Source organism: Coturnix japonica, chromosome 10 (genome assembly GCF_001577835.2).
Source record: "Coturnix japonica isolate 7356 chromosome 10, Coturnix japonica 2.1, whole genome shotgun sequence".
NCBI lineage: Eukaryota > Metazoa > Chordata > Aves > Galliformes > Phasianidae > Coturnix > Coturnix japonica.
Genome location: NC_029525.1, coordinates 1,474,266 through 1,585,397, shown reverse-complemented (window position 1 = coordinate 1,585,397; position 111,132 = coordinate 1,474,266). Strand labels below are relative to the sequence as shown.

Below are 111,132 nucleotides of genomic sequence, written 5' to 3'. Positions count from 1 at the left end.
GCTTCCAAGCACCAGCAATTTTTAGTGTTAAACATGAAAAAAAAAGCCAAAGAAAGTAAGATGTCCTTTGAAACAAAAGTAGATTTTTGAACATCAAAACCAGCTTAAAAATGAAAATTGAAGCTTCTTGCAAACCTGGTCATAATTAACAATGAAAGGGCTTCCAGGGAGGAATTTGAATAGTGGATGCTCTCTGTCCCAAATGATTCTTTCTGGCTAATTTTCCTTCCCTACGCCCTGCGATACCCAAGGTGTGTGCATGAGAAATGTGCATTATAATGAAGCTGACAAGAACAAAGACACGGCGAGGCAAAGAAAAAGCTGCAATTTGCAAGTTTAATTTCACGCTCAGCCAGGATTTGATGGAGGAGGGATGGGCTGAGGTTTGGGGGTACATACATATTCATGATATGTATTTGTAATATATTGAATATGAGGTGGGAGAACAGGGGATAATCCTATGTTGCCTATGTGCAGGATTCTATCCCCCAGATGCTGCCCAGATTGTCCATTTCGGAGTGATTTTAACCCAAACATCAGCCATACCCACACGGAGGTAACTTACATCCTGCAGATACCGCACTGCAGGGCCTTTGGACATATGGAAAATAGCTCTGGCTCCCCAGAGCTCCCATCTATGCAAGTAGCATCCCGACAGCAAAAATCAAATGATGGAGGGCAGGAAGGGGGGTTGGAGGCTTTGAACCTCAGCAGAGCAATGAGCTGCTCCGAGGAGACACGTGCCTCGGATACAAGCGATGTCTGACTTTTTGCTGCATCAGAGACAACCTCAGCCCTGCTCGCTTAGGAGGAACAGAGCAAACAGACTTTGGATGTGGCCATCCTGGGGTTGGGGACAGTGAGTCACTCACCGCCGACTGGGCACAGATGTCTGGGGTCTGAGCACGTGGTAGGTGGCTGCTTTAGACAGCTCAGCAGTTTTTCTTTCTCTTTTTGCAAAACACAGCAGTCATTCATAAGCACAAGGCCCAGTGATGGACTCCAGATGCAGGCACACACACCAGAAACGCCCAGCGGGATGCTAGCAGTGTGGAGATGGAATATGTTCTTACAGAGGAAAGTCACAAGGCTTTTCTATTCCTCAGCAACAAAGTCACTGTCAGCGTGGCTTTCGGTCAATTCATGATTTATAGGAATCATTTTTATCTCTAAAGCCATTCCTTATCGATTTTTTTTTTCTCTCGACTCTGGAAACCACAAAGTGAATTTGTGCATGAGAGAGCAAGCAGAATGAAGAGCTGGGTAGTGCCCAAGTGCAGTGCAGCACTTCAGGATGGGGTCACCGTGTCCTGGGTGGGGACACTTGGGTGCACCCCAAGTGCAGATCTTCAGAAGATATCATAGAATCCTTAGAGCTGTAAAGCAACTTTAAAGGGCATCATGCCCTAAGAACAAAAGAGGTTTGCCCTGGCCATTAGGTATTGGATCTGCACGCCCACTGTTAGAACGCGGACAGACAAACAGCAGTGGGATTGGGATGATCTGAAGGAAAATAAAGAGCTGGGAGGGAATAACCTCATCCTGTTGCTCACAGAGCAGCTGATTTGGGGAAGCAGAGCTGGTGCGCCACATTTCCAGCCTCACCCACACGTTTGGAACCCATCCTGCACTGCACAGAAGAGCTTTTCCAAGAAAAGCCCTTCCCAAAGCAGCTCCTCCATCTCAGCATTCTCCTCCTCCTCCTCCTCTTCCTCCAAGGCAGCTGCCAGCAAGGAAAGAAGCATGGCAACTGCAGAAATCACCATGAAGCTCGGCTGGGGCTGCTGCTTTTGGCTTATACATCCCAGCTGTCCCAAGTGCATCACGCACAAGATGCCGTATTCGCACCGCTACCACCTCGCAGTCCTCCCATCACCATCTGCTTGGAGCTGGGCCCCCTGGCAGCTGCCTGGTGGGAAGTCAAGAGGAGCCGTTGGCTTTTTAAGGGCTTTTGCAGAATGGGAGACACCTACTTGCTCCAGATATCCTCACCACCTGCTTAGGAACGGTCCTACAAGAAAGCAGGAGATCCCTGCTCTCAAAGCCATAAAACCTGATGATGAACCCCAAAATACAGCCATTCTCCCATGCTTTAACAGCAGCCTGATGGCCCATGGAGATTCAGGGGAGGTCTGCAGCACAGAGTCCCTCATCCTCACCTGAGGACATGGTGAGGATCTGCCCAAAGGAATCCAACCCAACCTAATTCAGCCCAACACAAGCTGCCCTGACAAAAAGTGACAGGTAGCCTCAGGGCAGTTATTTGAGCTCATGCAACCACACTCCTCTAGCAGCTTTCCTTATTATTTAACCTTTAGCCCATGGTCTAATTTGGCCCGTGCTCAAGTCGAGCCCAAAGCAGGGCAGATGTCATCACAAACCCTCTGCACTACCTGGCTTACTTACTTACTTACTTACTTACCTGGAGACTGTTCCTATAAGGTTCCTACAAGGCCCCTTCTAAAACATCCTGTACTGTTTATGGTTTGCCCTGCCCTATTAATCATCTCCTTTTTTCTTCTCCCCAAAAGGAGTTCTGCTTTCTCAAAGCAAATGGGAAGGAAGTTTCAGATTTTCCACTGAAACTGGCTTTTTCCTCCTCCCGTGCTTCCCTAAAACTGTAATTCAAACAACTTTAATTGTACATTATTTTCTTTCTGAATTGCCCCTATGGATAATTTATCCTCTTTTAGTGTAGCTGTGGGGAGTACAATCTTATCTTTTAGCTCCAGCAATGCTGACAATTTCCTATCTTCTGATGCCTTCTGCTCTTCACTATGTTGGGGCTTTGTTATATAGTTGATTAAAGCAAAATTGCTTTTCGCTGCAATTTTACTGCAATCTAACCCAGAAATGCCCAAAGAATCATAGTCATCTTTCACAATGCTCATCTGTTAGCTGCTATAAAAGTCCTCCCTGCACAGTCTGGAGTGCCTCTAATTCTGTACCAGCCATAATATTTGTCATCAATTAAATCTCCTCTATTGACACTCCTCTGAGCTTCTGGAGTCAAGATACTGAAGATATCCAGGCAAACCCATGGTCACTCAGTGCCATCCCCTATTGTTCATTTTCTCCTTTTAATACGAAAATCCTTCAGCAGAAATTGCTTTTCTTTTTGTATCTGTAACGAAAAGCTTTTGACAGCTCTCTGCCACAGCTTCCTTAGTGCACCTTTCTGGAAGGTTTTCAGGCTGCTTGGCTGTGAATCACGGCCCCGTGATCCTATACATCGCATGGAGATGTGCTGCCCCGTGCCTCATCCTTCCTTTTCCAGTTCTGAGGGAAAAACATCCAAGCATGGTGTGAAAATGCCCCTTTTCTCTGCCCCGAGGATGCTGTGGAATTTTACCAGATGAATCCAAGGATGGGGATATTGAGCTCCCAACTACGTGGGAAGGAGTCCATGGGAAGCGGCCCCTTGCAGCAGACAGTGAGTCCATTGAAAGGTGTATTTGGGGGACGTTTTAGCCATTAAGGCTAGAAAGCACCACATGTTTATCTGACCTCCTATATCACGTTGGACTAGGAAAACAGGTTGAGCTGAGCTAATTATATCATTTACCATAATGTAAGGACAGGCTAACACATTTAATCTTAATTTAACTGATAAAGGTTGACCAGCAGAGGATGGAATATAAGCATAATGTATGATAAATAAAATAAATCCCATGGACACGTGTAGTGTCCATCATGTGAGCAGTCTGTGCAGCCATGGGCTGTTGTTTGCAAGTGCTGTAATGAACTCCTGGCCAGCTCATTCCCTCCTCTGGCCCTCAAATGATCCAAGCTTTATTGTCTTCATTTCATTTTAATTATAGGCATTTAGTCAAATGGATCAGTGTTTCTGCCTGGTTGGCTGGCTGTGTGCCACTGGGACCCCAGGCAGACAGCACGAGGACTGCAGTCGATGCTGAGCATGATAGCACGGTGCTCATTGATGTCATTGGGGTCATTGGGCTGCCTTCTGCTCCACCCCCCCAAAACCTGGCCTAAGCACCCATGAGCACTGCTTTAGGAGGCACCATATGTTATGGGGAGCTGGTGAGAGCCCACAGCTAACTATAGCCCTGATATGAAGGTGCACTGCAGAGACCCTCAATGCTGTGTTTTGGGGATGTGTTAAGAGTTCCTACTTCTTGAGGAACACGAAGTGTCAGCATGTCAGAGTGCTGAACAGACTCCCCCAGGATCCACACCTGCCAATGGCCCAGAAGCCAATTTAAGGCCAGCCCAGTGCCCTTGTTCCTTGCTTGATCTATGCAAGTGCTGGTCTTCAGGTTCAGCCCCAGCTGTGCTCATAATGCATATGGGCTGCGTTGACCTGAATGCTGACCCAAACTGATTTTCTTGTCCAAGGTCTGCTGTGATTTTGTGTGCTGTGCTTTTACGGGCCTGAGCAGGGGTCACCAGGCTGCATCTAGGCTGCATCTAATCTGAGCATGTTACCCTCAGCATTCTTGCTCCTGACCTGTGGGCTGATGTCTCAGCTTGAGCACAAGCCAACCTTGTCACTGCAACCACAGATGGTGACTCAGACTCTTGTCTGCCTCCTGCTTTCCTTGTTTGGGTACCTTAGGGCTGGTCCCTTTCCTGCCAGCCACATTCCTGACCTCTCGCTTCCCATGCCCAAGGAAGCAGCGCACTTACTGCTCCATAGTACAACAGCCCTGCTTCCTGTGTGCATCCTGGGCATTTTGGCCTCGAGCCCTTGCTCCCTAGGCTAGCAAAATGTAAAAGGAATAGCCCCAAAGACTGCTTACCCCAGGTCAGCACTGTGTGCAGCAACCCCTGCATTGCAACCACTAGCGCACCCAGGGTGAGCCCTGCGCTAATCCATGGGTGCCACCTGCCGTCTACTTCTGATGACATCACCCACGAATTCACCTCTGCATCCTGCTGATAGCTCCAGATGTTCAGCTTTTTCCTTTGTGCCTTCTCAGAGGCTTCCTGCTGTAACCCACAGCTTGTGGGGGTGAGCTGGGGACAGCCACATGTATCCTGCCTGCGGCTGGATGGAGCTGCTCCAGATGAGAGCAGGAGGATAATGTTACCCCTTTCCTGAGGATAACAAGGGCAGGGAATAGCCCTTGTGTATCTGCATCTGGAAACCTAAATCTGTTGGACCCGGTCTCCTAAAAGATTGGGTGGAGAAAGCATTACTGCATGGCTGAGCTGGACTGCGATTGAAATGAATAACTTCAGGGTTGGGTCAGGGAGAGGGGAAAAATCAACTTCATTCCTCTTTGTTTTATGTCTTTCCTGCAGAAAATTAGAAGGCAGATTTCAGACTGATGAAATCAAGTATGCCAGGATTTCTCCTTGGATTTGTTTTTCTCACTCTCATTGTGAATTGTTCTCTCTGGAATTACCTTTTCTGTCACAACGCTTGTTTTGTTTGAAAGGACATTTCTCCTTAGGAAAAAAAAAAAATCAGTTCAAACACTTTGACCATTTCTGACGGGAACATTTGAGCATGTAGGAGGATGGGAGGGTGGCTAGAAATAACCAAACTGCCATTACCCAGTGGAGCTGAGATGTGGAAAGCCACCTTTCTGCAAAGTAAGAAAGTACATCTATATTCCTTTCTCACTGCTAGCCTGAAGTCTTCCTTTTTCCTCAGAAAATGATTTTACAAGCTTGTCTCTGGTTTTACAAGCTTTTCCTCTCTCTCTCTCATAGTTCAGAGCGCCATTTCTTTAGTTCAATCTTCTTTTTTTTTCCTCCCACCTCCTTTCCTGCTGCTTCTTGCTTCTCTGTCATTTTCTTAGATTTCTTTGCACAAAATCACCTGGGTTTCTTCTTTTTCTCTCTCTTTTTTCTTCTCCCTATCGGCATTTCCTCACCATAATCTTAGATTGCTGGCAGCAGGAGTTGCTGCATCCAGCAGCTCAGTCCTGCAGCTCCATGTCCTCATGCCCAGCCAGCAATGATGCTGAGCCTGTGTTCCCAATATAGACACTTGCTTCTACACCCACTCTGGAGTGTGTGTAGGATGAATCCTAGCCAGCAGTCCCAGACCCTTAGGCAGAAAGGGCATCTGTAAGGACTGCCAGAGAACCTTCCTGGTGACTCAAAGGGATGGGTGTCACCTCTGTCCTGATGGCTCTCCTGAACAGCCCAGGGAGGAGCCGGTGTTCTGTTATCTCATTAGATTAACAGTATTCCCCACCTGCCTTTAGGGAGATGAGCATGATGCATGCATGACCTAAGGGCCAGAGCTACTTAGGATTCTGTAAGGCAAGAAACAACTCCTGAGGGCCAGCAGCTGAGTCTGAGTCTGGCCAGCCTTATGTAACACATAAGCATACACACATGCTGCATTGTGTTTGCTCATTCATCTCTGCACATACAATGCAAACGCAGTGTGATCATGCACTTAATGCGGTCTTGCAAGGCGGAGGCATTGTGTGTGTGTCTACAAGCTGATTTGAGCCAGCTGAAGCATAGATCTGTGCTTTTGCTGGCATGTCAAAGTCTTAACCAGCGTTATTCAGTGTTTCTCAGCCCTGACAACAGCTGCAGTAGCTGAGTTTTGCTGCTAGACGTCATTGAGCATTTCATGCTCTACCCTACATTTTCAACTTTCCAATAATAGATTCCAAAGAAGGTGACTGTGAGTGAGCCTTCCAGAGGCAAAGCTTTCTTCAAGTGCCAAAGTGTATCAATAAATACATCAAAATAACAGGATGTCTTAAACACTCCCAGTTGCAAGACGACAGCTCCAAGATGACACACGTGCACACGCACAAAGACAACCCTTCCCTGCTGTTCTGTAAAGCACAGGAACTGCTGATTTTTCTTCCTCTTTGTTTGCTTTGAATCTGATTTTTTTTGCAGTCCTGCTTTTGCTGAAGTCTCAGAATAACCAAAATGCTGGGTGAAAAGATGGGTCTTGAGAGAAAGGGGAAATGCAAGGAGTTTGAGTTAATGTTTGGGAACTTCAATAAGCCTGAGCTCCCCTTGCTGTTCACAAGGTTAGGAATCACTATGCCCACACAAGCAAGAAAAAACATCAATAAAATCATCACCTATAAGCCATTGTATTACAGATTCACAGAACTATAGGGGTTGGAAAGGACTTCTAGAGATCACTGAGTCCAACCCCAAACTAAAGCAGCTTCCTTTCAGCAGGTTGCACAGGTAGGCGTCCAGACATGTCTTAAATATCACAAGGAGACTCCACCACCTCTCTGGGCAGCCTCTTCCAGTGCTCTGTCACTCTGACAGTAAAGAAGTTCTTCCTTGTGTTAGCATGGAACTTTCTGTGTTCCAGTTTCTGCCCCTTGTTCTATTGCTGCCTGCCACCAAGGGTCCATCCCCGTCAGTATGACTCCTGCACTTTAGATATTTATAAACAGTTATGAGATCCTGAGTTTTCTCCAGGTTGAATAGTCTCAGGTCTCTCAGCCTTTCCTCATACAGGAGATGCTCCAGGCCCTTACTCATCTTTGTGTCCCTCTGCTGGACTCTCAAACAGCTCCCTGTTTCTTTTGGAACTGGGGAGCTCAGAACTGGACACAGTACTCCAGATGAGGCCTCACCAGGGCAGAGTAGAGGAGAATATCACCTTTCTCAACCTGCTGGCTGATTTTTCTTGATGCACGCCAGGACACCATAGGCCTTTTTGGCCACAAGGGCACACTGTTGACTCATGATCAGCCTGTTGTCCACCAGGACACTCAGGTCCTCCTCAAAGCTCCCTTCCTGCAGGCCAGCCCCTAACCTGTACTGATGCCTGTGGTTATTCCTCCCTCGCTGCAAGACTCTACGTTTGCTTTTGTTGAACCTCATCAGGTTCCTCCCTGCCCAACTCTCTAGTCTGTCCAGGACTTGTTGAATGGCAGCACCTCCTCCTGGTATGTCAAACACTTCCCTCAGCTTCATATCAGCAGACATGGACTCTATCCTCTTACCCAGGTCACTGATGAAGATGTAGAACAAGAACAAATCTAGCCCCAACCCACACAGAACACCACTAGTTATAGGCCTGTTGTAACAACTCAGTCTGGTGGAATCCTTCCCTTTGCAGTAGAACACTTCCCTTACCATCAACCTAGTTAACCCAGTGCTGGCTAACTCTTTTTCTATACAACTCCACTGTAAGTTGTATGCGACCCGGTAAAAGAGGATATACTTGTGCACAGAGAAAAAACAGCTTTTCATTCCATGCTAGTCATGCTGCATACCTGAGATACTGAGTATATACATGTCCATGTACATTGAGGATTGCAGTAACTCTGGTTAACTTCCCTAAGAGATTCCTGAAGAGTTTGAATTGGTCAGCATTGTGATCTTGTCACCAGTCATGGATATCTTCTGCTTTGGTTTCTTGCGTTATATGCTCACAGCACTTCTGTCTCGAGCAAAAAAACAGATGAGTTACACAATTGTGGGGAGAAGATGGAAGGAAACAACAGCGTGCTGAAGCCTCCTGCTAACTTCTGCCCAGGCCTCTGGCAGCATGACTCACTGTGAGCTGCCATGGTTACGAAACAAGTATTACTGTGCAGATACAAACCATGCTCAGAGGCAAGTACATCGCTGACTGGTTCCAAACTTGGAAAACACTCGGGTGTAGGTAAGGCCTAATACCAAGTGGGTGTTTGCAAAAATGAGAGTTATAGCAAAATCCTCCGGAGCAGGAAAAACAGCATGCAGAAAGCAGAGGGAAGGGAAGCATCATGTGGAAATTTTGCTTTCTGGTTCTTTTTGCTTATTCCTTCTGGTTTTCCAGTGCTACTGTCAGAATTGTTGCACAGAAAAACAAACAAAGGGAGAAAAGAGGATGTTTCTGTACCATGGCAAGAAAACAAATAGTAGTGTCGTGGATGATTCAGCTGGCAAGGATAGTGAGTCATGGAAATGCAGCATGGAAGCACTCAAGTGCAGGATACGCAGCACAGTGGAACATCTGATGTAGAGTGAGTTTAGTATCATGGCACCTTTAGAGAGCCAGGACTGCCAACAGCCCCAACGTTTCTCTCCTGTGAGCTCAGCAGAATGGAAGCTTACCTGAAGTGTCGGAGCAGTGCTTTTGTCAGCTTTAAAGGAGTTGCAGGGTTTCCATGTAAAAGGTGTGCCTGATCCTCGAGTCACATCAACAAGGAAAGCACTCTCATTTTATTTCCTGAGAATTAACCAAGCAAAGTACTCAGGGATGCAAAATCAAGCGGCTGCACCCTCATGAAACAAGCTATATTAATAGGGTTTAACAGCAGGGATGTTTTCCCTGGAAAGAGAAAACAGCTTCTGATTGTATTAGTGTCCTCCCAGGGCCCTTCTCTGGCTGGGAGAGAAGGCTGGGCAATCTTTGGACAGCTATTCTAGGAGATCTGAGCCTGCAGAGCTCTCTGGAGTAGGAAAAGAGGACTCAGCACAAAGCAGAAGATACACTTTTGAGTGATTTCCTTCTTTCTTTGTCTTAATTCCCAATGTGTTCCTGTGCCATTGATTTTTTTTTTTCAGTTTCCTGCAAATCTCCCTACCTTGGATACATGTTAAACCACTCAGCAGTCAACCCCGACTGTCAATGCCACCCCAGGAGGGATAACAGTCCAAAATCCGCTTTTATGTCACCTAAATCAGGGTTACAGTCAGCTGGGGTTACCAACATGGTACATAACTAGTCTATCTGACCCCAAATCAGATTGGGAAATAGAGGAAACCAGGGTGACTACTCACAGCTCACCAAACAAGCCTCGAGGTGGGACCACGTTGACTATTTTTAGGGACAACTGGCAGGTCCAGTGAACCGGGAGGGAATTTTTGAGCTCTCTCCGCAGTCGATTTCACTGCTAACCTGAGGCAAATGCATTCACTTCTTGTGGCTTCAGCTTCCAGTCTGTGTAATCAGAGGGGCAGGGTCCTTTATTTGGGAAAAAAAAAACCCACAAACAAACCAGAATAAATCCCCACAATGTTATTTTACTTTCTAAAATATTTATCAACAAATGCTCTTCTGTGCTGGTAGGTCCTAATTACACATAGTCTCTTGCTCCAAACCTCTGCATTATGAGGCTATCCACGTGAGGGAATCTCTCAGCATTTTCACCTGTTTATTACCTACTGCACCATTTCACACTGATAATATAAGAAGTGCAATACTTTCACTGGGTAAATTCCACACAGAAATCCAAAATCCAATGTGGGATGTTGGGGGGAGGGGGGGGGGATGGGGAGGGAAGACCTGTTGGTAAGCTATGGTTGTGTTTCAACTTATTCCTTGTGGGTAAGTGATAGTTGTGTTTCAACTTATTCCTTGAGGGAAAAATTATTGGTTGATGCTGCTCCTGGCCTGCCTTCCTGTGTATCTGCTATTTGTAGAGAATGAAGAATAAAAGTGAGGTTTTAGTTGGGTCATGGAAAACTGATTTCAGGAGTATCACCTCAGCCTCAGCCCTGTGTTTGCTGGGACACAAGTAAAGAGACTGGAACTGTGCACGGATGCACGACCTGAGGATGGTATTTGCTCTCTGCACCCCCATGGCACCGCCAGGCCCACCTCGAAGCGGGCACAAGATGGCGCCTGAGGTGAAAACGCAAAGCCCGCGCCGCGCATGTCACGTGACCCCTCCATCTCCGCCCAGAGCAGCGGGGCCGCCCCGCCCAACTCTCGCGAGATCCACCGGTGGCGTCGCGGGAGCCGGCGCTGCGCTGCGGTAGGAGGTCGGCGGAGAAGGACGGAGCCGGAGCCGCTTCGCCGCCCTCCTTCCTCCCTTCCCTCCCTCCCTCCCGCCTCGCTCCCCTCCTCAGCCGGGAGGATGCCTCGCTCCGGCCCGCTCCCCGCCGCCTTCTCCCTGCTGCTGCTGACGGCCGCGCTGCTGCCGGCTCCCTCCGCCGCGCAGAACGGTGAGGGCGGCGTGAGGGGAGCGGAGCGGAGGGGGGAGGGGGCGCGTTGCCATGGGGCCGCCGTTACTGTGGGGGCGGCTACGGCGGGGGACGAGGGTCATGGCGGGGCGGGGGAGGCCGTACGAGGGTTTCGGGGGGAATGGGGGTCGCTGTGGGGTGGGGGTTGAAGCCGCCCCCCCCCTCGCCCCTTTCCGCCGTTCTGAGGTGCTTGGAGCCCGGCAGAGCGACCATCTCCCGCCCACTGAACCCGCATCTGCCGAGTTGCCTTCGGTGATTTATAATGCAATAAAGTCGTAGTTCCTTAGCAACTAAAGGAGGTGCTGTGATAGGAGCGGAAAAGAGAGGAGGCATAAAAAAAAAGAAGAAGAAAAAGAAACCACCCTTCTCTGTGCTTTATAGGAGAGTGTGAGCTAAATGTGGCGCCTGTGCCTCCTCCCCGATGAGTTTGCATGGCGGTCGGGGGCTGTCGGAGCTCTGTGCCAGCTCCTCGTTGCTCCCTGTGGCACTGTGAGCTTTGAGGTGGCCATGAAGGAGGGGTGGGGGCTCCTGAGCTGCCCCGGGTCCCCTGTGTGCCAGTAGAGCAAGGCAAGGGCAGAAGCTCAGCTGCAAGGTTTGTGTGCGTTGAGGAAACCTTACCTGCAAAGAAACCACACCTTGCATACATTCCTATTGCCGCTGGCTTGTGGTCACTTCATCCTCTCACCTCTCCCTTTCCTCTCTGCTGTATAGTTATTGCGCTGTCTTGGTCTTTCCTCCTCTTGAGGTGGGTTTTGCTTTGCAGCATGAGGTTGGCTTTGACCCTTTGCTGCAGGAAAGAAGCCCTGAGGCCTTCAGCCCTGTGATAGCAGACACAGATGTAAGAAATAACAACCCAAAGATCCCAGATTGGATTTATTTCCTCAGTACTTGTGCGTTTTGCAGTCTGAAACCAGTGACTGCTAACCAAGCACCCATGTTGTTGCATGGAAAAAACCTGTGGGCATTCTGTATTGTGAAGGCCTTTCCTAAGGAGCACCAGATGGTCAGTGGCCAGTTGGATTGCTGTGACTACAAAGTCTGCTTCTGCATTGATGCAGTGTGCGCTATTGCAGCATGGTGTCAGCAGGGTTAATCTGCCCACGTTGTGTTTCCCATGGTATTTGGGTGAAGTAAGGTGACAGGAGTTAAATAGGTTGTGTGCTTGAAGCTGCTCATGTGTTGAACTAGCAAGCAAGGTGTCAAATGCAGGCAGCTGATATGAAGATGCTAACTAGCTGCTTGATAGGCAGTGCAGACACTTGGGTTTTAACACTAGTTCTGTGTCTTAAGCTCAACAGTTGAATACGTTCTGGGGGTAGTTGGAAGGTCTTAACCTTCCTCTGCTTCATTCTTGGTTTCCACTGCTGCCGTGAGGGTAACAGTAGCAGGTTGTGGTATGAGATGAGATTACAGACCCCAGGAGTTTTCTGAGAGCTCATTAATTTTTATGTGGTTAACTGGGGTTGTCCCAGCAATAAATGCTGGTGGAGACTCTGAGCATCTGGAATATACACAACAAGTGAGAATCTAATCTGGAGCATTCCAAAGGCAGAGATCCTTCTGAAAAAGGTGCATTGCTGCAGCTGAATTTCTGCTCTCCATTAAGTGCTGTCATAGCAGAGAAGCAAGTTTAAAGGCTCAGCTACAGAGGAGCTGATTTTTCTGCAACTAGTGGCCAGTGAGATGCTTCCTGAATCAACTCTGCTTTTGCTTTGATGTGAAGAATAAGCACAGCTGTTTTCTGGGTTATAGGTACTCCTGGTAAGCTGTTCTGAAAGTAATTGAACTTGAAAAGGTATGTGCAAATCTGTCAGTGGGAACTATCTAAACATTGCCAGGGGTGTGCTTTGAAGGTGTGGGGAGCAGTAACCCCAAATGTACACCCAAGAATCCCATGATGTGTTATTGATACGTGGTCATCACCTTAGTGAAAGATAATATGGCAGGGGTTGTTCTACTTACAGCACCACTGGGTTACATACCTGTTGAAGCTGCAGGTTGTGGACTGCTCAGCCAGCAATATGCAGCAAAGGCCAAAGTGCCTTTTTTCTTCTGACAAGAGAAAAGGAGGCTTAGAAGAGAGGCGAGGAAGCACCAGGAGGAGCAGCTGGCAAGAATCAGTCTGTCAGGAGGGTCTGTATAAACCTTTAGTTTCCAACTGGTGTTAGTTGGAGAGTCACCACTTCAGAACAGTGTTCTCCTTATGGAAGGGTGCTTGGCTTGACTCTTTGGTGGTGTACACCATGCCTTCCCTGGTTGCTGGTTTTTGACCTTGGCAGCTGCTTCCTTCAGAACCAAGACTTCAGGATACTTGCACCTCGTAGGGTTTGGTTTTAAAGGAGCATGGCTGTATCTCTGCTGATAGCTCAACTATCTACTCCAGCTGCTCCTGTTAAATTTGCAGCCTTTATCACAGCAATACACAGTCTAAATCATTATCGCTTCTCCCAGTTCTTCCATTTCAGAGCTCTGGTCTGGCAGCGTGCACTTAAAAGCAGGTTTTCGTGTCTTGTCTGAAGGACAAAATTGTTCAAATCATGCTTTTTTTACATTGTGAATGCTGTTTCTGGCTGCAGCTTTGCAGCCATTTTGCACTGATTGCCTTCTGGTATTCTGATGTGATTTTAGCGGTCCCCAGATAAAACTAAGAGATGGTTTCATACAGCATTTATGGAGCGTGAGTGTGGGCTGAGCATCGAGGAAAATGTTCAAAGTTCTGTTCTTCTCCCCACCGTTTCTATTCTCCTTCCTCCTACAACTCCCGCATAGGAAACTTAAATACAAGCAAGATGACTAAGATGTATACGCTTGAAAATCGCATCGAACTCTTCCAGTTCTCTGCTAACAGGTAAACGAGGCGTCAACTGCTGGTACTGGCACTTCAAACAATAGCTTTAATTATGTCAAGGAGCAATCCAAGTGGAAGTGCAGCTAAGTGCTGGAGTACACTGCGAGCATTAACTGGCCTTGCAACAGAGTCCTTCAGGAAGACGACTTGTTATGCTCATGAATGAGGTGCATTCTCTCCTTCACAATGAGCTGTTTCTTTTGCTGTAAGCACTCGTTTAGATCGTAAAAAACCCTTGCATTGTAAAGGACAATGGTAGCCTGTGATTCATCCTTCGGTTGTAAAACCAGTGTGGAAACTGCTCAGCTCCAAGTGCTGGAGGCACTATTCCTATTGGGGAACCTCTTAAGATGAAGGCTGGATAAACAGATTGTGCTTATTTTTAACTGGAAAGGTCTTTTAGCTGTGAACCTAAACCTCTTCTGGCGTTTTATTCCTTACATCCATACAGTTCGGAGTGTTCCCTTTCCATCAGCGTTTATTTCCTGTGTTAGGTCGGTTGTCACGGTCATTCTGTGTAAGTTGGATTTTTCCTTAGTGTTTCTGATGCTTTTCAGTCACGTTTTCAGGAATGTGATGAGTCGAACTGGCCGCAGTTCCAGTTGGGGCCGGCCCAAAGCTCAGTGGAGTGGAAGGATTGCTCCGTGCATCTTACAGATGGCATTCCCATTTGCATCACAGGACACATGCGTTTATTGCGGTATGTTTTTGACTCGTGTCCAATGGGATCCTTTACAATGGCCACATCTTACGTGGCAGGACTTGCTTAGTGTTCCTTGGCTGCCTACACCAAGCAGTTCCTTGGTGCTCCTGCTGAATGGCATCTTCTGATGGCTGCTCCCACTTGTCGTCATCCTGTTGGATCTAATGGAGCACCCACCTCTACTTGCCTTCAGCTTGCCTTGGTTCTGTCAACTGAAACAACACTATGCAATCAGCTATTTTATTTTAATCTATGTTTCATCTACTTGCTTGCATACATGAAAAATAAACATCTGATACGCAAAGCTGTGTCAATGGAGTTTTTTTTTTTGGGGTAGGAGGCTTTTGTCTGGGAGCAGTAATAATTGCCCTGTAGAAAATAAGATAATTGCAGCTGTTTTCTCTTCTGTTTCCATCTGTGTCTTACTGACTTTGCAGTAGATCAGGTTGTCATGGATAAATGGCCTCAAACCATGGCAGGGCGGTGAGGCTTAGTTCATCAGATAGGTTTCTCCCATTGTCTTCTTGGGCACTGAACTGGGACGGACAGTCTGCAGTTCCAGTCTGGTGGAGGAGGATTGGCTGCTTAAAGTTGGGAGTTGTCAAAACTCAGCATCAAAAAATAACGTCTGGTTGTTCAAGTCGAGATCGTTGGCTGAACCATTTCTTATGTGCCTTCATCAAAATCTTACTTGGTATTGAATGCTTTCACTTCCTCAGCCCTCATGTTGTGTGCTGCATTGTTTCTTTTGTCGTTAGGGGAGATTCAGTCTAATTAAATCTAAAAATAATTTCAGCCTGGGAGTATTTATCCACTAGTAAGATAGACTGTTAAAGATTCATGTTCTCTTGATAAGCTTGAAGCTTTTTTGGGTCATCTGTGTGGTTGAAGTCACCGCTTCAGTGTTGACGCAAACTCATTGGAGCAGAAAGATGATAACTTTGGAAGCTGGGAAGGATTCATCAGGCGGTGTCAGAAGGTGTGGATAGCTGCTATCATTAAGAATTAGAAGATTTTGAGAGTGAAACTTTTTTTTTTCACTGTTCCTGTTCAGATTGCAGTGGAGAACAGCACTGAGATGTCAGTATCATGTTTCGGCTGCAGCAAGGTTTGTATGCGTGGGGAGGAACTGAGCAGTGGGCTCTGATCTGGGTTGAGTTATAGAATGGCCTGAGTTGATAAGGCCCACAGTGCTCATCCAGCTCCATCCCCCTGCTGTGTGCAGGGTCACCAACCAGCAGCCCAGGCTGCCCAGAGCCACATCCAGCCTGGCCTTGAATGCCTGCAGGGATGGGGCATCCACAGCCTCCTTGGGCAACCTGTTCCAGTGCATCACCACCTTCTCTGTGTTGCTGGGTAAATAGGACCCCCATTACACTGTTGGAGGCTGTAGGGTAGGACAGTGGTTTGGATGGAGAGAAGGAAAAAACCCACAGTCTCCTGGATACTGGGTTTCTGCCTTGCAGCTGTGTTCAAAGGGATGAAGAAGCATTTTATCTATCTGCTCTTGGGAGGAGGGTTGGGATTTCAATATACCAGATGCAGTCTCAGACCTGTCTGAGGAACATGTATTTGAATCAACTTGGTGTTCCGTGTCACATCAATGTGTTTTTATATTAAAAAAAGTTGGGGGGAGATGTGAAAGGACAAGAACAGATCTACAAACTGTGTGCATGAAGAGGAGCAGGGTCCAAGATACTGCCTGGCTAAATGAATTTGCATTGTGGAACCTTTTTATAGAGGATAATTAGGTTGTGATGTCCCTGTTCTGCTATGAATCAAGAAAAAAAAACCCAAGTCTTGTAATGCTGTAATTCCTATGGGCTTGTTTAACAGTACATGTTATAAAATAATACATTAATGAATCTATTAAGCCAAAGTGCTGCTTGGTGCAGCTAAGTACTGTCGTTATTTACTACTTCCCACATTATGTCAATTACGTTAGTTTGGAGTAGATGTGGGGATCATGGAGGCTCTCCGTGGAGCTCATTTGCTTGCTTGGAAACCTCAAATAGATGCATTTACTAAGATGCATGTTGAAGGATGTAAGAAGAGGATAGAGGGAGTTATGGATGAGAATAGGGAAGATGTGAAAAGATGCCATAAGTCCAGAGCTTGAAAGTGGTTGAAAAAGCAAACGCCATATTGATGGGCTGCTCCTGGGTTTTATTTTTGGTCTTTTTGGCCTGGTTTATGCCTGAAGAGCTTGATGGAGGTGAGCTAGAATGAGCTCATTTAGCAGGTTCAACTTGCAAATATTAAATTCCCTTCATATTCATGCAGAGCTCCTCCTAATGAACTGGTTTGCGTGCAGTTACCGATTGTGGTCGATTGCGGTCCAGCTGTATCGTTACTCCCGTTAAAGTTATGCATGTGTTTGCAATGTTAAGAAACTGCTGTGTTGCTATAAGTGGCGTTTAATGACTGGCATAAGTGGAGATGATAGAAATAGGGGCTGACATAGGGAAGGCCAGAAACCTTGTGAGGCCTTGTTTGCAGTGCTGCATCCAGGCCTGCGGCCCCCAGTACAGGAAGGATGTGGAGCTCTTGGAGCTGGTCCAGAGGAGGATCACTAAGAGGCTCAGAGGGCTGGAGCACCTCTCCTGTGAGGAAAGGTTGAGGGAACTGGGCTTGTTGAACTTAGAGAAGGCTCTGGGGAGAGCTCATTGTAGCCTTCCAGTACTTGAAGGGAGCGTGTAAACAGGACGGGGAATGGCTGTTCACAAGGGTGGGCAGTGATAGGACAAGGGGGAATGGTTTTAAACTGAGACAGTGGAGGTTTAGGTTAGAAATTAGGAGGAAGTTTTTTACACAGAGGGTGGTGGTGCACTGGAATGTGTTGCCAGAGGAGGTTGTGGATGCCTGGAGGCATTGAAGGCCAGGCTGGATGTGGCTCTGGGCAGCCTGGGCTGCTGGTTGGTGGCCCTGCACACAGCAGGGGGTTGAAACAAGATGAACATTGTGGGCCTTTTCAACCCAGGCCATTCTGTGATTCTATGAGATGTTCTGAGAATTTGGTATTTTCTGGTAATTCTAGGAACTGTGTTTAAGTTGAGAGAGGCAGATTAAACGCTGTGTGGGTTTAATTTGCTGTTTGAGCAGGCAGTGGTCAGGGTTAGTAAAGGGAACGCAGGCTGAGAACAAAGAGTAAGGAGCTCTGGAACACGCAGGGTTTGTCTGGGTGCTGTTGATCTTCAATATGGCTTCAAGCAAGGACAGCGTGCTTTCTCTCCTTGTACTTCTCATTGTTAATTTCTGCTTGAGGCATTCTAGCCTGGGTGTTCAAATAGTTTACCTAAAGCAGCCTTTCGCAGGCAACCTAATGTTGTTTCATCCTCTCTCCTTTGCTTTAAGCAGCCACAGTTGCAATTAGCTAACTTGCACTCTAACGTTTTATATCGTATTACTTTGTATTTCTATTCTTATGCAAATATGATGACATTAATTCATATTGCAGGATCTGTTTTAAGCCAGAAAGTCACCAAATAAGCAATTTATTTCACGCATGTTGAGTTATCCTGAGTTTCTTGAGTCTGTAGCTGGGGACTGTCAGTGTAAGCTCTGTTAAGCAGCTCTACACCTGTGAGAGGTGGCCTCAGAGACTCCAGAAATGAACTAGAAATCTCCTAACTTGGAGGTAACATCCTGTTCAGCCTTGGCCAATGGTAGAATAAGTTCTGCTTTCTTTGTGTCTTGGCTTCCAGGCTGCACAAGCTGTGGGCTCAGCTGGTGGCTCATGCTGGCGCTTTCCACCTGGCTGGATGAGAGGAGTCATAGGGCAGCGTTTCCTGAGGCCTGCAGCATCTGGACACTCAAATCTTGTGCTGCACCTTGACGTATTTGTCCCTTTTTATCTCCATTTTTGCTGTATTTAGGGTTCATTTGTTGACTGGTTCCCATCATATAAGGTTTTATAATGCTTTACATCACCTTCACCTTTGGATTCCCCCTCAATATAAGTGCTGCCACCTGTGGCTGTTGTACTTGAGCTTTACTCAGTTTGTGTCTGTTCCTTTATGCAAAAGGGTTGTGAATGATACTTGAGTACCTTGACTGTATCTGTTCTGTACCAAGAGCTTTGCTGCTTGTTGTCAAACATGACAGGAGTAGAAATGTTCTCATTTCCTTCAAGGAGCATTCTTCATTTCCTTCTGTTGTGTTGTGTTTAGATTGGTTACAATGCAGCTCAGTTTTTCTGTATCCTTGACAGTGATGACAGTGAGAAGCAATGCAGCATTTTCTTCTGGAAGCGAACAGGACAGTTCCCATCTCTTAAGGATGCTGAGCCTTGTATCAGACTGAGACACAATATTGATTTGCTTCCACACGGAATTCATTTAATTTTCAACTGGCAGTTTTTCAGCACTTCTCTCTAAGTTACGTAGTGCTCAAGAGCAGCTTCTGGTCTCACTTAGGAGCACAAGATAGGTTTGGGCAAAGCTGTATGCATTGGTCTTGGATTCGTGGAGCTCCTATTTTTAGCCATAGCAGGATCTATTTAGTGACCTTGATCTTGAGCCGTATGGAGTTAAGAAGGAAGGCAGTTTGGGATTCTAGAAAGGGAGCTTGTGAGAATAGAGCAGAGAAATAGCAGAGAAACAGCTTTTAAACTTCTAGAAATAGTGGTCAAGACAGGAACAGCAGAAAGGAGTGAATGAATGAATGAAGTGCTGCTTGGATCTTGTCTCTTGTTTAGTCTCAATAGGTACAGGAGACTGCAGAGCTTTTCAATATACAGTGAGTAAATATCTGTATTCTAACTGTTTGTTGGTGACCCACATTCAGATTTTTCAGCAAAGCATTATCTCCTTTTTTTCTTTATGCCTTTTCTAGGCAGCCAATAAACTGCAGGAATGATTTATCCCATTCATTCTCCAGCACCTTGCAAGTGCTAACCTGGAGCTGGCTGTGTGGGCACTGAAGGTGGAGCATGCGTTGCCTGCTGATGCTGTTCTCTCAGTGTCCTCAGTGTGACAAAAAAAGAGTGGATTTATTGTTCCCAGTGGGTTTCCTAAGTATTACACTGTTGTCCTCCTTTGTGAATTGAGAGCTCTTGCCTTTCAGAGATGGAAAATTACTAAATAAAGCTTTTTTTTTTTTTTTTTTTCCTTTGAGAAATGCAAACTTGCTCTAAAATGCCTATGAATGTATCACCTCTTGTTTAGGAAATCCCTGAGCAGTGTTAAGTCTGGCAGAAAACGATTGCTTGCCCTGTTCTGACATTCTTCCCATGTCCACTGCAGTGAAGGGCCTGATCCAGAGTAAATGCTTTGGTCTGTTCTCCAATAAGGTATTTTAAAAGACACCTTTGTAAAACAGCCGTGCATCCAAATGTGTCTTCTTTGGCTGAAGTACTTATGAAAGACTCCTTGATGCAGCCATCATGTTAGGTAGAACGGCTCTTGACGAGTGCCATGATACTGAACGGAGAGAACTACCTTCTTGCTGGAACTCAGGCAGATTATTGCAACTAGAACTGAACAAAATGCTTTAGGTCATCATCTTCTCAAACAAATTCTCAACAAAGCTCTAAAATTAAGTTAAATGTTCTTGGAAGAGAACCTCAGCTGTGAGTTTAGACTCCGTGGTGTATTCATTAGGCTGCATGCGAGTTCTTTGGACTGCTCAGGCGCACAAGATCTTGCCTTGACTTGTGTGCAGTTGTTCTGTTTTGCAGTGGAATCCTAAATCCTTGCTCTCCCTTCTAGTTTTCATTCCCGTCGTGTTATCTCTGTAAGGTATCCACAGTGTGCTGGTACTTCTGAGTCCAAACAGGAGTGTTTTTCTTCCTCATGCTAAACAAAGGATCACATTTACTTTATGTCAGCTCCCCTTTGTACCGACTTGAAGAGTCCAGATGTGCTTCTCTAATTGAGTTGCTGTTTGTGCTGCAGGAGATAGAGGAGTCTTTGGGAAAGAGGGCTCCAGGCTGCATTTAAAGCTGTAAGGCTGACTCCGCTAAACCCCAAAGCTCCAAAATAAGCTCTTTTATCCGTGCTGGATGTTTTTGGTGTTTAGTTGTCCTCGTGTGCATCACTTATGTGTCATGGAGACAGGCTCAGCTGCGCAGTGTGGGTACCGGTCAGTTAACCTTGCATCAGTCTTGGTTCATACTGAATTGAATTTGATTTTCTACATAGTGGTATTTGATGCTGTGGAGGAGCTGCCCTCGGAAGTGTATTTCTGTACAAATAATCTGAGCAGTGTCAGTAGGCCATGTGAGATCAAAGCCCTGGGCCAAAGAAGGATCTGATTTATGACGTGTCCTGATGCAGCTGCATGTGCTGGCACTGAGCAGTGGGAAGAGCAAAGCTGGTTTTACTGGCATGCCCTACATACAGGTGGCAAGTGTTGGTGGGGCTCTTGGGGTTAGCAAAGACTTGGTGGATAGAGGCACGTTGCAGTCACAGGCCTGTCAAGACAAGGGAGAAGATGAACTGTGCTGGAGAAATGCATTGGGGGGGAAAGAATAGCCAAAAATGCAACATAAAACAAACATCAACAAACATCATTTCCTTCTCTTCCCTATAACTGGGAGAGCACTGTGTTCTGGAAAACAGGTTTTCTGACTGCCAGGTTGATGGCGGCCTGACCTGCAGATGTGTGAGCTGAAGTTAGCAGCTTATAGACAGAAGTTCTGTGCTGCTATATGAGCATGAACTGCAGAAGTAAATGGAGCATCCCTCCTCTAGCTCCTGCTCCTGGAGCGTTTCACATATTGCTATGAGGCAGATCTTGCTCTGTGGAAAGTTAAACTGTGCTTTGCATTTTAAAATGTATTGTTCCATCTGCTAATGTGTGGTTTCTTGTATATGTGGATTTTTTGGTATCTCTGTTATTTTGCTGAATGACTTGGATGCAGCCCTGCCTCGCATCGTGTGACCTGTTACATAATCCAACAGTTCTGCAGAGGTCGGTGTATTAAAACATCCCACTTTCCTCCATCACAGATGAGACAGAGCAGCTCATTCTGCAGAAGAAGAGGCAAAATCAGGTTTGCTATTCAGTGTGTGCTTCCTTTGCACCAGGGACAGATGTAGCCAGTCTCCTTTCAAACACAGATGTTGGATCAAGAAAGGTCAAAGCAAAACTGGAAAGTGCTCCTAACCTTTAGCTTGCTACAGGAATAATTTGAGGAGTTAAAATAACTAAGCTGGAGATTTACTTGTTCGTTATCAGTACCCAAGATCTTACAGTGATTCCAGTATCTATGTGATGCAGATCTGATCCCCTCAGATTATTTTTGAGATGTACAGGCTTCAGTTGCTGTGTTAGGTGTGAATGCTGGACAGATTTAAATCGCTGCCTTCGAGGAGAGGCAGAGCTGCTGGTAACTGCTTCTCTACGTTGGGAAGCTGAGTTTCTTCCCGTTTACTTCTAGGGAATGGGATCCTGGTTGTTAACAGTTATTTCTTGGCAGCATGAAGGAATGATGTCTTTGTGTTTCAGAGAAGCTCTTGTACATTCCTTAGCTACAACAAAAGTATTTATGTAGTGACCTAAAAAGGAGTTAAAACTGTTCAATCTCAGCTTGTTTTTTTTTTTTTCCCCCTCTGCATGGATGATTATAAGTCTTTTGTCCCTAATGTGAGTCAGGAAGAAGCAGGAATGGAAAGAAGTGGAGAATAGTGCCTTCCTCTTCATGGGAAAACGTGAGCTTAATCTTTGGGAAAACCTTTGAGAGCTGGGTTGGAAATCCTCTGTGGAAGGAAATCTGTTGCAGTAAATACTTTTTGGTTTGTTCAAACCAGCTTCCTGACAACGTGCACCCCCTGAACAAACAGAACTCTCTGATTCTTGCAGCAGTTCTGTAGTGAGAGCCCTGGGGAGCACTTAGCAGCCTGTTGTACTCAGGAGCCTGATAACTACAAACCTCGTTGGGACTTCAAAGCACTGTCAGGTTAAAAGGGGTTTTCAGTCTGCTGGTGTTACCCTGAACTGGGGTGTGTGTCCTTCTGGAATCACTGGAATGGCTTTGTCATCCACTGGTGTTTAATTGCTGCTATATAAGGTGTTGGTCTGCGGGAGCTGCTCAATGAAGATAACCAGAGTTGCTTTTCTTATGCAGCATTTCAAACTCCTACTCAACTAAATAGAATTCTGTCTAGGATTTGTCCATTGTCTTTGTGCAACTTGTGGTGGATGTGAGCTACTCTAAAGACTTCTAAGAGCAGTATTAAACCATTTGCTTTGAAATACATAGAGGTGTGCTTTCTCAGGCACTGAACCAATGGAGGAATTTGCTGTTCTGGATCTGGTTCCACAGGCAAGTAAATGTTGATCAGAGTTGATGTCCTCAAGTTTGAGAGCATCGATCCTACTATTATAAGGAGCTGAGGACTTTTCTGAGGCTCTAATATCGTGTCTACAGTAGCATTTTACTCTGTTGGCAATAGTATACTCTGATGATGTCCAAAGCTGTAGAGACATGGCTGTGTGGAATTAGCATCTTCTTACTCGGTGTGTCATCGGAATAGGTGGTACATGTAATGCGCTGCATTAGTAGTCAGCATTTCTGAGCCCTTTGCAGAAACATCAGTATGTTTAACATGCTGTAACCAAGTTTGCAATTAAAATCTGTGATCAAGGTTTATTTTCTGTATAAAACAGAATGTGTTTCAGTCTGTGTTGCACTTGGTGCGTCCGATTGTGCTGTTATGCAGCACAGTTAAACTAGAAGAACTTTGTTCTTCCCATCTATAGGACTAGGAAGACACACAGGCAGACCACTACACTTGACAGCATGACTGCAACTAACGGGCTGACACCCATACAGAGCCAAAGTGAAGGAGCAGGTATTGTTTGTTATTCTGATTCTTCTCTTGCTGCATGTCTCAAACTTGGAACCATTTCCTTTTCTCCTGCCTTGTGTCATCAGATGTGCAGGCTGTTGCAAAGGTAGCACTGTAAACATGGACCACAACTCATACAATGATGTCTGAATGTGAGACATGTCTGGAGGGAGTTGAAGTTGAATGGGAATATACTTGAGGTGAAAGCAGCTTTCTGAAATCAGAATTGCACAGATATAGTTCCTGCTACATAACTGGTGTTGTTTCTACCTACAAATTGTGTTTTGTCATTAAATGATGAAAGCTGGTGACATCACCTTTTGGAAAATAAGCGACTGTAAGATAGAAGTTGAAGTTCAGAGTGTGAAGTTAAGCATTGCTTGTTAATCCTGATGGTGCCCTTAAATTAAAGCATGCAGTGTGTGAATGTGGAAAGGATGAATTGGCAGCTTGCAGTCCTCGCCCTGATCTGAGTGGCTTTTTCTTATGGAAGAGGCAGTTGGAGCAGAGGACCTTCAGAAATCCTTTCTAGTCGGAGCTCCCTGATTTATAACCCAGGAGCCGGTCGTTCCTTCATGTGTCTGTGCGGAGGAGTTTCTGTTGGCTGTGCAGGATGTATTCCCAGGACGGCCTCACAACAGAGAAGGTTCGGAACCATTTACTTAAAGGCTCCCTAAATTTTTACTTCAGAATTAGTCGAGCCATAAATCTTTTTTGCACGTCAGACTGAGCAAGGCTTCCTAATGCACTGGGGAATGTTGGTCTGAATCCAGACAACGTTAATCCTCCTGTCTGTGGACTTGGAGAAAGTAATCCTCAGGTTTCCTTCTCTGTGCAGTGAATCTAATGCTCCATCAAGGGCTCATGCATTTTGTATGATGCTCTCTGGGTAATGTTTTCCTCCATAGCAAGTTGTACCCTGCATTTGTCTGTATAAAGCTGCAAGATGAGATTGCAGGAATTAGGTTCTTGAGCAGCGAGAACCCTGTGAAAATTAAACCCTTTAGTTATTGGTGGTATGAAACCAAACCTGTTTCTTATGGTTGATATGATTAAAGACTGTGTTCTCTGGTGATAAATGAGTGGGAAGCTGTGAAACTTGCTCGATGATGAGTGAAATCAGGTGGTATGTTTCAGTGTTCTGTAGAATGGAAGTATTTTCACCCTTCTCTATCTGGAGTATAGGCTGTCACTCTTATGTACAAATATAAATTAATTTCAAAGACTTCCTTTTAATAAAGGTCAGTATTGGAAAGGCAGTAAATATTAATTAGGCTGGGTTTTTGTCTGCCCACATGAAGTATGAGTGCGATACACTGTCAGAGGGATTGTGGTCTTTCTTTTTCCACTTGGAAAAAATTATCTCATAATTAACACCTTTTCAGTGAAGGAGAAAAACGTGTTAATTAGGCAGAGTCCCTGTTAAATAGCAGACTGTTGTTTGGGCTTCTCCAGATGATGGATGCAGTGGGAAGATGGGAAGAGGAGCTGGATGCCTTCTGATGTAGCTTCTGATGTAGCTTGATACAAGTTACAGGTGAGATTTATCAAGTAATAAAGTTGGAAATAGGCTAAAGTGAAGGAAATCAAAGCCACCTTAGAACACATGTATATATATGTGATTCAGTACTATAATTGAGTCATTTCTTCTTCCCTTCCTGGAACTAGGAGGAGTGCCAGCTACCCTTGGAATCCTGCGATGATACAATTGCAGCATTTCAGAGGCGTGTTGGAGCGTTTACATTGTGTTGTGTTCTTCCATCATAAATCCTCATAAGTGCACTCTTACATCACTTCAGGACTAAAGGTCCAGTGGTTTATCTGCTGTGTGTGCTGGCGGTCATAAAGCTTGGCATGGCTTCACCTCTGCAGAGCCTGGGGAATGCTAGTAAAGGGTTTTTGTGGGGGAAAATATGTATTGGCACCTGTAGTTTCTAGTAGCATTTAGGGAGAGGGTATCACAACAGCTTAAAAACCAAAAGACCTTATTGAGAACTTCAACCCTAATGCCTACTTCTGGTGGTAAAACCTCAGTATAAAGAAGATGATGGTGTTTTCTGGTGACATCTGTGTCTCATCTGGGCTATTTTGGTTAACTCTAAACAAGACTACCTGTGTATTCAACACAAGAATACCTGCATTTCATGTAGTCCTGGCTGCTTCTGTCATTGTGCTGGGACAGGCCTAGTGTTACCTCAGCTGACATTCATCTGCATTTTCTCAAAGACAAAACCTGATTTTATTTTTAGCATCATTTTCTAGGACTGGATGTTAATTTGGGTTAATTCTCTCCCCTTTGCTTCTCCAGTGCCATTGGCATTGATTCTTTTAGTGCATCTTGTGTGGAGTTTCAGTAATGAAGGAGTATTTGCATCGATGTCACAGTCACTTTGCAGCTAAGGATGACTGTCAGATACCACCTTCATGCTGTTTTTTGACTGTGGGTGTATTTTGTACTAATTGTCAGTCTGTTCAAGATCCTTTTTTTTCTGTGCTCATTTAAGCAAGTGAGGAATTTAAGCGCTTTGGTCACTGTGATGCTGGTTTAGAGCTATTCAGGAATTGTCTTCTGTGCATGTTTGCATTGGTCTCCTGCCAGGGTAGGGTACAAGCTGCTGTACCAGGCTTCAGAAGCTGGTCAAAATAGCAGCTCAGTGTTTCTCCATGAAGAAGTGCTCACGTCGTGGCTGTGTGCAGAATTCAGCTCTGTGGTTACACGCCAACATCGGCAAGTAGATGAGCTTCATTGCATCTCCCACACGCATTCTTAGGTGGATGCTGCTGGCTCTTCTCTGGGTTCTGTCACTCAGGGCAGCGTGTTCAGGGCTGCAGCCATTTGGGTTGGAAAGGGTATTGCTGGTATGCAGAGCTGCAAATCATTTATGTTCCTAAGCTGGAATGCAGCTTGGCTTGGCCTCGCTCGCTTCTGTCCAACAGGTCGCTCAGATATTGGCCAGCCAAGAATTAAGAATTAATCTGAACAGGCTTCTTTCTTTGATAGAGCCTCATCAGTGGAAACAGGCGTGGTAAAGCTGAGCTTCTACACTTAAAATCTTCTACTCTCCCCTCCTGAACTCCAGGCAGTGCAGAACTCTTCTGTCCTTCTGGCTCTGAGAGTCTGCTTTGTGTTTCTCTTGCTGCACACGGAAACTTCTGCCTGCCCTTTGTTCTTTCTGTTAGGCAGATAACCATAAATTATTAACAGAAGTTTTGGGTTGGAAACATAATAGCGTGCTTTGTTTGGTCCATCTTCTGGACTGTCATACTTTCTTTTACTTGCACTTCAGAACATCTGGTAAATAGCCTTGTGAGGAATATTTAACGCTGGATTATTCCTTGTTCTTTTGTGCACGACTGAAGTTAACCTTTAGAAATACCACAAAGCACCTTTTTCTTTGAATGAAGAAACCTCACTGTGTAACAGAATAACTTGCAGATGGCTATGAGGGTAAATACAGCTGTCATTGATAGTACTGAAACTTCCTGACAGTATTTTCTTTTAAGCATTTGAAGGTGCTTATACCTGCTGTAGAAGAAGGTAATATCCATGTAAGACTTGGGCTGTTCTGCTCCTCCTTTGGGATCTTGAGGTACGATGGATCCATTGCCTCCTTCCCCAAAGCTCTGACCTTTGCAAGCAGTTGGACCGTAACCTCTCCTCTGCTCTGTTCTTCTGACATGGGCTGACGTTTGCATGCTGAAGGCTGAAATTCTTCTTGCCATGGGTGCTTCCCTACAATTTTTTAACAGGTGCCAATATAGGCGGTTTCTCAGTTGTCATTTTGTATTAGTATAATCTTGATATGCTTCTATTTTGCCATGCAGTCTTTATTCTGATGCTCCTATTTCTAGGGCTGTGCAGAACATGACAGTAACAAAGCAGCAAGTGCTGTGCAGAGGAGAAGACCAAGTAAGGAAACTGTTGGGCTCGGAAAGCCTCTTATGTAAGCAGTGAAATCTGCACAGTGTCATTTTTTGTTTGGTTTTGAACCATTACAGAAATTACTGACAATTGCCAAAAAGCAGGAAGGAGTGCTTCGGTTTCCAGGCTCCTGTTGTGTTGCAGCAAACATTCAGTGTAACGTTCAGCTTTATTTTTCCTTCAGCCCTTTCTCTTGATGTGTCTGCTGGGCTCTGGCAGGTCTCAGCATTTCTGTGGCTTCTGGCTGGGTGTTTTAATCAGAAATGTCCCTCTGGCAGATGTGCAGTAGCTGGGAGCATTGCCTTGCCTTGACTTATTGGTGCCATTTGATACACCGCCGTTGCTGTTTCACAACTGCTGAGCATACAAGTGTTAGCCCTGGGTTCTTACCTGGAGTTCTTCATGGCCCTGACAGTGCTTTGTAACACTCAGTTTTTCTTAATCTGCATGAGGCCTTTTCTGCTGCCTTTGTTCCCATTTTTCCTCCCCTTGGAATCTTGTGTCTAACCTGGAATATCTTTTGAGACAGCACTTTTTGTGATGGGATGGGGGAGATTATTGGAGCCACGCATACGGAAGGCATCGTTTCTGAGTTCTAGATAGTGTTGCATTGAAATTTATCATAATCCTGGACATTGGTTTTTGAGAGGATTTGGAACTGATGGAAACTCAGGGTTTAGAACTTAAACCCTGAGAATATTTACTGAGGGGTCCTTTGGATGCTGTCATCCTGTTTAATCTTTTCTTTTTAGGCTTTGTGCACAAGTTATAATATTTTAAGTGTAGCTAATATGGCATCACACTCTCAAGGGAAAGCTTTTACCAGTCTGCATCACTAAGCTGTGGAGAGAGGGTAGGCTGTAGTGTGCTGTTGCTTTCACCCTTTGTATCCAGTAAAGCGCTTTCAGACAGCTCTTGGTGCTTGATTTCTCCCTCTTTGGAAATGTCAGGGTTCCTTGAATTGGGGACAGTCCAGCAGAGCAGGATCACAACCGGGTCTGCTTTGTGAGCTGAAGCAGAGCTGTGAGAGCAGTGTGATCCTTCTTAGCCCCAAGGAACAGCACGGTGTTCTTAGCATTGTTTCTAACTGCCGGTAATTGCAGCACCTCTGTTGCAACACCTTTTCCTCCAGCAATGGATTATTTGCAGCCGTATTTCTGGGAGCACAGAGCTCACCTGGCTTTAGTGCTGGAATGTCAGGCTAAGAAAATCCTCATGGAATGGGTTTGTAATTGGAATGATTTCTGGTGCTAATTGACCTTTTTTGCAGCATTTGTGCTTGTAGCTGTGTGAAGTGCTTCCTAATGTATGCCCTTCAGATATTGTACTGTTGAATTAACAGCCCTCATCCCAAAAATAAGCCATGTTTGTTTTTCTTTGGGTGGGGGGATGTAGTTTGTGTGGCACTCTGCCTGCAGCTGGGAGCCCTGCAGCCCAGGGAGCGCGGCCATCTGACGGGTTGTGCTGCATAATCTGTCTGGCCAGCTGCATCGTAATCTTTTAGTTTTAGGGGGAGGCAGGCATGTGGGGGGAGAGACCGGCTTTAAGGCAGCACAGTTTTCAATAGATATCTTTGAAAATAGGATTGAAGGACAGTTTAGCGTGTCTGTGCTCTTAACGTTGCTTGGAAGCTGGTAAGTATTGAAGGATTTCATGCCATAATAAGAATATTTTGAGCTGATTGTGAACGTCAGAGCAGCATCTTGATTCAAGAGGCAAACATTGTATGAAATGAACAGCACCAAAGGTGCTCCCTAACTCATGGGGTGACCTTTCTGCCTGTGTGCATACAACTATATCCCTTTCACCCCCGTGAATGCTGTGCTCTCCAAGTCTCAACCTTCAGCTGTGAATGCTCAGTGTTGTGCTTTTTCTCTAAAAGTCATGTTAACAGCTGTTACTGTAGATTGCTAATGTCTGATCTGACTGTTTTCTGTACCTCATTGCTTTGTTCTTTATGAGATCTTTTGTTTTCTGCTGCTCTGTCACTGCGTTTCTGCTGCCCCTCCCTCTAGCTGGGTTTGTCAAGTCGCCCATGTCAGAAACTAAGCTCACGGGGGACGCCTTTGAACTGTACTGTGATGTGGTTGGGAATCCCACTCCAGAGATCCAGTGGTGGTATGCTGAAGTCAACCGGGCTGAGTCTTTCAAACAGCTGTGGGATGGCGCTCGGAAGCGCCGTGTCACCATTAACACGGCCTACGGGGCGAACGGGGTGAGTGTGCTGAGAATAACCCGCCTTACCCTGGAAGACTCTGGGACTTACGAGTGCAGGGCCAGCAACGATCCCAGGAGGAATGACTTGAGGCAAAATCCCGCCATAACGTGGATTCGAGCCCAAGCTACTATAAGCGTCCTTCAGAGTGAGTCCGGCACCCTACAGTAGTGGTACTGTAGTATCTAGAGGCAGTCTAGTGTCCTTACCTTCCCGATGTCCCCGACTGACCCCCTGCTGCCTCGTCCTGCTGTGGTGAACCCAAGACCGTTCCTCTGCCTGTAGTGCTGCCACCTGTCTGTCTTCTACTTAGGATCAAAGGACTTGGGACAGTGTGGGGATGTTTCTCATAGCTTGTGTGTGAAAGCAAGCCTGATACTGAGTATGTGCTCCTTCCCTGCCCCCATTAGACCTGCGGTAGGTTTCCAGCCTGATGCTAGCTTCCCCATGAGTGCCTTTATATTTGATTTCTGTGTTCCTCCCAGGTCTAACTACTGCATTATTTTTAATTTCTTCTGTTCTCTGAATTTCCCTTGAATTCCTTCCTCACGTGATTTTGGTTGCTTCTGTAGAGCTCCTTCCCTTTTCGTTGTGTGTGACTCTTAAATGTTTCGATTTTTCCATGAAGTCGTGGTGTTTCTTTTCCTTTCTGAACAGCAGCATGTTTCCTGATGAGTTCTCTGATGCAGCAGCACTGAATTTATGCAGCTATTCATAATCCAGCCTATGAAAGGGGGGGAAAAAAGCCTCCTCCAGTGTCGAAGTAATAACCTTTGCTAAACAACTGTCGTCTGAGAATGTGACCTTTAGCAGGGGAAAGCTTGCAAAAGCAGAGAATACGGTAGACAGAGAATTGCTTTTTGGTGCCTATATTTCCAAGTCCTTTCAGCCTTTGGCTGGCTTTTAAAGCCAGTGCTGGATGAGAGTGGAAATTTATATCATGAGAACTGGTATAGAAGAGCCCTCTTTCATTTTGTGTAGGGTGATAGTTGATGATCCTTATTTGCTAACAAGATAAAGCAAATGAATAATGACTTAAAGGCAGAGCAACTTAAATCTGCAGTGTGGGCCTGGATCAGAGACCCCTCTGGGAAGTGGAAATGAAGTCCATGCACGTGGAAAAATGGACTGTGCCAACCCAATGGGTGTGCTTGAGAAATGGAGGTGGCGTTGGGTTGTTGAGCTGAAACCCCTTCGGCTTTCAGTCCCAGTGCTTGCTCCCTCTGTCATCCTTTGGAGACCAGGTCCTGAAGGATCATTGCATTGCCTCCAGCAGCAAGAGCTGAGTACGTTTAGGAAATGATACTGCCCTAAGACAAAGCTCAAATACAGTTGTCTTGCAGGAAGTTACATCTCCTGGAATGCCCTGCACTAAAACCCTTCGTTCCCCTTGCACAAGGCCAGTCCCCGCTGTCTGTTCTCCTCTCAGTGTAGTCCAGTCAGTTGTAGCAACTTACAGAGGGAGAAAATCCTTTTCATATGACACGTCAGTGATGGTGGCCACGTCACTTGGAGTGAATTGCCGTGAAGATGTCTCCATATGGAAAGTGGGTTTTTCCTCTCTCAGGCCATTGAAACTAACCTCCTCTGGGGACTGAAGGCTAACCTCTCGTTTTCCTCCCCAGTTCATGTCATCTCCTTGCATCTGCTGCTACTAATTCTGGATTGTGTATCGTGACTTCATTGCTAAGTGCCTTGTGACTGGTATAGTTATTCCAATTCACGCTTGTGTGTGGGGGAAGAAGTATTGAGCTGAATATTTTAATGGTTTTGCTCTGTGACATTTTATGTTGAGAGATGTGACCTACTGTTGTTTGGGAGGCAGAGCGCTTCGACATCAAACTCCTGCTGGATACAGATAAGAGGAGAAGCTGACTTCCAAGAGGATGGGGAGCATCGTATCTGACACTGCCCCGAATGTCTCCCAGCTGTATTCTGTGTGTGAGCACAACCTGCCTCCAAAACAGGAATTTTGGCTAAGAGGGGCTGGAGTTTCCAGCTGTTGGTGCCTGGTTTGCTGTGGGCTCTGTTTGACGTCAGCACCATGGAAAGAGAACGGAACATCAGCTGGATCGAAAGAGCAGAGAAGTGCCACTTAGTTTTGAAAGTTAGCACCTAAGAGCTTGATCTGGCTTCAGTCTCATGACTGGTTCGGATAATGAATTTTGCTTATGGGTTATTTTACAACTGGATTGTACATAAAACAAGCAGTGCAAATGATAGATGTGTGAAAGAAACTCTTGCATCTTGTTCTTTCAGTTTGACATCTTTGGTTGTCACTGTCCCAGTGATATTCCATGTGCAGTTTGTCTTACAGAGCTAAATGAAGTTAGAACTGCCTGAATGCTTTCATTTATTACAAACTAAGATAATATAAACGCAGGTCAAAGATGTGGATGCATTTGACTTCAGTCCTCTATTGTACTTCAGAAAGTTGTGGGTTACCTGTGAGAAGTGTCAGGGGGGGAAAACAACACAGCTACAGTAGCAGCAGTTTTTCCATGGGTAAAATGGGAACTGTAATTTAAATAGCTCTGATTTGTGGCCTACACACTGAAACAAGGAGAAAAAGGATATTCAAGGCTTCCGCGTGGCTCTGTCAGGTTTTCAGGAGGTAGATAATTTTTTATGCCTGTTTTCTGGGCAATAATCAAAGCATTGTATTGGATAAATGGATGTTTTATGCAATGAAAATTAGTGTTTTTTTGACAGGACTGCTATTTCCCCCTCATCATTCCATTAAGTAACTTGTTTTCCAAGTACTTGTCAGATGAGTATCCAGAAGGCTGCTTGGGTATGACTACATTTGTATTCCAAGTATCTTATGGCAAGGCAAAGGGGGAAAAAAACCCTCCTAAAAACAATTAAAATCCTTTGCTGACATGCAAAAATCACTGAGATGTTCATTATTGACCAGCTTCACCTTGCACTGTGCTGACCCAGCTGCAGAGCAGGCGGCTCTTGCCTCGTTAACACATTCAGGTATTTCCATCAGAATAATGGAAAGAATCCCGCAGTCTCCCTAAAGCTTTGTCATACTCTGTTCTATTTTATTTTTAAGTGAATGCTTGTAACTGTGAGCCCTGCAACCTGCTGCAGCCAGCAGGGAACACCACGTGTGGTCTCATCATGAAATGAGACTCGCTTTTTTCATCATAAATGTTTATGGTTCAGGTTGCTTTAAAAACCTGACTCCAGTTTAAACATCGTGTATATTCCTGTATTTTATTCTTAAGCATTAAGGCCTGCTTTCAGCTGTTTTTCTTCAGACTCGTGTCCTATTCAGTGGGTGTTTGGTCTCTTTCCACATACAGGAGAAGCTGCTCTGCATCTCTCTTGTGTTGAAATGTAACTAAGCTCACATGCTCCGCATGGCTTTGTAATTGCAGAGCGATGCTCATGTCTGGCGTGGAAAGATGGGCAGGTGCAGACAGGATAGATTCCTTAGGTAGCCATTAGAGTTTTATTATAGTGAAATGTTACTCAGAAGATGTGCCTTGGGGGGCTGTTCTCTGTAGAAAATGGACTTGTTTTAAATCTCAGCGCGAGCAGAGGCGGAGTTAATAGCCAGATTGAAGATGCTTCCAAAGGAACAGCTGATTTCTTGTGTGTATGCCTTTGGGACGTATATTTACCTGTTCCTTGTTCAGCGGTGTTTAAAGATGATTGAGCTGCACTGAAATCTGTAGCAATGTTACCAACTAAAATGAATATTTTTTTTCTTTTCCCATATAGGGGAGCTGATCCGTAAGGTGTTGCCTTTGCTCTGGTGGTCAGCTGTTTTATTGTGACTTTCTTGATGTCTCCCAAATTAGTGCAGTGATGTTCCTCGTGTAGTCTCTTTTCCTTTCCCTTTCCTCCTTTGAATTTTAGATTAGCGTGGCACATCTACCAGTGAAGATTTCTTGCTACTTAATGCCTTGTTTTTTCCAGAGCCAAGGATCAATGCCAGCGAGGACGTAACCATCCAAGTTTATGGCCAGGCCGCCATCACATTACAGTGTAACCTCACCACCAGCCCCAGCCCCCTCTCTGCCAGCTACTGGGTGAAGAATGGAGAAGAGATTCCTGGCACTAGAAAAACCTCAAACACTACAGAATACAAGTAAGTCTCCTTGGGAAAAATCTTGTGTTATGTTGGAGAATGCCAAAACTGGTAGAGTTTAAGCTTTGGAGCTGCTGTTGGGATCCTGAGACTCAAACAGCAAGCCTTGCTTTCCTTCCCTTCCAGTATATTGTGCTCTTATCTCTGTCCTGCTTACATCTACCTGAAGATGAATTTTCAGCTGTGCACTTCTGTTGTACAGGGATAAATCACTGCAGCAATCAGCTGGTTTAGTCATTTCCTGACCTTGGAATGTGAAGAACTGTTCTCTGAGTGTTGTCAGGGCAGTACTTTGAAATGATACCAAATCTTGACTAAACTAGCAGAGCTCTATCACGTGCTTCTTGTCACTGTATCGGTATTTTCAGCATTAATGTGTTCCACGTGTGTGTGCTCCAGATTTTTATCTACTTCCCATCTACGGATGTGGAGGAGAGCAGAATGTATATGGCCAGCTCTTCCATTTCTCTGTAGCTTGCACCAAGCAGAAATCCTTCCAGGGTTCCTGCACTCCTGACTTTCTAGACATGGAGTTGATGAGAGCATAGAGAACGTGCTCAGTGATGCCATCAGAGACCTGTCCTGTGTATGTGGTTTCCTTGCTGTTTTCCCTCCCAGGCTTTCATTTCCTTCTCTTGGAGCTAGAATGGATCTCAAGCACAACCTTCTGTTCAGTGCTAAGCTAAATTGGGAAGCACTTAGGGAACATCTTAACCACCTGTGGTTCTCTTTGGAGAAACAAGACCAGTTTTGAGCCTCCTTTTTAGCTGTTACAAGCGCCAGCAAGAGGAGCAGGGTAATGCCTACTGTATTACAGTGCATCTGCTCTACTGTGCCTTGTCTGCTGTGTGCTTTCCTGGCTTCTCTGTATTTGCTACAGTTCTGTGGGCTCTTTACTGCACAAATGGCACAGAATTAAGAAATGCTGTAGGTTTCCATTGCCTTGGCAAGGTGAAAATTCACCACGAAGTTATGGAAGCTGTACTTACTTTTGACGAAGCTGTGTTTTTGTTCTTCTGTTTTACTTTCCCCTGCAACCCACCTTGCATTATTTGTTTGGGTTTTGCAGTTAAATACCCTAGTTCTGTAAATAGATGCTGTTAAATACATAACCACATACTCATTGTGGCTGTGTCTGAGATTTAAAGGCTTTGCTTTATCTAGAGTTGAACTTGATGAGCAGCCTTGTACAAAAGCACCAGCTGGAGTGGTGAAAAAGGCACATTGCATCAGGATAATGGAGGCTCATGGGTTAACAGAAACTGCCTATCAAGGTTAACTTAGAGAAGTTCTGTTCCAAGCTAAGGGTGGGTTTTTTTTCCTTCTGAATTTCTGTGTCAGGTAAAATGTTTGGAGTTTTCAGTTCCTGAAGGAGGAGTAAGGTGATCAGAGCTGAGAAAGCCTCCCAGTTCTCAGTGGGTGAGGAATATGGTAGAGCAAACAGGAGCAGCTTGAGAATTTGGTCAATTTCAAATATAATCTTGAATTCCTGCTCCTTTATAGATTGCTTTACTGCATGCTGTGTTTTGAGGCTTTCTCTTTCAGAACTGCATTTGATGTGGCCATGAACTTCTGGTTTACTTTATTTTTCAGATCCAGAAATACCAAATAATGTGAGGATTAATGAAAGCAGTGGTAAAATAGTCATAGTTCAGAGGTTATTTGTCTTGAGCATTTACTTCATAATGATTTGCTCACATTATATTTCATTTCCTTTTAAAAGAACAGGTTTTGGTTCTTAGTGTTTCAGTCACTAATTCGTGTTGGTTTTAAACATATATATATGTATTGATACACACACATATGTGTATATCAATGTATATATGTGTTTGATATATATGTATTGATATACACACACATGTATATACATACATATACACACACACATATATATACATATATAACAGACTACAGAGTTAAGCTGAAGAAAATGTCTGCCTGCTGAAAGGTCTATGGCTGTGAAAAGCTGTGCTCTTCCTGGAGCCACAGGGCAGGGGGAAGCTGTTGGCTGAACACGCTTGTTTCAGACTCCGGTCTGTCTTGAAAACTTTGCAGCTGTATCAGTTTACACTTGTAGCAATGCCGTACATCAATACAGCTCTTCCAGAGGCTGCATGGTTTCACTCTTTTAATGGAATCTATGTACAACAACAAATGTTGCTCCTTGTCACCACTTAAAAATTGACTAAAAAGTGGAGACCAGAGTACACTTACTTTAATATTAGTGCCTCCAACATTTACAGAAACAGAGGTTTTCTATGTGTTCCACCTTGAGCTTTGAGACAGCTTCCTACTGGAAATGTGCAGGTAGGCTTTGTCCCATAGCAGCTGGGTGAGGACTTTGCCACCCTTCACCTGCCGTGTCAGCGTGTGCTGCTGTTCTGAGCCAGTGCTTTTCCAGCCCAGCTGCCAGCTAAATTGCAGTTATGGCTTTGATGTTTGATCATCCTTTATCATCGAGATAATCTTTTTCAACTCTGGAAAGTGGGCATTACCTTTATCTGAAAGGCATAAAGTTTATAACTAACTTGAAGTTTCACTGATGACTCTGGAAAGTCAGTGCTGTAAAAGCAGTGGAGACTTGAGTGAAAGCACAGTGTCAGACTGGGCAGCTTTTTCCATGTGACTAAGCAGTTTCCATGTGTAATTAAATTCTTTTTCTCCAGTGTTCTTCTCCAGGATTTCTGTTCTTCTGTGTCCTATTCACTTAATGTTGTCTTTTTTTTTAAAGCCTTTTGGAACATTGGGGACAACTCCAGCAGTATTTTGTTTATTCATTATGACGCTGGTATGCCATAATATGGTTCCATACTCCAGGATATCTACTGTTGATTAGTACTTGAACATATACGTAGCGCTTTGAAGTAATTCACTTCCACAGGCTTTTCAGTGGTCAACAGAAGGTGGTGAACTGGAAGTCAGCATCGTTTCAGGAGTGAATTTTACTTTCTCATTTGTCGCAGCTACAGTTTTCTTATGGTTGCCGTGCATTTGTTTCTACCTCTGCTTGCTGTTATTACATGGACCTGTCCTGATTTCCTCAATGGCAGTAGGTTGCTCTTTAGCGCCTTGCTTCATGAGCTGACCAGCTTTTGCAGATGTTTCCATACCTACTTTGGCTCAGGGAAAATTCAATGGAGCGGTCCTGTATCTGCTATTAAAAAAAAGAATGATGTTACATGAAATAAGAATGACGTGGGATGCCAGCATGTGCTTTGTTTTCTAGTTTAACAGTTCCTTTCAGTGCAGGTTGAGAAGTGTCTTACCTGCCTATTTTACATGCAGGCTGTAGTGAGTAATGAACGGAGTCCTTCTTTGCTTTCAAACCAGATGCAGCTTCTCCAGCTCAGTTGATACTGGCTTCTGAGGCTACACTTCACCCTTTTTCTGGGCAGAAGACATTAAATAAATTGAATTTAACAGCTATAATTTGTTAAATGATTAAGGTGGGGGGGTGGGGTGGGAGGGGGAGCATTCTTATCCTGTTCTTTTTGGTTGCTGACATGGTACCTAACACAGTTCATGTGTTCTCTCCCTGTCTGCAGGATTTTGAAGCCCAGAGCAGAAGAGTCAGGGGAATACTTGTGCGTGTTTGTGTTTTCAAACTCTCCTGTAGCCAACGCCACTATAGAAGTGAGAGGTACTTTTTTTGTTGTTGTTTTCTTTTGTCTCCTGTCCCTGAAAGAGAAGTGCTTTCACTGCCTCTGGCACTCAGTGTTTGTACAAGAGGGCTTGGTTTGTCCTTCCTTGCAACAACAAGTCTGTATCCAGTCTTTGGTTATAACCTCAGAGGAAGTCTTGCATAAAATCCCAGAGGTAAGATCTCACCAATGCAGGAACATGAACATTGCTCTCATGGAGGGCACTGAGGTACCTTCCAGCTTCTGTGCTCCTTTGGCAGTTCTGGCAATCACAAAGGACTGTGCCTGCCCAGCAGGATGAGGAGCTGTCTTTCCATGAGCACAGACAGCTGTGACTTCCTTCCTGTTCCTAACGGTGAATGAGGCCTCCTGAGTGAATTCACAGTGCTTTGAATTTGTTCCTGAACGGAGGAAAAAGTAAGAACCAGCATCTCACACGTGGCATCTTGGATCTGGTGTATTGTAGGGTTTTGTCTGGAGACTGTTCCAACTGCTGGGGGAGCCTGGGTGCCAGTTTGGACAGATGCCCTATACCAGATTGGGGTTTTCTGCTTTCATGCATGTTTTTTTTTTTTTTTTTTGTTTTTTTTTTTTTTGTATTCTGTATGCTGGTACTTGTCTGAAATCTTCAGGACCCTAAAATTGTGCCTAGAAATCACAAAAGTGGAGTGAAGGAATTTTGGGTCAGATGTGCTCTTTGCACCGAGGCTTGCTGTAATTCTTGAACAAAAGAACAATGTCCGAGATCTATAAACAGAGAGAGTGGAGATAGTGGTGTGCTGTACAGTGTTAAGTTGCTGTTCACTTTGTTCATCGATTAACTGTGGGAACTGCAGGACAGCACTGTGGCTGTGGTCACTGCAGTGCAGTGGTTGTGTTCGTTCTATGTCCTCTGGTGAGATGGAATGGATGTATTATGGCAGCATTGTTAGCCAAAGACAGATGGGATCAATCAAAAACTTGATTAAAAGTTCTTGCAACCAGCCTATGTGTGTCTGGGGTTAGACTAATGCTTGTTTTATGGCGTACTGTAAATTTGTTTGGAATTTAAATGAGCATTACTTACTGTCTTCATTACATCTCCAGCTTAGACATAGAGCTTCCTCTGCACTGTTGGAACAGCTGTGGTAGGAAGGAGAGTGCTTTAGCATCCCTGGACTGTCAGTGCAGTGCGTCCTTATCTACACTGTGTTCATTGACTGTCTAAACTGGGCACTGCAGACCAGTAGCAAAAGCTGAAACCTTTTTCCTGGGAGTTTCTGGTGCCTCATTGAGTACTGACAGGTTCCTGAACGCAGCGTATGGAAGTGGGACTAACACAGCAGTCTGTGCAAAGCGACAATGCACAGTAATACTGTCAATATCTCTCTTGAGAAATAAAGTCTCTTGAACTATACAATTTCTTTGGGAAGATAAATATTGCCAGATAAATAAGCAATCCGATTGATGCTGCACCAAGAACAGCTTGCTGACTTCCTATCTTGATTTTAAAAAGCTCTTTAATGATCTCGCATATAATAATCTCTTGACATATACCCAGCATGATGCGGTACCTCTGCCAAGAGGAAGAAAATGTCGAATACACGTTCACGTGAAAGTGCTGCAAGTTTCTTTTGGCCTAAGAAGGGGTCGGCACATGGAATTTTTTTTGCATCCTGCTCTTGCACTGTCACTGCTGGATCTTTCAATATCTTAATTAAGATCTTAGTTCTTTCTGCCTTCTCTAGGCTGCTTTCAAGAGTGACGAACTGCTTCCAGAGTCAGGAAGAGCAGCTTTGATAATGGATTGAGTAAGACCCGTTCCAGATTTGTATAATCTGTCAAAAGACCTTTTGGAAACCTTTGGCTTAAGGCTTCTCTGCCGTCCAGTGGCAGAGAGGTTTACACAGGGACAGGGGATTGAAGATTCTAGAAAGAAAAGCCAATATATCTGATTGAACTACTGGCAGTGAGGGCAGGAGGAGAATGATAATTAATCCTCCTAACTACTTTTCACAGGTAATTTATGTTTAAATACAAACGAGTAATCATCAGTTAAAAGTTAATAAGCATTGCCCTGGAGGTGTCACACCTGCAGCTTGTTGAGCAACTGAAACTCAGGGACTTGGTGAAGTGTTCTCCAATTCCTCCTTGCAGCATCGACAGTGTTGCTCCTTGGCTGAAGTGTGGAGGTTGTCTGAAGTGGGCGGTGCTGCTGCTAAGCAAAGTGGAAACTGGGACACATATATACTGATAAACTGGAAGTGTCTTGGTTGTTTAACTGGTGTTACATGGAGACTTGGTGTAGCCATGCATTGGGATTGCCCTTAAAGCACAAGTTAAAATGAGCTTTGTAGTCTCCCTGCAGTCCTAGCACTGCAGGTAAATTTATTATGCTTCAAGAGTATACTTTCAAGTTACTGCTCCTGGAAGAGCCATACAGCTAAATACACATGGTATCACAAATATTCTCTCAGATATAAAAGTCTGAATGATAGCCATCCCAGTTGCAAAGAATACGCAGGCTTTTCTCCCATTCTGCAGAGAAGGGTGTTCTTTATGATTATTGCAGGTGGGTGTAAATGTTCTGTGTTCTGCTAAAGCAGTTCTAGTTATCAAATTAAACTGATGTTCATACTGCTTGATGCATGGAGATGTGAACCAGTTGTTCACTGAGGCACGTGCAATGTGTCAGTGATGCACAAACCTTGCTGGGCTGTGCAGATGCTTTAATGTAGTGGTTATCTGCATGTGTGGCCCTTAGAAGCGTTTGTGGACAAGCAGTTGTAGACAAATTTATTCACTTAATTGCTGCTTGTAACTGTATTGAAGTTTCTGTGTGCTGATGCACATAGAAAAGATGGCCCTGAATACAAGAATGCCTGTGGACCAAAATAGTGACTCTCTGACAACCTGAGAACAACTCTAGCAAATGCCTCGCAGCAGATGTAGCCCAGGGTACACCAGTGCCATTTGCCTTTTATGTAATGATGCCTGTTTTCTTCTTCAATCTTTACAAGTGCTGTGTAGGAAGAGGGGAGCTCAGAAACATGAGCGCTGCTGTCTGGCTTTTTCATTGCTCCCCTTCTACACTGCGGAAGTACCTGCAGTGCCACTGTTTTAAAGCAGGAGCTCTGCACACTGGAAGATTAAAACAAGCAATGCAGCTCTTAGAAGAGTTCTGTGCCATCTTTCTGCTGTTATCAGGGGCCTTGGAGAAGAAGGTAGAAACAAGTTTTTCTTGTCTTCTGATGCTCTGCAGGCCACCACAGCAAAGAAGCAGTGAGAACCAGATGGTGAAGAACACGCTTCTAGTCCCCTCTGGCTGCCCAGAAGCTGTGCAAGCACCAGAAAAGTTATTGATGTAATATGACTGGTGGATGGCATCTGCCTTCCCATCCTTTCTTTTTGTGCACCTGGAGATACAGAACTCCCTGTTGCTTTTTTCTTTGTAGGCCTTTCTACCATCATGATAGCATTCTTCTGGCCTCATTCTTTTATCCCTTTCTTCTGCACCCTCATCTTCTCTTGTATTCAGTTAGTTGCTATTTCCCAATAGCAAGAGCTCAGAGCAGTGTGAGAACATCAACCATACCAGTTTGTCCCAGTGCTTACTGTATCCCCTAACTGCAGCTGTGTCAGAGGCTCTGGCTTCACACCAGTAACCGCATCCGGAACGCGAGCTGTCTGCTTGTGCTGTGGCTCCAGCCCAGGCTGCACGTTGGAAAACCACTGGATGTTTCAGCAGCCTTGGAAGCTCTTGGTTTCCTGACTCCTGACTGTCTTAAGGAATCTCTGCAGCAGTTTCACAACGCCGTACCAGAAGGGAAAGAAGAAATTGGACATTCTGTAAGCACAACTGCATCTTAAAGCAGCCTTAAACAGGAAAAGGAAAATGCGTGTCACGTTCTCCCAGGCTGTAGTGCTTGTGGTGTCCTTGCTCTCCACCCAGATCATAAAGGTAGATGTAGGTTTGGATTGTAATGCAGAACAAGAAAACTTCCAGAGACCTTTTACTAGGTCACCCGTAAGATGGAATAGTTTTTATGGGTAAGAATATTTTTAGGTGCATTTGTCCTTGCTTTGGTTTTGTCTTTCAGTGGAAAACCTTGAAAGCGTTCTGTTATCTGGGACATAGTTTTGCAACTGCTAGTCATGTTAGTCCTCCCCTCTGTTTTAGTAATGCTAGCCAAGTATCTTGAAAATACTTGGAAGTCAAGGACTGAAATCCTCATATATATATATATGTATATATATATTTCATATATATATACATAGATTATTTGTTATATCCTTGTTGTCCTTCCATAGGGACATCAGCCTGGCTACAGTGATGTGGGACCTGACACAGCACAGTGCTCACATGTGTGTTTTGCTGAATGCTGTTGCATAAAAGCTAAAGTGACATCTAAATCTTTTACCAACAAAATCCGCTTCGTTCTGTGCTTTATGTGTTACTGGCGTTGGAGTAGGATGGTGAAAAGCTTCATAGGAAGAGGTTGCTCTGCTGCTAAATCTGTGATTGAGGTCAGCTGCAGCAATATTTTAAATGTAGTTTGTACAGCAGAAGGCAATTAGCCAAACGTTTTGATAGAATAAGTACTGGAAATGTCTCAGCCGAAGCTCCAAACCAAGCTGCATCAGATGCCCTGAAATATTAATATTCTGTGTAATGCTCCCTTCAGACTGTACAGAAATAGTCCCTGCCCTCGCAGAGCTGGAAATGGCTGCTGTGTAAGTGTACCCAGCAAGGAAAAGGCAGAATGTGCTCTTGTCACTGATGCTGTCATTGGGATAACATGGCGAAGATGGGCTCCTCCTCTTAAATAGAATTCTCCTCCCGGCTGTGGGAGAACTCTGGGTCACCCTGCACTAAAAGTTACCATGTCCTAGAAAGGTCTCTCTTCTTCTCATTGAACAAATGGGCTGGCTGCACCTTGTGCCCTGCACGGCTCTGCTTCCAGCCTCTTCTGCTGGGAGACAGCAGCAAAATCTCAGTTGCTGTCAAATGGAGGCTGTGTGGGGCTTTACTTGGAGCTGTGAACCCTCTTTGTTTTTTTCCTAATGCAAGGAATTTGACAACCGTGGAGTTCTAAATCAGGGGCTGTTCCTTTGTTTCTTACTCCGCTTCTGCCAGCCTTCCATTTTCTCCATCACTCTCGGCCAAGCCAAAGCCATAGGGAAGCCACTGAGCTTACCTAAGCAGCGTGTTGGAAGGGCAGGGCAGCTGCTACGGATGTTGGACATTCTGAAGGTGTAATGCAGCACACTTAACCCTAAAGCTGATTGATTTTCTGCTTTGAGAGGTTTGACAGGGAGGATAATCCTCAGTGTGTGACTTGTCAAACATTTTCCCAGGGAGCTGTGGTGTAACTCTTGGGAAGGGCACGTCCAGCTGATGTTGCCCAGTTGCACAAGAGATGTTGCTTGTGTCTGCTTTGCGACAGGTCAGAAATGAAACGTTTAACTCTTCTGACTTGCAGTTGCAACTGAGCTATCAAGAAGCTGTGATCCCTCCTTAGCCCTATCTGTAGGGTTTGTCGGTGCTAAAGGCAACTTTGCCTGAGTAGCCCCTTGGGATAATAAACTCCAGTTGGTGCCCAGGGTCTTTTCCTGGGCTTCTGAGCTTGGACTTTGACTAGATTAACAGATCAGCATCCAGCGATCACACAGCAGGCCACGTGTGGCGTAATTAGCAAGCTAGAAAGCGAATGGGCTTTAAAGGTGGTCACAACAGCACCAAAGCCATCTGCTTAAGTGAAGGTTCAGGTCGGGCACTTGATTGATCCAGCGTAATCCATCGTGAGGCATTAGGCTGCAGTGAGCTGCTGCAGGGAGCAGAGGGCTAGTATTTATAGTCCAGTCTATTCAGTGTACTCTCAGCTGATGGTTAGGGCTGTGGTTTGCTGGTTGTAACCCTATAGCCCCTTGTATATACACATGCAGTGTATATGCAATGGATATTTGCATGTGTGCTGGATCAGACTGTTCTCTTGGGGAGATTTTGACTTATGACGCATACGCAGCTGCAGCATCACTGCGAGGCGTGACGAGCACGTTACGCGTCATGGCATGTTTGTGGCCCAGATCTCCAGCTGTGCTGCGAGGAATAGTGGCCTGATTCAGCTCTCAGAGCTTTGTGTTAAGACAGAATCGGTGCGGAGCTCTGACACAGCGGGCAGGTTGTAACCAGAATCCCCTACAGGTCTGTTTCAAAGCTGAAGATCCCCACAGATCCAAGGGGAGATGAGTGTTCCTGCACTGGGGAGTGGTGCAGCCATCTCAGTTTTGTGGGGTTTTGGCACGTCATTGAGTTTTGGTGTTGACGCTTCTGCCTGAAGGATATTCCTGCTGTTGTTCACATGAGATGCTGGTTGGGTAGATGTTGGAATAAGCTTTCTTTCCTTAAGGTGGGCTTGGTGTGGGAAAGGCAGCAGCTCCCAGGGAGCTCATCTCTTGTTCTCTGTTCAGAGCAGCTTAAAGTAATTACCTTCTCAGTAAGCACCCTGTGAACGCAGAGGTTTTGTTTTCTTCTGTAGCTGTCCCTGACATCACCGGCCACAAGCGAAGTGAGAATAAAAACGAGGGGCAGGAGGCGCTCATGTACTGCAAGTCCGTGGGCTTCCCGCATCCTGAGTGGGTGTGGCGCAAGAAGGTCAACGGAGTGTTTGAGGTAAGAGGCTGGGGGTCTTGGCATGCCTAGGCGGCATGTTTTATCCTTCCAAGGCCCCTTAATAAGGAATGGAACCACCACCTCGCATTTGCCTATGTTCTTTTTCAGTTTTACTGTTGGGCTTTTGAGACCTAATGCAAGAGTTTGGCCGTTAGCCCTGTTCAGTGGTCATATTTCTCCAGTGTGGCAAGCGAACTGGTGAGCTAGAATTCTGATCAGCAATTGGGATAACAGAAGGGAAGCTGGAGTCCTTCAGCCTGTTTTTGTTAGAGTATGACCAGCTGGAAAGCTAATCATTTGCTCAACAGATTGAAAAGAAATATTAAGCAGGTGGTAACGTGAGTTGATTGTTCACTGTTAAGTGGGAGCTTAATTTTTCATGAGGCAGTGCAGTGTGACCGGTCCAGTGCTGCGAGTCACCAGAGACCCGGGTGCTCTACAGGCTTCCTCACATGCTTTCGTTCTATTGAAGGTATCTGATAAATTCATCCACAGATAACTCTCAGGAAGGTCAAACTTCTGCACTTTGTCTTTAAACGTATCAAGTCTGGAAGCCTTTTGTTCAAATGTAGGAACCATATGAGGCCTCGCGTTTCCTGTCCTTCAAATGCTCCTAAAGTTTGGCATTTTTAACTGCCTTGTCCCCAAATCTGTGAGTAGTACGTGTGGAAACAACGCAAATGCAAGATTTTAGTATGTCCACCATATCTTAACTAACCTGTGCTGTGTGTGTGATGACCACTGCTGGTATTTCCTGGTTGCTGTTGTTAAAGCAGGATAAAATACAGCACGTCAGTCAAGCTGATGTGGTTGTGTGTGTGTGTTTGAAGCACGGTTCATTTTAGGGAGAGATACAGAATGGACACTGGTAGCGGGCTCTTCTGTGGTGTCGACTTCTTTGCCAGAGTCCATTATGATCCTTCTGGTTTCCGTGACACAGAAATGAAAATCCTTGGCATCAGAACTCACTGGAGCTCTCTCTCTTCTCTTCCACCTCTCTTCTCTTATCAGGACATCAACAACTCTTCTGGAAGATTTTTTATTTCAAATAAAGACAACTACACTGAGCTCAGCATCACAAACCTGCAGATCAATGAGGATCCCGGCGAGTACCAGTGCAATGCAACCAACCAGATCGGCTCCACGTCCGTCACAACCATCCTGCGTGTCCGCAGCCATTTGGCTCCTCTCTGGCCCTTCCTGGGGATCCTGGCAGAAATTTTTATCCTCGTTTTCATCATAGTTATTTATGAGAAAAGGAAGCGGCCAGACGAAGTCCCAGACGGTAAGTGTGCTCAAAGCCGCTTGTGAGAGAAGGAAAAAAACAAGCGAAGCAAACTCATGGAAGCAGAACAGAGTGGGTCTTTGTGGCAGGAAGGATCATCAGCACAGTTCTTTCAGCTCTGAGCTCTTTGCCTTCATCTGTTCACTCTCCAAATATTAAACCCAGTAAGTGGAGAGGGGCCCCCAAACCTTGGACTGTGGGATGGGAGGGGAATTATTACAGTATTTGTAAAGTGTTTTGTTGCACAAAGTGGCTCTAGTGCCCCTGTCTCTTTCTCGCTGTAGTGGCCATGAAGTCTTACATGTCAGTCCCACAGAGCATGGGGCAGCATGGGAGACATGGAAACGCTCTGATCCCTGGTGATGCCTGGGTCAGACACCGGGCAGGTTTTGGGAGGAAAAATGACACAGTGAGGGACTGGGACCACAGGTGTTTCAAAAAAAAGTCACATTTTCAGTGGGGTGGGTGGGGAGGTGGGAGGTGGGGCTCTTATTTTATAGCGTGTAACCGAATTAATAATGTATTTAAGGAATGCTCTGGAAAACAACTAATATCCACTGAGTTGTATTTTCTTAAGATTAGCTTATTAGGTTTGGTAACAGTGATTAGCTGCAACTTCTTTGTGTACCAAACAGCCTGTTTTGTATTTTGAGCTTCTTCTGCATGTCTTCCTTGGGGAAAACGGGGCAGTTTGAAGCTAAAATGAGTATTTGAAAGAACCTCTGACAAAAATGCTTTAAAGTGACACCTAGTTGCTTACGACAGTGTTTATCAAGAAAACTTTCTGAGGAATCCTTGTGAGAAACAGCTGGTAATGCCATCTTGCTTGCTGTAGGAACGTGACGTGTCCAAAAGAAGGAGCAGGTGCTGCAGTGGGGAACACGCTGAGTCAGTGCGGGGAAGCACTGAGTCATTGGGCTTTTCCTGGGTTGGACAAGCCCTGCAGCACCACAGATAGCTTCCAAAGGCAGCTGTGCTGTAGCTTGTGCAGCAGTGACTCGCTGTTGGGTTGCACAAGGGCTCAGGAACAGCACAGCACGACGTTTGCCTTTTGGGATGAAAACAGCTGCTGAAACATTGATCTGCTTGTCAAGCTTGGGAAAAACAACGTCACTGTTCCCAAGTTGCGTTTTAGCGAATGGAAAAAGAAATCTTACAAATTATAAACATTGATTCTTTGGCTGAGGCTTGGATCACTTCCATAGCTGATAAAAATGTTCTTAAATAAGTGCATACCTAGAGGAAAGTAGCTTTTGATCTTAACCACCTTGGTGGCATTTACTAACTTCTTACAGAGCATGCATTGAAACTGTTCCCAGGTGTGTAGCCAGCAGCATTTAAACCGTGTAGTGCATGTACCTCTGCTACTAACAGCTTTGTGGTTGCTGGGGGGTTTCTGTGGCCAGCAGTCTGTCCTCAGAGCAACTTAACCAGCCCAGAAAACTTGATGTGTATTTTGGAGGCATTTAAATGTCCTCACATGCATCTCTCCTCTTGCTCAGCCATTTTGCCCTGATTTTGGTGTCAGGATGGTTGGGGAGAATCCTGACACATTTTTTGGTAGCTGTTGATAGTTCCCTGTGTTTCTCAAACTGACACTTGGATAAGTTTCACTGTGACTGAAACAAAGCATCAACAATTACAAATTAATATGGAAATCCTTGTTGTAAGCAGCATAAACTGGCCTTAATCCAGTAAAAATTGGCTTTGTCTTGACCAGATTGCAATGCAATGAACGTGTTAGGGCAATTAAGCCTCACTAAGAGGTGAAGCATGCACGGGGGTTTGTTACCTCAGGGGCTCAGTTCTGGGGCTGAAGTTTTCCTGGCTGGTCTGGCTGCTCTCCGGATGCCTGAAGAATTCCAGGCTCATCATCTCTGATGGAGGTGTCCCAGATGATGGGCCAGGTAACTGAGGTCACTGACTTTGCTTGCTCAGTTGGCTGTTACTTGAAAGGCAGCTCAGCTGGAGTCCTGGAGAGTGATGATGCTCTGGGGTACCCATCTGTTTTCTCTGCCCACTTTCTTGAAGGACAAAATTCATTGCTGAATGCCACTGTTTATCTGTTAGGTTTGCTTGGATGGAGAGAGAAAATCGGCATAAAAATCTCAATTAAAAAGCTAATCCTGAGTCCTGCATTTGCTTGGGCAGTCCTGCACTTCAATGCATTTGAAGCATTCTCTGATACTGTAGTGGGAAACGCCCTACAAGTCAGGGCTTTTTATGACTGCCTGTGTGAGAAATCATTGATAGTCAGCTGATTTCCACACTTGGAGAATATCTGAAGTAAAACACTCATGTCACTTACTTTAAATACATAGTTATGAAATGCCAAAGTTAATGTTTGAATGCAGTGGTGCTGTCTGTAATTGGAACTCGGCGTTTCCAAGCCGGTACGTCTGCCTCTGCGTGCTGTAGTGAGCAGCGGCAGTACTGCCAAGGAGCAGCTGATGGGGTGCCTAGCACAGTATGAATTAGGTGCTTGTCTGAACGACACATTACGTAGCATAAATATAATTTGGCAGCTGCTCTGGTCTCTTTTCCTTTCTCTCAGTTTCCAAATGTTAGTTCTTCCCAGAAAGGGGATATCTCCTGTGTCCAGCTGGGCTTTTCACTGAGAGAATCTTCTGATTTGGTTGGTCCCCTTCTCTTCCTTCTGCAGCAGTGACTTATTCATAGTACTCTTAATGTGTTAAGAGGTTACAGTTTTGGAGAAAAGCAGTGATGAAAACCAGCACATTCCTCTAAATAAGGGAAAATTAAAACAAGTCTGGATGCTGTGCCCCAAAAGGCTTAGGATAACTGATGCTGAGCAGAAGCACCTAGTTCTTGGTGGGGGTGAGGCTGCTTGGAGAATAACATTCTCTCTGTCCCAGAAGATGCCTGGGGTGCTTTCCAGAGCTCTTGGGAATTATACCCATCCAGCCCAAATAGAATTCAACGGAATTAATTCCTTCATCACTGTGTTCCACAGACTCAAAGTTACCTGTATACCATGCATACCTGCCTCAGGTGGGTATGGTGCTGGGCGCCTGGTGACACCTGAGGCACTTCTCAACTTACAGCTCAACTGCACCATGAGGCTGCTCAGGTTTCAGAGCCATGCAGGAGCTGTGGCCATCATAAGCACTGCCATGCTCCAGGAGGACAGTCCTTTAACTTTGGCATTTCCTGACTGCAGTTTTTGCATGACCCTTGCTTCTTCTGTTTGGTTTAATTGCTTTTTATGCCACAGAACAGGGCTGCTCAGTAGCTCTTTTGCTGATATTTCCTCCTTCACATAATTCAGATGTCTGTTTCCTTGGATGCTGCTGTATGGCAGGAAAAGATCTGTGCGGTGCAGAGGTGGCAGTAGTGGGCACCCAGGGCAGCTCTGTGCCCACGTGCCTGCGGATGGGGGGCTTTTCTGTCCTCGTGGGAGGAGGGGTGGCTGCAGTCAGCATCTCGCATTCAAATTATGTGCTGCAAGGAGGAACAGATGGGAAACTGTGCTTGAATTTCTGCCTCACTTCTGAATGAGGGTTTTGACCTGCTTTGTGCAAGGCAAAGCGACACAGACCATGTGCCGTTTCTGGAGAGCAGCTAGGTTTGGTACCGTTGGGGGGGTGGGTGACACGCAGCTTCCAGGGGCTTTTTGTGCTGAGAGCTGCATGACCGTGGCATGCCGAGGCCAGAGGTGCTGGCATTCACTGCATGCACATGGGACCATGCACAGTGGGGATCGTCCCAGCAGGGGACTGCTGATGCATTTTGCTCAGCTTGCAAGTTGCTTGGACTTCCTTTGGGAATCAAAGGGAGTAAATAGCTTTTTCTTCCTCTGTGGTATAGCGTAAGCTTCTTATAGATGATAGATGTAGTGATCGGCCACTGTGACCTCCCTGTAGTGCATCAAACTTGCTTAAAGAAAGTGCTTTTTCTTGTGGTTGGATCAAATTAGCCTACAGTTAGCAAAGATGCTGTTGTAAAGGGTGTGTTCTGGGGTAAGTAGAAAGTAAAAACTCCTTGGCTACATTCCCCTGCAGGAATGTAAACAGTTTTTACTTGAAAATCCATACTCTGCATACTCCTTAGTCCAAAGCCATAAGGTACCTGGGTTGCAATACATGCTTTTCCATTTCTCCCTTCACATTTGCCAGCTTGATGCAAAGACTTTCCATAAATACATTTCTGCTCTGGCTGTGCAGGAGTTCCATCCACATCCCCACATTCTTTCTAATACTCATTTTTTTTTCCTTGACTTTCCCTGTTCCTGCTATTACTGTAAGTAACTGAAAGAACAAAATGTTTTCACTGACACAGTTTACCTTGTAAGAAGTTAATTTTTGTTTTTGCCTGTTACCCGCACTTTTCTCTCCCACACTTAAAGTTCACCAAGGGAGAAAATGATCAGGCACACTGTGAAGCTGCGGCTATAAACCATACCTAAAAGCAAGCACTGTTGTATCGTAGCAGTTATCAGAGAACGTGGCTTCCACGGGCCTTGGTACTGATTTGTTAGTGCTGGTATAGGAGCAGAAGTCCTCGGGTTTGATGTAAGTGACCTTGGCCAGAGAGTCGTCTTTGCCTTCTGCTTCATTCCATCTCAGAGCAACTGCTAAACCTTTATTGGTTTATTCTATGGAGCAGGATGGGGGTTCCCCTGTTCCCCATGTCTTATGGCTTCCTTCCAGCACTCCTGTAATTAATGAAGGAAAAGGGAAGCCTGTTAATCCAAGCCTGATGTTCAGGGCTTCATTTTAATTTGGACAGACCCATCCAAATTCTTACAAATGTCCTTAAAAAGTTGTCAAAGCATGGCCCAGTTTCCTCTTCCTGGAAAGCAAAATCTTTAGCTGGTTAAAATATAAGACTTCACAGCAACTTCTGTAGTAGTTCTGACAAATTGCTTTGCAAGCTGTGGATGTCGTACTGTAAGAAGTCATATGGCAGATGCTGGCTCCTCCTTACCTGCGCTCGAGCAGGAATTGACCATGGCTCTGTGCTTCAGTAATGCTGCAGCTCGTGGTTGGCAAGGTGGGTCCTGGTCTTGTGCCATAGTGAGGAGTGTTGTGAAGGGTGGCCCCGCACAATGTATGGCCGCTTCCCAGCCTGCGGGTTGTGTTCCAGGCACTCAGTACAAGAGGGGGCTACAGCTGATCTGTTTGTAGATCATTGTAGAGCTGTAACGTCCAGAGATCTTGCCTGGAAGAGTTGGTTACGCTCCGTACACCATGTGCTAAAGATAGTAGCAATTCTTCCAGTTCAGAAATCTGCTATTTCAGGGCAACGCTAAGCAGATAATCGCTATACCTACCTTAAGCTTTATTATGTAAACAGTGATCTGTTGGACTCTGTAGATCCCCTCCCCAAGTGAAAAACCAATTCCTGACGAATGAAGGAGGCTTCATTTAGTCAGCTGTGAAATGACTGTTTCACCTGGCAGCATTTCAGGAGCCCTGCAGCTGCGGGATGGAATGAAGCAGCACATTGGAGGCATGTTCTCAATGGCCAAGGGTTTTAAATGCGACTGGGTTAGTGACATCGGGCTCTAGGGCAGCTCTTCTGGCATAAAGGTTTTTGAGTTATATTGATATTTGTCGGTTACTATGACTTCTTTTTTTTTTTTTCCCCCTTCAATTGCATCATACCCTTAAAAAATGGTGGTAAGTGAGAGATCTGCATGCTTTGGAGTTTGTTTAATCTCCGCTTCAGTCTACACAATGCACAAGTCATGATGTTAACACTTTTTCTTACGACTTCTTCATTCACATTCACAACTAATTTGGATTTCAGTTTGCTGTTTTTAATCTATTTTATTTAACCTGATTTTGTACTTCTTCTTCCTGTTGTTCTGTTGCCCCCTGATTTCGCTTAGGTTTCGACCTCTGTCTGTACTGTACTGGGGATGCTTTTTCAGCAGTGATATGAATGACTGGGGTTGTAACTAACACATAAACAAGTTTTCCTCGGTCCCATGTAGGTGATAGAAGGGAATGGGGCATGTGGTGGCCTTATACGTAACCATAAGTATCCTGATAGGCGTTTTGTTGGGTCTTTGTCAGGGAAACTCTTTGCTGGCAGCCGTTACAGATGTGAATTACGATTTTTTTTTTAACACGCCATCAGAAATGCACATCTAAATATCCTCACCAAGAAGATCAAATGGTTATTTCATAGCAAAAGAAGACATGTATCCTAACAGTGCAGCTTGCTGTCGCTGAAGTTCAGCGAAACAAACTCTCAAAGATATCACTTAGGCTTGTAGAAAGCTGAGCTGAGGGTCTGAAGACGGACAGGCAGCAGTAGTGGAGGGTCTGAAGACGGACAGGCAGCAGTAGTGCTACAGCGTGGGCTGGGGGCGAAGGGCTTGCTGTCCGTGCCAGGCTCCCTGCACCAGCCTGATTGAAATCTTTTGTGAATCAAAAGATGCTGGTGGAAGGAGCCTCTAGATTCACTCCGCTGTGCTTTGTGTTCCAGTACCTGATGTGTCTCTGTATATCTCCACTGTATATACAACAGCACATTGATGTCTGGTTGTCCTTACTAGTCCTAGTTCTCACTGTATCTTGTCCGATAGTGTACTGTTGCTGGTAATGGACCTCTGTGGACACTGGTGTGTCGCTAGTATGTTCTTTTTGGCTGTAAAGCTCTTGGTTTGTGGTTAGTTCCTTATTTTTGTTGAAATATTTTTTCGTTCTGGTCACTGTCCGTGCTAGCGGTGGCTTTGCCTATCCGTTGCCTTGAAGGTACAGGTGGAGTAATGTCCCGCTTGACAGACATTACTCCTGGCGTGTGCTCATGCGGATGCCCACACTGTTCAGACCGTAACTTCCATAACTGCTTCATGTGCACCAAGCCCCTTGTGGAATCCTGCTGAGAGTTTCTAAAGGCTTCAGTGAAAAATCCCCCCAGCAGGAGGTGACTGTGGGATGCTAAAACAGCAGGTGGTGAATTGGTGCCCCAAAATATACTTCTACAGGAGCGTTACCCTGACTCTCTGGATTTACTTTGTACTGCTGTTTAAATGCACTTCTGTCTTCTGTACTGCAGACTGGGGAAAAGATAAGGTCTCCTTTAATTTGAAGAATGTTCAATTGGCCACGAAAGAGCTAATGCCAAACATTGGCAGACGTTTTGTTTGTCCAATTCTTAAAAGAGAGCGTTTTCCTTTGGCCTCTGACCAGGAGGCTCAGGCAGAACAAGGCTGTCAGTCTCCTCTAGCTGAAGCCTGTGTCTGGAGGTGTTGCAGCACCGGGGTTTGTCCTGGCAGTGGGAGCTGCGCACCCTTCAGACTGCTATCCCAGGGCTGAATGCAGGATATTGGAATCGAGTTCCAAACCTTCAATCTCCTCCTAACCCGGTCTGCTCCAATTAGATTTTGAGAAAAATGGGAATAGGCTGTATCATCCATGGTGGGAGATGAGCATATGGCATATATACCCTGTTGTGTGTATGCCGATAACGAACCGCCTGCAGTTGAAGGATGGCTTAAAAAATGAATCCCAGAAAACAAACAGCAGGATTTTACAACTGAAACGTTGGTTTGTCTTCTCATCTATTTTTATAAGATTGAACCACTGGAACTTGGGGACAGGATGAGTCTGACCATGTTGCAACAATCTGTCCGCTACAGTTGCAGTTCTTCATGACCAGCATTCAAAGTGTTAACTAAAACCATTGAAGCGACATACCTGCCATTAAAACTCAAATCCTGAAAATAACTCCATGAATCTTTGCACTACCGAGCGGAATGGCCTTTAATGCTGTAGATAGATTGGTTTGCTGTTTGCAGTTTAGCTGGCATGCCGTACAGACACTGACTCTCTCTCTTCTTTTCTTCCTTTGTGTTCCCCTGGATTGCACCTGAACTCTTGCTGCAGATGATGAACCAGCTGGGCCAATGTAAGTGTGCTTTAAGGGGAAAAATCATTGCTAGGTTTAATCTGCAGGTTTGCAGTGCTCTAAGAGACATGTTCTGTGTGATGTTGATGCTCTAATATGGATCAGTGTGCCCCGTATTGTATCGCTGAGTAAAAGCAATAATATAAAACACAAAAAAGCATTCCTTGAAGCCTCTGTGTTGATCTCTGCCCTGTGTTTTGGCCAAAAGGCACAAAAAAACCCACCTAAGTTGGGCTTGGATCGCTGGTACTTGGGGTTGGTGGCTGCTGGGTTTGTTGTCAGGTAGCCATGCAGTAAAGAGAGCTGCAGTCTGCCAGGTTCTTACTCAACAAAGCAAATATTGTTTGAAGGAGTTGGGGTGAGGGACGAATGGAATGCTGTGTAACTGACTATGTACAAACCTTCCTACGCTTTGGTCGGTGTTGGTCAATCTTTTATCCTTTTGTGCTTTCTTTCCCCAGGAAAACCAATTCTACAAACAATCATAAAGATAAAAACTTACGCCAGAGAAACACAAATTAAAAATGCTTATCATGTAAGTATGACTTGCACACATCTCAGAAACGCGCAGACTAAAGTCCTCCTTTTTCTGTCATGGTTTGGATGTGTAAACTTAACTGGTTCCATGTGCTAAAGTTACGGCTGCTCAGAGGATGGCGTGTGCCTTCCTGGCATGCTTCAGAGCGCTGGGGGGTATCGAAGATGAGATACGTAGGCAATGTAATGATTCCTAGCTTCCTAGCTCTACGTAATCGCTACCATCGCTAATAAAAAAGAACTCCCCTAATTCCTCCTTAAAGTCTGGGAGCTAACATTGGTCGGAAAGCCTCCATCTCCGTTTAAGACCGCGTTGGATGTTAAGCGCTTTGTTGACGTACTGTTGTGGCATGCGATGTTGGAAATGCTGTCAGGCATTGACTAGCACCTTTTCTCATTTCTTTTTTAGAGCTTTAAGTTTCTGAGAGACTGATGGCAATATGACCTGCTAAATTTAAGGGTTGGAACTCTTGGTTCTAGAACTCCAGTTCTGTCTGATTTTTCTTTTTTCTTTTTCTTTTTTTTTTTCCTTCCTTTTCAAGTGAGCAACAAAATATGACTGTCTAAAGCATGCCTTATTTAGCCTCTCCTGCAAGGATGACCTAGTCAGATAAACTTTAATACCGCTTCAGTGTAGAAGGTGTAAACTATTTTGGGCTTGATGTGCTGTGAATGTTGCTTATTTTATTTTTTTCCCCTCCTTACTATATTTAAACATTAGAAGTAGTAAATTGGATCACGCATGCGCCATTTTTTACTTACCGTAGCTGTTAAATTGGCAAAGCTCAAAAACGCACTGCTGCCATCTAGTGATATTTTTTGTAAAGTACGGCGAGACTGACAAATATATACAGTATATATTTATATTTGGGGGGAGGAGAAAAACCAAAATCCAGTATAATCGTGTTTCATTTTGAAGCTGCTGATGTTCATTCCTTACTGTACGTCTGGTAGATGAGAGGGGTGATGCTGTTCTGGTGCATAGAGAAGGAATTCTAAGTTGAAATATATCTTAAGGGCTTAACCTATATAGAGAAACTCGGGTGTCCTGCGGTCAGCCTTCAGAAGCCGGAACAGTTGGACAAGGTGGTGGTGAAATGCAGTTGAAACGAAAACAAAACTTCAGTTTATAAATATATATATATGATTGCTTTTTAAGTGATTTTTTTTTTTTTTTGTTAACTCATGTAAATTCTCGAATCCTTTTGCACTGATGTGTTCAACATATTCTTGTACATTCAATTCAGGCAAACTTTTATAAGTTTTTTTTTGTTTGTTTAACTGAAACGTTACGGCATGGTGATATTCTATGCAACTAGTTATCTTCAGTTTGACACTGTAACTTCTCATGATTTAAAGATTGTAGAAATAGACCTAACAGGGTTCTCATGATGTGCGTAACTGTAGATGCATGAACTTGTGTTCTGTGTATTTGTTGAAGTGCAATGATGTATAAAACAAAACAAAACAAAAAAAGTGGATTCACCTGTTTTTAAAAATAAAACACTGACAAAAACGTGTGAGACTTCCACATATTTAATGGCATGTCAGCTACGCTGCGTACCTTGGAGCGGCGTTGCACGCGGCTCAGCCTTCCGTCAGCTTTTTCAGTTCCTTCTCCACGTCCTCCACAAAGGCTGGGAAGTGCTGGTCCATCAGGCATAAGCGGATGAAGGGTCCCAGGTCTCGTGCGCTCCACGCTGAATGCCGGTACACCAGGGGCAGCTCCAACTCGTGACTTAGCACAGACTGCAAAGGAACAACACAGCTGTTGCACTGATCTCGTACAGACAAGGTAGCGCCACGTGGGTTTTGTAACGATGCAGCTACGTCAGGTTTTTCCTTCGGCATTTAATAAAGATGCATCTGCCTTGTTATTACACCGCTTGAATACTTTCAGTCCTGTATGACTTACATATGGAATGCCTCTCTCATATCTAACTTCAATTCCAGCAGAGCTGCCAGTGCAGGAGTTACCTCAGAAATGTCAGTTTCCTGGGTAATGTGGTTCCCAGTCAGTGCATTCTGTGCAAGAGAAAAGGATCCTGTGCAAAGGGTGTGTGTGCAGTGCCATGAGGTGTGTAGATGCAGCTGGAGGTGAGTGGTCACTGTGTTATGGAGGGGTCTGCCGTTGGGTTAATGGGCTTTGGATGCCCAGTGTGGCTTCAGCAATGGGGCATCCTCCTGTGGGCCTCCTCCTGTGGGCAGCTCAGGACTGCTGTTGGCTCCTCCAGCTTGCATTGCTTGAACATTGAGCGAGCAAGGGCAGGCAGACTGTGCTGACGTGTAGAATACAGCTGTGTCTGCGTGCACTGAAAAGGACCCCTCCTACTTTTAGTAATGGTAGTGATTCACACAGAAGTCCTGCTGTTTGTTGTCCTGGCTCATGTTGTTGTCTCTGAAAATGCTTCTAAAAAACACTGCTGGAGAGAATACCTGAGATTGAAGCTCCTGCCACCTTCTGGGGGTGGCGGAAATGGGGAAATGCAGCTCCAGAGTGTTCTAGAGCAGCAGTGGGATGGGTGTCTCCAAAGCTGAACTGCGGAAAGAAGCTTAGCCCTGAATGAACTTTCCAATTCCAGGGCATGGGAGATCTCAGCTCACAGCACAGTTGTGTTAAGCTGAATAAAAAGTGTACAAGGGCAAGTAGTGGATGATGTGTAAAACCGTATCGAGGAGCCTTGTGGGAGGGAGTTTTCTAGTGACTCAAGGGAGAAATGGATTACAGCACGTGGCAAATGAAAGCCTCATGGGCAGAAAGCTGTGCTCAGAAGCGGGGATAATGCACCCACCTTACACAGGACTGAAGAATGGCGGGTTTTAGTTTTGTTGGTACAGATAGTAGCCCTGATGGCATCCTGCTGTTCAATGAAGACACTTGCAGGTGTTTATAGCACGAAACAGCTTTCTCTGCACCTGAGTTTCACTTGCAGGACCCAAACTATTTGATCTTTCCTTGTTACCTGTGCTAGCTGCATTGTGGATCTTCTTTCTCCAAAGTTTGTGAAGGAATCTGGCAGAGGCTCATCTGCCTAGAAAACATCAAATGCAAATACGGGTTTGTTACCAAGAAGAGTGTGAGCGCGTGCAGGAAGGGAAGCAGTTTCATTTAGAGAAACTAAGGGATGAGTGTGCTCAGCTACCTTGAGCAGTAAAAAGGCATCTCTTTTTATGGAACCTGAAAGCATATCTGTTAAAGTCTTTAAAAATGAAAGATGGGGAACAACGGGCCTGGAACCAAACTGTCATATCTAAGGCAAGGCAACTTGTAAACTACTTGCTGGAACTAACTTTAAATAAACACGTGAACGCTCCCCAGGAGCATCCTCTGTCACCTCCCAGGGGTTACACCACTGAAAAGATGGTTTGGGGTGGCAGTTCATCTTAGGAGTGAGGTTTTCAGTCACTTCTGGAGCGATGCTGTTAGCATGACTACTGGTGTTCAACAGTATTCTGCCATTAAATACTTCCTTCTGTTATTTTAACTCATCAGGAAATGAGTGAAATCTAAAGCACAGAGAAATCAGCAGTATATTCAACAGCCCTCCTCCAGTTTTCTCTACCAAATATTGTTTCCACTGTCCAGCAATAGGATTTTTCCTGTATTTTCTTGAAAATGATGAAGCTGAAAACTTTGCTGTTCCCATTACTGTTGATATATCATCACACAGCTGAGAGGTTTCCTGGCTGAGTTAGCTACAGCAGTGCTTTTCAGAGCTGGTGTTGAGATCCTCTGAATACCCAGGAGTGTGTATTTAAGAATTAGGCATCCTCAGAAGCACTATCTGCCTCTGTTACCTTAAATCTTTGCTGTGGGGAGGAGAAACATCATTTTCCTACCCTGAAATCACTTCTAAATGTGTCAGGTTAGCTAAAACGGATGTGATGACTGTATTTACAGTTAATAAAACTGCAAAGGAGTGGGTAAATACAAAAAAAAGAGCATTTAAGTCACAGTTACTTAAATGGCTCTGACTGTTTCTATAAGCAGCACAATTCAGCTGGAAAGCTGCAAGGTGGTTCCCAACTTGGCAAGATAAAAGCCATGTTTAAGCACTGTTCTGTTAACCTTTTTTCAGGCTTCTTAAGCAGGAATATGATAGCCAGCTTCTGTCACTGCCTCCCAGAACGGCTGTACTTACTACATGTAGAGCTGATGTATTTTGTTCGGTATCCTCAACTTGGCTGTGACTGTAACAGAGGTTCTGGCTTAGTTCATCAGCCTCGTGAACTGGCACATACTCTGTGAGTTTCTGGACGCAGCTGCAGCAGTGCTCCAGCGTCTGCTCTTCTGAATCCCCACCAAACTGAACCCGGAACATGCGGCATTCGTTCTGCTGAAAAATCAGGGAGAAATTAATTTAACTGCTCATCCATCCACTCAACGTATTTTGATTTAATTAAAACCTCTATTAGATATAGTTAGATAGAAGCTGATTAATTCTTGGATCACTGCTCCATCTTAAAGACAAAGAAACAAGTTTTCCTTGCTGTATCTTTATTATCTCAGCAGCTGAACGAGAATATAATCCCCAGTCTGAAAGCCAGCAAAAATAGAGAAAATGGCAAGCAAACAGGGTCACCTGTCAACTAATTAAAGGTCTGTCCAAGAGAATGTGCATTGCTGTGTTTGCAGCAAGGTTTAAGGTCTTATTGTTGCTGGAAATAGTATCTTTTAAGGGTGCACCAGTTCTGACCAGTTACTGGTAAAAGAAAATGAGACGACTCTAAAGCAAGCACAGGTCATCTGGCATCTGAGCTAAGAGTTCTGGGAACTACCAAATGGATTTAGGATTTATGTCACCATGAGCATCAGACCCAGCCTCACCCACCCAGCGAACCCATGCGCAGCTAAGCATAAATTCAGTGCAGCGTTACGGCTGAGTGCTGTTCTTTGAACCAAGTTAATGCAGATAAGGAGTGAAAAACAGTGAAATGCTTCAGCATAAGTACTGCACCAATGGAAGGCTACTCTGTAATCAGCTCCCTGAAATCATTCCCTTTAAACTCTCGTGCTGAGGAACAGCCTTAGCCTGTGCTCTAACAGTGATGCTGACTGACGTTCAGAGTGGCTTGGTGCACTGTCCTCCACACAAAATGGCAGACGCACACACACACAGTCTTCCTGTTTAGTAGAGAATGGCACCAAGTACTAAAAACAAAGCAGCTGGGCAAAACTGACCCCGGTGTAAGTTGTGGTACTGAACAATAGTATTGTTTAAAATGCATGAAGAGCCTGTTGGGCACAGTAACTGTCCTGATCACATTCAGCTGTAAGGCTGATAGATACCGAATGCTCTTGTTTGTAGGTTGTATTTCTTGGACTTAGTTTGGTCTTGAAATTGCAAATATAAAATACATTTTAGGTAGCAGGAAAAGAGCGACTGCTGCAGTTCATGTGAGCCCTCAGCTTTCTTCAGATTTCAAGTTTCATTTCCTCCCATTAATGAAGGAGTCATCTGAGTCAAGAAAAGGTAACTGAGAACTGACCTGTGGATGGATATACGCCAGGAAGGTCAGTTCTCATTAACATGAGAAAACGGTAACTTGCTTCTAAATTTGAATTCTTTTTGAAGGCTTTAAAAGAAGACCATTGTTAGTTGCCTCTACAGCCCCCAGGTTATGAACAGAAGACTTTGTGAACTTGTTTTTTTTCCCTTCATGGAAAGATGCTAGCATGCACCTGATAGATACGGCTTCATAATTACATACGTATGTGAATATGCATGTATTCCATGGAACGAGGTTCCCAGCAGTACATCTGAAAGGTAAATCCTTTGCTTATCTTGAATATAAGTATGTTAAGTTTCTCAAAGTTTAGGAATGCTGTCGGCCAGCTGAGAGCCCTACTGAACAAGTACTTGTAAGAAACCAGCAAGCATCACTGAAAACTTAGTACTAATAACTACAAATGACTAATGAAGTCAGGCTGAAAGAGAGGAGCTCAGGGTGAGACAGAAATCATAATGCAATGCTAATCTGCATGTGTCCTGTAGTTGTTTTGTGCCCTCAAATATAGGAGGAGGTGTTTGAAAACACTGCTTGCTTTCACTGTTTAAATGCCTTCTGCTTCCTCTTGTACAATTCTTGTCCTTCTTTAGGTTTTCCAGGGCTGAGACAACCCTCTGCACAGCGTGGCTTCCCTCCTGTATTTGTGTTACTTGTTTTTTTTAACACTTTTTTGAACAATAGCACAGAATCTGCATACACTGACAGCACTTATGGGTTTGTTTCAGCTCTAATTTAGGGTACAAACTAGAGAAACTGTATGACAGGACCATTGCAATACCATTAAGTCCACTTTAAGTCATGAGAATTTATGGCAAGTAAACATTCAGACGCAGTGCATTCATTGAAGACAACATTAATATTCCTTGTTTCCTGAAAGCTTTCCCTTGGATATTTGTTGGAGCCCCGGAATCACAGTGTTGTTGGCTTTGTTTCTTGTGAGATGCAGCAGAGTCCCTTAGTGCTGCGCTGAGGAGGCGGTTCTGTTCGCTGTGAAGGAAACTGATCATCTTCTGATTCATCAGAGCTAATTATTCTGCAACAGCTCAACAGTCTTCTTTGGTACTGTACATTTCATAACAATAATCTGAGAAAAACCAGACAGCAAAAGTGTTTTGGGTTCAGGCAAACATAACCCATGAATTCAAAACAGCTGAAGGTACCTATTTTTGTATTTCTTAGTGCCACTGCTTGTCTAGGCTCATTCTGAAACAGGGAGAGCCCTTAGCTTGCAGTTAGCAAGGCATCCCCCTCTGCAAACAATACTGTTTGGTTTGTAACCTGTGTAAAAAAATAGCTGTGCATCTGTCAGAGAAGATACCAGGTAAAAGATGCAAAGAGAAAAGGACTTCTTACAGTTTTCATCTATCCTGGATATTGCTGTGTGCAATTACAATAACCTGCTGTGAACCTCTTACAGGAGTTCCTGTCAGGGGGGGAATGCCAGAACAACTTGGAGCACTTGTTTTCATGCCTTCATAGTTCTGTGAATGATTCAAAGAGTTCGTAGTGGTCTCTAGCAGCCACCAAGCTTATCTCTTTCCAAAACTCCTGTTTCTAACCTAACAGTGAATTCCCTCACCAGGTAAAGAGAGTTAAACTGGATGCAGTTGTTTGGGCTGAAACATGTTCAGGTTGGGAGATGGATTCCAAAAGAAATACTAGCCTAGCTGTCCTAGCAGCTAACTCTGAGGCTGAAAGCCTCGTGGAACAGCGGGTACAAAAGACCTGAACTTAATTTGATCCAGGTTTGTTTCATACCTAAAGTAAAACAACAAAGAAGAGCAAAGAAAAAAACACCGGCACCTTTAATTTATCCACACAGTTTATGTGATCTCATAGTTCCTGGTTTAATTTATCTAGTATTAAGAAACATCAGCCAGCCAGAACTGATAGCAATTAGAAATAGTGCATTGTAACTCCCTACCTTTGACTGAGCATGAAGCAGCAGGCAGTCTGCTCGTCTTGCAATCCTTAACCACTTCTGGGAATCAATTAATGAGAAGCCCTCCTGAAACAAAGCAGAGCACAAACTACTTGCACAGCAAACTCACTGTGCTCCAAAGTACACGCTCAAACGATGCGATATAATGCAAACCCTAATGAAGATGACTGTCGTCTCAGTACAGACATTTTTGTATCTATCAAACAAGTGTCAATAAGTAATTTTTACCACACTGAATTAAATTGGAATCGGTAGCTCCAGTAACAACTGTCATGGCACATTCTAATTTCCATATATATTTAGCGTGCACGTTATGAAAGTGACCTTGAGATGCACAATGAGCCCAGCCAAAGCAGAGCTTCCAACTCTCCTCCCAAAGCCCGTGAAGTTGCTGGAGAAGGCAGCAGAGGGCAGGCAACCCCGACTAATGGGACAGCGTGCATTTACCCGAGGGCCAGGCAGGCATTTCTTCAGATGGGATCCAGGTAAACAAGCAGCAGCTTGGATAACTTGGTATTTTTATACTCCAGTTCCATTCACTGCCCTTCTCTACAAATGCGGCAGACCGCTCAGCAGCACAAGGACTTATTTCCCTCATTTCAAGCTGTAAAAGTTGAGTATGTTTCACACCGAAGGGGATATCTACATTCTCTAAACATATTGGTCCGTTCGGAGCTGCTCGCTCTGGTTAAGCAGCTGGGCTGAGTCCTGGACAACCAAACCACCCAGGAAAGAATGTGAGTTGGAGCAGGGCTGTGTCCTACCCACTGCCCCGTCCCCCAGTGCCATTGGAGAAGCAGTTCTGATACTACCCTTTCACTAGGCCACTTGCTTCAGCTCCCAGCTGCTCCCACTTAGTCTGTCCATTTCAGCCACTTACTGCTTGAGATGCACACGGTCTGTTTGTTTACATGTAGCTGTTCCCATAGTAAGCCTATTTTTATAGCATTTTTCCTTTCTCCGTAAGACATACGTAGAACAAATGTTTTCTCCTTAAAATAATCACCATTTTCATAGAGATCATAAAAAGCAGCTCATGTTTAACTTTCCTACCAATTACTTCACTGATGTTTCCCAGGTTGTCCTTTGTTTATATGCCCTGTTTCTGAGGTAAAGCAAGCTGGAAAAATAAACAGCATTTAGCATTATTTATGTGTACCTAATTATTCAACTCCAAATTTAATTAACTGCAATTGAATTTTCTTCAAGTTTAATTAACTAAATGAAGGACAAAACAGAAAGAGCTTCCTTTCCTCTTGCACATCTGGGTGACTGTATATTGCCAAGCAGGAAAAAGCCTAAAAATAGTTGAAACAAATAGGAAAATTCAGTGCGTGACTTGAGCAGTACAACAGAGCTGATTTGGTGCAGGCAAGCTAACAGCACAAGAAGAGGGGCTGTTCTGGCTAAACTCAGTTGCACACAACTACTCAGATTGGGCTCCACCATTAAATCCCTTATGCTGGTAACTGGATCAGCTTTAAATCCACTGTTGATGTGTGCACAGAGAAACAAGTACTACCAGCAGCTCCATGATGCCATCCTGCGCATGCGCAGAACAAAGCAGCGGGCAGGCAACACCAATACCTGCTTTGCATTCAGAGTGGAGCACAGCTGAGCAGCATTGGTGCGAGCAAAGACAGATGGCAGCAGGAGATTAATTGGGAACTGAGACAGAAAGGCGAGGTAAAATTGGGCAGGAACAAAAGACTTCAGTGTTTGCAGTCTGAAGATAGAAGTGGCAGTAATTTTCTAAGTTTGATGTTTAGTTTTCAGTTGTGCATATACTCCTTAATGTCATTCTCCGGGGTCATGCTTGTATGAACGCTGCATAAAGGAAAACAATTTCATGCATCTGTGACAAAAATCGAAGCCCCTCTGAGGGTGGATCCTGAGAAAAAATAAATGACAGCAAAAAAACAAAGCAAGACATTTCCCAGGCATTTTGGGAACAGGATGAAACGTGACCACATCACCCAAGAGGCGGAGAAGCCAATAATGCTGGTGCAGATTGACATCCAAATAGTCCTGTCATTAACTGGGAAAGACTTCTGTTCTGATTTGACATTTCAGCATTCATGAAGTTGCTGGATAACGAGGCCCTTGTTCTGTGGTGCAAGGTATTGCTTCTTGTTAGCACTATTCTGTCATCTAGAAACCCCTGAGTGCTGAGCAACATGTGAGCACGGCTAGAAAACTGCTTTATTTTTTTCGTTAATGACCATGAAATGAAATGAAATTTCTTTAATGACCATCTGAATTCCAACCTAAATCCAGAAGGTGTGAATATTAAACTCCAAACGTAACTCAATTCAAGCCCCTGTTATTAAGACTCACTAGAGTCTATTCAGACTAAGTAGAGTTGCAGAATCTGAAGATGCCTTCCTTACTTCTGCATCTGTCTCTGTGATCTAAATACTGCCACAGTGTCCCTGGGTAACTCCACACATAGCAGAAGCCCTGTGCTTTGCAGGCTGTGTGTAACACAGATCTTACCTGCTGTAAGCATCAGCCACATCTTCAGAATACTGAATAGGAAGTGGAAAGGGGAAAAGGCCAAAAAGTCGTAGCAGACAGACTGCAAGCTAAGGAGGAATAAAAGGATGTTAAGCTCTGTTATCTCTCTGCGTGCAATTTCTTCACCCCCAGTCTCTTAGAAGCCAGATTTTGAATGCTGCTGTTAACCAAATACCAGCACACACCTGAGATAACCGTGCACAGGGGACTCAGTAAGTGACGAATGTCCTTTGCCAAAGCACTGGGTGCAGGAGCACTCACTGCCAGGCATTCACTTTCTACCAAGAGCTCCCATAGACGCATACATGCCCCTGAAGGAGCAAACAACGAAACTAAAACCCTAACTCAGGACAAACCTGGATACATTTCCAAGTTAGAACTTGAAAAAAAATATATACCTTGTTAAAGCAACACTTTATCTTAAACTCTAACTACAGGTGAATTTGCTTAGTAGAATAAAGGCCAAAAGAATAGTACAGATCAGAACCCCTTGAAATTAATTATCACTGCTAGTCATCACTGTACAACAGGAATGCATCATTATAGCAAGTATAAACGGGGAAACTAATGTACAAAGACATTCAGCTTATCCAAAATGAACATGTCAACAGGATATGTTGAAATAAGCTGACATTTAAGTTTGGTACCTCAGTTTCAGGCACTCCAAAGAACATCAGAATGGCTGCTGAACACTTGCCTAATTCATGAGGTTAGAAGCTACTGCAACCTGTGAACTGTTCACTTACTGGAAGTCAGGAGGAGACCAGGAAGGCTCTAAGGACACTTAACATACAGTTCCAAAGATCAGGTCGCAAATCAATTACTCTGGATTCATTTTATCCTATTAAATAAGCCCTTGTCACAGTTTCAATTTGTTTCATTTGTAGGGTACTAATAATTCTAGCGCTGGAATTAATTGCATCCAATAAAGCACTGAAGTAAAATGTTCACGATGTGTGATTTGAAGGAAGGACAGGAAATAAAGTATACAACTGTGCAGCATACGCTGAACACAGTGTGTCCTCAGAGCATGGCCAGAAACTGCTGGAGAGGCTGCGGAGGTATTCCTGTTAAAATTCCATTGCCTACAGTGTGCAGGAATGAGATTTTCCTACCCTAAGATACACCATCTGTTAGGCAACACTGCAAAAACAGCTCCTATAAATATGTTATGAGATTTAATTCTGAATGAAATACTGAAAATCACGAACAACCCCCCGCTTTGATATACATTAGGCACAATGGATTTTTATCTTCCAGGCTGCAAAGTTTCATTTACCCTCCTCTACATCCCATCTGGTTGATCACAGGTAGTCATTTCTGGATGTGTCATTACAGAATATTTAAAACAGCCTTGAAAACATTCCCATTCCTTGAAAGTCTTCTCATTCCAGTAAATAATTCAGTTTCTTTGGGCAACTGATGGAAAAGCTGGACTTGCACACAATCACTTTTGCCAGCAGCTTGGACTTGCTTTGATCAGCAGTTCCAGAGCGTTTTCAGGTACTGAAGTTATGATGTCAAAACAACAGCACCTGTAAGACTGCTGTACGTATTAAAGCTGTTATACGTGAACATTTTGTAACTGCTTTAGAAACGTTCTTCTTACAGACAGATCGGTGTCACCTGGCTCCAAATAGCTGCTTTTTTTTTTTTAAAGATAAAATTTTTTAACACTCCTGCTTTAAGAAAGCAGTAAGGACTGCAAGAACACAAGGATAAACATTTAAGAGGAAGATATGTTGATGTAAAGTCAGGAACTCCTGAGTGTTCTTCTCCAAATGGATGAGCTTAATTCAGCCATTGCTGAAGTACACATTTCCATTTGTGAACTGTTTTTCACCTCAGTTTCCTGCAAATGGAGATGTACTGAAAGTTTTCCATAAATGGACCTGATCAGCACCGAGTCCAATGAACGCTGACATTTACTGCAGAAGAATGACAAAAGAGCATTTCTATATGAAAGACAAAGCCTGAAATCAACACTTTTCAGTATGAAAGTGATTCTATTTTTCCTAGACTTTTAAAAGGATCCACCCACAGTCTCACTAACATAACCAAGAACTCGCTGGCTGCTAAAAAGGTTCATTTTGGCTTTTATAAAACACGCCACTGAAGAACAGATGTACTCTGACTTTTCTTAAAGAAAACAGAAGGTACAAAACAAACCAGCATGAATCCATTATCGCACCGATTTTTGTATGTTCCAATTTTACACTAGAAGAGGTGAGAATGTATCATACTACGGTATTGTCCATTTTAAAATATTGATCACTTTTGTCATAAATGATTGATTAAAACTGGATTGAAGGGTGACCTCTTTGTGGACTACAGCTCCCTCACAAGGGGGACTGGAGAGGCAGGTACTAATCTCCTCTCTCTGGTGACCAGTGACAGAACCCAAGGGAGGAAGGAAGCTGGCTGTCAGGATCAGGTTCTTCACCAGGGGATAGTTGGGCACTGGAACGAGCTCCCCAGGGCAGTGGGCACAGCTCCAAGCTGCTGCAGAATAAGAAGCATGTGGACAAGTCTCAGACAGGTAATCTGGTTTTTGGGTGGCTCTGTGTAGAGCCAGGACTTGGGCTCGATGATCTTTATGGGTCCCTTCCAACTCAGGATATCCTATGGTTCTTTTTTAACCTGTTACTTAGGTTCGTGTTGAGTCTCTTGGAGTTGGACAAGGTTTCATTTACTGCTGTGATTAGATTAAACAAATAAATTGGGAACATTCACTGTATAATGAATTCTTGAATTTAAAAGATTCCGTTCATTCTTGGATTACCACTAGAGGCCTTACAGATATAAAGACATAGAGCTACAATAACCATTGTCTGGTTACCTCAAAACCAGGAACCTGTAGTACATCAGAAGGTCTGAAAAGCAGGGATTAGAAGATGGATCAGAAGACTTGGTATCAACAATTTTTAAAGGATGTCGTTACTACATAGCATGAAACAGTTCTTTAAGCACAAAGGGAAATTGCTTCAAAATAAAAGAGAGGAGACATTGGCACAGGTTGCCCAGAGAGGCAGTGGTGCCCCATCCCTGCAGACCCCAGGGTCAGGCTGGGGGGCTCTAAGCACCTGATGTGCTGTGGGTGTCCCTGTGCATTGCAGGAGGTTGGACTGGACCTTTATTGGTGCCTTCCAACTCAAACAATTCTGTAATTTCCATCAGAGGGAATTTCAGTGCAAGCAAGGCAGCATGTATGTGTTGCTGAACACCTTGTCCTTGAAAAGGAAATACTCAGCAGCCCATGGGAGTAAGTAGAAATGAACACACACCTTAAAAATCTCAGCTGCGTACTTCCCACAATTGCAGAACTCTATCAAACTTGATATGTTCCCTCTGGAGCAAAACTTGTGAATTTCATATTGTCCTGTGTGACAAAATGTCCATTATAATGGACCCCCAGTGAGAAGATGTGGTCTGTGACAGATTCAGAGGAGATCTATGTATTTAGCCATGCAAAGCCTGTTTAAATGTTGTGGCAGGTTTCTGACAACAGCTGGGAGCTGGAGCCTACAGGGAGATAGCACCAGTGAGATTAACCACTTCTACAGTCTGCTTATTTCTACAGCAACAACAGAGACCGCAGAACGTGGCAATTTTCTTGTTACACTGCATCTCAACAAGATCTTTGTGTAATCTCACCAGCAGCCTGTGCAGTTCCAGCTTGAGTGATACTGAAATGACCCTGAATTTCTAGTGTCCCTGTGTGCTACCTGAATAAAACTGTTCAGAGATTTGGTAATGCTCACACATACTGTGATAGCAATGCTGTTATCAGCTTCTGGCCCACAGCATTGCTGCCTGTGCTGGTTGACGATAGTCACTGCTTTACTGAATAGATTCCATAGTCTGGTCTTCACAGACTGACAGGATGCCTGTGGATTGGGATTGTCCTAAGCACAAGAATTTTATCACAGCACATTAGTCCTGCATGGCACTGAGGAAAGGTTTTTAAATGCATACATTACCAATTTTGTACACTGTCTTTGCCAGGTGTAGTCTTCAAAGTGCTACAGCTCTTCTTACTTCAGTTGCCTCTGTATTAACCATCTATACATTCAATTACTCCTTATTCACTGAATCCTAGAATATCCTGAGTTGAAAGGGACCCATAAGGACCACTGAGTCCAACTACTGACTCCACACAACATCAACACTCAAAATATGCTGAAATATCTTTCATTTTTACCTTATCCAAAAACATTCAATGTGTCTTTCTTAACTGTGTAAACCAAACGCCGTGTCTGGCCCAAAGGGCATCCAGACACCTCCTTGTTATCTCATTCATCACCTATTTCATACACTTAACACACCCAAAAGTAAAGGATACCTTGACATTTTAAACTGAATCTTGAAATCTGGAATATCTACATGGGACACTCCCTCCGTGCTTTTATTCTTTAAGTATAAGACTTCTTAAGAGGCACAGCAAAAACTAAGTTCTAACCTTATACATACTCACTTACACGTTCTATTTAAAAATACATATATTTAGTAGTACAGCATTTTCTGTTGGCTCATCATGACCTTCTAGTATTTTTAACAGCCAATTCCTATTTATTTGCTATTTATGTATATGTATATTCCTATATGTTTGCTGTCATCACTGAGTACTGATGTTCTGCACCACAAAGTGGATACCACCTTCCAGGACAGGCTTCTCTGCTGCGGGGAATGGAGTAATCTCAGCATCAAACCAATTCCTTCAAGGTGAGTTGTTCAATGGTATCTTCACTGTTAGTGAACAGTCCTACTGAAGCACAGAATTGATTGACACAATCTGATGTTGTTATTTTGCCTCCCAAGGATGTAAGAGGGATGTTAGGCTACTCAACATCAAAAGCAACCAAACAAAAACATGCTATGTGATAAATCAAATTATCAGCACCAGAATACTAACAGGTGGCTGGCAAGAAACTAGCTGGAGCAGATGGCAAATCTTCCAAAAAGTTGTATTTTTATCCCTTTCTTAAGAGTATATTGTTTTTCTTAGGCTGAAGGATTACACTGGACAAAAAGAAGTGATAGCATTTAGCACTTACCAGTACTGTTCTTCCTTGGGAAATAAAGAAATGGCCAGAAACAACAATGGTAAGGATAAGATGACCAGACTCCTCATTTGATTCAAAAACCTTTAGAAAGATTGACAAAGTAAAGACACAGCCTTTTAAGTGCAGAATAAGATGCTTCTGAGTGCAAAACGAAAGGTTTCCGAATCTGTTGCCAGCAGTCAGGGGAAAAGCTGAGAGACCTGGGACTGCTGAGTTTGGAGGAGGCTGGAGGGGGGTCTGATCAGTGCTTAACAATACTTAAAGTGTGGGAGACAAGTGGATGGGGCCAAGCTCTTTGTGGTAGTGTGCAATGGCAGGACAAGGGGCAGTGGGCATGGACTTGAACATAGAAGTTTCATATAATATTCTTTGTGTGACAGAGCACAGGCTGCCCAGAGGGGAGGTGTGGAGGAGGTGTCCGTCATCTGGATATGTTCAAAATCCACCTGGGCACACTCCAATGTAACACACTGCAGGGAATCTGCTTTAGCAGGGGTTGGACTGAATAGTGTACAGTGGTCCTTTCCAACCCCCAGTACAACACAGAGGGGCATGGGTGGAAGCACTGAGATGTAACAGGGCAGCACACGAGGGTGGCTCTGTGCCTTAGGGCTCACTGTAGGTGCCCGCTGTGCCCCCGCTGTGGCCGTTTTATGCACAACCACCCTCCAAACCCCTCAGGACTCAGGACAGCAGCGCGGACACCCAGCCCGTCCTCACACACAGGGGCGGCCTCCCCCACACCGTCACCTGCCAGGAGCGATCGCTTCGCTCCCCGTCCTCCTTGTCCGTCGGGGACAGGAAGCGGCCGTAGCGCTTCAGGGGCCACGTCGTGGCGCTGGCGAGGAGGGAGGAGCTGCCCGCCCCGCTCGGCTGCTCGGAGGCTCCATCCACCTGCGAACTGCAGCGCGAACCAGCCCTGCAGGCCGCCATGTGTGAGGAGACACTGACAGACGACAGGGAGAGGAGTGGCGGGCAGTGAGTCCAAAGCTGGGCGGGAAGCAGGAGCCAATAGGAGGGAAGAAAAAGCGCGCGGTGGTTCTCCTCCACCAATCAGCGCGCAGCACAGAAACGAGAGCCAATCCGGCAGCGTGCTCGGGCTCGTGCAGGTCTCTACACGGCGGGCGGGAACGAGCCGTGGTGCTGGTGCTCCTCAGTGTCATGGCGCTGCCTTGCGATGCTGCCGCCTTCCCTTGGAGGGCACCAGGTTTTGGAAGGGAGGCTGTTGCCTATGTCCCAATAACTGGATTGCCGTCATGCAATGCACCGGATTGCAGTTGTACCCATGCTTGTGTAACGCCGTGGAACTTTCTGGTTGTGCTGAGGGAGAGCAGCATAGCCTGAGCCCCGTGCACAGCCGCCATTTTGTGGGCTGTGGGGCTGCTGTGTGGTGTGGACATGGCGGCTGTGGCCCCCTGAGCTCAATGCAACGTCACCCTGGGCAACCTGATCTAGTAAAGGTGTATGTTTGGTGGCCCTGCCAGGCAGGGGGTTGGAACTACGTCATCCTTGAGGTCCCTTCCAGCCCGGGTCATTCTGTGATTCTGTGTGGAAGCCGACCACAGTATCAACACCCATCTTCCTTCAGGTGAAGTATATCCTCAACACCTCATGATGGTTTTCCTAAGCTTTAGGGTACCTTTTTCAGCCCTTGGCTCAGTGCGGTGCTGTCTTTGGTTTGCAGGATTAACACAGTGCTTCTGTGGCACTGAGGTGCGATCTGTGCTAAATATCAGAGGGCAGCTCATCTTTTTCAGTTGGCTGTTGTTGTTCATTTTACCTGTTTCAGGTTCATTTTACCTGTTACAGGTTGCTCCACAGCTACCTGATGTTACACCTTATTGAGGGGAAGAATGATGGTACAGTGACTGGTGGCAGGGCTGCACTTATGTATTTATAGCTCATTTATAGCTGACATCTTGGCTCATTGACAGTGAAAATATATGCTGTAGCCAGGCAGGGTCGCTGTGGGGCATGAAGGAGCCTGAAAGCTGTTGGAATCCATGCTGACCTGTACCAATGTAGGGATGCCTTTTCACCACTGTTAAACTATATGTGTATGTCTGAGGGTGCTATGCTAATAGCATCAGTCTTAGGTCTGGGTATTGCCTACTGCCAGCACTGCAAGATCGGCCAAGACAAGGCATGGCTAATGAGTCATCATTAAGCTTCATTAAATGGAACACATTGCCAGAATAGCTGTGTCTGTTCACCTCAGAAGTAAGCCTTGGTGTTGTAATTTTCTCTCTTTTTAAGACATACCTTTGTTATTCATGAATGTAGTTTCATTTTGCAGCTTGTTCTTTATGTGGCCTTAGGCCGCATGGACACGTGCTGTGTGATAAAGCAAACATTCAGGGTGCAGGGACTTCAACTTGTTGACCATTGAAAGCTCTTAGTTCTGGAGAGACAGAAGCAGAGAGAGGAATAGAAGAGTGTTCCCTTCCTCCTCAGTACTACTTTGTAATACTAACGGCAGTAATAACAGCAATAATAAAAATGTATTACCCTAACTTTATTATTATATATGTTTCCACAAGTTGAACAAGTAATTTATTGAAAAACTAGAGACTACAAGATGCATAAAAGATATAAAATGCCCCTTTTATTGCTTATTTCAGGAAATCTGGAGGTTTCCCTGCGATACTGTCAGCTCATCATCCATTCCCTTCTATCCAGCTGTGCTAAGTGGGATTACTCACAGTGGCATAAATAACAGGCTAGTAAAAATGTTCTATTCAGAATATTGATTTATTGCTTTGATTTTTATACTCAGCTGTGTTACCTGGTGCTTAAGTTGCTTTGTTAGTAGCTGTGTGGCTTCTTCGGTAACTGACAGATTCATTTCCATTAATCAACGTCTCGCATGGTTAATTGGTCCTTCTTTGATCTGAATGGAAGCTGACAGTCAGTAGCCTCACTGCCCGGCTATCTCAGCGCTAATGAAATTACGGCATCTCAGTTATTTGATTATTACATAGCAGTTCTGTTCCCATCACAAAAATATCTTCATGCAGGTCTGTCAACACATGTCAGCATTGAGGGAGATGAGTTTGGCTTGACACCAAATACAGAGTGATGCTGTAGCTCAGTGTGACGGCCTCTGCTGCCTGACGTCACCTACTGGGACCTCTTTCTCCAGCTGCTGAACTGCAGGTACTGAATTTTGCTCATCTTTTTCTTGCCAGACTCTACTCCTTGCAATAAGGGGTGAAAAAGCAGAACCAAATTGGTGCATCTCTGTCTGTACTTTGTTGTAAGGCAGGAGTGAAGTCTGGCACCCCTAACTTGATAGATGCTCTCTATCATAATGACCCTTTCATCTTACGCCCTATCATGTTGAGTGTTTCCCTTGAGGAGCTTTGAGATTTACAAGGGAGCTGTGGAATCTCATTCAGCAGGATATGGCACGGATGGAGGTGTTTGTGCCTTGTGCATTTTCTGCTTACATTGAAAATCATCATCATCATCATCACTGTCAGTGCATCCATTTTGCTGAGTGTCTTTCATTTTCGGTGACCTTGAAAGCATAAGGGCGATGATTAATTAATCCAAATTTCCACATGGGTGGAGGGGAGAACTGCAGATTGGAGATGAGCAATTTGTTGTGTGCCCCTGGATTATAGAAGGAGAAACTCTCCTAATCATTGCCAAGGTTTCCTATCCTCATCAATGGTGACCTGAGCAGAAGGAGAAGAGTCTGGGCGGTTATTACAAGCTGTATTCCCAACTGAAAGGGACATGGGCAGGACTTGTGATTCTCTCTGCTTCTTTAATCTCTGCACTGATTAACTCTGGATGTTTCCTGAAGTGTATAATGCAGTAAATTCAGCAGAAGGGACTTCTACCACTACTGTGTCAGAGCTCTGTGTTTTGCAGTGAATTTGTAGAGGAAAAACATCCCTTTGACTCTGCCTCAACCCAAAGCTGAAATTAATGAGTTCTGTACATGTAGAGAAAGGAGCAGATTTCTTCCTCATTTGTGCATTCTCCAAGAAATACTTTGCCTGCCATGCAGCTCCTCCTGGTCTAATGGGTTCTGTGTTCAACCTGGGACCTAGTGGGGCAGGTGAACAGAATCCCTAAACCTGTGCAGTTAGTGCTGTGTATCTGCCTTGTTCTCCCTGTTTTTATTTAAGCACAGCTCACATTAGAGCCAGTTAGTGTTTAATGATGACAGATGGGTCCGGGACTCGAAGCATCCTGTTCCAAATATGCAGCCATTTAGAGCAAAGACAAAGCTTTTCTAGTTGTTAATGGCATGAGACTCTGACATGCAGCTGAGCAGCTGTTATGTCTTCCAGTGGAAAATACACTGCATGGTGCACTTAAACCCGCTTTCCCACATTCATAGCATCAGATGGAATATTAAAGTGGACCAAGAATCTTGTGTATATCAGATTATCTATTGACTAAAAATTCCTTAATCACAGAATCGTAGAATAGCCTGGGTTGAAAAGGACCTCAATGCTCATCTTGTTTCAGCTCCCTGCTGTGAGCAGGGTCACCAACCAGCAGCCCAGGCTGCCCAGAGCCACATCCAGCCTGGCCTTGAATGCCTGCAGGGATGGGGCATCCACAGCCTCCTTGGGCAACCTGTTCCAGTGCGTCACCACCCTCTGGGTGAAAAACTTCCTCCTAAGATCCAACCTGAACCTCCCCTGTCTCAGTTTAAAATCATTCCCCATGTAAACAGTCGTAGCCCTCTTGTCTGTATGCTCCCTTCAAATATTGGAAGGTCACATTGAGGTCTCCCTGGAGACTTATTAGAAGAATGAATCTCAGTTCCTTTATGATTGAATTTCCTGTATTAATAATACTGTGCATGATTTGTTACAGATATAATAGTTGCATTTTTTTGAGCACATCAATTCTTCAGCTTCAACCAGTAACTTCAGTCTTGCCCTGAAAATAAGTAAATGAAAAGAGGATAGGGTTAAGGTGTTGGCACTGCCACAGATAAGTGAAGTACCGCTACCATTCCATACAGCTTTCCTGTTTATTTACCTTTTGGAGTCAGTCTTCCAGGTGTGCTTTGCTAATTGGGCTGTAGGTGTGTAGTTTGTGGGAGCTCCATCTGCCGTCAGCCAAAGTTGAAGCCAGAGACTCCAGTAGGAACATATTGGAACTGCCGAATGGTCACTTTTTTGAGGGGGCACAAACACAGGTAAAGCTCTATGTGCAGTTGTTTCTGTCCTGCTGACACATAACCCAGAGTGTGCCACACAGGGAGATGTCTCTGGTCCCCTTGGATCTCATGCTGTTTAGGAAGCAGACAGCAGAACGCTAATGAATTCAATTTACTTGCTTAATCTCCCCTGTGTTTTGTATTAATATGAATAGCATTATGGGAGCAGGGATGTGCTTATATAACAAAATGTTCTCCTTCAGCTTAAGGTTAATGTAGTTGCTCATATCTACCGCGCATAAAATGGAGGTCTTCATCTCCTGCAGCAGAGCACAAGTAACTCCTGAGAAAACTTGCATCCTGTGCTGGGGGGTGCAACATTGTGTATTTGTAGTAACTCCAAATGATGTAATATTAGCTACTGGAGACATTCCCATATCAACAGAGCTGATCATCAGTACGTGGAGGAGAAGAATATTGATCAGAAAAATGCAGTGTTGCATGGGAAAACTGCTTGTACTTATAGTCTAAAACGAAAATTAAAGACCTGTTCCTTCAGCCCTCAAGGACTTCTGCTTTGACATTGGGCTGCATATGATATAGACCTTGCTATACTGTTATGCACATTGTTGTTTTCTTGTTTGTTATCATATGCACGACTTCTGTTTTTCGTGTCAGCTCTTTGAGACGGGTTCCCTTCAACCTGCCACGATGGAATTTGTTTGTTGATGATAGATTGAAACAGCAGAGGTCAGACATTTAAAATAAGGGTATATTCTATTAGATAGCATTTCCAAATCAATATTGAGTGCAATCTTTTACTATTCTCATATACATCTTCCTGTGCATTACAAGAAAGTAATCTGTGAAGTAATAATTTGACAACTAGCCAACCAGTTAACTTCTGCAAGGAGGAAGTAGCTTTGATGTGTCTCATACGCACCAAGTAATCTCACATTTCAGTTACTGCTGCTCCTATGTGAGCAGGCTATTATCGTTCATAGTAATGGGTATTAGTGGTGTTGTATGTTTTTTGTTGTCTAGAACTGCAGCAGAAGCAGAGCTCAGGGGACAAGGTATGTAAAAATGTATCACTTTCGAATGTATTGAGGTGCTCCTGAAGCCTTCCTAAAACACTTGTGCAAACAAATGGTTGATTCAGGAGGCAGAAAACAGCGTTCCCTTCCACCATGAGATCTTAGGGGGAAAAAAACCCACACACCTCTATTTATTATACAAGGACAAATCCTTCTAATCCACTACCAAAGTAGCCAGTGCTTGGGTTGGAAGCATTCAAAGAGAAGACAAGAATATAGTAGTGCTTCCCTGTTGTCTTTTTTGGTGTGAACAAATTTCTGCATAAGGAGCTCCTGAACCAGGGTTGTCATCCTTTTCTCATTCTTATATACGAGGTGACCAAAATACAGTCAACATACAGAATACCACAGTCTTTTTTCCCCCTCCTAGTATGATTATTTTAATTTAATTTAATTATAATTATTTTTCTTTTCTGATTCATGAAATTCTTAATGTATTAGTGTTCTCAGAACAAGTGAGTACTGACATTTGCATAGAGCTGCCTAACATAACCCCGTGATCTTGTTTGTTGATGGTAATTGTTACTTGAAAGTACCTTTATGAACAAGGATGGAGATTTTTTTTTCCCCAGTATATATATAGTTTTATGGACACTCAGTTTCTTCTGCCAATTTCATTACCTAGCAACAGGGATTCACCATGGCTAGCAATCCTTCCACTGATGCTTTCAAGTGCATCTCAAACCCGTGCTCAAGAAATGAGTAGCCTGTACCTGAGCTGAGATACTTCAGGAGCTGTTGTATAGATGGAGAAAAAAATTGTTGTGTGTGAAGTCAGGTTAGTCTGTAACTGGAGGAAACCCAGTTGATGATGGGAATAAGGAGAGGACGGATCCTTCCACAATACTGTTACTTTCTTCCTCACTTCATCTGCATCTGCAGATCCTATCTGTAAGCTTTGGAGAGACCCGAGCTGAGCATTTGTATGAGACACATAGTGTGAGACCGTGACTTCAGTGCCTAAAGTAGCATTTACCTGGGAGGTAGCAACCACAAGTCAGGGTTTCTGGCATTAATAAAAGTTAGTTATGGTTTTTGCTACCAAATTTACTTATTCTGGTTCTTTTTTATTGCTGAAGGTCCAGTGGAAGCCCCATGAAGAAATGGATTTTGTACTTTGGCTTGCTAGATGTAGGCAGTGTTAGTGATGAGTACAACCCTTGGGTCTTCTGTTGAAAGCCACTCGGTACTCTCCATAAGGAATATGGCCTGGTAGTCTTTTATTTGCCTTTTTAAGTCTTTTATCAGTTAATAACCTAAGAACTTTTCATGTATAAATTTGATCAAGGCATCATGAGCATTCCTCGTGGATTCTTTTGAAGGTTCTACTCAACAAGCAGAAATGCTGTAAATGTTTTTTGATACTAATGAGCACCCAATCTCTAATGCCTTATTAGGGCTTCCATGGAAATGCCCTGTGACATAGCTAGAGCCATATCAACCTGAGAGGCCTCTGAGCCTGAAGTGTGAATATCAGCCTCTCATTTTCCCACGTGATACAGGTTGCCAAACACAGCTTTCCTCCATTGTAGTGTGTGCAATCAAGCTCTGGATGTTTTGTCAAGCTATAGTTTTATAACAAGCCACTTTAATCTCTGTCCCTGCCTTGGTACCTTTCATCCCCCTTCTCTCTCCTCCCTATTTGTGGTGCCAAGCATAACGTCAGCATTTCAGAAATATAGAATTTATTCCCATACAAAGTTAAATTTTAGGTAATTTTAATACAGCAGGCAGTTATTTTCGTCAGTCTTATTTAGTTGATGCCCAAAAACCAAGAGGTATCTGTTGTCATTCTTTGCAGAACCTCGCTATGATTCTGATCTAGCAAAATAACAGCTGAACAGTTTTGCCAGCTTCAGCTGATTTCTTCTTGATGTCCTTTGACAGAAGGTAAGAATGAGAGCCTCTCTTTTTTGTTGATGTTACACAAGACCTGAATAGACAGCAACGCAAGTAAACACGATCTTAGTTGTTATTCTCAGCAGAAAAAAAAATCAAGTATGAAAGATGGAATGCCATCTGGGATAGAGGATATTTTGTTTTCCTATCTTAGCATTCTAGAGATAGGTTGTTTGCTAACATTTAATAACAGCCTGATGTCAATGGAAAAACTAGATGTCATTTGATATAAACTCTCACATATATCAAGAAAAAAATGTATTTTATGGGGACATTTCTGCTACCTGGCCAAAGCTGAGGCTTAGGATTAGAGTGGGAGGTTAAAGATCGTCCTAAAGCTGCTTTTTCTCCTTACACACTGTACAGCAATACTTAATCAAACCAGTTCTTTTACAGAGTCAAATATTTTGGAAGCTCTACCACATTCATTATAAGACAACTGTAAAAATGACTTAATTACAGCAATTCTAATGTCAGATAGCTGTTTGTCCTCTATTTTTTTTTAAGATGCTGACAGAATATTTTTAACTCAAGAGATAAAGGACTGGAAGGGAGTGGTTTTAGATTGTGCTAAAACTTCCAGTGCTTTAGTGGCCTTTCTCTATACTTTAGAGTGGGTCTGTGACTGAAAGCCATTTCTATAGAGAACCTACAAATCATCTGCACTTTCTACTGCCCTGACATTTGTTCTTTAAAAGAATGTTACTTTGATATGTTGCTGCTATGTTGAAGGCCTTGTTGTACAGGGCACAGCAGAAAATGCTTTGCTTTTCAGGGGAAGTGCAGAATTATGCTCACAAATAAAGCTGAGCGATCTCCATATTTATAAGAAACAATCCACAAGTTCTGTGATTTTCATTTACATTCAAAGTAACACAGCAAACTGATGCAGTCTGTAGCTTTTCTTCTCCAGCAGGTGTAAGTTCTGTAAGGCTGTTGTTTCTTAAGGGTTTAAAAAACAGCAAGGAATTGGCTGCATTAATCAGAGGGTTTTTTGTAAAGCCAAGTAATATAAATTTCAGATGCTGAAAGGTTTTATTCTGTTAAGAATAATGTATAAAACTACAAAATGCATTCCTGTCTGTACAGCAATTGGGTTTTGTGGATGCCAAAAGCTTAGATGAGTGTGAAAAGTAATCAGACAAATTCAGAGGGGAGAAAAATGGTAATAGGCTGTTAGAGACAGAGAGATCTCTTATAACCAGGAAGACCTTGAGCCATAGCTTGCTAGAAGCTTTTCTAGTTGCTTCTTTGCAAAACAGAAACAGAGCAGAGATACCCGAATTCTTAGCCATGTGTAATACATAGGAAATCATGTCAGGCACAATATCCAGGCATGCATATTTCTCAGTATTGCAATTTTGAGAAAGTTTTATTTATTCATCCTTAGAACCTGTACAGTACATCTGAAAAGCTCTCAGTGTGTTGTATGCAGCAGTTAGGAAATTAGATCATGTGAGTTTAGTACACACATTATTCATTCCACTGGCTTGCATAGGTTCAACTTCTGCCTCTTGCCTGTTTTAATAGTAAGCTTTCAGGAAGTGAGAACGCATGTCTTAAATCAACTTTTGTCAGTTACTTAATTGCTAAATGACCTTTTCTAGATTTGCTAAATCTCTTAAGCCCATGCCCCACTCATCAGTATTTAATAGATGCCATGGAGTGCTACTTGATTTTCAGATACTTAGCTCTGAATTCAGCTCTTCTCCTACAGCATCTTTCCTAGGTTGTTATTACCATGAAGGATTCCCAGCTTATTTCCCATTGGCAGAATGGAAATAGATAAAACCAGCAAGTTAAATCTACCTAGAATCATAGAATTGCTCAGGTTGGAAAAGACCCTCAAGATCATTGAGTCCAACCACAACCTGACCACCCACCCTAAGTCTAACAACCCACCACCAAAGCATGTCCCTGAGCACCACATCCAGATGGGTTTTAAATACATTCAGGGGTGGTGACTCCTCCACCTCCCTGAGGAGCCTATTGCAGTGCTTCACAACCCTTCAGAAAGAAGTTCTTCCTGATACCCAACCTAAACGTGAACTGTACCAGGAGACGACAATAAGAAAAACACACTTTTGTGTACTTTAAGCTCAGATTTTTGTTTTGCGTCAATGGAAGCTGCTTGTCACGTTGTAAGTGCTGGCTAATCTGATGGTTGCATGTTGTGCATAGGAGTGTTTTAGGTAACTATCCCTTGTAGTCTCTACCCATGAGCTGTAGACGCAGTGGGCCAGCAGTGCACATGACAAGCAACTTTGGCCTGATTCAGAATACAAGGTGTCTTACCCTATATGTAAACATAATTTCCTATTGTTATAATTGGAAATAAATGAACGATAGCCACTTACATTTATAGTTACCTCATCAGCCTCAAATTCAAGCTCACAGGCATAAACTGTCAAGAACTTTCCCCCTTTAAGGCACATATAAAGCAGTATTCTTTTGACAAACTAAGAGCAGTTTTTAAAAGTTCTGTCATCTGATCATGAATATGTAAATGATAAACATTTTCTACTTATAATATCTCTGAAAAAAGTGCTCATCAAGAATTGGTGGGATGGGGTTAAGGGTGCCCTACTGGCACTGTGCTAGGTGTTTTTTAGTGCCTGAGCATGATGTTTGCTTATCTATGAGTCCTACAGAACACCTTAGTCATGAAATATCAAGATGAAAATACTCTTATCAGCTTTGCAGTAAGGACACATGAAATCAGCCCCAGCCAGCAGCTACTCTCTTGTTCTATTAAGGCTGTCTTGCCTCCATTTCATGGACATTGATGGACAATCTTCAGCATCAGCCTTAGTTCTTGAGTCAATTCATCGCCATTTCTGTTCTTCTAGAATGATAACAGGTTTGGATGTTCCTAGTATGTACATCATGTTTCCAAGCTCTAGTTTGCAAACTAAGGGCTGGAAATGCAGTTCCTTCTTACAAGAAAGGTGAGAGTATCTCTTTTAACGATGTAGCACAAAGAACTGGATACTTGATCATAGGGTATAACTTCTAAAGCTTAATCTGAGTGTTGTGCAAGGGGAGTCATGAAGCTTATTGAAGTGCAGTTACAAAGATACAGGAGAACTCCTGAGAATGTCTACAAATGTGCTAAAGTCTAATAAATAAAAGACAAATATTTCTCTACTTACTCTCTTCAAAGTGCTTTCTGAAACTGTGTGAAGATCCAGAAAACACATGGGAAGTCATTGCTGATTAAAGAGAATAAGTCAGGGAGTTGAAGCTCCAGCTGATGACTTTCCTTATACGAAAGTTCACAAATTCTATTTCATTGACTTTAGCTTCAGAATTGTTCTTGCTGACTTTCTCCATTGAAGTGCATTGCTTGAAACTTGATACAAAAGAAGAAGTAATTATAAATTTGGCTCGGAGTGGCACAGGAGCTGGGTCTGATTGGATCTATTCATTTTTATTCTTCCTTTTGCACAGTCAAAGGACACAATTTATTTTTACAATTGTATTGAGGTATTTTGTGGATGCTTATCAGGTGAACCATTTAGTTGTAATCTTTTCACTGTACCAAGAAGCTGTTCTTGGTTGGCCTTTCTATGCATACACACAGAATTCAGACCTGAAGGCAAAATGAGACTTCATGTCGTCGCACTGCTTAGCATACAGCCTGATGGCAGTCAGATACAATGAGAAGGGGAGCATAGGAATCTGTGTAGTACTGCTGTGTATGGCACTGGATTTGAGGTTGTCACTAGGAGACATGGGAGTTGCCAGCCATGTGCCCCTGGAGCCCTATATTTTTGCTGGTGGGCTGTTTGCTTTTCTTCCTGTTACCTGCACACAGCAAACCAGGTTTGCTCCCAGCCAGTCGGCTTGGGTGCAGTTAGGTACTTAGTTCTTATCTAGTGTAAGAGTAGTGCTGACTCCTGCTCTCCATTAATGGGATATTTTTACTCCACAGGCATAGTCTGAAAAGGCTAGCTTGTTCTACCGTATATGGCAAATGGAACAATCTGCAGAGCCACCTGGAAGGCCTCTATTTTTAGGCATTTTCCTCAGACTAGTTGTAATCTGAATTGACATATTGTTAGCTAAATGTTGCACTGCAAGCTGGGCAGTAATACCTCTGGAATTGTGTGAGCTGCTGATTGTTAACATAGAAACAAAGCCTTTTAGTGGAAGCCAAGTTGGCCTTTTCCAAGCAGTAAAAGAGGCACAGAAGTTTGATTAGCATAGGACTTGCGTGTGATAGCCAGAGTTGATTGTTATTTGTTCCTACATGCACAACCTTGCCCACTGCTGTATTAAAATATGCTTGTTAAATCATTTCCTAGCATGCTGTCCTTGTACTGACAAGGAAATCACTACTTATGAGGGCTGATCCAAAGGTAATGCTTCCTATTTTATGATGCTGACCCACAATGTCAGAGGCAGATGTTGGTGGTATGGCTGTACAGGTTGAACCTTCACGCCAGTATTCTGTTGCATTTTGTTGCTGTGTGGCAGATGGCAGCAGAGGGGCATGCTGACAAAATGGTGTCTGACATGGAAGTGTGTGTGAAGCAAAGGAATTTAATTCCATGTGGAAAAAATGGCACCCATTGATGCTTGCTGAACATTTCTGGAGACCAAACATGGATGTGAGCACAGTGAGGCAGTGAGTGGTGGGACAAATGTCCCTGGCAATCTGATTTCCTTTTCTGTCCTGCTGTATTTTAAGAGGAGGAATGTCTAATTTCTGCTCAAAGTTCTTGTTCTGCGAGAAGCTACGTGGTGAAACTGCTAAATGGAAGATCTGTGTGATCCCTAGAAGGGAGCATTACCTACATTTGTTGGCTTGTGTATCACTGGAACCAATGGATGCAGTCTGGATGCTAGTTTTGTTTTGTTAAGTGCTAACAGGGGAGTACGTTGATTCTATTCAGTCAATTTGTATCAGTCCTTCTTTTGTCTCAAATAGTCAGAACCTCACTATTCCATATCCTCCATCTAAAGACATGCATGCATTGAGTTTAAAATGATCTCCACGTGTTTAGTGTTCAGAGGGCTGGCAAATGGGAATACTAGCCAGCAATTTGAACTGCCTGTAGTAGTTGTATGCCTCACTATACGTACACAGCACGATATTGAGATAAGTCAATAGCATATTTGTCTGTTCTGTCTCAGACACATTCGTTGAACAAATATGTGTTCCCCAGATGTGCAATCGTATCTTGGAAATAGCTTAAGGCACTTTGTGCCTACTGAAGTTACAGAATCATTTTTACAAAGTGAAGGGAAATTACAGGGTAATAATTTCTCTGGCATTATGGATGCAAGGGCAAGAGTAAAGAGAATGCAGCCAGGAAACAACCAGCAGTGAATGGATGGGGGTCCTAGAATTCAGTGACACTGGAAACTGAGGGATCAATCTCGTTTGTTGGCAAACGTTCTCTGTACCAAGAAGGTTATTGATAGTTCTCAGCCAATGCTCTGTCCTGTAATATTACCACCCTGTTTTATGTTCATGAAGAGAAGTAATGCTTAAACAAATTCACAGTTGTGTTCCTTATAGCAAGGGGATGGAGGGCGGCGGGACCTGATAGGTTATAACCTTTTCCTAAGCACTACTACATTTTTCTGTTAGTTCCTTGTCAATTACAAATCTACCTCCAGTGATGATGCTTATTGCCATGGTAGAGAAGGTCAGGAATTTCTACCAAACAAAGTATTATTTCCTTCCCAATAGAATGTCTTTTTCCATGTGCTGTAGTGAATGGTTCCAATCAGTCAGATGCATCAGCGATATCTCAACTCACCAAACCACTGTCTCTGTCCAGAAATCCAGGGTAACTGCTGTCCACATTTTAACCCGACTTGTCAAAACCATCAGTAACTCAGGGAGAAGTTATTTACCAAGGCTGCAGCGTGTTCTTCTCCCTTGTGTAACAAAGGACATGATTAATTCTGACTGGGTTGACATGAGGTTATTGAACAAAATTTCTTGTTCAATGGGCAAAGCCATTATGGAGATGTGAAATATCCTCCTATTGTATGTTAAAAAGCAGCATCAAGGTCACATAAAAACAGATCAGGTTATGTGCATTAAAAGTTAGAGAAGCATCTGTGAACTTTTGCTTTTTGTAGTATTACATAGTTGCAAAACAATATGCTGCAGCTTCCCTCTCTCTCTTCAGTCCCTGTCTGTGTTTTTTAGTGGCAGCCATCTATTTGTCTCTGTACTCTGGGATTCTGAGTCATGATCTGTGTGCTCTGGTTCCCACTCAAAGACAATGTATAATCACACTGCACGTTTTAAGCACTTAACAGAAAGTGACAGTATTAGAGCATCCAGCCTATTACAGACACAAATGTATGTGTTTAGACTTAGGAACTGTACTTTGAAGTGCTTGTTGCTTTACACTGATTATGAAGAGAGGTGATTAAGTGACTGTGAGCAAACCTGGATATCTTCAGTGTAGATCTGATAAATCATAACAGCGAATGATACATTCATCACTAAGTGTGTGTGTCTGTGTGTAGAAATCTGTTATCCTCTAGAAAGAAACTGAGGACCTTGAAAAATGTGATGGGTCTGCTTCAGCTGTAAGGTGCACATCATCAGCAAGTTTACAGACACCACAGACAGACATTATTCATAGTGCTCAAAGCACTGCTGAAAGATACTTTGCGGCAGGGTAATGGCTGTAGTGTAGGTGCTTAGTATTCCCATTGAATTCAGTAAGATTTAAATGTGCATTAAAAGAGCCTGTGTGCTACACAAAGGTAGGCTCACCTTAGCAGTCATTTTTCTGTTGCTCTGCTAAGCTTAGTGAGGTTAGTGCAGACTTGCAGCTATTAAGAGCTGTGGAGCAGTAACTTTCTTCTCCTATAAGGTTCCAGACTCTTGCTTTAGTACCTGTTGGAAGTACCTGTTTCTGGCAGGTGTTTCTTGATGCACATAGTGGTATGTCCTTCTGGAAATAGTAGATAGCTGTAAATACTATTTTCTACTATTCTGATGCTACAAGAGGACGAGACACGTCTGAACAAAGAATCACAGCAGTTAACAGGGTTGGTATGATTACAGGGGCTCTCATTATTGTCAGACTGTGTAGATTCCCTAGGAAGAGTTTATTGCTTATAATGGTCATAGTACAAAAGAGTGCTTAACATAGCACAGAGTCCCAGCTAATAAAAAGAACTCTCTGTTCCTACCACCTTGTTTGTGTACTGGACATTAAACCAGAATATAGAGTAAAGAATGAAGAACTGTTGTACATTTCCTAGCTATAGATGTGCTAGGTGTATGTTAGATTTTGGAGTGTATTTGCTTTCTGAATCAGTGCTAAGGCTTTCTAGGAATATCAAGCACCTTAAGAGATTATCTGTTCAGATACTGTGGGAGGTATTAGAGTCTTATGGTTACTGGAAGAATGGTGTTAGAAATTGTAGTTAAATGCCAGTCTAATATTTTTCATCAACTTTAGTAACAAAAATAAGTATTTATTGATGGCACAACTTATATGAAATACAACAATTTAATCTTTAGCTTTTTGCATCAAGACCATCTGGAAAGCAAGCCCTCCCCCACACCATTAACCTGCCTTCAGGAGCAGAGGGCTGGTGGGTGCTTAATTTGTAGTAAACCTCTTCCAAATCAGAATCCACTTTCATTCTGAGTCTATGGATTTGGACTTTGCTGTCAGTTTTGTGGGTAGATACTCAGCAATGTGTCCCACCGTACTTGTGAATTGGGAAGTGCCATACTCAGAGCAGTTGGGTGTACAAATCTTGTCACAGCTGGACAGCGTGAGCACACATACTTCAAGGCTAATACAAACCTCAGACAAACCCCAAAGGACCCCAAAAGCTTCACTTTAGTGGAAAACATATAGTATGGTGAATGTCTTTTATCAGTGTGATTATCAGCGAGGTGCCCATTTATCCAAAGCTAATAATCATCAATATCTGTTCTCAGAGCTATGTGTATTAACAACAAAAACAAGACAGGCAAAGAAAACTGGCATTTTACCCTTTGGATACAGAGGAAAGGGATCTGTTAGTGGTAGGGATGCTATTTTAGGAGCATTACTGCTGTCCCACTTATTCACTGGCTTGATCTATCCATCTACCTTTCAAAGACTTGTAACAATGGCAGGAAAAAGCCTTTAGAATTGTGTGCGTGTAGGCTCCTGTTTAATTGGTGTGTTGGGTGACTGAGCTCAAAAGACTTTTTCCTTGTCAACCTCTGTCCCTGTTCCTGCACTGCTGTGAGCTGCTGTCCTCACCACGTTCCTGCTGTGTATAACACAATGCTCCAGCACAGCTGCAGAAGACTTTGGGTCCCTCTGCTGTATGCTGCTGTCACTGACAGCGGGAAGATGAGCGCTGGTGAGAAGCACAGATGCACATAGTGCCTTTTTGGTGATTTTTACACTCTGCAGGTAAAGATGTTGGTTCTTTCTAACTGCTGAGAAGAATTTAAGTACTTCAAGGGCCAGAATTACCAATCTGAAGCTATTGGCTGTTTTTAAGGCACCATGTTTCAGGGACGGGCTGTGAAGGAATTTGAACATCATGATGTTTGATCTAGTTTACACTGTCTGTCAGACAGCGCTTGAATCTGGAAGTCGCTGGGGCCCAGTGCATGAATCCTGACCTTCCTTTTGTCCAGGTAAACTTAAGAGCGAGGAAAGCAAGTGGTGTATGAGCATGTGTGCCAAAAAAACCACACCAACCCTATGGAGTTAGATCTGTTCTGACTTTAAGGCAGATGGATCCCAGTGTGATAGTTAAACTTAATGTGCTTTGCTTCGTAACTGGTGTTTGGACTGGAAACCAGGATAGTGTAGCCTTGGGGAAGTCCTGAAAATTGTATGTGACACTGTTTGCATGTTTGGAAGAATGTTCTTCCTTAAAGGGAAAGAAAAATCATGTTCAGTTTTCTGGGAAGAGGACTGCTGTGAAAGTGAGCATCACTGCAGTTTGTGTGCTTAAGACACGAGTGAGTGTAGATTGCTGTGAGTGCCTCAGCATTAGCAATATGTTCTTCACTCTGTTATACCAAGGTTTTATAGCTGCATTACTTCAAAATCAATATAACATGAAGCCAAAGCGATCTATGGAATGGGAGCATACTTCAGTGCACACGCTCATCCTTGAATGCCTTTAGACAGGGATACGTCTCCTTGGAAGTAGTTGGTGTCTGTGCTGTGAAAAGCTTAATGTGGGACAGTGAGGCACAAATGTCCTTCAGGTTACTCACCTCCCTAAAGCTTGTACATCTTCCGAAAGCCACAGCACTTCCACTGCACATGTATGACATTAATAATAGTTAATAACTAACAGCCATGGAGAGCTCCAGGCTTTCACACATCACAATTCAGGCAGAGCAAACTCGTCCTGTCCTTGCATGTGAATGCTTAAAAAGGGAGAGGCCTGCTGTTATTCTTTTAGTTCTTAATATGTGAGCCAGTTTTTGTCCAGAAATACATCTGAAATCATTTAATGTTCTCTCTTCAATAATAAAGATAAAGCATTGGTTCTGACTCACTGCTGGTAGATTTATTCTTGAGGCTCTGGTTACCAGTGCCATTTTCTAGTTGCCCTTTTGTCTTTCTAAGTTGATCCCAAGTTGATCATTTATCATGACAATAATTTTGTTTGGTCACTGACAATGAATTACAACTGCACAACAGAAGTGTGTGGAAAAGAAAAGAAATAGGAATGAAGCCTAGTAATGGAAATATTGTTTCTTTAGTACCTCCATACACATCCCCATCTCTTCTTATCCATATGCACCTTGCCACCAATGGGAAGCTAGTGACCAGGTTTCAGAGAGTACCAAGAGCAGGGCTGTTCCACAGGGAGAGAGGAGCCAGTGGCAGAGGGAGAACACAGCACAGACAGCACCCTCTCCAGCAGGGCACAGTACCTGAACTAGGGAGGCTGGTGATGATAACTCATTCCATCAGCAGCCCAGCCATCCTCAGGCAAAGAACAAGTCATGTCTGAGGTCAGCCCAGGAAAGCCAAATAACAGCTCAGGAAGGAGGCTGGAAACAGGTATATTCACAGCAGGATGCCCAAGCCCAAGCTCATCTGGAGCTCTTGGAGCACTGAGCAGTAGATAATAGGACAATTCAAGTCTGTTGGGGCGCTGAGGGCTCTGATCCCAGGAGCTGAAAGATAAAGTGATGGTATGTCTTTAAAGGGTGGATGCTTGCTTTCATGTCTCCTTGTGGAGCACAGCGCTGGCTGCATTATGAATGCAGAATTATTGTTCCCTTGATTAGAGTGAAATGAAACCATTATGAAAGCCAGTCTCAGCCTGACCATTGCAAGCAATTTATGGTAAAGCAATTCTGTTGTTTTCCGAAGCATCATCACAAGCCAATTTGAAATTCAGGATATCGACCTGTTTCTTTAATTGTTGTTTCCTGCAAACTCACAAGATAGAATGGCTGAAGAACACATAATAAATTACTCTTCTTCTGGCTATTTGGTGTCCGAAACACTGCAGGCAGAAAGAGATGTCACATCATTGTTATGGTGACAATGAAGGATGATCCTTCCCCCACCCTCAACTTCAGTCATGAAAATTCAACTATTGCATCGACTGAGCCTGTGATGTGTGCCAGCTGTCATTCGTTAGGCAGCAGTGGAGAATTTGCATCTAACCATGTATAATTTACTAACCAACTATTAGAAATGTTTTTATAAAAAAACCCTACTTCTTACATGCTGCAGCTCTAGGTGGGACCGTGTGGTCTTTTTTAATTCCTAATTATTTTTGAGGCATCCAAATAGCTGATTTATTTCCTTTACCTCTGACAGGCTGTTCAGTGGACTGCAGTTGAACTGTCCCTTTTGATATTGCTTCAGAGCTTCTGCACCACAGGACACTTTGCTCCAATTCAAGATTAGAATATTAGGCTCGACCCCAGTGGAGAGATCCCATGTTTCAGTCAGGTTCTACAACTGAGCAATGAGTCCTTTTGCTCCCATGCAGAAGTACTGCAAAGTTGCACACCAAGGGAGAAACTGTGTCTTCCCATTTGGTGGCGCTGTAGTGAGGTGCTGTTTATTGTGAGTCCTGTACCTTGGGCCTGCCTGAGGCATTGTATCTACAAGGGCTATTTTAAAATATTTTGCATCAGAATCTTGAGAATAAAAGATAGTCTGATAATGTTTCATGCCACAGCGGGTCATCTTTGCATTCCCCACTTTGGGCCATTCTTAGCGAGAGAACTTAGTGCTAATTTTGCACTACTCCTGCAGAAACCTCTTTTTTAGCCAGCTGCAAAGGGCTATGATCTGTAGAGGTGGAATTTGGGACATAGATGCAATCAGGAGCTCTGGCTTTCTTAAACCTGACAAAGTCATCCAGGAATGCTTGCTCTGAGTCTCAGCCTCTTATTCTTGATTTTCTTTTTTTGGTTTTGGCTGCTGAGAAGAGTCTTTGAAGGTAAGGATTTCTTCCCCTGAGGTATCATGATCAGCTTATGAGCCTATCAGTCTTTCTCTTCCTTTTTGAGAGATGTGCACCCTGCTCCTACCTTCAGTTTACTGGGTGAAGAGAAAGTAGCCGCTTACACCTTGTATCCCCCCAAATAAACCAATCCAGTCTTGTACCAGTCTGGCCTAGTCTACAGAGCTGCAGAGTCTTTTTGTTTTACCAAGACATGTAATTTCAGAGAAGAGGATGTAAACAGTAATGAGTAATTGGTGTTGTGGTTAACAGAGGACATGATATTCCATTTTGCCAGGAGCTGTCTATAGAAATCCAGCAATCCTTTGACCAAGAGAGCAGATCTCTTCACTGCATATGAACGACATTGAAAGGTTTATTACAAAATGACTGTGGTGGGGATTTTATCTTAAAAGATTCGTGAAAATCAGTCCAAAAAAAAGGCCTGTTTAGTGTTTCACAATTGCAAGAGCATCTTCATAGACTTTATTCCTGTTGTTCAGTTAACAGCTTTGAAGTCCTTACTAGTCAGTGATCCCTTTCTGGCTTAGCCCCGTAACCTTCCTGGCTGAATCCAGGGACAAGCAGTTCTGTCACTCTCTCTATTAACCTCACAGCATTTGCTTCAGAGTTACCACAACAACAAGGATTACGTGACAAGCAAATGAAGAACCAGTCAGATAATGGAGTTTTTAAAATGGGGATTACTGGTGCTGAAGATGTAATGGCCTCTTTGATGCTGTTACTATCTATAGCATAAACCCTTCTCAGTCTCTGGACTATTGACCTGACACACTGAAAAGGCTCCTTTGCAGCCCCTTTTGTCCAAAGAAAGGGAAAAGCTTTGAGCACAGACATCTTCAAGGCATAGGAAAAACACAAGGCCAAGAGATAAGCTTGGTCATTTGAAGGCATTTTATTTCTTTGAAGCACAATCCCAACGTTTTACCTGAAACCGATATCCTGATTTTATCTGTGCTGCTTTTTTTCAACAGTGTGCACTCAATACCTTGTGATTTCTATAGATATCCCAAGCTGATCTTGGAGCCAGAGCAGCAGCTTCACAAATCAGTGTCTGCTGAAAAGAACAGTCTAGTGAGGCTTTGGGAAAAACAGTTGTCCCTGGCACTTCAGTGGTTGTAGCTCTTGATGCATCTGTGGGCTTCTCATACGTTACAAGTGGAGACACACAGCTGCTGCTCAGGAATAAGCAAGTAGTTGGGTTTTAGAACAACTGGACTGTTTGCTCTTGGTTTGGGGGATAACAGTGAGAATGGAATTATGTGTAGAAAGGTGAGAATTATGTTTTGTCCATATCATAACGCCCTGCAAGGCTCTGATGTGTACAGAGCTTTCTGAGTTCTGCAAACATGAGTTGTCTGCAATTTCATCCTAAGTTTGTTTTTACAGATTATTATCAGGTTCATAATGTTCTGAGGAAGTTGGGGGATGTAATTCTTCCTGGTTTACAGATACAAAACAGAATTCCAACCTTAAATGGAGCAGCATTATCTGATTGTATAGCAGAGTTGTGAAGAGTGCATGCAGGAACTACGGCTTTGGCCTTTCTTCACACACATAAACACAAGCGCTGCCTGATTCTGAGACCACAGTGGGATCTCCGGTGTTGGACCAGATTTAGTATGTGAGTAAAAGAAAACTGAGGGGTCAGGTTGAAGGCTGCACCTCTATAGATGTTGCCTCCTCTGCTGCATTCAAGGGCTGGCACATGAGAACTACCAAGAGTGGGATTAATTCAGGTGCCTTTTCATACCAGTGCTTTATCATTACTGTCACTGTAAATCTCTATTAGATAGCAGATGCTGTCATACCTCCTACTTGTGCTGACACATTTATGTCACACTGACTAAGATCATAGAGGCTGGTGCTTCCTTTTTTTGGGATAGTTTATTGTTGCTTGTTTGCAACTGTGCACTCCAGAGGGTTGTCCGGCACTTTGCAATAGCTGAAGTGTACTTGTACAGTAGTTGAGAGTGTTTTCCACAGCACCTGTGCTTTCCCTTTCCATACTGTGGTTCTGCATATCAAAACTGTACAGGCATGTGTGCTGATGAACACTTCCACAAGTGCAAAACTATTTTTCTGTCATTGTTCGCATTGTTTAGGTAGCAGCAACATCTCACTGTGTCAGAAAGCTCTCCTTGGGCTTGATCCAATGCTGCCTTTCCCCCTTCATTTCCTTTCCCTTTCTTCTCATTATAGCATTTCACTACAAACTAAATTCTTCTGTCTCCTTCCCTGCTCCCTCTAGCAGCTATTGCTGCTGGTTATCGTGGGCCCCCAGTCATTGCTGAGCCAACTTATACATATTGTGTTTTGCAAACAATCTTTCTTCACAAGTCAGTCCCTTTGGTTCCCTGATCACTTGGATTGCTTTTCTCCAAACTCCTTGTAAAATCTGTCAGTATCCTTATGATGATAAGAGAGCTCATCACAGAACGCAGTGTTATGCATGCAATTTCACCTCAGTGGGTAAGAAGACATTTTACTATTTCCTTGTTTCATAGCACAGCGCTGCTGCAGCATTCCCTCAACATTGCTTTCTTTTCTCTTTTTACTGATACTGTTTGTCCTAAGGCTCCAGGCTTTGTTCAGGGTTATGTATAGTATGTAAAACTTTAGGAAGCTCTTGGGCATACCAGGCTGGTTGTTTGCAAGCCCTGGGGCAGTGGCAGAGCTTATTTGCTAAACTTAATACACACATTCTGGATTCTGCTGTGTGAACTGGTGTCTTTCAGCTAGGGCTGTTTTAAATGTTGTCTATTATACAAATGGTGATGAGGTGCAGCGGTGCAAATGGAAAATGAATGGAAGTAGCAGCGCTGTAATAGAGAAACAGCACTGGTATATTGAACTGGGTTGATACTTGTGCAACCATGGCCACATGCTGGCCTTTATGGAATGTCCAGGTAAGCATGATGAAATCACTGACCTGACCCTCTAACTGCTCATTAACCCATTATCTAGAGCAGAGCTCTCTGGAACAGCAGCTGCCTGTCCAGGTGTGTTTTATGCAGTGCCTGTGACACAGCGAGGACTGATCTTAGTTAGTGTGCTCCTGTAGGTCACCATGATGAAACCCACTGCAACAGAACAAACTGCAGAAATACAGTACAGTGATGGCCCCCTCACTGCGTTATTTGAGCTACAATGGATATGAGTTCTGCAGATTCTGATGAGGACAAAATTCTCAGCAAAACAAATACAAATAGTTTGAAACATGTAGGAGCTGAGATGCACCGGTGTAAGAATAGATGGACATAAGTTGGCCAAGTGTAAAATTTGGGCTGAAAAGTAGGAAAAGAGCTTTCCAAGCATCAATCCAGGTATGTCTTGAAACAGTTTTTCACTAAGGAAGTTGGAAGCAAAAGACCTAACTTTCTGTCATAATTAAGAATGCCCTATTTATAAAGCTCATTAGTACTTGACTAACACTTCATTAAGACATGAGTAAGTAATGAAATGTAGGTACAGACTCCCATTCCACATCTTCCATTGTCACATCTATGTCAGCTTTTGTCTATTCTCTATTCTTCTCTATTTATTTATAAAGTAAGGACTTTTAACTGGACTTTTGTCTGGAGTACCTTACTGTAATGATAATTGTCCTTTGATTGCCTCAGTCCACTTAAGGAGCCTTGCAACTTAAGTGTACAAGCAAGTGCATGTTCTTTACTATCAGTAGGAATCAAGCCCCTGCTCCCCTGCCTGCCACCTTTGATTCATGCAGCACACTTGGTTGGACTTGGCCTGTTTCTTAAATAGGTCAATTAATATGTAAAGTGGAACCTTAGCTAGTTATCGCAGGTGAGAAAATCGGTCTCTTGGGTTTCAGCACAATCTACTGGTACAACCTGGTGGGAAAATGACTTCAATGTAAAAAGCTACTTTTGTGAAGGAACAAAGCAAAGAGGAATTTGAATCTGCTTTAAAGTAGCTAAGAAACTCTGCTTGGGATCTGCCTGCCTTTGTCCCACCCCACAAAGCATCTGCTTTAAGATACATAGCAGAAGAACAAGCCCAGTACTTCTTGGACTGAAAAATGGCAGAAATAGCACTTGAGAAGATCAGAAGAGAAGATCCTTGGCCAGTGGCAGGTCTGTGACAGAGAGGACTGTTAGATATAATGTCCAGGCAGAATAAATAATAATCTCAAGGCCCATTGATTTCAGCATCTCTTTCCATCGGGTTTTGCAGATAATGCTGGCTGGTAGGCAGCACGATTGTACCCACTACATAGACCATGAACCTGAAGGGTTAACACACTACCTGGAGTGGGAAATACAGTCCGGCAATGTTGTTTCTGTCTTCTGAGGTATTCCTCCTCTCTTATTTATGGTGGCTGGTCCTGATAGAAGTATCACAGTTGCTCTGTTCTGTCTACACATGACTGATGTAGCAAGTTACTGTAGTTGACAGAAAAGTGGGTTAGTTTTTGCTGGAGAAAATGAAGTTCTTCTATGGAGCTCTTGGGACAGCAGAATTTGCCTAGGTCACATGGCTGTCAGGGACACACTTGTGCCTCAAAAAAACCTGATACTGATAGGTATCAGTAATACTAATGCTGTAATAATAATACTAATAAGGTAATAATAATACTGATTCATAGTTGTAGAGAGCGATAAGCTCTCCCCTGAGCCTCCTCTTCTTCAGACTAAACAGTCCCAGTTCCCTCAGCCATTCCTCATAAGACTTGTACTCCAGACAACTGCCAGACAGCTAAAGAAGCAAAGCAAAAAGAAAACCGAACAGCTTTTCTGGACTGGTGAATAAAAATATTTGTGAGCACAAGAAAAAGAGAAGGAAGAGCTCAGCTGGAGGGAGAATAAGGCCTTTCTCTTTTCAGTATCCACCTGCTGGTAGAAACTATGGCTGAATGGCAGCACAACTATACTTTTATCCCATTACTTTCTCAAACATGAGGAAAAACTGGAAAACCTAGAATCAAATCTCATGGCTCAGCGAGATCTTTCTCCTAATTACGCAAAACTATACAGAGGGTAATTATCACAGTCTACAAAACACATGGCTGTAGTTTCCCTTGCAATCCTAATCCTAGGTATGTTGTGGCATAGTTCTACACTTAATATTCTTCTTCTCTTTCTGGTGGAGTCTACCCTAAGAGAAAAAGAAAACAGAAACACCCAACTCAGCATATCAGTGATGTACGAGTGATGATCGTCTGCATGTCTGCGGTGCTCTTAGAAATTCACATTGTTCTGGATGCAGACTGTTCTCTTCTGATTCATACTTAGCCTGGTTTCACTGTCTGCCAGTGGCATCTGCAAAGGTTTGCAGGAAAGGATGGAAAAGTTTTCTAGTGAGTGTCAGCTTCAGAAACTCGATTATATAAGGAGCTCCTCAGCAATTCACAGCAGCTCTCTCTGCTGGAGCTGCCAGAGTCAGCTGGGAGAGCTGTTCTCCTGCTCTCTAGTGGTAGAAGCACAAAAAAGCCAAACATGTTCTGTTTTTTTCCAAGCAAACTCAAACGCACATATCTTATTTTTACAGAGAAGGCCTGAAAATGGCTGACAAATTCCAAGGTGGTGACTTGGAAAATGGAGGAGTCTCGACTACTCAAGAAAGAAGTAGTTTGATCTCATATCTGTGTGCACATAGGGCCTATCAGAGAGTATCTGAGAGTTCAGCTGAATCCTGTAAGATTCTAAAGTGAGAACTTTCTGTTTTCCGAAGAGTCTTTGAAGAGATGAATTTGTAGAATTGGATATTCTCACTGCCATTAGCGGTAGGCAGCCCATGACACACAGCTGCTTGTTTTAGTTCCAGCCAGTAGATAGCAGCAGTAAGCAGACTCGCTTGTTTGCTGCCACGGTATCCAGTGCAGCACTTGATGAAGCAACCATCTACTTAATGCCAGTCTGGTCAGGCTGGAAAACTGAGAGATGAGGTGGTAAAACTGCGAGAAAAGCGGGGAATAAAGTCCTTATCTACCTCCCCACCTCTTATCTCAGGCGTACCTAGCTCATATAACTGTGGCCCATGAGTGTGCATGAAATATACCCACAGCTTTGCAGGTAACCTGTGATCCCTTATACTGGCACAACCTCCATGCTGTGCATTTGAGTGATCCACGTTACCATCACTGCATCTGCAATCAGGGTCATGCAGCAGAAGTAATAATGGCAGGGAGGCTGCAGGCTCATTGGCTGCCTATCAGCTAGGGAAGGACTGGACTATTCTGTAAACACATACCTATAAATACAGTCCATACTAAATTAAAAGTGGACCTTGATTTTAAACATGCAAACATTTCAGAACAGTGATGTGCAGATTTTCTCTACAGTCCTGTGTAATAAAATAAACCAAAATTGCTCTTTAGGGACTGCAGCTCAGTGCAGCTGAGCCAGTGCTGGAGAACTCTTGGTTATTCCTTTTTTCTTCCCCAAGCATTCTGTCAAGACTAGAAAATAAGGAATATAAAGCTTTTCCTGCAGTGGCTGACTGACTTGTGAGTGGGTTTGATACCTGGATAGGCAGTTCTCAACTTAGCTGTCTCAGTTGATAAAGTGCCCATTGTAATGAACGTTACACAGCACCCTCTTCTGCTGAAATGATGAGAAGTGGAAATCCCTGCTTTTCCTTTTTTTTTTTTTTCCCTCTCTCTGATAGGCATTTATATACTGAAGAACAAGGCAAGTATGAAAACTCAATTACAGTAAATGGGGGAAAATCAATAAAGGAATGAGAAGCTGGCAGCCACATAGATGGGGCTTATCTCTGCAGAAGGATCCTGACACATGACATTACAAGAACATAGAGTGCTCAGATGAGTTATGAAGATTGATATTTATGATGATGACTTGCAATTGTGCTATTTAAAAAACTCACCTATTTGGTAATGAAAACCTGCTGGCAAGATCTGATCAGAGAGGTGAAATTGCAGGAAGAGTAAAATAAGATCAATAAATCAAATGCTGTAAATCATCTGTGAGGCACACGGCAATGAAGGCTGAATTCAAGAATTGAAACTGCAAGCATAAATCCATCTCACGTGTGCTACTATTTCTTCTGTGGAACACATGCTCACCTCTAACATTTCCAGACTGACCTCTGTCAAGGACAAAAAAGATACTGGCTGTCCCCTCACAGAATGATTCCCACTGACTGCCATGTGTTTCATTTCAACACAGGCTTCAAGGATCTCTGTTTGCTAGCTCAGAAATGCTCCCTGATTCTGTCTTCCCATTTGCTTTGTCATCTACTTGTATGGAAGATGCTGAAGAGACCCACAGTGTGCACAGCTTGAGAGGAGTAGGGAGCCCACGTGGCTGTTGATTGAGGCTCAGAGGCCTCAGCTGACCATGCCTGGGAGTTTGTTTGTTGTCATTGATTTGAAATGCAAAACAGCCTTGAAACAGCATTGTCTTCCTTTCTGTAACTACAAGCCCTGTCTTGATTTTTAATCCCACATGCTGTTTATCTAATAAAAAATTCCAGTGGCTGATCATCTGCTTGCCAACGTTCAGTATCTGCAGCATGTATTTGAAAGTGGATAAGGCCCCCTGAATAATGCAGTATCCAAGTCAAGAGAGCCATTCAAGAAATAGAAGTTGGGATATCTACTCATAATTCCACCCTGAAATGTCATTTTTTGGTCTGCAGCGCCTGCTTAAACATTCCTATCAGATGGAGATGAAAGCAGATCCTTCCAGTTTTAATGGTGATGGCAGCTGGTAGATCAGGCTTAGTCAAAACATTCGTGCTTTGGAATGCATTTATAGGGAAATGCTTAACAAGAACTGCTTCGAGTTCAGTGTCAGCAGCTTGATTTTGGTTTTAAGAGGCTGTGTTGAACAAGCACAAGTGGAGAGAAATAGCTTGTTCCAGTGGACTGATGATATGAGAAGAATTAACAAGTCCTGTGTTTTAGGTCCTGGCCTGCCACTGCTTTGCTGAGAGGCCTCGGTGAGCTCTTAGATTCCTGTAGCAAGCTTATTTAATATCAGGTAGCATCATCATAGAATCAAGGAATCACAAGCTTGTGATTAAAACTTGCTTCAATAACCAGTCACAAAGGCTTGCAGTCTGATACACAAACATGCCTTGCTTAAATTAAGTAATGCATAACAGCGAGGAATACACTGACAATCTGCATTGACCCAGTAGTTCGTATGGGAATGATAATGTGACAACTTCCTGACCTAGGAGTACATCTGTCTAGTGGATTTTCCCCCTATTTCATAGAATCACAGAATGGTTGAGGTTGGAAAAGACCTTTAAGATCAGTGCCACCCCTCTGCTCTAGGCAGGGACACCTCCCTCTAATCCAGGTTGCTCACAGCCCCATCCAGCCTGGCCTTGAGTGCTTCTCCAGCCCCTCTGGGCAACCTGTTCAGAAAACTGTTTTTCTTTGGTCCCTTTAAGAAGAGGATCAAGAGTGAAAGACTTGTTTTATAAGGGAAGAACCCCTCTAACTAAGTTGGATTTCAGGGTGGGGAATTCTTATCTTTTTAATTCTCTTATTTTTTAATATTGCTACAGGATGATTTGATGACTAATGACTTGGAAGTGATAGCAAGACTGTTGTAGGTGTTTAATTTTGGGTCTGGCATTGGCTTTGTTGTAATAATCTCTGTGGGATAATCTTGTTTCTTCACTTTCCATACCCAGAAAATAGGCAGGAGGTGTTGAAGTGCATTTGTGGGCCTACAGAAGGTCATCCTTGGTGCAAAGATCATCTTTGGTACAAAGTAGCCTGAACTTATTTCAGAAGCTCCATGATTTTCATGTGATGTATACTAAGAAACTGCTAGAGGGAACTCAGTAGATGTATAGTAATGGTTAGTTATTATTCAGTCCTCCCAGTGGCTCCTTCTAGTTCTTTAAAATGCCACTTTATTAGTCATTTTACTTAGATACACAGCATTAATAAACATGAAAGGCTAAAGCTGCCTTCATTGAACTTGGAAATCCATACAGTGGAGTTGCACAGGCTTTGAAACCTCAATGTGCTGCATATATTTCCTAGAGGAAAGCTTACCATTTGTGGCTTTTAATTGGGACTCACCATTAGACAATTCTATAACACTCCCAGCAAGCAAAGAGCCTCTGAGAGTCCATTGTGAGCTTTTCTTGTTGTTGTTTGTTTGTTTTTTTGTAACAAGTTCATGTTGAAACTGGAATTGTGATGGTCCAGTTTGGCAGAAGTTCTCAGTTCTCAGCCCACATTAAAAAAGAAAGGGCCATATGATCCTCTGTTTAGTTCAAATACCATCAGTGATGTTTGTAATGATGCAACTCGTAAAAAAAGAAATTAATTAAAATAAGACGTAGGAATCCAGAACATCCTAACATTCTCCCTTTAAGGTCATCCTGCCTTTTAACTTGGGGCTGCAACTTGTGCATTAACATTGTTTCTGTGTGTAGCTCATTCTTGGATTAGTTACCCTGTGGGAAACACTCGCTTCATTATGACAATAAGGAGGGCATGAATTCAGTAGAGAATGGACTATAATGATCCAAATGAGAAGCATCCAGATTCCTTTCCTGAGAATCACAGGTCTGCTTTCCATTAATCCCATTTAATGTGAGCACAAGCACCTGATGTGTATCTGCAACCCCCTCACCCAAAGTCCATATAATGCTTTTATCTATGGTGTGGCATATTAGGAGTTCCATCAATGAGAACAGCCCAGGAAGAGGGAGGAAAAGTGTCAGCTTCAGATGCGTGTGACCAACAATTCTCCTCCAGGCTGGTTTTAGTCAGAATGCTGGAGTTGGCACTGAAAAGTATCAGAAGTGTGAGCAAAACACAGAGCTGAATGAGGGGGATGGTAACATCTCTACAAGAAGTGTGGAGAGAGCTTGGCTGACTCTATAGTGAGATATGGCTTGATATTAAGCAACCATTCTGTTGTATGCTGGCTCAAATCATCCACACACAATTCAGTGTTCTTGTCTTGAAGCTATATCCTTTAAGTGCTGTAACCAAGAGATATATATCTTCTGTGTAGACTAGGATTTACACAACCAACTGTTCAGACTCCTGTTCATACTGCAGCTCTGCAGTAAGAGAGCTATTTTCATTTTGCTATGAAGGTTGATTGATGTGTGTAGAACATGTTGGGAGGGTCAGAATGGAGATATTTCAAGTCTTTTAGCCACTGTTGCTGGTCATTTATTCTTCCAGTTTTCCAGTTTTTTATGCAGAAAGGGGCATCATTAACTTTTACTCTGCTTTCTTATGTGGTGTGATTTAGGACTAACTCCAGTTATTCCAAATTCAAGTCTAATAGCTGGGATGGAGCTAAAGAAGGTTTTAAAAGAAAACAAAACATACAAAAAACAAACCCAAAAAACTCACCAAATCTTGTTTTTAAAATTTTCTATGATGGAGAACCTGTGAAAAGCTTCATCACAATAATCTGCATGTTGGTTGTCCTCAATTTTAAAAATTATTAGCTTAAATCTGCCCTAAATTCTTGTGGTTTCAAGTTCCAGGCAGCATCTCTTTGGCAGCTCTGTGAATGTGAGGATTCCACCATGTTTGGGACTCTTCTTGTTGTGGGAACTGAGAGATTATTATCAAATAATTACTTCTTCCTTTTACTTAACTAAAAAAGATTAAGCTCTCAGGATCTTTCCCGTTAAAGCATGTCTTGTAGTTCTTTTTCACTGAGCTGGATCCTAAGCCTGGATCTGGCACCAACATCTTCTACCACAAGCAGCAAAGGCAGCCCTGAGTACAATATAATATACAATATAATCACCTTTGGAGAGTCTTCTGCACTGGAGGAGCCTTCCATGAAAAGAGGAAGGGCAGAATCACCAGAAGAGCTCTGATAACACCGTGCATAGAACAAGAGTAAGTGTGTGGTTGGAGGCTACATGATTTAGCTAGCTTGAGCTAATACATTTCCCTCATACTTGAAGCCAAAGCAAGCTAGCGAAGTTTTCATATTACTCAAAGTCACAGGAAGATGTTTTAACAACTTCTGTGTCAGCCCTATGCTTGATGGGAAGATCAAGTCATTCTGAATCTCATATTCTTTAGCTCTTAAAGCAAGACTCAATCTGCTCTGTTTATTCGACTCAAGCCTTTTCCCTGCTAGAAGAAGTGAAGCATTCTCTAGTGCTGAGAAGTGTGGGTGGCAAACACCTGATCTGAGCCTTTTTCTCTACTTAAAAGTTTGAAAAAGGCAACAAAAAAATTGCAGGCTTTCCTTCCATTACTCATGAACAGGAAATAAATAAATAAATAAATAATATATATATATATATAAGTATGTATGTATGTATATATGTATATAGACACACTTTTCAAAATAAATCCTGTCTCTAATCCTGTTAACTGAAACCTGCAAATCCAAGGAACTGGAAGTCTGTTGCTCCACTGAAACAGGGATTTGTGAAGGGTTTTGAAGAGTGGTGAAAAACAAAGAACTGACAAGCAGAGAAGTGGCTAATGATGTATGCGGTGCTTCTTTGAGCAGACTTCACATCAGCTTGTCAAGCATCCCAAATGACATGAAGTTGCTTAAAAGGAAAGAAGTGGTATTTATTGTTTTTGTTCTCTAACCTTAAGTGCTTCCTCTGGGATAGAGTATGCACTGAGATACCTCCAGCTTCAGAATGCTCCTTAATGATAGAATCTTTTGAGTCGGAAGGGGCCTTTAAAGATCATCTAGTCCAACTCCCCTGCAATGAACAGGGACATCTACAGCTCAGTCAGATGCTCAGAGCCTGGTCCAGCCTGACCTTGAATGTCTCCAAGGATGGGGCTTCCAATACATCTCTGGGCAACCTGTGCCAGTGCCTCACCACCCTTAATCTGACGTCCCTCTCTAAGAGTAAGAGGAGAAAATGATTTTGGCATCTAGGTCTGCTTGACTAAGCTACTTTATGCGTATCATTTTTTACAGCAATAGTGAACAGAAGCAGCAGCAGAAATAAATATTTTTTGCCAGTAACTTTGAGCTGGGAACACATAAAACTATGGAAGCTAGACAGATTCCCTGCGTGACTGCAGGCATTTTTCTTTATGCCAGACTCAGTGACAGATATAGGTGCTTAAAGGTTGTGTATTGCAGCATGTAACTCTAAGCCCAGGATTCCCAGCTGAGCTTTGCAGTCCTGTGTCCCTGTAGCACTGCAGAGGTGCTGCGGGTCAGGCTGGGCAGGGAGCTGACAAAATCAAATACCACAAATCACTTCTCCCCACTGTCTCACTGCACCTCAGGCACATGTGGGGCTTCACATCATCTAGAACCCATTGTCTGGTCCCTGCTCCAGGAATGTTTTTACAAATGTCATGGGATAAACCATTGCCTAAAAGGAAGAGAGTCCAGGAAGCAGTATCTAAAACAGCTCTGTATTGCCATACTTTTGCATTAAATAGTACAGAGCAGTAACATTAAATGCAGTATGAAGTTTGCTCATTGATTTCTTAGGAAAAAGCATTCACAAAAGAGCCAAGTGAGCGAGATCCCTCCCCCTCACAAGAAAGCACACAAGCACAAGAATACCATCCTCTGAGACAAATTTATACGATGATGAACTGATACTATCAAGGCAATGGCCTCAAGTGTCTACAGAGCTTTGTTCAGACTCTTAGACAAAGGTCAATGAAGTGTTGAAAACAAATGAAAGCATTGCCTGCAGGAATTAATCAGTGGGGAGTGCCTGGCTGGACTGCTAGAACTGCTGAGGCGTGGGGCAACAGCCCTGCATATCAGATCCAGCAACACATGTGCTGGGCCAGTGTGGAAAATAAAAGCTTGGTTAGTCCTTATCCTGTATGTCCGAGACAGGGCCATGACTGGCAGGGAGTATCCAAGGAAGGAGAGGCACCAAGAACGAAATCCTCAATGAATCTTCAGCGTTTCCTGGGTAATTTCTTCTTTGTCAGATGTACAGCACTTGCGTTGCCTTCTATTAGGAAGTCCAAATCTCATCATTAGCCACTTGGGTAATACACTAGTTCCTAAAATACCATTTAAAACAGAGAACAGGAAAGTGCATTTTCCTCTATGTGTAAACCTGTCTTGTTCTCAGGGGGTTTTAACATTTGGAAACAAAACAAAACCAACCAAACAAAACCAAACAGGACAGTTCACTTCTTGGTAAAGGTGAGGTGAATGTCAGCTTAGTTGGCTGAGGTCAACAGTGACCATAAAGAAGCCTAGCATGGAAGTTACACTCTCCTTAATGGTAGTATTGCAGCATAACTTTAACATGCAGAAAAGCAAATGCAATACAGGCAATGGCCACCCTTCCTCTTTCTCTATTTAGTTTCTTCTCCTCTGCTTTGTATCCACCCATCTCTGTCTGCTACCACTTTTCCCTGCAGTAGCTCCTCAGCAAAGCCCTCTCCAAAAAGCAGAAAGGAAATGCATAGCCCAGACCTGGCATTTGAAGATCACGATGTTGTTTACTCTTCTGCTATGATCTGTTCTGCTGCTGTTAAGGCTGGGAATGGGCTACTTTGCTGCAGCTCTGAGATCAACAGAATTTTCTATGTGCTTCAGTAACACTTAAAATTAAACAAAAGTAACAGCCCAAATTGGAGCTGAAGCGGTTATTTGGATCCAGAATGGATGTAAAAGCTCAAACCCAAACGTAGGTGTGCTGACACAGGCATGTGCAAACTCAGAAAACAATCTCAAACCTTAGGATAGTCATGAGCTCTTCTTGGTGATGAGTGGGTTACAATGTGGTACCACTGAAGGGCCAGTTTCTAAAAGCAATTCCAGACAGAGGAGATCTTTATTTTAATCTCACAGAATTATATGAGCCTTATCATCTGCTGCCTCTTCCCTTCCCTCTGTTTATCTGGTGGCTCACTGAGGCACTCAGCATTGCTGGCAGTTGCAGACGCTGCTGCTGAGCAACAGAGTGGCAGTGGCACAGATTGCTCTTCTCTCACAAGATAATGGGGATGTCTTGAGGACTTAGACTGGCATGACCTGTTTATTTGTTTGCAGAGGATATACTCATGCCAGTAAGGCATGAGGTGCAGGCAGAAATGCTTTACCTCCCTTGCCTTTGGCTTTGCTTTTATTGGCAGTGAAATTGTATTCCATTGAAATTATTGAGTGGGAGGGATAACTACCTAAAACATAACCTCTGTGGCATCAGCGTGACCAACAGTATCTGCATAAGGGGTAACAAGAAAGTGGGATTCTCTGCTTGAACCTCTTCTGCTACCATATCATTTAGACATGTTGGCTATGCTTGTTTTTTGCAATTTTGCTGTCTGCAAGAGTTCAGAAATCATGAGTAAGCATGAAAATGTGTAAGTTGCTCCCCAGTGCAATGAAATGGTTTTTAGCTGCTTACCTAAGGAAATGGAGCTAATGCATGCTTTGTATCCACTGGTCTGTCAGTTTTCCTCTTCTAGTATTTCAGCCTGTTCAGTGGTTTAAAACAAATCTGATGGAAGAATCTTCTTGCTCTTTCCACCTGTTTGTGAAGGCAGCTTGTTTCTAATTAGTAGACAGCCTCTTATTTAAACTTTTAAAACCCTCTGCCTTTCTTCAGCAGTTTGATGCAACAGATCATCAAGCACAGAGTGTGGACTTCCCAAAGCTGGGCCCTGCCAGTGCTGTTACTGGAGACAACAGCACGTTTCCCATCGAATCCAGCACTGCGTGACAATCAAAAATAGTGCAGTTCATGTGGACAGAAGATGCACGGGCGAGGATGGGCTCGTGAAGAGGGATCCATTATTCTTTGAAGCTACAGCTCATTAAACGCTGGTGAAAGGCTCTGTTTTGAGAAAGAGTGGTTTGATAGTCACTGAACTGATCCAGTTTGAACAAGCCTCTCCGTGCTGTCTCAACTCTTCTGAATAATTCCAGATGATGGTAGAAAAATAATAAGTTCTTGGTCTTTAAATAGAAATTTGATGGAATGTACATTTGGAAAGCAAATGTTATTGAAGCCCAAGATACAAGCTTACTGTGAGCATTTCAATGTGAATATTGGAAACTCAACTCTAGACCACAATGTAAAAATGTTGACCATCCATAAACTAAATGTAACTGTGACTAAATCATAGTTACTGTGATCTCAGCAGCTTCCCAGAATCTGTGTAATTTCTCTCCTTCACTCCTGGGTGCTGGTCCTTAAGTTTTCTGCTCTGCTCAGGGAATATTGCAGGTCAGGTGGCAAGGTGCACTTGCTCATCAATCAGTTTCTGGCAGTGATTTTTATCTCCTTGCAGCAGAGAGGATTATCAACTTTAGTAGAGTTCTAACCGCTTTGAAAATCCTGCTCTTTATTTTCTGCACAGTCTGTGATATATGCCCATAGATTCTCACATGGCTAATTTTTTTTTTGGTTAACATTTCCTTTTTTTGCAGTCCACTGCCATGGCTGTTGGTTAAAAGCACATTCCCAGCAACCCCCTGGAAATACATCTTAGGCAAGTGCTCCTATTTTGATTGTGGTTATGAGGATGACGAGGGTGGGATCACTGCGGGTTTATTTGCCAGTGGAGGCTGAACAGATAATAGCTTTCCAAGTGCTTCCTGACACGGGCTTTCCTGGTGCTGCTGCCTCTATATGCCAGGCTTCACAGCCTGTTGTCATTGGGAATCTCTCAGCTCCCACACATGAACTTTGAACTAATCTTTCTCTCGACCCAACCCAGTTTTTATGCAGCACCAAAAGAGGGCTTTCTGCTTCCACCCTGACATCCAGCACAGTGCAACTCTTCCCTCTTCCCCCTGCCCTGTGAAGTGCCTCCCCACCACCCAACATTCTGGCATGTATCTCACTTCTCGGTGCTCAGCATTTTCCTTATCATGCCCAGGTGCCCAGGTGCCTTCTTCTCTGTACCTTAAATAGGTTTCAGCATTTGTTCCAGCTTCCTGCTTCCCATTCCTACTGATAGAGCAATAAAGGAAGCATTGGTTCCCTGTTACTTACACAATCCATTTGTGTAAGTAACAGGGGCAGGAGGGAGGTAAGATTTGTGTATTTGTGGTGAAACTGTATTTGTTCTAGGTGTGACCCAAGCTGTAGGAGCAGTAAGTGAAGGTTCTACCACTAAAACCCCAATAAAATTTCCCTATTTTAGTATTTCATACTTTCACATGTCAGTTATGAGTTAGAAGCTGCCCTCTAGGAACAATGTGCAGCTTTGAAGGGACTTGTTTAGCTCCTCCAATCTACATCACATGTTAATTGACTCCTTTATTATCTGAGAACCCAAAGGCTCCAGGGTGACATCTGAAACTGTCACCCCAGCAAAGCCTGTCCTAGCAGGTCAGTGTGCAGTGCTTGCATTGCTGCTTTCTGGATCCTGAGCTGGAGGATGGAAGATTTTGTGATTCTCAGTCTGTTCTTGCATAATCCTGAGCTTATTAATAATGTGATTTTTCCCATTTGTGTGCAGCACTATATTTTCATTGAAGTAGCACCACATTTGGGAGTTGACAAAATCCCTTAAGAAATAAGCGAATCTTTGGCTGCTGCACCTGCATTCTTCCTTCTACATCTCCTGCCATTGTATCTACACCAGGTCTTGAGCGGTATCTGACAAATACTGTTTAAAAAAAAAGAGGTAATTTCCCTCAGAAGGGGTTTTTCCTTTTCCTGGCAGGTGGGTTCACTACGCCCCCTTTGAATGTACTGTGCAGCCAAGGATAGAACAGTCCTAGTGCAGCAACAGGCACAGCTTTCCTGAAGGGTTCTGAAAACCTGCCTATAAAGGACTATTTGCTAACGTGGAAAGCATTGCCATAATATCAATAATAAATAATGGCTATGATGGTTTCATACCATTAGACAAGGATAATTCCCAGCCTCCTTGTACTTGCACTTAATTCTTGGAAGGCTCTCAAGTAAGATATAAATTCTCCGGATACCAAATTGTCATTACATTTGAAGGGCTTTGAATCTTCCTCTGGGTTCGGTACCTGTGACTCCTGGGGCCAAGTGGTAGAAATGTTTAGGAACCTGCCCTTGCAAACAGAGCTACATGAGAATTCACATTCTTGTTCTGGGCTATGTGTTTGATGAGATAGCACTAACTTTCTCATTTCAGGTTAAGCATTTTTTATTCAAAACAGGACTATAATAATTGCTAATTGAAAAATTGCTTCAAGCAAGTGTGATATTAAAGAGTTTGACAGTTTCAAAGGTAATAAGCATAATCCCCAAACAATGATTTAAAAAACTTATCTGTATCTTAGGAATCATCTGCCCCATATATAGACTGGATAACAGTGGCTCGGAGAATGCAAGGCAGAGCACCAGGATGTCTGCAAGCTTCTGTCATGGTGCAGCAGTGTGCCAGGCAGCCTGACTCAGTGTTTGCACCTGATCATTTGCTTTCTTAGCTGCAGAAGTGATGAAGGAGCATCCTGCTGCTCGGGTGCTCTGCAGTGTTCTCTTCCCACCTCAGGGCTTGAAGAGAATCTTATTTGTGTCATCGAATAAGGCAGCACTTAGAGAATAATCCCAGAAAGACCAAGAAATAGAGTGTGGGTGTTTTCCGATAGCAGGCTAGAATAGTAGAGATGAAAGAGGACAAACAGCTTGATTCCTTGAGCACGTCCTTTATTGCTCTGTCATTCTCTGAGAACATTAAGGGCTGCACTGAAGAAGCCGCATCAGTTTCAGATGTTATGCACCTCATTAATTAAAACACATCCTTTTGGAAGGCAGTTGATTGCAGCTTAGGCACAGAAGTGCATCCCTAGTTCCTAAATAGGGAAAAAAGTGGAGGAAAAAGACTTGTGATGTGATGGCTGGCTTAGTTCACAACATCTCATCTGCAGGAACATTTGAAAATCAAGATTTATTTCCCCAGGAAAGCAGACCTTGTGACTGAAATACCAATATGAAATAATACTTGTACCAGGTAGCATCTCTGTGGAGCACTTCAAATGAGTCACAGCCAGTTTAGGTGGTGCCAGGAGGTGACAGGAGGAGAGGAGCAGGTGAACACTTCAGAGAAAGGATTCGACAGAGAAAAGGCAAATGAAGATGAAGAAGCAGGTGCTGTCTGTGGGATGGTGCAGTCACTGCTGATGGCTGCATCCTGCTAAGTAGCATCCTGCTGCTTTAAATGGCACGGGTACCTTAGGCTGCTGACCAGGGACTCCTGGGGGAGAAAGGTGAACGTTCGCTAATGAAAGCCCAATGAAAGCACAGCTGTTCTCAGGGAGCCGGTGAGGATTTCCTCGCTGCTTGCAGTGGGCACTCGTTGCCTGTGCTGATCTCCCTGCAAAGTGCACGTGGTTTCCTTCTTCAGGGAGGTATGATTTAAATGAATAAAGCAGCGAGCAGTCTGAAAGCCGCATCCACTGAGCCTATGCAAAAATCTATGCAAACACTCTTACATGGCTAAATGGATTCTTAATTGAGCTCCACTGGTTTCAGAGGCTTTACATTAGGAAATAATTGGACTCGGTTTATCAATCTAACGCTTCTTAAGCATTAGGGAATAAACAGCCATTCTCCGAGAAGGGCAGGGCTGATTGCCACGTCTTTCCTTCCTTTTCTCCGAGATAGCACAATGCAGGGAGAAACCCGCTTTTACCTGTTCTCGGCCTCTGCACCACGCGGCGCCGGCAGCGGCAGGAGGGAGGATTCCCAGCGGAGCTTCCTGCCCACGGGAGCGGCCGGGGCCGGGCGAGCGCAGGAAGCGCTGACTCAGTGCTCGAGCGGAGTGGGCTTCCCCGCGTGCCGTGGAAGAGCCCACGCATAGCAACCCGCACGGCCCTGCCCTGCCCAGCCCCCGTTATTCCGGTAGGGGAGCCCTTGGAGATGCCGCTTGTCTTTCTGAATGACTTCTACGGCTCCAGCCCTTCATGGCACTAGTAGCGTGTCGCATGTCTAACGGGAGAGCAGGCAGCTGGGTGCTGAAACACGCAGTGTGCTTCCCAGCAGGGAAACTTCTGCCGGGAAAAGACAGGCGCTCCCCAAGCCCCTGCTTTGCATGCAAGTACGATTTTCAAGGTGAATCGATACTTTAGATTTGGATTTGCCCCTTCCCCAAAAAAACCCCCACATTAAAACCTGCGGCAAAGCAGCTGCAACTCCAGGAGGAGAAAGGCTCGTCAGCACCAAAGAGAACAAGGAATCTCGCTCCTCTTATTTTTACGACGCTGCTATTTTTAATCTAACAGCTGCCCGCAGTTCTCGCTGTTAAACCACGGGTGGCATCGAGCCGGGCTCTCGCTCAGGCAGCGGCGATTTGCGGCGTGCTGCTGGGCAGCGCAGTGCCCGCCTGGTGCAGCCCCGCTGCGCTGCGCTGCGGAGAGCGCTGCCAGCCACGCAGACCATGAGCAGCCAGACGTTGCCCTTTTAAGAAGCCCGGGTGCTGGCTCAGGTAGGCAGAGCCTGAGTGCAGTAGTCGCTCCTATGGCAACCCACAGAATGGGATCGCTTCATGAATATTCCCAGGAGTAGGGGCTGCATGAGGAATAAGTGATGACAGTGATGTAAGCAAGCGGTGGCCGCTGCAGGTTGCAGTTCATTGTGTTACTGGCAGGCAGGTTGAGGAGTTTGAGGTACCCGGGCTCGCGTCTGGCTTCCCGGAGGATGACAGCCCGCCCGGAGACACGGCACATTTGCATCTGGAAGCCGACATGGCAAAGCCGCTGCCGCCCTGCCTCGCCTTGCAGCCAGGAGCGCGCCGCTGTCCTCTAGACTTGCTGCCCGGTGCGCTGGATCTGAGCAGACAGGGATTGCAGTAGCACTCACCAAAGGGAGGCGAGCAGCAAGTAGCCAAATCGGGACGAGGGAGGAGGGGGGGCTTTTTAGCCTTCCCTCTTTTTTTTTTTTTTTTTTTTTTTTTTTTTTTTTTTTTTGAAATTTTACAACCTTTTTTTTTTTTTTTTTTTTTTTTTTTTTCCCTTCCGTTCTGGATGCAGAGCCCGTGCTTTGATGCAGAGCCTGTGGATGCCACAGCCTGGTAAGGAGATGACACGCCAGCCTCTGGTCCCTCCTGCCCCTTGAGCCGGGGGCAGGGGCCTGGGGCAGCGCCGCTCCCCTCCTCGCGCACAGCCGGGGTCCCTCCCTCCACCTGAGCAGCAGCAGCAGCGGCCATGGACAAGCTGCCCCCCTCCATGCGCAAGAGGCTCTACAGCCTGCCCCAGCAGATAGGACCCAAGGCGTCGATCATGGACGAAGAGGAAGACAGCGACAAGGACACCCGGAGGAAAAGCATCAGGCTCAAGCCGTTGCCTTCGCCCTCTGCTGGGAGCACCCGGGCCCTCGGGGGAGACCCCGGCAGAGGGGAGGACTCCGGCCTCGTAGAGACGGAGGCGGGCAGCAAAGGTGCCAAGACCAGCACCAACGGGGACTGCCGCCGCTTCAAAGGGAGCCTGTCCTCGCTGACCAGCAGGCACCTCCACGACGCGGCCGAGGAGAAGAGGCTGATCGGCGGAGAGGGGGAGCCGGCCTCCCCCGGCGAGGACAAGAGCCCCTCCGACAGCGGGGAGACGCAGGGACTGCCGGTGCCCCCGCCGCCAGCTTCCCCCCCGGAGCCCCAGCAGCAGCCCCTCCGGGCTTGTTCCTCTACCTCTATCAAAGTGGAAGGAGGTGGAGGGTGTGACCAGATCACCCCTGATGAGGAGCAGAGGCTGGGCCAAGCCGGGTTCATGCAGAGGCAGTTCGGGGCCATGCTCCAGCCGGGGGTCAACAAATTCTCCTTGAGGATGTTTGGCAGCCAGAAGGCCGTGGAGAGGGAGCAGGAAAGGGTTAAGTCTGCTGGGTTCTGGATCATCCACCCTTACAGCGACTTCAGGTACCATCTCCCATTCTCGCCCCACTCAGAACTACCTGGCCTGCCCCTTCCCCTTCCCTGTCCAGCTCAGACCTCTGCGCAGAGCACACACCCAGAGATAACTTTCCTTGCTAATTTCCTAGTCAGAGGAGTGGGAAGACACGTCCAAGATCTGCTCCAGTCAAACAGTCTGCAGATTTCATTTATATTTGAGATTAGCTTCAGTATCCTCATACTGCTATTCATTTTCAGTGGTGTATTTAAACCAACAGATGTCTCTCACATTGGCTTTTTATAGGGAAGAGCCTCTCCATAGTCCAGTGTAAATGGGTAGAGTGTTCCCAACTGATGCACAACTCTATAAAACACGGTGTCTGCAGCTTAACTACCACATCTCCAGCTCAGACCCTGCCATCTGCCTGAGTAATGTTTCCTTTCCTGATGTAACACCTCAGAGTCCTCTCCCTTCTCCTTCCCCAAGAGTTAGGGAATGGTGCTGCTATTGTTCTGTGCTGCTCCTTAATGCAGCATCGCTCGTCAGAAATTGCTACCTGCAGAGAAGAGCAGCAGTCATTGCTTAAGACTTTTGGAGTCTTGCAGACAAAGGTTTTCTATTTTGCATCTGCAGGTAGCTGTCTGTGAAACTGATTTGGGTAGGGAATGGTGAGCACTGTCTTTGTGAGAGGGATGGCTTTCTTTCACTCAGATAGCAGCAGTTCCAGGAAGGCTAATAAGGAAATTGACTTGTAAACAGTGAAGCCAATTTCTGCATAGTTTCACTCATTCAGTTGAGGGGGTTGGGTTTAGGTATTTCTATGTAGGTATCGTCTACTGCACAGGTGAATTGTCCTCTGCAATATGTATGTAATGTACTGCAATCAATAATTAATTACTTAGTGCAATCAATGGGTGAGGTCTATCACTTCAACTTTAATTACAACTGGCTTACATCTTCCATTTAAAAGCACGCAGTAGAAGTACATTATCCAAACACATTTCTATCAAACTACATGATTTTACTGAATTCTTGGATTCTTAAAGAAGCATTGTGTGATTTCCTAAAATACAATTAACACGATCATTTCAGGAAGGAGTTGCAGGATGGATTTGGGTGCCCAATGACAGAAACCACTTGGCACTGCCCTGAGGGATTTAAGCTGCAGTTCACACACCGAGAAAATTCAGGACTGGCACTGAACAGATTCCTTGATACTTTCTTGGATTAGCAAACATTATTAGAAGGCTGTATGAATTGGAAGGCTGCACTGTCCATTAAATTTAGTGCAGTCAAGTGTCCCAAGCATACAGCTGACTGAGCAGACGAGGGTTTCCTGTAGCTACATCATGGTACATCGTCCTAGTGTGATCTTATTCCAACCCAGGTAGGAAAGAGTATAAAATTGCCTCACTGTTGTTACTGGTCAGCATAGAGAAATACAGGAGTGTTTAGCTTTACAAGAACAAAACCAATTTCGTTCTCTTGGCTCCAGGTCTGGTGCATTTTCCACAAGCCTGGGCTTTAACTGCTGTGCTTGCTTGGGTTATTTCAGCAGAGTGTTCTCTGTGTTGCATCTTAAAGGAATCGTGGATGTAGTCCCTAGAGCATATTTGAATTGATCCAAAAGTAGCCTTCAGCTTGTGCATCTTTCATGTACCTGTAATGGATTTATGCCCTTTCATGTTTCAAGATTCCAGCATAGAACCAGCCTGTCAAACTTAGTGAAGGGATTATAGTGTTGGCTGAGGCAGCCACCTTGCCCAAGGTGAGATGGTCCTAAGAGTTTATTTTTTGAGGGTTTCTTGTGAACCAGTGCTCGTTCTTTAAAATGGCACAGCGAATTCTGAGGCACATTCTTGTTTGTGAGATACTTCACTATAGGGCTACTCCTGTCCTTACACAAAGGAATGGAATACGCAGGCAAGCTAGACTTTGCCAAGCCAAATGATTGTACAGAGTCTGCTAACACACAGATGTTTGCATGCATGCAGTTGGGTACATGTGCGTGTGTGGCTTGGTAGTGTTAATAATAAGATCTTCTGCAACGTAGCTTTCCATTTGTGCAGAGAAAGCAAAGTCAGATGGATGTCTGTACCCTGGTGTGAGACATTTTGTGCTTGGTGTCAGATTCCAGGTAGGCTGGGATCTTGCTGGTTTGTGTTTCTTCTAAACTGATGCTAGAAGCCTCACACACAAATACGTGCTTTCTCTCCACTATTATATATCAACATCAGATGGGGCAGTGATACTGCTCATGCAGAGAGACATCTGAAGAGGACAGGAGTTGGATGCACTGTTGTGTGGTCAGCGTGTGGATTGTCAGGGGAACTTTCTTCACCCTTGTTTGTATATCTATCTCCTTAAATATGACTGTCGCTTAG

General features: G+C 44.0%; 2 protein-coding genes and 2 long non-coding RNA genes across 8 annotated transcripts; 1 reads left to right on the top strand and 3 right to left on the bottom strand.

The window, feature by feature from the left end:
- Positions 1-10,609: 10,609 nt before the first annotated feature.
- Positions 10,610-55,332, top strand: NPTN (neuroplastin). Of its 5 annotated transcripts, none has more exons than XM_015872617.2 (8): positions 10,610-10,851; positions 33,283-33,454; positions 37,000-37,094; positions 43,614-43,747; positions 44,759-45,032; positions 52,904-52,913; positions 53,375-53,448; positions 53,993-55,332. In XM_015872617.2, the coding sequence occupies exons 1-7, from the start codon at positions 10,764-10,766 to the stop codon at positions 53,433-53,435; spliced, it is 834 nt and encodes a 277-aa protein (XP_015728103.1). In that variant the 5' UTR covers positions 10,610-10,763; the 3' UTR covers positions 53,436-53,448; positions 53,993-55,332. The 5 variants fall into 5 exon arrangements, with proteins under 5 accessions (XP_015728103.1, XP_015728102.1, XP_015728101.1 ...); XM_015872616.2 differs by having other exon boundaries at positions 53,860-55,332; XM_015872615.2 differs by having other exon boundaries at positions 52,892-52,913.
- On the bottom strand, positions 36,372-44,759 carry LOC116653890. The gene is made up of 3 exons (XR_004308482.1): positions 44,466-44,759; positions 36,721-36,841; positions 36,372-36,608 (listed from the first exon to the last, which is right to left on the bottom strand). It is a non-coding gene; the product is annotated as an uncharacterized LOC116653890 (long non-coding RNA).
- REC114 (REC114 meiotic recombination protein) lies at positions 55,038-69,453 on the bottom strand. Its single transcript, XM_015872619.2, has 6 exons — positions 69,234-69,453; positions 68,475-68,564; positions 60,886-60,969; positions 57,593-57,784; positions 56,342-56,482; positions 55,038-55,301 (listed from the first exon to the last, which is right to left on the bottom strand). The coding sequence occupies exons 1-6, from the start codon at positions 69,414-69,416 to the stop codon at positions 55,038-55,040; spliced, it is 954 nt and encodes a 317-aa protein (XP_015728105.2). The 5' UTR covers positions 69,417-69,453.
- A 36,104-nt stretch (positions 69,454-105,557) lies between these two features.
- Positions 105,558-107,000, bottom strand: LOC107318505. Its single transcript, XR_001557385.2, has 2 exons — positions 105,880-107,000; positions 105,558-105,724 (listed from the first exon to the last, which is right to left on the bottom strand). It is a non-coding gene; the product is annotated as an uncharacterized LOC107318505 (long non-coding RNA).
- Positions 107,001-111,132: the final 4,132 nt, after the last annotated feature.

What these genes read in the sequence shown, in the direction of transcription:
- REC114 (XM_015872619.2), bottom strand. Translation starts at nt 69,416, where the DNA reads ATGGCGGCCTGCAGGGCTGGTTCGCGCTGCAGTTCGCAGGTGGATGGA. An exon ending in GAAGCGATCGCTCCTGGCAG is followed by an intron (nt 68,565 to 69,233) that starts GTGACGGTGTGG and finishes ATCTTTCTAAAG; the next exon opens with GTTTTTGAATCAAATGAGGA. An exon ending in CCCAAGGAAGAACAGTACTG is followed by an intron (nt 60,970 to 68,474) that starts GTAAGTGCTAAA and finishes GCTTTGTTTCAG; the next exon opens with GAGGGCTTCTCATTAATTGA.
- NPTN (XM_015872615.2), top strand. Translation starts at nt 10,764, where the DNA reads ATGCCTCGCTCCGGCCCGCTCCCCGCCGCCTTCTCCCTGCTGCTGCTG. An exon ending in CGCCACTATAGAAGTGAGAG is followed by an intron (nt 37,095 to 43,613) that starts GTACTTTTTTTG and finishes TTTCTTCTGTAG; the next exon opens with CTGTCCCTGACATCACCGGC. An exon ending in GATGAACCAGCTGGGCCAAT is followed by an intron (nt 52,914 to 53,374) that starts GTAAGTGTGCTT and finishes TTCTTTCCCCAG; the next exon opens with GAAAACCAATTCTACAAACA.